Consider the following 144,179-nt stretch of genomic DNA (forward strand, 5'->3'; position numbering starts at 1 on the left):
TGACTCCCTCAACCAGCGCTGCAATCTCAGAATTGGCTACCGCGGAGTAATCTTTACTGCCACAGTTTTAGAAGTCTGAAGAAATAAGCTCTCATGCTGCAGACCCATCATTTTTTTCCTTTGAGCTTGTGTACCACAAGGATGTCTACAAGGACAAGTTCATTAGCCAGAGGCAGTCCCAGGATGCTGATAGCGCAAGCTATACCAACCTGTCTGAAATCCCCTGGGGCGGTCTTAGTATTTGTGGTGAGCTTTACTGTAAGGGTTGCCATCTTACCCAGACAAGACAAGGCTTTACAGGGCACTGAGGCAGGGGAACCATCACAAAGTCATCAGTCTTGTGAGCCCTTATTCTCAATGCTTTGGATAAGAGGCCCCCACCAAAAAAGTGGAAGCATCTGGACCCCACCCCCACCTTCATACACTGAGAATAAACCTTTTTGGGGTCCTGTTGGTCTATAGTTTTATAATTTGAACTACTTACACCAATTCCTAGTCAAGTTCTATTTCCAGTCAAACAAATATGTTGACAGAACAACCTTCAGGCTCTCTTCCATCACCAGCATCCTGTTGACGATAATCTTTGACTTAAGAAATTATCTTAGGATCTGAGCATTATTTGATCTTATTGCAACAGTTGGCCTTTAAATCTCTCTTAATAGGCATAATGCTATCTAAAGATTTTTTACCTACATAGTTTTGGAACCTTATAATTAAAAAAACAATTATTTTCATATATCAAACCCTGTGAGGCAGGTGAAGCAAGCACTATGCTTTCCTCTATCTTGGCCTCCTAGAAGCAAAGCTTGTCTGTCACTCAGCAGAACAGGTGAACAGGACAGGTGCAGTTGTACCTTAGGTTGCTTGTATCTTGTAGGGCAAAACAATAATTACAATAAAGTGGAGTGTGTGATGACAGAAGACTGGAGACTCTGCTAGGGGAACATGTTTCAGACAGGGATGAGCCTTCTAGAAATGCTACATTCAACACGAAAAGAAAGAGGCTGTTCCCATCAGGCCCAAAAAGGAGCCTGTATCAAGGAAATACAGGTTCTTTGCACTAAGATAGGAGTTCCCCAATATCACGTTTGTGCATTGGTAGAAATAGGCAAAAAGAAAAAGAGGAGCCAGAGAAAAACACTGAGCAACTGGCAGAATATTTCTATGCCCTCAAGTGGAACAAGCCTCAGGGTTACTGTTTTGCTGAATAATTTCTGGTACCTTGCATCAAGACAGGTAAGTTTTGGCTTGTTTAATATAATAGTGAATTGATGTCTATCCTGGACAGTCTGTGAAACTCAGAATGCCTTCTATGACAAGAATCCTTAGCAGACACTTGTTCTCCATGGACAACCTGGTCAATACCGTGTGATCTTCTGTACCTGGGAGACATCTCCTCCCTGTGTGTAGGTATCAGCACCAAAGGCTGCCTAAGAGGCCACAACTCTGCCTTCTTGAAGTTCATTATACTGGATGATAATCAGCAGAGACAGCCACAACATTTGCAGGTAAAGCAGAAAAGCAAGGAAACCAGTGGAAATTCTTGTTCAGAAAGCAATAGAAACCACAAGTAAGGAGAAAATCCTAAGATGATGGGAGAGACCAGAGAGAATGGTAAGGGCAAATCGATGCTGCAGAAGCATAGGTGAAAGGTCAAAGCAGAAGTGGCAACAGAAAGACGTGGAATTACTGCAAGGGGAAAATGATTAAATGTCAGTTGTATCAAAGTTGAGAAGAAGAAGAAGAGGAAGAAGAAGAAGAAGAAGAAGAAGAAGAAGAAGAAGAAGAAGAAGAAGAAGAAGGATGCTACAAGTGCAGTGTAGAATTAGGATTCATGCACTATGCAAGAGAGAGAAGCGGGAGCCTCGATGAACATTCAATAACTAAACACATTTATAAACAGTTCCAGAGGAGAATTATGGAACTTAAGACAAGTACGGTGCCACACACCTATAATCTCAGCACTCAGGAGGCAGAAGCAAGTGGATCTTCATGAATGTGAGGCTAGCCTAGACCACAGAGTAAATTCAGGTCAACCACGGCTATATAGTGAGATCCTGTTTTAAAAATAGAAAAATTAAGTATATATACATAAAAATACCATTTTCCAATTGAAAATACACATATTAGAAAGCATATGTTTTAAAGAACATATACAAATCAAAAGATGAATATAAATTAAGCCCAACGGGGGGGGGGGAACTTTGTATGAGATGGAGGAATAGAGGAATAAGATGCAGGAATTGGGGTAAAAAGAAATGAATAATAAAGTTAAATAGGTAATAGACCATGGTTGGGGAAACACAATGTATTTTTTTATCTCCTACTCACCATGTGAAGAAAAGAAAGGCGGAAAAAAAAAATGAGAGTCTGGCATAAAGAATTTCTTCTCTGCAGTGAAATACACAAACCCTGGGCCAGCATGTGTCCTGAAAACAACGGTCTAAAAGGAAAAGCATGCTTCTCCAGGTCTGGGACAATCCACCACATAGTTGAGGAGTTTCTGGGCATCACAAAACCTATGTCTTTGTAATAAACCCCTGCCCTCTGTGGTCATCTGAACATCTCAATGTACCTGAGTCCCATCACGTAAATGACAGGTTAAGATACTTCTATCAGACAATTGATAAGCAGTGGCTTTTACATACAGAAGGTTCTACCTGTCAAATAGCATTTGGTCCTGACAACAATCTCTCGCACAGGTACAATTGTCTTTGTTCTGCAAGTGAGGGAAACGTGAAGCACAGAGAGGCTGTCCCATCCTCCAAGCCAGATGGCTGGCTGCACTTCAGACCCAGACAGTGTCAACCTGGGCCTGTGCTTGGAACCACAGAGCTGTATCAAAAAAGATGCTCTGGAGCAAAGTTCCTTTAACAAGTGGCTAGGCTGCCCCAGTGTTAGGCTTGGCTAATTTCTCAGACTCCTTAGATGTTTTACTCACTAACCCTGGCAGGCCAGTTAATAGTGCGCCAGATTGGGAAAATAAAACAAAACTGAAATGCTGCGTGGGCCCTTCCTCTCGCAACCCCACTAATGACATTAGATTCGAACCAGCCACTCTTTCTCTCTGGGGCAGTGCGACCTTGAATTCCTCCTTAAGCTTCTATAGTCTTGTTTCTTCATCTGAAATACTGAGACCCCTGACAGCTAGCTCTAAGGGATGTTGCTATAGGAATCCAAGAAGATGGCAGATAGTAAATAACTGTGAATATTATGGCCTGGCTTGGGGGGATTGAGGTGCAAGTGCTCCTGTTTGTTTGTTGTCCTTATCCTACACTGTGGGTTTTGTTTTGTTTTGTTTTGTTTTTTTTTTTTTGGTTTTTTGTTTGTTTGTTTGTTTTTTTGGTTTTTTTTTTTTTTTTTTTTTTTTTTTTGCTGTATTGTGATACAGCCCAGGAAAAACAGGACATCCACTGTTCTGGGCATCTTTTGTGAGCCTTAACCTGACAGCCAGGAATGCAGTGCCACTGTTCTGTAAGTTTGGTATGTTGCAGGCCCAAAGAAACTGGCCAAGGGACTGTGGACTGAAACCTTTAGACCCACTAACACAAAGGAACCTCCCTCCCACAGGCTGTTCATGTCAGGCATTTTTGTTACAGCCATGAAAAGCTGACTAACGCACTTCATTCTCAATGGTCTCCACAACTGGGGCACTTTGGCCCCACATTTTCCCACTCATTCTCATTCGCTCGGCCACATTTCTGTGGATAAAAATTGCACCTATCTAAAATAACATTTTTATTTTGCCAGGTAACCCACAAAGTTTTCTCCTGACACCAGGATTTGATTTCTTCTTCCTTAGACTGCCTTTTTCTCATGAAGTATCTCATTGTAACTTTTGCTATATACAATGAGCATGTTTGCCTTTTCCTACATTTCTGTGTGAATTATGAACTCTTAGAGGGTGGATCCATGTACAGGTTAGCCTTTGTGACATCCTAAGCCCTTATCCATCATGATGGAGGCATATAAAAGATGTCTGATGAACAACTTATCAGCCTGGTCTGACAAGGGGGCTGGGACTCTTTAGGCCACCCACTGATTGTTGTTGATGCCTAGACGGCATGACGCATGAGCTTTGACTAGTTATGCTTTCTGTTGGTGTAAAGATAGAGGCAGTGGCATCTAGCACAAGTTTGGGCATTCCTCATTGACACTGGACATTTTCCTTCTAGGACTACCAGGAACCAGGCACGAGAGTACATTGAACATGTACTTGGCTCTTTCACTACTGTTATTCATTGATTATGAAACCATTCTTGAAACATTTCTAAAGTGCCTCCTTGCATTTTGACTGCAGACTGGGGACTAAGAAGACTTAAAATGTGACTCTTGTCATTGAGTCCTGCAGTACAAGGGAAGGCAAACAATGAGAATATGGGAACACAAAGGAGTGCTGCTTTGGAGATGTGAGCCAATGGCGGGGCGGGGATGCTGAGCAGAGTGGAGTTGAACATCCTCAGTTCGCTCAGGTTCTAATGGCTATTGTGTGATGGAGCCATTCTCTCTGCTTCTTCACCTGCAATGGTATTAGCCCTAGGAGGTATCAGAAGTGATAACAGATGAAGAGCTAGTGCATGCAGAGTCCATAGGAATACTTTTCAAGCAAACGTTAACCTGGCCTGCATCCTTTGTAGTGCAGCTCTCTCTTGTCTGCAAGATGAAGGTAACAACTGCAGTGGTCACATAAGGTTTCCATGGGGATCAAGTCATGTGGCACCCAGAAAGTGCTTGGCATCTATCTCACTTGACTGTAAGCCCTTGGTAATTGTTAAGCATGATGCTTATTTTGTGTGACATAAAGCAGAGGGAACATAGAAGTGTTAAGATACATCACCTGCTAATGTGTGAAACTTACTTTGATGTGTGTAGGGCATTGGGACTGGAGAAACAGATAGATAGGACCAAACCAGTCTTAGCTGCGCAGTCTCACCGTGAGCACACACAGGTTCACCCACCATAGTCATGGCATTTCTGGGTGTTTGAAATTGTTCATGATAAAATATGGTGAGAAAAAAAAACCAAAGTAAAACAGAAACTTGAACATCAAATGGTCTACGCACTGTACAACAGCTCTGCTGTATAACAGTTCCCTGCTCTGACAGTCACTCTGAAGACTTTTGCCACCTCAGAAATGGGGAAAACCTTATAGTCATCCCGATCAAGTAATCAGTTGGTCTGGAGTTGCTTTCTCTCTTGTACTTACAGTCAATTTCAACAATTGGAGGCTCTGATTTGCTGTGACAAAGATCATAGGTGGTTAGCCTGGACTGCACTACTTGCTTTTAAGTGAGTGGAAACGAAAGCCTTTGGTGGCTCCCTGATTGTATGTTTTCTTTTCCTTTGGAGATGATCTTGCACCTGTTTTCTCTCCTACTCCCAAATTGGAAAACCACTTACTCTCCAAATTCAGGCCATACTTATTTCCAACACTTTTATCACCCTGTTTATTCATTTAAAAAAATCGGAAACTTATGTTGCCCTGTATTCCAAATAAAGAGTGAAAATAGAAAAAGAAAATGACCAAAGAACCAGGATTCAAACAAGGAAATGGTATGTGACAGACTGGAGGGTTATAATGACCTGATTTTGCAGTCTTTCTTTGCTGTAGAAGACAACACCAAGTTCCAAGGCTTTGAAGCATGAAGGTGCACTTACCCTCTGGGGGTACACTGGTACAAAGGCACTTGAGAAGGAACAGGCACTGTCAAGACTAGAGGAGACAGAGCAGACCCCTTGGGTTCACAGTCTCACTCTCACTTCGTATGTTCTAGCTTTTTCACCTGGGAGAAGCTGCTGATGTCACAGTACTTCCTTTTCCTTACCTGTAAAAATGGACAGAACATCACGTACCTCCTCAGCCTGTTTCAGGGATTCCTTAATCAATGTCTTCATCATCTCACCCTCTCAGGACAAAATTAGTGTCTCAGCCCTGATCTTTTCTCCAAGGCTCCATATCATTCCTTGTTAACTGGAGGCATCTGGAGAGACGGGGGGGGGGGGGGGGGGGGGGGGGGGGAGCTGGAAGGGAGGGAGGTGGGAGGAAGGGAGGGAGGGAGGGAGGGAGGGAGCACTGCAGGAGGGCAGGGAGAATGAATGGTTGGCAGGATCAGAAAGGGTGAAGTTAGGAGCTGGCTCTCAGAGATACATATCTTCAGGCTCTAGTCTTATGAACATGAGAGACATGGGCTGATGGCTTGCTCTGTAAGGCACGTGGCCTCTAATGTATTTAAAACCCTGAAATTATAATCCTGCTGTCGCTCCTTTGCAGGCTCATCATCAGCTTGGGCAGAACATGTGGCTGGAAGGGGGCCAGCATCATGCCCTGATCTCCTCCTCCACGTGACTCAGCAGAGACCAGGCATTTTAATAGCTTCTGAGTCCAAGTTTGAACTTGCCCCAAATGAAAGCCTCCCTCCCTCTCTACGCTTTCCCTTCATTCTCCCACCGCACTCTCCATTTCAAATTTATCAGCTAGTAAATTCTGAGTTGAACTTGGAGCCAGTGTTTCATTTATTCTTTGGCAAAAGGTCAAATTCTTTCAAGAAAAGAAGAGAGAAAAGAAAAAAGGAAGGAGGGGTGTGGAGTGAGGTTTAAAAGAAAAAAACAACCTAGTTAAACAAAAGCGCTCCTGGAGAGAGCTCCTCAGCAGCTCAGCTACTCCTCCAGAGAGTAGGTCAGGGAAGAAAGAATGTGTCTTTTGATGTGTTAGGTGTGAGTGAGGTTGAAACCAAGCGTGAAATGAGTTGAGCATGCAGCACTAGGATACCAACCAAGCTCAGATGGGCTCCTGCCTTGGAAAGGTAATGGGGTCACCAGGACACTAGAGACTTTCAAACTAGAGGGTTTTATGACAACATGGTACCCACATTCCTTTTTGTTCTTCTGGCTTGTATGGTCACTGAACATGGGGACCACTGTCCTTTCAAGAAGTTGAAGACATTTTGCTATTGGATTGATAAGCCCTTGAAGACCATGAGGTCTTTCTAGCAATACAAACCAAGTTCTGTATGAAGACACCGTAGCTCAATGATGGAGAAATGTAAGCTGAATTAAGTCTGGTAATAACCAACAGCTTGAAAAATTCTTCCCAAGTTTGATAATATTGACTGATGGAGATATTACAGAAAATGATGAGGACTCACTCACACTGTAAGTAGCAGTGTGAGTGATGCTGTCTAGGGAGGGATCTGATGTCTTCTTTCTCTACATTGGCACCCACATTGATTTATTCACCCTCTTCCACGCTTATAGGCAATAACCTCTCACATTTACTGTGCATAGCATTTTACATGGATTCTTATAAGATGAGGGTTATTATTTTGTGGGGCTTCATTTTTATTTTACACTAAAAGACACCATAGTGTATGTCTTAACTTTTAAATTTGGCACCACATTTCCAACACTATCTTACAAGCACACCATTGCTTCAAACTTCTGTGTGGAAACCCATCACGTACATCCAGTAAAATTCCGTCAATAGTCCTCCAGCAATTGACTTCTACTCACCATAGCCTCTCCCTTCTGTCCCAAACAAAAACAATGCAAACAAAACAACAACTCCGCACCCCCCCACACACACACAAAGTGGCAGAGAACTCCCCTATACTGGTTAGGGTTTTGTCAACTTGATATAATCTAGAGTCGTCTGGAAAAGGGAACCCCAGTTGAGAAAATGTTTCCATCAGATTGGCCCATTGGGACATTTTTTTGATTAATGATTGATGTAGAAAGGCCCAGCCCGCCATGGGTGGTGTCATTCTTAGGCAAATCGTCCTGGGTTGTGCAAAAGAGCAAACTGAGCATGCCAATAAGAACAAGCTGGTAAGCGGCTTTCTACCGTGGTTCCTACTTCTGCTCCTGTTTGAGTTCCTGCCCTGACTTCCTTCAGTGATAGATTGTGATTGGGTCATGTAGATCAAATAAACTGTTTCCACCCAAGTTGCATTTGGCCATGGTCTTTTTATCACAGCGATAGAAAGACAGAAAGCAAAGTATGACACTCCCTTCATTTGTCAGCATTTCTTTATATATCCATATCTCAATACATATGCATATCTACAAATGTATTTATGTCTATTTAGCACAGACTTATGAAATTTTTCTATATGAGTATGTTTAATTTGATTAGCAAAGAGACCAATGCAATGACAATTCTTAAAAATATAAGTTTTACACACACACACACACACACACACACACACACACACGCACACACACACGGACTTGGCACTACTTAAAACTACATCCATACATTCACCAAAATAGACATATAAGGATATTGCAGAAACACTGTATATTAGAAAAATTCTTTGAGTCCTTGCAGTTTCATTGAAGCCATATCCCTAAACTGGATGACTCTGCAGAGAGGAGTGAATACACGGTTGAGAGTGTATCCAGGAAGCGAACTCAAGAGTCATGCTCAGATCCCTCATGAGCTAATGTATCCTGTATAAGGATGTAAATTCTTGACCCTGTATTGTCAATAGACTAACTAAGATCACAGCTCATATTCGTGAGTCAGAGTCCTAGGAGGAAACAAATTTCACATTCACATTGAGTAATTTGAAGAACATTGAAAGAGTAGAACTGTTTACAAAGATTTAGTGAGAGTAAGGAGGCTATACTGAATAGCTTTTTTTTTTTTTTTTTTTTAATGAACTTGGTACAAGGTAGGGTTATCTGGGAAAATGAAACCTCAACTAAGGAAATGTCCCCAACAGATTGGTCAGTAGTCAAGCATATGGAGCATTTTCTTGATTAGTAATTAATGTGGGAGAGCCTGGATCACTGTTCCTCTAGGTTTTATAAGAAGTTAAGAGCAAGCTGAGCAAGGCATTAATAAGCAAATCAGTAAGCAACATTCCTTCATGGCCTCTGCTGCTTCAGTTCCTGTCTCCAGGTTCCTGCCTTCAGTTCCTACCCTGGCTTCTTCCCTTCATGGTAGTCTATAAGCTATAAGTTGCCTTTGGTCATTGTACTTTAATATTACAGCAATAGAAACCAACTAACACAGAGGCTGGTCAAGGCTCTGGGTTTCTATCCCAAGAGTGGGGGGACACCAATGAGAGAACCAGGGAGCCATAACCCTCCCCAGTTCTCCCTCCCCCATTTCTTCTGCTCTCACAGGGCTGACTCCAGTGGAGAGCCAGAAGCGAGGGCACTATGGCTGATTTACATGAAGTGCAGTATGGACTTGGGGGTGGGGTGGGCAAATGGAAGAACCCTGCAGAACTCCATGTGCAGCCACTATGAGAATTAGACGAAAACATATACGTTCTTTCCACTTTGTGACATCAGCTTGACAATATCTGGGGCATCTCACCATTCCTCTGTCTGCTAGGTTCTAACTTGGAAGTAATGGCTTTCATCTGTCTATTGCAGTAAGAAAGAAGCTTCATGCACAAAGCACATTCCTATGGAATGAGAGCTGTATATTGATATATATGCATACGTACACACACACACACACACACACACACACACACACACACACACACACAGAGAGAGAGAGAGAGAGAGAGAGAGAGAGAGAGAGAGAGATGTTTGCCGTATCTCATACATTTCCATATTGATTGGCAACTAAAACCATTGAGACAAATCGAGGTTACCGCAGAGGATAAGGTCACTGTGTATATACCAACAGCAAAGGAAAGCAGAAGCTGCTTAGTATAAGGAGTGTGAACCTCTTGTTGAAAAGAGAGAGAGAAATGTGCTAATGGCAGCTGTCTGTGTGAAGGGGATCTGAAAATGAGATGAGGGTAGGAAGAAATAATTTTCCCTTTTAATGTTGGTATTTTTAAGTCATGAACATTTATTATTTTATAATTACTGGTAAGAGTGTCAAATAAGTGCTGGCTGGTTGGTGGATTAATGGGCTGTGGCTTTTTTCTTTATTCCTTTCTGTAAATTTACAAGCATTTGTTCATTTAAGAGTAAAGTATGTTGAGAAAATAATATATTCTAAGTAACAAAGATGCTCCCGAGTTGTTTAAGAAAGAACGTGAAGACCTGAAGTTTCCTCACTAACTGAAATATTACTCTTGGCCTCACATGCTACTTCCTGTGTTTGTGTGTGTGCATGAACACAACAGTTTCACACGCCACAGCGTTCATGCCAAGGACAACTGTTGGAGTTAGTTCTTTCCACTTTGTCGCATCAGCTTGACAATATCTGCGGCGTCTCACCACCCTGCCTCTCTCTTCTAGGCTCTAACATGGAAGTAATGGCTTCCCTCAGTCTATCGCAGCAACAAAGAACCTTCATCCATAAAGCACATTCCTGGGGAATGAGAGCTGAGTACTGCTACAGATCATATATAATGTCAATATGTATATTTTGATTTTGATGTTGACATCAAAATGTATTCAGAAATGGGGAGAGAAATATAGATATACAATTTCTCCCCTGTGATTTTATGATTATGCTCTTAAGGTTTTATGAATGTATGTGGATATATGTCTTTTTTTCCCCACACAAATATACTGCAAAGACTGACATTTGGTTCTGATATCACTCTACTTGGGTCAGAGCAGGGACTTGCCATTTACCACCTGCTAAGTGTGAGCCAGTTACTTGACTCCTCCAAAACTTTGGCCCTTCTCACTTCTAGAATGGCGACTGCTGCCTATTGCACAGAACTTGGAGGACTAAAAGAAACAAGCACAGCTGTGCTATTTATTGTTCGAATCTAAACCTCCTCAGTCCAGAGAAGAATATTGCTTCCAATCCAGTTATCTCTGCCTTGTCTCTAATTTATCATCATCAGAGTGTCCTCTGACTGAGAAAGGGTTGGTAGGTGGCTGTATGTATCTTCAAGCCGCAGACCTTGAAAATATACATCACTTGGGACTGAACTAGCCTTCTACCTTCAGTCTTCTTTCTTAGATTAATGGGAACATGGTGCTCAGAGACGTTCAGTAGCCCAGGGCAAGCTCCTAGTCTTTGATCTTCTTCAAGCTTCCCTTACAGGCCTTAGGACAACAACCTATGCATGGACATCAATAGCTATTCCTTAAAGAGAGAATGATGCCCAAAGGGAAGAATCTTGTGGGAGAAAGAGTTGCAGAAGGCTGCCTGGCCCATCTCCATCCTGGTACCTCTTTTGCCATGGGGCTTGCTTGAGAACAGTGGTAAAGAACAGGGCATCTTCTAGCTTGGGGAAAAAACCAAAGCACGCACACACACGTGGACACACACACACACACACACACACACGTGTATGTAGCAGGGGAAGCTCCTCTTGCATTTCTCCTTTCAGAGCTCCTGTTCATTGAAGTATTTGTGCTTTGGGTCCTTGTCATGCCTCCAGTTTCTATAGAAATAATTAATCTTGTGCTCTTGCCTCAGGGTTTCCTTGAAGGAAACACTCACACCATAACACAGTTGTCGCTTAGTGTAAAGCCAGTCTCATCTTGGAAATAACCCTGCCAGACATATTTATGGTGGGGTGGGTCCAAACACCATTCCATGACAACAGTCATTGCCATCCTGGACTAAATGGCCCACTTCACAACTTAGTTCCCCCTTTAAACCAGGAAGGGTGATGAGGGAGGGCCCTGAGGAATTGTCTTCTGTTGTCCTCAAAGGCTGGAGTTCCTGGGATTGACCATGCCATAGTGGAGATAACCCTCGTCAGTTCCCAACAGTTTAGATGATCACCAAGGAATGATCCCCAAGTCCACACTCCAAAGTGTTTTTGCCTTCCTTTTGGGGTTAACTAGAAGTTAATCTATGATTTCCTCTGCTTTGAGACTGGCCAAGTATTTAAGCTGACTAGAGATACATTTCTCAAGCCTGCATCTCCTCAAGAAGTTCCTATAACTTCATGTAGTAAAGCTTCCGTGGCTCTTAGCAGGAGACAGATGGTGGCTTTTACCGGGGGACCGATGATGCAGGGCATTTTGAAACCTTGCTGAGTTCACACAGATGGTTTACAAGCCAAACTTCCTTCAGTGACTCAGTGGGTGTAGACTAATGCTCTATCACTTCCTGTTTCCCTGGCTTCCCGGAAAATGCTTCTTGCAGCAGACCCACTGTCTGCACCTGATATCACTCAACAGAACAGTTCATTGCATATCCCAAAGGCAGCCATGAGGCACAAGGGATCCCCATTGTCCTATTCTCATATATGTGAGCCGTGAGAACTCTGTGCCACCCTGAGTTCCAGTGTGGGAGAAAGAGCCACCACCCTGTCATCACACCAGGCTACCATCCTATTATCAGACAAGGCAGTTTTAATGCAAAAGAGCATGCTTTACCTTTTACCCCCAAACTAGCAAGCAAAATAAATAAGTAGATATTGAGATCACCAAATTGAATGGTCATGAAACGAATGAATGGTCAGGGCCATAGAAACCCAGGACTCAAGGATGAAGAGATGGCTCAGTGGTTAGTGGCAGGAGCTACAACTGCAGATGATAGTTTGGTTCTCAGTGCCCGTGCCAGGCAGCTGCTTGCACCTCTAGTTTCAGGAGCTCAAATGTCCTCTTATGGACTCTGTGTGCACTAGCACACACCTGTACAAATATCACACAGATACACACACACAAACAGAGAGAGAGAGAGAGAGAGAGAGAGAGAGAGAGAGAGAGAGAGAGAGAGAGATACACACACACAAATGAAGTGAGATATTTTTTAAAAATCTGGTACTCTCAATTCCTTAAAAGTCTTTGAATATGTGGAAAGAAAAAGACCACCTTGTCCACCAATTGCAAAGAGTTCACAGCTATAGTAAGTGATAATCTGGGGCATATAATTTGCAGCAGGCCATGTGCCAAGTGTGTGACTACTTTCTTTTTTCTTTCTTTCTTTCTTTCTTTCTTTCTTTCTTTCTTTCTTCCTTCCTTCCTTCCTTCCTTCCTTCCTTTCTTTACTTAAACAGTCTTTAATGAGAGCTGTGCATGAGAGGCCTCTACTCCTGCGTCATCTCCATTGTTTCTTCCTTGTATGTTCCCTTCTCCTTTCCTACTTCTCGGGACTTGGCTTTCTTTTCCAGGATCTTCTTCTGGTCTTTGTCCAGCTTTAGCCTGGTGATAACTACTTTGCTGGGGTGGATGCCCACGTGGACAGTTGTGCCATTAGCCTTTTTCTTGCTGCACTGAAAATATGGAACTCTTCGTGAATTTGTTTGTCATCCTTGAACAGGGATGCAGCAGAGCCACTGTGAGGAAATGAAGACAGGCCACCACAGCTTTTCCTTGCTATCTGCCTTGGGAGGGAAGGTGCTGGGTTTTCCGAATATCAGGTCACCTTTGCTGCCTGGCTATTGAGAAATATCTCCTCCAAGCCATGCTATTCTTCTCTGTATAATTCCAACTTTAGTATATGTGCTGCCGAAGCGAGCACTGTGGCTACTCTGAGTAAGGAATAATTTCTGTTGGTGATGAGGATAAAATGAGTAGCTGCACATAGACATGCTTAGACGTTGTAAAGTGTTATAAAGATGGATAAATTCAATACACGACATCATTTTATTAAATGGCCCCTGAAACTATTGTATGCCTATGCTGTACACAGTGAAGCAACAGGTGCCTAACATGATATGTGATCCAGCCCTTTCACATACCTCAAAACACTACCCAGAGGCGTGCCATCAGCCTTCTTAAGAGAGCCATAGAAATGTTGAGCAACCTGCTTGGGGAACCACAGTCACGCAGACTCTTCTCTCAGTCACCATGAGGAGGCTCAGGTCAAATAGATAGGTGACTAACCCAAACATCTTGTCAGCCCTTAGCTGACAAAGAATCCATTGCCTTTTGCTTCATGGTTAGTGGCTTCCACGTGAACCCAGCATTTGCAAGGTCCGGCCGCTGTCGGCATCAGTGGTCACATCTGAAGAGTGGGGATGCTGCTGTGTGTGTTTATGCTAATGCATCAATCAAGACAATGCGTTTAAAAACACCTCTCGAAGTGATGACATTTAAGAAGTAATAAAAGCAGTAATTAAACACCCACTGCTTCAGCTTGCTTGGGAAGTGGTATGGAGAGCTGGTATGGAGCTCATTCTGGGTGACACAGTCGATAAAATGGATGGTGCTTGGAAGGAAGTGAAGCCTAGAGGCACAGGCGCTGGCAGAGTGTAAATGCCCTGTGGGCGAGATCCCTGTTTGTTCTTACTCAACGATGCCACCCATCTTTGTCATTGAGTCACTTACTCCACGTTGGCAGGTGATTTGACTGAAGCGTGGATGTACATGCAAGAGTTTGTGTGGGGACGTTCTAAACTAGAGTCTAGAGTGAAAGCTGTCAGGCTGTTACATTAGGCAGCAGAGTGACCCTCCCAAGCAAATAGTGTGAGATGGAGAACTGTGCTGAAGAAAGGGGTCTCTGCATCAGGTGGACTGGACTTGTGGGCATAGTTCTGAACTTATCTAATCTTCATGTTAAGGGCTGGATATGACAGTCGTGTAGCTGACTGGACCAGTGAATAATATGTGTTCCTCCACTTTGACTGTATTTTTGTTTTCTGTATTATGTCAATTATGTTTAAATTATTATTTGCAAAGGACATTTGTTTCTGTTCATCCTCCTACATGGACTCATTTGATAGTGAGGTAAACAGGGGAGGAGCTAGAAGCAGAGACTCCGATGAGTGAATTAAACAGGCTGATGTATTTCTGGCCCTGGTCTTCACCTCTGTGCCCTGCTGATACTTGACCCAATCATACGCCTATTGCTCACTGTCCACATTCTGATGGGATTGGAATAAGTCACCTTCTGGCTGTTGAGCGCTGCACAGTTGCCATGTGTTACAGAGGGAGAAGTTAACTCTGTTCATATTTAGAAGCTGATGTGAGGGGAAAGGGGTGGGAGGGTGTGGGTTGAGTCACACAGCTGCCATGAATGTCAGGAGCCCTTCCAAAGGCTGGCTGATGAGTTCAGCATAGCGTGTCTAGAGCTAGGTCCTGAGTAATAGCAGCAGCACCTCAGATGAAAGAAACCCTTGACTTTCTTTTCTGTGGGCTGACTTCCTGCACTAGGTCTGCCTGAGGTCTGGCAAAGGGAGTAAATGAAGACGCAGCGCTTGCTCAGTTGGGTAGTTCTGATGCCTCGGATGATGCATTAGCATAAACACACACAGCATTCTTTTTTGTGGCCCCAGGTTAGCTGTGGCCCAAGGCTTCCTTGTATATCAGTAACTCTCATTCAATCTGGACCACTGCAGGATGACAAGTCTGGCCCACAGTGAATGACATGATACTCCCAGGACTTCCGGTTCTGCTCCAGAGCAGAGGGATAAGGCTGGTCACATACTTAAGGGAATGTCACATTAGCAGCAGTTCAGGGACCAAGCCTTCCTGCCTTCCCATTACTCTGTCTGTTCCTAGAAACCACTGTCCCTCTTTTCCTCCACAAGCTCAGGGTGCAGTCTCGGAAGGCTTGGAAAAGCCAGGCAGCAAAGGTGACCTGATATTCGGAAAGCCCAGCATCTTCCCTCTCAAGGCAGATAGCAATGAAAAGCTGTGGTGGCCTGCGTCCAGTTCTTCATAGTCACACAGCAGCGTTGTGTTGGTTTTCTTCACTTTGTATACTCCCGTATTCATTCTGCTACTGAGCCTGTTGTTTGACTGAGCCACAGCTTTGCACCTCAAACGGCATTCCTCTGCCCACAGAGAGGCCCTCCCTCTCAGTTCTCAGTGAGTTGGAATGGCTCAGTGGGGAGACAATCTGCACTGCATAATGGGTGGTGTCGTCTTTCCCCAATATTTTCTTTTCAAAGGTGTGGTGGGGGTGTCACTGAGCATCAGAGTTTGGTGTCAGGCCCTCCGAAGTTGTCTTTGCTAAGAAGTGATCCGAAATTTTGTTTGTTTTTGTTTTCTTCCAGAAATCTCAACTTTTAGAAGTTATCTTCTTAAGAGGAAGTCTTTGTTCCCCGAAATCTCTGCAGGAAAGGAGGTCAGTCAACACTCACCTCTAGGTTACACGTTAATGGGGATGAGGAACAGCTTTTGTAGAAAATTAATTTTGCCAGGGAGGAGGTGGAGATCATGTGACTGGGTTGGCAGGAAGGGAAGGGAATGAGTATTTGGTAACCATAAAGAATGGTTCTTTTTTTAATATTTTTGAGAAGCATCTGCCTTTATGATGAACATCTGGGAAAAGAGACGTGTAGCATGTCCTTGTTAGTGAATTTGTCTTCGGAGGGCAAAACCACAACTGTAAAACAAACATGTCAGAGGTTTTTTATACTGCCCAGTAGTTAATTAAACCAGCAAGATGATACAATTGGTTGAGGAAGACAGCAAAGAGCCACACGTGTACCACGTGTGCCCACGCACAAGTCAAAAATCATTTGTGTGTTTAAAATAGTGGAAAATGATAGCGGCAGGGTGCAATGGTGGCTGCTTGGGGTGGGGACCTGGGGAAAGGTGAGACAGAGAGTTAACCATCCACAGCCACAATGTTTGACAGAGGCCATGAGTGAACGTCAGAGGTCTGTGCTGCATCAGGTGCCTCCAGCCAATAAAACAACAACATTGCATGTGGGAAGTTAAGATCTTATACTGAGTGATTTTTTTAAACTTTTATTTATTTATTTACCCCAATTAAATACAAAAGCAAAATAACAGAAATGCCGCTGCCTACAGAAAGTTCTCCTGGAGAGCTTCAGCTTTGGCTGCAGTTTCTCTCTCTTCAGTCCACCTTCCTATCCACAGTAATCCCTGGCTGCTGTCATCGTTTCATTTACCATATTTGAAAACTAATTCACTTAAGTGTCTGAATTTACAGCTGATGTGTAAGCTAGCCGTAGCATTTCTGAGCTCTTTCAGACATGGGATCCGATGCGATGCTAGAAGCTCTTTGTGGGGGGTTACCGAGGCAGTGTGCTTGGTTGTGTGGAGAACCATGGATCTAATCTGTAGATACGTTTGGGTAAAAATTAAAAAGTGACAACAAGCTCTTTGCCTTTGGGGCTTTCCAGTGGGAGTGAAGTTGTTCCCAAACAGGAAGAAGGAAGTCCAGTTTGCTGCTGGATGTACAGGGGTGAGGTAGCTAGCACACCCTGTGTACTTCAGAACGTCCAGAGAAGGACGGTGAGGCTTTCCACCATAAAGAAATGACAGAGGATAGATTAATCAGATTTTACAATGTATCAAAATGTATCAAAAACCAGTTTGTTAGTTATGACAGTTAAAATAGACTTAATATAAGAAGGAATCTTAGAAGTCATTCCGTCAAAAATGATAAATATGAATATGAGAACCTGTAAAAATAGGTGTAACATTAAATGTGTTTTGTGTGTGCAAAAGACTGGAGTGATTGTTCTAAAAAGCATGCTGGAAATGAATAATACATATGACAAGTCCTGAGCCCAAAGAACCTCAAGCGTCCTCCTGGCCAACTGCAGAGTTCAGCGTCATCTGCACCGTGGCAACATTCAGGTTTTGAAAATAGTACCAGCTTGGTTCAGTTGTAGTTCCTAGCAGGGGAATTGCCACAGAGGCTTTGGCACTCTAGCCCCATAAGGGTTTCGAGGCAGAGGGAGAAGAGGAGGAGGGTGGACTTGGAGATTAGTGAAGGCCTTTGGTGTGTTCTTCCTCTACATCCATAACCAGTGTCACCCCAGAAAACCCACAGCCCAGTTTTCATTCTCCCCAAAAAGATGATATCAGCTTTGATGGACATTTCCAAATCATTTTGCAAAGACAGTCAGGAAAGCAGCTGTCTAGTGATTTTAAAAAATGGTCTGCCAAGCCTGCAACCTAGCACACAGTAAGTGTTTAATAAAAAGTTCTTGTTAGCATTTCAGAAATCTAAGCAAGGAAGGTGATCTTCAATGGCCCTACCCAACCTGACCCTTAGGAACCTCCTCAACTTGCAAACCCCCTGTCATTTGTCCTGGCAGGCTTCCCTACTTTGTTTACAGTGACATGACTGCCTGGCGCCTGGAGACAGGGTAGGGTGGGGAGGCTTTGGAATCTACAAGACTCCTTACCCTCCTCTTAGCCCTAAAGAGCTTTGTCCTCCAGCTCGCTCTCGCTCTCACTCTGGGGCCCTCGGATCAGATTGCTCACTCCCAGGTGCCAGAGAGACCTTTTTCTGTTTGCTGTCCCACCCACATTGCCTTCAGTGTCCTTTCCCCTGGGTGGGGGTGATGACTGATAGGGGCTGTTCTGAAATGAGTCTTTCTCTGTCTTCCCCTCCCTTCCTTCCCTCTGCTCCCTCAAACTGTAAGAACACATTGGCTTCTTTCCCTCACTTGGGGTTTGTGTTAGAGATTTGAATCGGTTCTCATTCTCTGTAAATAGCTTAGAAGTTAGGGCAAGGATGGAGCCTGTAAGGAAACCTGCTTACAAGGATGTGAGCAGGTCACTGGCTTTCCCACTAACCTGTGTATCCTGTGGCTCCTGGGGGTTTGTATCCAAAGCCAGGTCTCCTCATCCTGCTCTTCCCATTCTGCTCTAGACTAAAGCATTCTTCTTCTTTAAGTGCCTCTTGTGACCCAGATTGCCAGGCTAGAATCGTTGTCTTATGTCTGTCTACCTTTCTAACCTTTGACCTTTTTCTGGCCTACACTCTTTGCCAAGAGAGCACTTTCTGCTTTTGAAGATGGTAGAACGTCCACAGGAGGGAGGGAAATTTATTTTCCTCAAGCTGAGCAAAGCCCATCTCACATTGATTTATGCATAGACAGGAAGGCTGTGCACTACAAAGCTGAGAAGTCCAGGGGTATAGATGAATGCAGAAGTGCAAAATCAGACCCTAAGGCCCAGACAACCTGCTGCTCAGATTGCTACACTTAGCAAAGGAAAATACAGGGCTCCCGGGTGAACCCCAAATTCAGATTAAACACAATGAACTCTAAACAAAACAGATTTTAAAAGTACAGATATGCATGTGTCGTACCGCTTCTATATTTGATGTGACCAACTCCACTGTCTCCCACCTGCTGGTCCCCTCAGGTTTTGGTGTGATTACTCACAGGCAGGCTCAGGACATGAGGCAACAAATAGAATGAGTGCTAACAGCCCTATACTCACATTTCAAAATGCAGAAACTGTGCAAGAAGAGGTCATCTTTCACATGAGAGTAGCAAAAACCTTGGTGTGTCTTGTAACTGCCTCAGAAGTGAACAATGGATGAGTCACAGGATAGCTCCAGGTCATGTGACTGCATCTATAAGCAATATGTAGATTTAACCACATTTGAACGACTTGAATGAAGTGGGGAGGAGTGTTCTCTAGAAGACTAGGGTGCTGTTCCCGGGAGGGGGACCATGGATGTTAGCCTGATCTTTCCTGAATGGCTCAGGCGTAGACAGCCTCCAAGGCCAGGCTCAGAGGAGCATCTCAGACCACACCCTGGCTTCTTAGAGGTGAAGGTTGGTCACATACGAGTAGCTCTTGGCTTTACTCCCAGAGAGTGAGTTGAAGAATTGAGGGCAATCTGACTGGGCCCAGAGTCAATGTATTTGTCTATTTCCTCTGCAGAAGACTATCTTTCTGTTATTTTTTTTTTCATTGTGCTACCATCTCCACTAGTGACTGGCTCCAAAGTAACATGCTCACACACACCTGCTCACCTTCACACACATGCACACATTTTAAATTCACAAACACTCTCACACATAGGTGACCCCATAAATGTGTTTATCTAGTGTTTGTGCTGGTTAATACTGTCAACATAGTAGGATCTAGGATGATCTAGGACAGCCCACCTCTTCCTCCACCCCAAAGGCCTGTTGTGTTTTCCAAAGGCATGTAAGCTAGTGGACTAGAATTTTTAGTCAAAGAGTGTAAAAATTTTCCTGGAGTGGCCGTCAGAGAAATGAGTAGTGATAGCAGCAGGTGATGTTTCTGGGTTCTGTTTTAAACCCACACCTCGGTGACACCGTCAGCAGCATGTTGTTCTTATGATGACCCTCTTCTGAGAATGGCCATCTTCTGGGATGGACAGGGCCAGTGACAGAATAAATGTCCCAGCCTTGAGCCTGCAGCTCTTGCTGGCTGCCACTGTGATGGCCTTCTGTGCTGCTCCCCACTGACCTTCTGTGGTCTGGATTCTCTAGCACTGGGAACCTTGAGGGAAAGGCTGCCCGAGAAGGTGATGCGGCCGTAGCTTTGCTCCCTGGCATCTTCATTAAGGTCATCTTCACCTATGGGATGTCACCGAATGAAAGCAACCGGAGCGCAGACTCCTAAAAGAGAATGGCACCGAAGAACAAAGTCACTCAGCAAAACAACTAGTTTGATCCACTGAATAAATTGGTCAAGCTTTGGAGTCAATGACTGGATATTAAACTAGACAAGAGAAAGCAACACAATGGATGATAGATTAAAGTGACAATAGTCTTCATATATATCTCACATGTATAAAACAAACTACATATATCAGGGAGAACCATGTGACAATCATGAGAATAATAAGTTCTGTATATGTTACATTCATAGTGAACTGGCCATCTGCATTTGTCCTGTTTGAAGTAAGTGTCTTTACTGTCTTGTTGGGTCTAAATTTCCGAATGAGATTCAATATCTATCCTATCTCAACTCTAATAGCTTAGCTTCTTTATCTTGATCGAAAACGAGTCTTCTTGGGAGGAAATGGACAAAGTTCTAGCCATCATCTAGTCGTTGTTGATAAAGAGTCCAGGTCTGCTGACCAGACACCACCATCATTAGATTTATCCTCTTATCATGTGTGAGTGTGGGCAAATGTGCAAGATGCAAATGTGAGTGTGCATGAGTGATTGAGCACATACATGTATATGAGTGAACATGTGTGTATGCATGTGTGTGTGATCATGTATAAGTGTGTGAGTGGGTGTATTAGTGTGTGGTGTGTTTATGAATGTGTGTATGCACGAGTGCATGCATGGAGAGCATGAGTATGTGTGTGTGTGATTGTATAAATGTGAGACTGTGCGTGTTTGAGTGTGTATATGGGTAGGAGCAGATAATTCAGAGTTTTTGTGTGCATACGTGTTTCAGTGTGTGCATGCCTAAATGTGTGAAAGTGTGTGAGTGTGAGTGTGAAGATGTTTGCATGTATGTATGTGGGTGAGTGTATTTGTGAATTTAAAATGTGTGCATGTGTGTGAATATGTTTCTGAGTGAGTGTATGTGTGAGTTTTAAGTATGAGGTTATGTGCTTGAGTGTGAATATCAGAGTGTGATGATGTCTGAATGTGTGATCATGTAATCATGTGTGTGTGGTCCATGCCCTCATGCTCACACAAGCATCATTTCTCTTATCAGTGGGTCTCTTTCTCCAGGCCTGTTCCGTCCTTTATGTCTCTCTGATACGAGGCATCTAAAATAACTGCTGAGGCTAAAATAAACTTTTCATTTGTTCTTGTCTCTCATGAAAGGAACCATTTTCTTGATGGTTTTAAAGAGTTGACACAGAAGAGCCTTTAGCAGATTCTGTGGGGCCGGTCTGAACACCACGTACTGTACACTTTCAGTTGTAGACGTTGTGGAGCAGGCAGAAATACAGAGACATAAGAAGATCGGTGGCTGGCAGGGGCTGGTGAAGAGAGAAAATGAAATCACCGGGCATAGAGCGTTTCAAGCACAGTGAGACTACTCCATGTGCCGTCATCAGGGTTGGAAAGTGGCCATGTGCATTTGTCAAAAAACTCAGAGAATGAGCAATGCAAAGAGTGAACCCTAATGTCAATTGTGGACATTAGCTAAGGGGAAGACATCGGTGTTGCCCCTGTGATTGTAGCAAGTGCATCACATGAGTGCAAGCAAAGATGCAAAAGTCTCTCTGTCTCTGTCTTCCTCTGTCTCTCTCTGTCTCTCTGTCTCTGTGTCTGTCTCTCTCTCTCTCTCTGTCCCTGTTTCTCTCTCTCTCTCTCTGTGTGTGTCTATCTGTCTTTCTCTCTGTCTCTGTCTTTTTCTCTGCCTCTGCCTCTGTCTCTGTCTCTCTGTCTCTGTCTTTCTGTCTCTGTCTCTGTCTCTGTCTCTGTCTCTGTCTCTCTCTCTCTCTCTCTCCTCCGCTCCCTCTCTCTCTCTCTCTCTCTCTCTCTGTGTGTGTGTGTGTGTGTATGCATGCTCACAGTATATGAAAATTCTCTTCATCTTCCATTCTCTGCCTCCCTCACCACAAACTTGAAAGAGCCCTAAACATTAATGAAAAGAAAAGACTTTACACTATAAGTACTGTCTTTCCTAGTTCTGGCTTTGCCTCTGTTCTCTCACAGGGAAACTCTGAAAGCAACTTACATTTGCTGAAGGTCAAACTTAGATCCACCAGATACACCTACACTGTCAATGTTTCACTAAAGCAGGGCACCAAGTCACCATGTCAACCCTATTGATGGGTGATGTGTGCTTGAGCATGGAGCCGAGCCTGGACACACTTCAGGCTAATAGGATGGCATTGCTCCCCTCGGTCCTATTCCTGCATATCCTAGTGCCTTGGCCTTTCCCTGGGCCTTCTCACAGGATGGCATTGCTCCCCTCGGTCCTATTCTTGCATATTCTAGTGCCTTGGCCTTTCCCTGGGCCTTCTCACTGATCACCAAGGAGTCTGTATGGCAAGCTTGTGAGCAGGAACCCTGTAGGAAACTATGGCACTATCTCTTTCCCTTCGCCTGGGTGGGAAAAGCTGTACTCCAGTTTGTTTGTCCTTAGATACCCACTAAGAGCTGACTTGGGAATCCACCACATTTAGTCCTAGAGTAGGGGTCATTATCTTACAAACCTTGGTCACCCATATCTGTGATGATTCATGAAGAGTCTCCAGATATTTATTTAATGAGAGCAGCAAACCCAAACAGAGCATCATGTGGTTTCAAAAAGAATTTTAAACAAAGTCCTTGAGTGGGGTGCGACCCCTCTCTACTATAAACAGCACCCCCCACACATCATTCTGCTGGTTATTCCACAAGAGCAGGAGCTGTCAGTCCTAGGACATTCAAACCACAGGGCACAGAACTTCTTTAAAGCAGAAGAAACAGCCTGGGCCTCTGGGTATGGTGGGTGTGTCATAGGCAGATGGGCTAGCTTGGTAGGCAGACCGTTTAAGAAGCCAGACTGTCCTAACTTTCAGCTCCCAAGGAGGTTTCTGTGCATAGAAGGAGACATCATGCTTCAAGGTGTGAGACGCTCTGCTGGGCATTTCATACAGGCCAGTGCATTTAACGCTAGAAGGATATTATGGTCCTTCTGGTCACAAATGAGGATGCTGATCAGGTAGAGAGGACATTAGTCCAAGGAGAATGGACGAGAACATTCCTCTAGAGATGTCCCATGATGATATCATTCAAGACCCAACCTCCAGCCAGCTGTATGATTTAGAATCTTCTAGTAGGCACATAAAATTTTTTTTGAAGTTAGTGTTTTATTTAGTCCAACACATGTAACATAGCACCATTTCAACATTTGTCTAATGGTCCCTCCTTTTGGTTACTGTATGAAAAGCTTCAGAATTCATCTCAGGTTTTGTGCTTGAAATCTATGACCCCAGTGCATGCTGCTCACATGTCAAGTCATGCATGGCTCGAAGCTGCTGGGTCGCACAGCACTTGCTAGGTCTCCTCCCATTATCCTTGGATCCAAGCGCATCCCTTAAGGTTTGTTCTGCTCTAACTCTTTGCAGAATTGTGTTTTAATATGATGCCCTTGACCTTTGGTGAAGAGCCACCCTGTGAAATGCAGTTGATTGTTACCAGATCTTTCTTCTGCCCTCTACACCCCATGCCATTTAAGTGAGCTATTCCACTGTTGTCCTTTCAAAATGCTGTGCCTCCTCCTTTATTGTAATTTGCCTTTTGTAGCCGGTTCTGTTTTGTTTTGCATTAGCTACTAGGAGGCTCGGGCCCAAATTGGACTTGATTGCAGCTATGGATTAATTCAGTTCCTGAGTTAATGATGAACTATAATGACATGGTTTGTTAAGTGTTCTGGGCCTCATAAATACGCACCATCTGTTTCCAGTAAAATCTTCTTACTGAAGTTGAAAGTGAAAAGATTTGCTTGAGTTGAAAGTGACTTAGATTTTGTCTAGCAATGACTAAATGGTATCCATTCTGTTGTAAGACCAAAGGCACTACGGAAGCCTAATCCATGAACATCGCCGGCAAGTCTGCTGTTATGAGACAGAACATAAGTATATACATTTTAAAACTTACTTTTGAAGCTTTGGGTAGATGTTTCATTCCTGGACATTCTTAAACCGTGCTTCCAAAATGAGGTAGCTAAGGTTAGTAAATCTTCCATTTGTGTAATAAAGAAAAACAGGACGCATTATACCTGCCCGGCAGTACAAGAGGAGCATTCCTCCCTCTGCAGAAACGGTACACAGAGTAAGGCCTCTCACGATTACTGTGAAAATCTACATACACCTTTGAAACAGAATGTGTGTGCAGATTGATAGGTGAGTGTTTTTCTCTGCTCTGGCAAGAACCCATAGCTGTCATTAGCATCTCAGACAGGTGAAGATTCTGAAAGTTAAGAGACAACATAACGTCTGAACTACAACTGCAGTTCTATTGTTTTGGTATTAAGAAAAGGATACAGGAGCAGAGAGGAAGGAAGGAATTTCTTGTCTCTATTGTTGAATAAAAAAACATACAAATTATCCTTGATTATCTCATTTCTCCCAGTCTTCACTTTCTGTTAATCACCATTTTTTGGTTGTTGTTTGGTGGATACTTTAATAAAGTGAGGCTTACACTGCTGACATTAAATAATAGTCAAGCACAAAGGAAAAGAAAACCTTTTAGGCTCAGATGGGTAAGTCAGAAAAAGCACATGAGAAAGGAGAAGCATGCACGAGGGTGAGGGAGGTAAGAGGAGTGATCTGATATGTGACCAGATGACAAGTCCCAGAGATCCAAGCAGCCAGCACAGGGGCCACCCCAGGATTGAGGGGTCCTGAAATGATATAAGTTCAGATTGCTTTTCTTTCTAGATTTAACCATCTCTGTTAGAAGGCTCCATTGTCAAGACACATTCAGAACTTCACCACCCTCATTGTCACTTCAGTTTGCTCAGTCTATGAGTAGAATTGGTAAAGGTCGTAGACTAGAAAGTTAAAGTAGCAATTGCTGTTCTAAGAAGGGTTTTGGGCGTCGGGGGGTGTGCGGGGGAGACAAGTGTTATCTTTATAACAGCCCTGGCTGTCCTGGACTCACTTTGTAGACCAGGCTGGCCTCAAACTCGCACAGATCCACCCGTCTTTGTCTCCTGTGTGCTGGGATTAGTGTGTACCAGCACACTCAGCTCCTAAGAAGGGTTTTGTTACACACAATGAGTAGCTTGACAGGTGATTGGATTGGGAAAAAGTTATAGTGGGAGGTGGAGTAAGGTTTTAAAAAGAAGACAAATATGGATGCACATATATATGTGTGTGTGCATATATGTACATATACATGTATTCATGCATATGCATACGCACGCATATATGTCTACATGTGTGTCTACACACAGGCACAGACAGACATGCAGACACACACAGAGGGAGAGAGGGAGAGAGGACAGAGAGAAAAAAATCTTCCAGAGCTTCTGTGAGCCAAGCATAACAAAGGCTTACCAAGGAGGTCCAGGCCATCTCATAACTCTTTTGCTGCCTCCCTCATCTGTCATCCTGAAATGCCACTGAGACTGACTCAAAGAACAAGGTCAATTTTTGTTTTTGGAGACAGCAGGGTAAATCTTACAGATTTGGAACTATTTGGCTGGGGACTTCAAAGTATCAAGTAAAGCTGCTGGGTGATGTGGATGCCACCGGGCAGAAAATTGAACTTTTGCAGTTTGGGATAATTTTTTCCCTTTCCCATCCTTTAAATCCTACCTGCTACCTCCCAGCCAGCCCTGCAGCAAATTAGCAATTTGGATGCCACATAAGCAGTTTAAATGTGGGTGCTAGCCAGGGTCATGAGGTTGAGTGAATAAGAAGTGCATGGTGCCAGCTATATTCCAGACAGGATTTCCAGGGCCAGAGAGGCAGAGCCTGCCTTTTTTCTTCTCCCTCCCTCCGTCCCTCTCCCCCCCTCTCTCTTCTCTCCTCTCTCTTCTCCTCTCCCTCCCCTCTCTCTCCCTCCTCTCTCTCCTTCTCTCTCTCCTCCTCTCTCTCTCTCTCTCTCTCTCTCTCTCTCTCTCTCTCTCTCTCTCTCCCTCCTCTTACTTTACTGCTTCTATAAAGAATGACAACTTTCTTGGCTTTTACTGTCTGCATTTGGGCCCATTCCCTTGGCCCCTCTCCTTATGGATACGCAAATTAATTCTATAATAGGAAAGTCAAGGTAAAAAAAAAAAAAAAAAAAAAAAAAAAAAAGTCAGACAATATGGAGCCATACAGTAAAAGTATTACAAATAGTAAGAGATCATAGTGACCTGAGAAAGCTGACAAATCTTTTCAAAGCTACATCCTACCAAAAGGGAGGTGTGAATCCGTGGAACAAGCAGTGAGGTGCCTATTTGGACAAATACATTGGTTATTATGTGGGATAGAAATTAAAGAAACACAGCTCTGATTTTCTAACTTTTTTTCTCCTTGTTGATGCTTAAATTAAGTTTAATACCTTCTAGATTCTTATACACAGCAGGAAATGATACCTGTATCCTCGCTCTCAACCTACCTGTCCAGATTTGCCTAAATGGAGTAGAAGTGTGTGCTTTCACAGTGGCTCGCTGTTCATGCCGATGTACACTTGAGCATCCAGCATGTTCGATGGCACAATTCTATATGCAAGCATCTTGGTGTGATCCATAGTCTGTCCCAGTTTCTGCTTTCTACAAATTTAACATCAGTTCTGTTTGTTAGGGGGTCAACAGTCTATTTGGGGTACTTTACAAAGGAGTCTATGCTGCTTAGCCTTTCTAAAGCCCTAAGGTACTTTCTAAGCAGTGAGTTTATAAACGCGAACAGTTCACTCACGGAGCATTGTTGAGACTCTGCGCTGTGCCAAGGATGGAATCCAGGTCTGAAAACAGAGTAGAAGGAACAGAGTCTGCAGGAATTCACTGAGCACGGGGATGTAGGTGCTCAGTCACGGGTGATGGGTATTGCAACTCAAGAGGCGAGTGCAGGACAAAGGGGAGGAGTCCAGGAAGAATCTGATCTCCTGGATGCTCTCTGGGAAAACATGTACTCTTGAGGAGGTGGTGGTGTTCTGATAGATTACTAGTGGGTAGCCAGGTATCAAAGATGGATGGGGAGGCTGGGTACTAGGGAATGTATCTTGAAATTGATATGTCTAAGCAATCTTAGTATGGGGTCCAAGCAGAACCTCATTTGGATGCAGGATGGAGGCTTGGCTTAAGGCAATGATGAGGTCTCCGGAGTCAGGCAGGACAGAAGGAATCCCATCTCCTTTACTTACAAGCCAAGCATCCTTCCTAGGCTGATATGTCCTCATCTATAAAACTAGGCTATTTGACACAGCCATCTCCAGGGGTCTACTGTAAGGCATCTCCCATACTTAGACCTGTGTCTCAGTGCCTAATAGTCTCTAGTAAGTGTTAGCTAGTAGTAACACTGCTGTTTCCACGATCAAGAGACACAAATACAGCATTAGTATATTAAGTACACATCCATTTCCTTTCTCATCCCTCAGTAAGAAAATGGGAGCAATGTGAGTACAGCGTGGCCCCGGAGACAGGCGCCTGTCCAAGATGACCAGGGACCAGTGGTTCACCTGCTTCTGATTACGGCTATCTAAACAGAGGCAAGGCGCCTGACTGTGGGGCCGTCTGTGGCGTGTGTCCGTTTGTCACTCCTCTGAACCCGCTGACCCTCTGGAGAACTGCATTCTCCCTACCTTTGGAAAAGGGCTCCATGCCACGCTGTTTCCAGTGGCCTAAGACTCCCTTCCACAGTCCAAATTCATTTTCATCGTGTTCCATACCTGACAGGCTGGAGGAGAGTTTCAAGTAATTCCTGAGCTGTTTCCATCTGATCCGGAACACATGTGCATGCATACACCCTCACAACCACATGCCCAATCTACTCATCCCAGGGTCCCGGGAAGGGCTGGAAAGTCCATTTTGCTAGGTGCCAGGTTTGGGCATTGCCACAAGCACCTTAGGCTCCAGAGATTTCCATGCAAGGACAAGGTCTCAAGAGTTCTGTCTCACTGCATCCCTGTGACAGGTGGACAAGGCCAGCTGAAAGCCCATCTTAAGCGGTGACCTCAAGCTTGCACTGCAAACGCCACAGCTGCACTCTTGGAAGCAAGTCTGTTTTCCTAGAGTATCTGGTTACAGCATTGGAAAAAAAAAACAAAAACCAAAAAAAACGATCAAGCTCATTATCAGTAGTGTTTCTGAGAACCCAGCATTCTTTTTGAAAATGCCAGCTCTCCAGGGACTGCAGGCTGCAGAGCAAACACATTCTCCTGCTGCCACCCCTCCCCCTCCCTTAGGTATCAGGCAGCCCAGCCTAGTAAGTGTGAATAGCAGGATTTGGATCCTATTAAGGAGCTGAGGTCCTGGGTGATGAGGCAGGGACTAAGTGAGATCTTTCCCTGCGGTTCCCATAGAATAAGAGACGTTTGAACTTGCGTGACGTCAGCACTGTGTTGTAAAGGGCACCAGATTTGAACCTGGATTTAATTTTCCAGCTTCACCAAGTATTTGAATTTCCTCAGCCTCAGTATCTTCATCTGGAGAGGTGAGGATAATTATTGGAAAGAGTGAATGGAATACCTCATGAGGGAAAGTCTTGCAATTTAGAATGGACTCCATGGTTAAGAAGGAATTACCATAGTCTTACTACAACCTGGTTTTGTTTCAGGTGTACATGACAGTGTGTGCTAGTCAGCGTGTGCTGCTGTAACAAAACGGGCCAAGTGGCTTGAATTACAGCTACCGGTTTCTTACAGTTCTGGGGACCAGAAGTCTGGAATGGAGGTGACAGCATTGTTGTTTTGTGGCAGGTGATCTGTTCCTCAAGTAGTCAAGAGCAGAGAAAGGATACAAGCTCTTTCCTTTTTCTTTTTAAAAAGGTGCTAATACTATCATGAGTGCTCTGCTCCCACAGCCTAATAACCTCTCAAAGGTCTGTCTGTCCAAATAGCTATCGCATTTGTATTTGATATATACATATCTGGGGTTAAGCAAATCCACAGCATATGTCATCCCTGTTTAAGAAGAAATAGTGAAGAACTAACTTGTATACAAGTTCAAATCATTTACAGCCTTTGGGATGGACCTCTGGAAAAGGAGACCTATGTCTTCTCTAGGTCACCCAGGATGCTGGTTCCTTAATAAGAATACAAATTTTGGTATTCATTTTGGCTGCTTGGCCAGGTGATGTGACTGGAAGGATGGCAGGTGAGAGAATGTGGGCGGGGTTCCTGCTGCCCCTGGGGAACTGGAAATCCTTAGGTGATTACATTGTGCTATTTATCATGTATGATGCAAAGAATTATGTATTGCATTTTAGTGTGTGTGTGTGTTTCTCTTTTCTGTGGGGGTCTGTAGGCCACCAGTCCACTGAAGCAAGAGAAGCAGAAGAGACATCTGAGAGGCTGTAAGCATGATGGAGAGCGAACACTCTGGAAAATACTTCAGGAGCTAGTTCAACTTTAATCAGGGAAAAAAAAGGCCATATACCCCTTGGGGAATGGGTGGGGGGCTTCCTGGAGAGGCATTCATAATTGCTTGGATCCAGGCACTTTTAGGATGCTTGTTTTGCAATTGGCAACACACTCCTCTTACATGGGTAGGAACCCAGTACTTAATTATCCTATGAGCACAGGGAGGAGAGAGCTCTCTGGGATCTATGTCAAGGGCTGTAGATCAAGTGTAGGTAGGGGCATCTATGTCTAAAGATACTCACCAGATGGAGTCAGACAGAGCTGGAGGCCCTGCTGGGGAGAGGGTGTCCTGCACCTAACGCCAAGCTCAGAGTGGCTATCTGGACCTGGAGGACTGCAACCTCCAACAGCAGGGCCCTCCCGGCATCTTTGTGTGTGTGTGTGTGTGTGTGTGTGTGTGTGTGTGTGTGTGTGTGTGTGTGTGTACCTACCTGTTTGTGTGTATGGAGACTGGAGGTTGACAATGGATGTCTTTCTTTATTGTTCTCTGCCTTGTTTTTCTTGAGACAGAGTCCCTCACGGAACCTAGAGCTTACCAATTCAGCTAGATGTGCTGGCCAGTGAGCTCTAGGGAGCCCCTTGTCTTTGTCTTCCCAGCCCAAGGTACCAGCACTAGCTTTGTATGTAGCGCTGGGGCTTCAACTCAGCTTCTTTATGCCCCCACAGCAAGCACTTCAGTGACCAAGCCACTTCCCCAGCCCTCCTTTCCTGTTATTCCAAATACACCTATGTCCACACATAAGCATGAATATGATGTGCTTCTGGCCTTTTCACATGCTAAGTATGGCTATCTTCTTCCAGGAGAAGCAGCTCACAAGGATTCGTATGGGTGAGTATCTTTCTTAAGATAGACTTGTATTCCACAGTTCTACTTCCTACTGGCTGGGCCTTAGAGCATAGCATCTAGCCTCTCTGAACGGCAGAAATGACATCAGTGTGTGGAACTGCTGCCTGCTTGTTTGGATTGTGGCATGGATAAAAGGAGATAACATGTGCAGAGCACATGTCACTCTGCCTGGCCCCGATTACTCATTTAATACAAACTCAATCTTCTACAGACGCGATAAATGGGCAAGCAGGGGAGGGAGTAATGGACATATGGCAGGGATGATACACACAGCAGGAGTCCAGGGGGAGAAGACATTTCCTTTGAAGGTCTCCCTAAGAGTGCAACAGAGCTCTGTGCAGAAATAAGTCCAGGGAATAGGAAGTCCATCATGGCAGAATTCCAACGTTGATGACACACTCCCATTTCATTCCAAAAGGCTGGTTCACAGGAGACTCATCCAAAATCTATCACTGGGTCTTTCCAAGTACACACCTGAGGTCTTGATTTACAGAGTTTGGACAGGTAAGGAACTGAAACATAGGAAATGGGAAATCCATAATGGCCAACTTATCTTTCTCCCTTGTCTCCCTCCGTGAGGTCAGCAAGAGTCACTGTATCAGACTCTATCTATATACTAGTGATTGCCAGATTAATGTCTCCATCCAGGATATGTCTCTAAAACTTTAGACATAAAGATGCAGCTGTGTATTTAGTATAGTTATACACCTTGATTGTAAAGTCAGCTTCTGGTTTTTTTCACAGCTATCTCCTTCTATGCCTTAGTTCTTGTAATTAAGTTTCATGTTTTATTATACAACCTTTCTTTTTTTTAAAGGAAGCATGTAGAATAATATTTGAGGATCTAGGGACTGTTCTAAGGATACAGAATAAGACAAGAAGCCAGGCAATGGTGGTGCATGCTTTTAACCCCAGCACTCAGAGAGGTAGAGGCAAGAGGATTGCTCTGAGTTCGAGGTCAACCTGGTCTACAAAGCGAGAAGCGAGTCTAGGACAGCCAAGGATACACAGGGAAACCATGTCTTGAAAAACAAAAATAAAAACAAAAAAGGAGACAATTTCTGCTCTCAAATGACTTGTTAAACAGTGTGGCCAGTGACAGATTGCCCCCAAATATTCATCTATCCCCATTTATAGTAATTTTCAGTAGATGACATTTTGATCCTCTTCTTGAGTGATCAGAGAGGTTGCCATTTGGCAGGGATGTGGCCTTACCCTTCCCAACTCTTCTCCACCTATTGGACAGGATTGGATAAGACCAAGTGTGGCCTTATGACCTCTATCTGCCCATAGGATGTGAGCAGAGATGATTAAGGCTGCATGGAATAGACATCTTAAAAGACAATGCCACGTTATGTCACCCTTTTCCTTCTTTTGAGAAAAAAAAAAAAAAAAAAAACCCAGCATGTTGCAAGGAGGGTTTTTCCTTTGGTGTGGATCTCACATTGAAGAAGGCCCATGGAAAAGAGCAGCAGCCAACATAAATGTCAATATGGAGTAAAAGGTTAGTGTTGTAAACCACCGAGACTCGGGGGTGGTGTATTGCTACATTTAAAAGAATGGAACTGAATAATGCAAACGTTGGTGCCAGAGTGCAATAGTTAAGTGTTCAACAGCAAGAGAGCTTACTAGTGAGGCATGTTGTTCTGTAAACAACACTGGCTGAAGCCGTGGCTGTGATAAGTTGGAAGGTAGAGAGAGGGTGTGCCTGTGCAGATGCTATGCATAGAAAAACAATCCATGCAGCAATCACCCCAAGACTCAGTGTGATAAAAACATACACCCTACTTCTTACCTGTATGCGCAAGCAAGAGAAGTGAGGCTCAGCTGACCTAAACTTGGCTAGTCTTTGTGACAGTTATTTCTTGAGATGGAGTGTACCCTGTATATTTCTAACATGTTGTAATAATTTAGTGTGTTAGTTTTCAATATCTATAGCAAAATGCCCAAAGTTTATTCTTTTGGGAGTTGGAAGGCCAAGAGTGGGTGGCTCCACTTACGTGACCTCTGTTAAGGACTTCATGGCAGATGGGATCCTGATGGAAATATGTGCATGGGTAATCACATGATTATATAGGGAGAGATGGGCAGATACACAGGCAGGCAGGCAGGCAGGCAGGCAGATGAGGAAAAGGCTAGCCTTTGATATTTTTAGACACAGTCCTTTTTTTCCCCGTGACACAGGGTTTCCCTGTTGTAGCCTTGGCTGTCCTGGACTCGCTTCATACATCAGGCTGGCCTCGAACTCACAGAGATCCACCTCCCTCTGTCCCCCATACCCAGTGCTGGGATTACAGGCATGTGCCACAGAGTCCAGCAGAGACACAGTCTTGTTATGTAGTCCAGGCTGGACTCAAATTTGTGCTGAGTGGCCTCAGCCACCTGAGTGCTAGATTACAAACATTTATGACCACACCCATCTCACTCTTGAGTAGTCAGAGCAAACCACTATTGGGAAGTAACCGGAGTCCAGTGAGAACCTCATGATATCTTCCAGGAGTGGAACCCTAGTGATATAATTTTCTTAAATGAGATCCCTACCACTGCCATACTGAGGACCAACTTCCAGCAATGAGCCTTTGGGAGACACAGTCAAACTACACTGAAGTCATAGCAACCACTGGGATATAGTCTTTTTGAGGTGGAAGGTAACAGCAAGGGAACACACACCAGAAGGGAGAGGCAATAGATTTTTCCTAAGCCCCAACGTAAGCAATCCTGGCGCCTGATGAATTTGCTTCTTTGAATGAACCGGTAGGAAAGAACGCAGCGATTATAGCCATGTGTGCCGTGTTTGAATCCTGCCTGAGCCTTAATAGGTCCTGTCCCTGGGCATTCATTGTGTCTCTTTATCTCAGTCTCTGAATTCTAAAAATGGTGTTAAGAAAAGAAACCAACCTCAGCTTTTTTTTTTTTTTTTTGAAGAATAAAAGAGAACCTAAGTAGAGGGAATAGTTGATGATGGTAGAGATACTCCTTAGGACCCAGATCTTTTCATGTCCAAGGCAAGTATGGCCGTGATGCTCTAGGACAGAGGAAAGGACAGCTCTGTTTTGTTTTGGTCCCAAGTGTGGGATGGGGAACAGACTTGTGAGAGAACAGGTGATGTTTATCCACTAAAAGACGAACCACCTCCTGTGGGGGCTTGGTTTTTGCCAGCTGAAACACATCTTAGTATAGACTCTGAGAGGAGATATAGAGAGAGAGCCCAAAACAGGAGGCAGGGCTTTTTGGGGTCTTGGTATTGCTTGGTTGTTCATCACTCAACTTTGAGACGCTCCTAGAGAGAACTGCTCCAGAGAACGCTTCAGGGCCTTGGGTTCCAGCTGCTGTTCTAGGTTCCAGCAACAACTTTGGTGGAATTGCTGGTCTGCTGAAATCCTGCTGACTACGTCAGGGGAATCGCTCCCAGGAACTGAGTCCAAAAAGGTCTACTTCTTCTGTTCCCATTAGCTTCTTTTCTCTCCTATCTAGGGCAGGTGGGTTGAAAGGGGGGGTGTAAGCATTAAAGAACCCCAAATAAAGAATGTTTGAAAAATGTCAAAGCCTACCCATCTCAGAGAGCCATTAGTGTGTCTGAGTCCAATTAGAGTGTGTCTCTTCTCTTCTGTTACATCTCAGGGACACATGTGATTGTGCACTGACACTGACTCATGTGCACCGGAGTGTGTGTGTGTGTGTGTGTGTGTGTGTGTGTGTGTGTGTTATGTGAGGTATGCATGTGTGCGTGCACATGTGTGAGTGTGTACAAAGAGAACATTTTGCTCCACAGAATAATTTTTACTGGGTGTTTGATTTATCATTCTCCCTTGAGGGTAGTCTCCCAAAGGAAGGCTTAAGCTCTAAACAGTGACCTGTACACTTCTCAGATGACAGGCTTGGGAGTTGTCTTGTTCGTCAGTGGGAGGAGGAAGTTGAGATATAAAACTGATGGTTAATACCCTGCAAAGGAATGTTCTTTGTGTTCTCTCTAATGTCCACGAATCAGTGGCATTTTGTGTTTGTGCAGTGAGTCCCAGAGCTAGAGGTGAAGGAGAGGAAAGGACTGGGGCATAGGTTCTGAGAAGATGACAAGTCCTATGCAGGGGCCCTGGGCTCTGGGGTAATTGGCAAATTTATCTAATGATGATTTGTGCTACCTCAGCTCTAGGCCACCAGAGCCTTGCCCAGGGTCCAGCAGAGGCTCTGGTGGGCACAGGGAAGTCTTCCAAGATGATTAAAAAAATCTGACAAGAAGGATGAGGAGTCTGTTGTGGTTCCAGTTCTTTCCAGGATTTGGAGAAGAGTTCTGTCCCGCAGGAGGTGCACATATTCAATGAAACCCCCATCAATCCAAGAAGATGCTTACCATTTGACAAAGATTCTTTACTTAATCAGGGTGAACACTCTGGAACTGTGGAAGCTATATAAGCCTTCTTTGTCCTGGCTCGGTTGTTTCCGTCTGATGATCAGACACTGAGGAGAATGTGCTACCTTACCATCAAGGAACCAGCTACCATCTCTGAGGATGTTATCTTTGTCACAAGCAGTCTGACCAAGGACATGACTGGAAAGGAAGATATTTGCCGAGGCCCAGCCACCAGGGCTTTCTGCAGAATCACAGATGGAACAATGTTGCAAGCCTTCAAAAGATACATGAAGCCAGCCATTGTGGATCAAGTCTCCAGCTGACCCAGTACAGCACTAGTATCCATCCTCCTCAAACATGATGAAGATAAGATGATGTGGCCAAACAGTGGATAAATGAAGCCCAAGAAGCTGCACCAAGTGACGATGTTATGGTGCAGTACCATGCATTGGGAGTGCTTTATCACCTTAGGAAGAATGATCAGCTCGCTGTCTCCAAGATGCTAAATACATTTACCCAATATGGTCTCAAATCACAGTTGCATATTGGTACTGATGCAAATTGCTAGCCGCTTACTAAAAGAAAGCGAAGGTGGTCATGAAAGTCCACCCTTTGATTTTACTAAGAGCTGCTTGCGAAATAAACACAGCCTGATTATTTATGAAGCTGCTTCCGCCGTAAGAGTTGGCACCCGCCGTCTCAGTTCTTCAACTTGGTGGTAGCTCTCCTAAACCAGCCTTGAGATATGCAGCTGTGAGGACCTTGAACAAAATGGCAGTGAAGCACCCCTCTGCTGTTGCTGCCTGCAACCTGGACTTAGAAAACTTAATCATGGACTAAAACAGAAGCATCGCTACCTTGGCCATTACTACATTGCTCAAAACAGGAAGTGAGAGCACTGCGGACAGGTTTATGAAGCCGACTTTCTTTTGTGTCTGAAGTCTCAGATGAACTCAAGGTGGTGGTTGTACAGGCAATCAGTGCTCTCTGTCGGAAGTACCGCGGAAACATAGCATTATGATGACCTTTCTTTCCGATGTGCTTTGAGATGATGTAGGGGGCAAACTACTTTTTAAACATAGGAAGCTGTTCTCTTTCATTCCCTTGATTAATGTTATATATCACAAGGGTTTTTTTTTTGCTGTTGTTTTTAACTCACTTCTTCATGGTTTGTAGTTTTATTTTTTTTCTTCTTTGAACATTTCATATATATTGACTGTATCTTAATCATGTCTGCCCCTTGCCTCCCCTGCCTACGCTTCAACTCAACCCAGGACCTCCCATTAGTATTTTAAGGTTATCTCTTTATCATTCATATACCTCTTTCTCATATTTGTATGCCACACAAATGCCATACATAATGTCAATTGCTGTATTATTATGGCCATTTTCTAATTTGAAGAAAAAAAACTTTGTTGTTACTGTTATAGTAAATAAAGGAAGTTAGTTGAAAATTAAAAAAAAAAAGTTTATGAATCAGAACCGAGTCCTTTAAGGTTGAGGCAGACCTAGAGTGTTGCTCAAATGATCTTGAGCTGGCTCCCTAGGCCTGGACAGGAATTTTTCTCTAGTTTCCTATCAACAAGGTACTCCACTTTCCTGCCACATTCACTATGGGGCCATAGGAGTGGCCAAAGGAGTTTTGTTTACAAAAATGTCAATCAAATTTGGCTCTCTGGGTTATGAGTTGTCCATATTCATACACTTGAGACTCCAAGGGTTCACTGAAGCCTGAATATGGGGAAACAAGGCATGTCCATTAGTGGTTCTAAGGCAGGGCCCTGAAAGCCTCCTGGGAGCCTATCTCTTAAGGGAAGGGCGGCTCCCCGCTGACCTCCTTGTAGTATTGCTTGAGGGGTGCTACAAAGCCCTGCCTACCTGACAGGGTATGCTCTGAGCAATCCTGTTGAGAATGAATCGCAAACCTCTCCTGCTGCTGTAGCCATGAAGCAGCAGGAGAAATCCAGTTACAATTTTAATGAAAAGTTCTTCCATCTGCCCATGGTCCTGTAAGAAAAACATGCCACGTGTGGCCACCTTCAGTGTGAAACAGGCCCTTGGTTCCCACACAAGGCAATCATTGCTCCGAGTAGAATGCCAGAATGTTCTCTCCTTGGAAAGTTTCAGGGGAGCTCATATCCTGCCTGTTTGCTTTTAATAAAGAAATGTTAAATATATTTAAATAACCTTTCTTTAACAGGCCTGGAATGTGGGTTCTTGGGACTTTTGCTTCTTTAAACATCCTGAGGACTATAAACCTCCCCTGACTGGACTGGTTGCCATGTCAGGGGTGTACCCATGTTGCTTGAATTTTGGGGTTCTCTCTGGTTTATGGGGCCACAGCTGAGCCAGGAAGAAAATTCCAGGCCTCCCTCACTGCTTCTTTATTTTTATTCATTATCTGCACTTCCTGTAGCTTGAGCAGCAGACACTGCTTGCTTTCTTTTATGCTAATTTTTTTTTTTTACCTGAAGAGACAGACTCAAAGGCCTTACTTCCCAGATGGCCACCATCCAGATAGGACTCTGGTCCTCACTGTCCTCAACCTTTAAGACTCCGCTCATAGGCTTCAGAGAGGAAAGGCTATTGAACTTGGAATTGGATAGCTGGGTTGCAAATTTGAATCTCTTCATTTGCAGGCAATGCCAGAAACGTTAATTAAAAAATAGTCTTTGGGAGAAAAGCTAGGTGTCCTTTTATTCCTCCAGAAATGGAGGACACAGGTCGATGTGCATGTTCTGACAGCATGAGAGGTGTGAGAAAAGCAGGATGGAGCACCCAGGTAGCCCAGTAAGCGATGCCCTTGTTACTGAAGCCCTTCAAGACCTGAGCTGTTCAAGGTTTATCTCCCCAGCAAGTTGTGAAAGCCAAATGAGTAAGTGTTCCGTGTTCTGCAGACAGGAGCACTCATTAAGGAGTGGAGAGCTCAGATGAAAGTGTCTCCAGCTCTTTCTTGGGGTTATATATGTGTCTGGTAAGCCATCCCTGTTTACATTCAGAATATCCGCTGTGATGGAATATCTCCCAACTAAGTACTAACCAGGGCCGACCCTGCTTAGCTGCCAAGAATAGACAGGATTGGGAGTGTTCAGGGCGGTATGGCCATAGAGCAGTAATGGAATATCTAATAGCTGATTGCTTGTTTACTCATCATCTCACCCACAAATCCCATTAGAAATAAGTGCAGAAACACAGTAAAGTCAAAGTGCTTTCTTTCCCTTAGCAGTTGTTCTGATGATTTGAATATAGGATCCTCTGGAGTGTGGCAAAGATAGTGCATGAAACCGTGACTTTGATCCATTGGATGGTCTTTCATATTTGGGAAGAGGGCAATGGGATCTCTCCTCTAACAATGGAGACCATTGTACACCAACAGAATTATTGGGGCAGGCGCTAAAATCGGAGCAATGTGAGTACAAACCATAACACAGAGAAATGAAAATTTTCCATCCCTACAAACTCCTCGAACCACTGATTGGAGTTACAGACACTGCTGTTCACTCAGCAGAAATGTATTAAGACCATATGCAAAGACAAATAAATATTCTAGCCCAAGCGAGATGTGAAAACAAGAAGCAAGGAGCAAGTCAGTGGGGTCCTCTGTGGACTGCTGGGTTTCCACCCATACTAAAGAACACTCAGAACCCAGGGGGCCCAGGGCCTGTTCACTGTTTCATTTGCTCATCTATTTGACAAATATTTATTGAGCACATGCCGTGTGCTGGGAATTCACAAGGAAGGAGAGCTGGCAGCATCCCAGCCTTCAAGTATGCTGGTGGGCGCACGTGGGGGAGGGGCGGGGTACCAACACTAATAGCATCAGCTGGAAGGTTCTCTAACCCAGTAGAGTTGTGGGGATGTCACAGAGAGGGGGCTGATGCTGAGGGAGGGACTGCCACAAAGGGAACCAGAGGGCCTGCTCTCCGGGTGCCAGCTCCTTCTCTGCCACCTTTGCCCCACTCTTTCATCTTCAGGGACCTTTCTTGGACAATCCAGGCTAATCTTTACATCTCGAGAGCCTTAACTTAATCATAGCCACAAAAATCCCCTTTGGTGTCTGAGGCAACAGAGTCACAGGCTTCAGAGACTGCTGTATGGCCCTCTCCAGGGAAGTTGGTCAATCTCCAGCTCACAATCCCAGGGCACTTGGATTCAACTCTGAAGGAGAATCAAAGAGGGAGTGACATTTGAAAAGCCCTTTTTTTTTTTCTTTTCTTCAAGTAACTAGAGATCATATCTTATCTATAGACAGACCAAGTTAAAGAAAGTGGGTGGGAGGCTGGCTGGCCAGAAGGCAGGAGGGAGGCTAAGAGAAACAGGAGACAGAGCCCAGAACTTAAGGCTGGACTGAAATGTTTATGTTCTATAAGGCTGCCCCACTCTTAGGGCAAATAAAATGCTGGATAATTCAAGCAGTTTGGGGATTGATTTGAAAGCACATGGTTTCTGGCTCTGTGCCTGTCTGCCTAGACCAGGCTTGCCTGTGGCAACTCCAGGCTGTTATTACTCTAAATGCAAGGCCCCTGCCTTAGGAAGGAGTCAGAATCCCTACTTCTTTTTACAATCCCAGCATGCAATGCTTCTTTGCTGTCCTACCCACTCCCTCACACACATCTCTGGCCCAAACCATCTAAATTGGTTTGGCCACATTTTGTGTTTCTCTCGTAAGAATTTTTCTAGTTCTGATTTTACCAGTTTGTTTTGTCGCAATATTTATTTTATCCCCTTCTCATCCTCCTTGGCTGTAAACTACCACTAATACCTCATCTGGCTGGTATAGGATATTTACTAGAAAACTCAAGGGGCCTATAGAACAACTCAAGGGACAGTAAAGATTTGACCACATACTTCCTGTTGCCCATTGGGCTGGGTAGAGAGTCGCTCTTGGCGGTGACTCACAAGAGCTGTTCCCAAGCCTTTCCCATGAGGCCACCTTTCCTCCATTTTATCATCCACAGGAAACTCAAGCCCTCTCCAGTTCCACTCAAGAGTACCTTCCAGAGGGGTCAGCGCTGGGTGAGGCTGGAGGAGAGGCAGACGATTTGCTGACCAGGCTGGGTCTCTTCCAGAAGTCGGTCTAAAGGAGACAAGGACGTTGCATTAGAGGAACAGCCAGAGGCTCCGTGAGCACAAAGTTTCCCATAAGGCATTTTGGGAACAGGTCTGATCTTTTTGCCCCTAAAAGCCACCTTTGTCTTCTCTCTCTCTCTGTCTCTCTCTCTGTCTCTGTCTCTCTGCTCTCTCTCTCTCTCTCTCTCTCTCTCTCTCTCTCTCTCTCTCTCTCTCTCTCTCTCTCTCTCTCTCGGGGGCTTCCCGATGCTATTTTTGGTTCATTTATGCTTTGGGAGGCTGGAAAAATTAGGACTTTGTTGCAGATTAATGACTCTTAGAGGCTGGGAAGGGAAGCCAGGTTTGACTAGAGCATGTGGTCTTCATGTACTGAAATACAACAATGAATCCCAGTAGTCAGTACACTTAGTGCGGGTTAATCACAAGCAATATTTTCAGAGTGTGAAATGAGACAGGCCCCAAGATCCTCTGGGAGTTTCTGATCTGTGGAGTCTGAGCTTGGGCCTCTGCGGAAGTTGAGGTTTCGTCTCTTGGTTATTCTTGCAGATGGCATGGTGGCTGGGTGGGTCCGCCATTCTCCTTAGCTATAAGAGACAGGCAATGACAGTTTCACTTCACAAGAGAGCACTTAAGGACTAAGGTAATAACCAGAAAGCACTCCAAAGAGGACTGGCATTCAGCAAGCCTTTATTAAATATTCACTGAAAGTTGCTTTTGATGATGACGAATTTCTCAATTTAATCGCCTTCCATTCTAGTCCAGTTGTGTTAAAAGAGTCAGTAGCCTTATAAAATGTCTGTTTTCTTTTTCCAACTTTCCTCTATGAGTAAAGTCCTATCAGTTTATCTTGTCGTTTGCTCAACTATGCTACAATGAACATTTTCTCAAGGTTAGCTTTTTTGAAGCTTCTTATGTCAGGCCAGGTCTGTGTCACTCACCGTCTCTGACCGGCTGGCTGCTGTGGGGTTATTGTATGTAAGTCATGACGCCCTAGGGAAGTTGGAGAGAGTTAAAATTGTTATAGTATTGAGTTCTTTAGGGCCTTCCACATTTCTCCTAAATACTCCTCTCAGGATATGAACGCATAAAACGTGGGGAGAAACTCCACCTAAAATCACAAGGTCACACGTTGCCCCTCACCTCACTTGACAGACAGCGAGGGTTAGCCGCAGACTGTGGCCTTGCCCCACATAACCGAGCTGATTAGAGACAGACAGTATCTCAGATTTCCTGAAGGGCTCTTCACAACCTTTGTGCTCTTTCATGCCTTGCCCCCAAGTCCCCTTTCCCATCTCCCCCAGGGAGTCTAAATCGTCATTTACAAGACTCATACCAGGAAGAAAGAAAAGGAGGACCGAGAAGATTCTCATTGCTCAGCGCAGCCCCTGACGACAGAGGCCCCAGCTTCCCCTCTTCACAGCCCGTAAACTGCTGTGTGAAATTTTAAAAGCGTGAATTTACAGAGCCCAGGAGGAGCCAAGAGGCAGACTCATCTCCACTAGCGTCTCAGCATACCGATGAAGCAGGAAGAGGCGGCCTTGCCAATTTCTGACCAATAAAATATCTCCTGTGCCTTTCCAGGTCCTTCTCTTTCCCACACAACAAGAAATGGAGACACAATGAGGGGGTTAGGTTAGCAAGAAACAACAAAGGAAAATACCCAGCATGCCTTGAGCTTTGTGGGAGCACAGCTGGGTCACTGTATCCTTGTCTTCTGGGACTGTTATTCCTCTATGGATCCCTTGATCATCCCGCCTGCTTCAGTATCTCCTGAATTTCCGTTTCAGGGAAGCCCGGGTTGATTACTAAGTGAAGATCGTGGTCTAAATGGTTCTAGCTTCCAAAATGGTCCTTAGAAATCTGAGTGCCTGGGAGAGTCCTGAAGAGGGGAAAAGACAGGCGGAGGATTTTACTGGCATGTCTGAGCTGTGTGGCTTTGAGACTCTGACAGGCTGGCTTAGCCTCTCCAGGCCTCAGCTTTCCTATCCCTAAAAGGAAGAGAATTGGTCTGGTAGGGATCTTGAGATCTCTTAGTCTGATATTTGCTAGTTCCTAAGCAAGTCAGGGTCCCGGCGGGTGGGGGTGAGACTGTCAGGGCAAATACTATTGAGAACTAGAGACAGGAGCTGCTGACCTTTTTAGTGACTGAGGCTGTGGGGACCCTATGCAGGCCATCTGTTTATCTAGCTGTGGTCAAGATCAAGTTAACTGATTTTCATATGGTTGCCATGGGGAGGGAGGGAGAGGAAGGAGGAAGAAAAAGAGGAGAGGAGGGGGGGAGAGAGAGAGAGAGAGAGAGAGAGAGAGAGAGAGAGAGAGAGAGAGAGAGAGAGAGAGAGAGAGAGAGAGAGAGAGAGAACACAGCTCTAAACAAGATGTGGCCGTCAATATTCCTCCCACAGAGCTCAGGGTCAGGGATAAAAGGAACAGAGGACACCAGGAGAACAAGTCCCTCTAAAACAACTGAACAAAGCTCATAAGAGACTGAAAAGGGTTGATAATGATGAAATATGATAGATATTGATTTACATTCAGAATTTTAGGTGCACCAAGATAGGAAAGATGTTTTCTTCAAGGCTGCCAAATACAAATAGCCAAAACACTATGAATGTAACATTTATATAATTCCTGGTTGTTTTGTGGTTCTTCTTGCTATAGGTAGTTTATTGTATATATGTATAATAATATAAATATATATGTAAAAATAAAAATAAGGGCTGGAGAGATGGCTCAGCGGTTAAGAGCACTGTCTGCTCTTCCAGAGGTCCTGAGTTCAATTCCCAGCAACCACATGGTGGCTCATGACCATCTATAATGAGATCTGGTGCCCTCTTCTGGTGTACAGGCATACATGTGGGCAGAACACTGTATATGTAATAAATAAAGAAATCTCTTGTAAAAAAAGAAATAAAGGTTGGGAGAGAGAGAGAGAGAGAGAGAGAGAGAGAGAGAGAGAGAGAGAGAGAGAGAGAGGGCTTGAACAGCATGCACAAGGTTTATACAGGTCTACACCAGGTTCTCTGCATATATTCTATAGCTTTCTTATGGGACTTCTGAGTACGCAGATAAATGAGTCTTTGATTCTGTGCACTCTCTTGGGGATCTTTTACTTTTTTTGTTGGATGTCTTGCCCAACTTTGATATGATGGCATTTTATCTTGTAATTTATTTTGTTGTGTTAAAAAGAGCTCTGCATTAATTCAGATGAAAATAATAATAATAATAATAATAATAATAATAATAATAATAATAATAATAGAATTTTATCTTTTGAAGTTCTAGAGGCTGGGAAGTCCTAGATCAAAGGGTCAGCATGGTTGTCTGGTGAGGCTTTCTTTTTCCATGATGTTGCTTTAATCCTGCATACTCCAGAGGGGACAAACACTGTGTTCTTGAAAGGCAGGAGGCCTAGTAGGAGAACCACTGAATGAAGCTTCTTTTACAAATGTGCTATAAAAAGAAGAAAAAGAAAAAGAAAAAAACGAAAAGAAAAAGAAAATAAATGTCTTCCTGCTTGAATGATAAGTTACTATAGACGTAGTTTTCACAATAGCCTGGGCTGGACAAAGTTAGATATGGCACTTGTTAGAGCCACTGGAGGGAAGGCTTTCTCTCAGATGCAAATAAAGACTGGAGCAAATAGCTTACGGTTAAGGCTCATCCAGCCAAGATTTAAATGTAGGGTAGGGTAGGGTAGGCTAAGGTAGGATAGGCTAGGGTTGATAGGGTAGGGTAGAGTAGGATGTGATAGGATAGGGTAGGGTAGGATGGGGTAGGGTAGGGTAGGATAGGGTAAGGTAAAGTAGGGTAGGGTAGGATAGGGTAGGGTAGGGTAAGTAGTGTAGAGTAGAATAGGGTGGGGTGGGGTAGGGTAGGATAGGATAGAGTAGAGTAGGGTAGGGCAGGGTAGGGTAGAGTAGGGTGGGGTAGGGTAGGGTTATGGTAGGGTATGGTAGGGTAGGGTAGCATCGGGTAGGGTCGGGGAGGGTGAGGTAGGGTAGAGCTGTCTCCAGATGAACTCACTGGAGACAGGGAAGATCATGACAGCCTCTAGACATCCACAGCCTCCAGGCTCCTGGGACAGAGAGAGGAGACTTGAGTTAGAAGAGTGGTGAATTCTTCTGTTAAACCGGACATTTTTCTGGTGTCCAGAAAGCAGATATAGTTTATCCCAGGTCGTGCAACTTGTTGGTAGGACTTCCTAGCCAGTGGCTATTGGGTGTGCCGTGCTCTGGCCCAGAGGCTGGGGTTTTCAGGCTCCCGACAATCTGCCTGCTTCTTTTCCTGATGGGGCATGACAACCTGATTCGTGTCTTTTTCACAGCATCAGCAAAGCTGTACAGTCCTTCCTCGCCAAGCCTTGCTTCCCTTTCCTATGGTAAGGTATGGGGAAACAAAAGCACAGATGATAAATGTTTTCAAGTTGAAACCCAGATTAATGGTCACGGGTTTTATAGGAGAGCTTTATAACTATCCTATAAATACTCCCAAAACCATCTGAGATGCTTCATCCAGGTCTGTTTTGTCAACAAGAAAATCTAAGGGGTAGGGCTTGCCAGGAAGTTGGGGGTCTTAGGGCCAGGGAGATAGATTCCAAGGGGATGTGTGAATCTGAGCCTTGGAAAAAACCATTCAGAATGAATAAACCATTGCATTGTCAGGCAAGGGAAAGATGATCTATAAATAATATTTATTTGCTTCTTGATGCAGCCCTGAGATCTGTGGCTATATGCTTTCTTTCTAAGTTTCTCTCATGGTAATATATTATTTATCCACCACACATGGCTTACAATCTATATTCCTGGGACTGTGGGGATAGGTCTGTGAAGGGGAGGTGGTACCTATTGGGTTGCTTAGCCAGGGCTGGACCAGGTCAGCTGTGATTTTTTGAGGGTTCAGGCCAAGTTCCTACAGCTGGCAGGAAACAGTCACATCCTCCAGGTCTACCAGCCAGATGCACGCTCCTCTGAAAGTCACTGAGCTGCAGATAAATACAGAGCCTGTAATAACTTTCTCATTTGCTCTCGTTTATTACACGTTCCGCACTTGAAATCCCTGTGTTCCACTCCTGAGTGTCCTGGAACTTTCAGAACAAACATTGAAGTTGTCAGCATTGGGGGAGGTGTGGGTGGTGGTGGTGGTGGTGCTAATTACCGTCCTGTATCCACTCTTTCCATCCTTTCTGAGTGACTCACATGCACTGGACGATTAATCTCAATCAGGACAGCGTGACAGCAGAAGACATCTACCGCGAGGCACTTTGATGCCAAAAGCTGGTGAGGCAACCAGTTCCTTCCTCTGGGCTGTAGTGCGTGGGGCGGGGGGGGGGGGCAGGGGGGAAGAGTTGGTTGTTTTAAAAATAGCATTTTGCAAAAAACGAAAGCTGCCAGCATCTGCGGGGTTGGACAGCAGGGCAGAGGTTGTGTAACGCCTGTGCTACCCACTGAGTGTGAGCAGGCACTTTTAATAGTGTTGGCTGGAAGGTGATGCAAGCCACTAAGCTCCAAAGATCAGCCCCACCTTCTCCCGAGGACATGGAGGGTAAATAATTCCTCATGTTTGCATTGGTGATTTTTCTCACATGTGTCCTTAGCAATTATCCTCCTATCCCGACAGGTGCATTTGCTCATCTTTCATCCTCTCCCATCTTTGCTTTTGTTTTCCTCTGTCTGAATAACACTTTCCAACAAGCCCCAGGCTACACCCGGTACTCTTAAAAAAAAAAAAAAAAAAGGCTACTCATGTCCTCACTGCAGATGGGCTCTATACGTTCTGGGATGACCAGAAGGATCACCTTGTCATGTTAGGAATGTGGCCTCATCTTTTTATGTGAAAGTCATTGATGGGGTCCTCATTAGCAGGTGGTATAGGATTATTTGCTCGAGGTCTGAGAGCTCAAGAGATCCTGTCCAAAGTACACAGTCCTACTTCCAAAATGCAGGTCTGACAAAGAACTTAGTATCTCATTTGCCTGACTGAGTCAGTATTGTTCCAGGCCCTTCCACGAATACCTTTGTTAAAAACTGGCCTCATGCAGACTGACTGATGCCCACTACTGTGGTCATGCCCCCGTTAGTCTGGAAACTCGCACAAGTTTTTATGGGATACCAAGATTCTAGCCCTAATGCCATATGGTACAAGAATAGCTATTAAAGGTGATAAGGTGATGGTTAAAGTACTTCCCGGTCATTCAAGTGAATTTCCTCCTTGAAGACTTGCTGAGATCATCTGGCTCCTAATTCCTACCCTTCCAATGAAGGTGCAAATACTAGCTTGCTCTTTGGTCCCATTTGAATTCTCCTCTGCACATATTGTCCTTGGGGGCCATCAGCTTCTTTACAGCCAAGGAAGTCACTCCATTTCTTTTCCTTATTCTCTGCTCGCCAGTGCCCAGGTGCCTTCTTTCCCAGTTCAAGAGGCTGACCTAATTGTGTTCTGCATGTGCACACTATTATACATGGACAAAGAAGAAACTGTCCCTGGCTGAACTGTTCTCCACTGTATCCACCAGCCCTGGAGTGAATTGCAAAGTCATTATCTCGAGGAACAGAAATGACAACACAAGAGCAAGCTCCCTCCCATCCATCTACCCTGTGTGTGCCAGGTTAGGGTCACCGAGTTCTTATTCTTAAGTGTGCTGTCCTTCATTCTCCCCCCCTTGGCATTTACTGGGCACCTACACTAAGGCAGGTGCTCATCTGAAATACTCAAGTATAGAGATGGAAATAGAGAATCGATGCATAACAATGAGGTAGCCTAATCAGGGGAAGTAAGAGGCACATAGAAACGACTGTGATAAAAAGTGGTATTGAGTGTCTTAGGAAGTAGTGCCAGGTGCAAAAACCACCGTGCTGCCTTCTTATGGAGGGGGTGAAAAGTCAGGAGAGGGTGGATGTGGAGAAAAAGGTCCAAGGATGGAAAGGAGAAGAAAGGTCAGGTGGTTACTGAGCTGGACATCATCTGAGAGATCTCTGAACACAGTCTCTACCCCCTCCGCCCTGTGTGTGTGTGTGTGTGTGTGTGTGTGTGTGTGTGTGTGTGCTGAGCACTGTGCATATTTCATTGGGTCTAATATTGTGTGAAGACAAAGGACAATGTGTTCAGAGCGTGGGCAGAAAGTAAGGACCAGACATGCTCCTGTGAAATGGGCTATGGCAGAACAGGAGCAGCTAGGGGGCAAAGGGGCCCCGGGAGCATCTGAGGCTAAGGGAACTGAAGTGATAGACAACGCGAATGCGATCTTGTAAGAATAAGCAGAGTGCAAAAAATAATTGCTTTACAGGGTTCTGAAAAGAGACTTTGTTCTTTTAAGTGGAGCTGGGACAGGAAGCTGAGGGAGCAATTGTGGAGATGATGGAGGGAGAAGATGCAGAATTGGGAGGCAGGAACCTGAACTGGATAGGGAGAGCCTCCATGGGAAGAAGGTGGCCCCGTGATTGCAGGGATACACGGCAGTAGCGAGGGTGAGAAGAGAAGAACTCAGGCTCCATCAGACCAGAGGACATAGAAGTGTAAAGATACTCAAGGACAAGACTGCAAAGGGAGATGGGACCAGTGGGAGACCCCGGTGAGGTTTTGATTAGTGTTTCCAGACAATGAGAGATTGTCTGTGCTGTTGCGATAAAAGTTCTCATCAAAGAATTGTAGTCTCCTTTGTCCATGCAGTCTGTTCTGTACAGTCAGGAAATTGTACACAGAATAGCATTTGGGATAAGGAAATTATTATGAAATGGAATTTTGGGATTCTAGAGACCTGTATTAGCTGTGCGTCTCATTGCCGTGAAAGAATATCTGACCAAAGCAACCTAAGGAAGGAAAGACTTATTTTGCCTCACAATTTACAGGCACATTCCGTCCTGGTGAGAAAGCAGAGTTGTTCTGGCAGGGGGCTGAGGCAGCTGGTCACATAGCACCTGCAAGTAGAAAGTACAGAGAAATGGGTGCTTGTGTTTGCCTTGTTTTCTTGTTTCATTTAGTCCAGGACCCTAGTTTATGGAATGATGCCACATTCAGTTAAGATGGGTCCTCGGGCCTCAGATAATCACTCACAGATCTGCTCAGAGGCTAGCATGCTCTAGATAACCCTAGATCCCTTCAAGTTGGCACTATGAGGCATCACAGGATCTATGGACTGAATTGTAAGGCTCCGAGTCTTCTCCTTCCTGCTCTTTAGATGGACAGGTTGATGCTTGCAGAGCACAGCTGCTACTAAGCCTGCTTTTAGTGGTTCCTGTATTTGCAGGGTCTAGGGAATGGATCTGAGACGAGCGAAGACTGTGACAGGCGCTAGGAGCACGTGTCCAGGAACCTGCCCCCTCTGCCTCTGCACTCTCTACACATTGCTCTGGCTTCTGACAGGTGGCTCTTCAGTGGCAGCAAGGGTCATCTGAGGCTCTGGTCTTCTACCCAAGCAGCTCGCTTAGCAATTTCCAAAATGGGTGACACGTAGGGAATAGAATGCTCCATTTAAAAAGCAAGTAAAAAAAAAAGTGGGATTTTGGAAAGATTTGAGTAACCAAACAGTTGTCTACTTGTAGACTCAAATATATTGGCGCTACTGAAATTGGAGTTCGGTCCTAACTAAATTACCTCTTAGGATTGGTCGTAGAGGACACATGGGTGGGAGGCAGCCATTGCTACTTGTTTTTCTGTTTGTTTGTTTTTTAAGTCCCAATGACGATATAGCTTAGACCAAGACCTGAGCTCATAGGAATATGTCTTTTCAAAAACAGAGTTCCCAGCTCTATGCTACATGCATGGTGGGCTTTCAGCCTGGCTTGGCCCTTCTCCTGCTAGAGAACCCGACAGAGAGGTTTCCCTCTGTGTATTCCAACATGCCCAGGGTGGGTCTAGAATTCTTGTGAAGTGTTTTACCTTTAGAGATTGGGTTGTGGCATGGGATCTTCATTGTCTGGGTGCCAGAAAGGAGCTCAAGTCTCTGTCTGGAAGGAGAAGAATTTAAAAACCGAAAACCTCCTGGGATTGAAAGAGATGGCTCAGTATGGGAGGCCTTGCTTTCTTCGTTTCTCTTCTCTACTTGAATTAACCTGAAGTCAAAACCAGGTCTCAGGGTAGAACTGGTTGCCACATCATTTAGACATGTTTGCATAACATTCCGAAAATAATTCAATAAGAATGGGTTTTTCTTGGACTTTATCACTGCCTGGCAAATGAGGGCCCAAACACAACAACTTTGTGCTAAAAAGGCAAGAGACTCAGCAAATGGAAATGACAGTGGCAGAGAGAAAGGAAACCCAAGAAGCCAGTCGACTTTCATTATCCGTGATGGTGTGGGGCAGAAATAGCAAACACTGGCTATGAAAGGGACAAACATGGCCTGTGCCTCAGACTCTCTATTTTCTCTAAGCAGAAGCTGACTGGCCAAGGGGCCCTGAGGACAGCATCCCAGGTCTCTGAGGAATTAATCCTGCTGTGTTTTCCTTCTCTCCAGTGGAAGCATTTTCCTCACTGGTCTTAGTGGAGAAGATTTACAACTTCAGAATAGAATAGCCTAATACAAAATACAAGGACAAAAATGAGTGACAGGGCGACAGAGACAGTAGGATCTTTAGACCTGATCTTTCTCCCTCCCTTCTTGTCTGTTTTCCTTCCTTAATTACTCTCTTCCCCCCCCTCCCTTCTTTTCATCCTTCTGGCTTCTAAAATCTCTTGACCATGCCCACTCCTCTGTGTGCTGACTACTGCTGCCTGCTTTCTCTCTTCCCAGGCCGTGCTTGGCCACGCTTCGTCATAAGTATCAAATTTGTCTCCTTACATCTAGTTTTGTTCTTTCCTCATCCTTTCTCCATACAGAAGCCACAACGATAGGCCTAACACAGTCTTCTGCTGCATAGCCTCCCCCACTCCCCCCTTAACTCCAGCACAAACTCTGAATCTTCTTGTGTAATTTACAGGCCGCACAGCCCATTCAGTCCACTCTCTGCCCTCCCTCTGACCAAGACCTTACAGAAAACATGGCACGTGGTCTCTGCTCCAGAGATCCAGATCTCTGTGGCAAGTTGTCACTCTTGAAAAGAGACTTTCTATCCTTCATCAGTCTCATTCTCCACCCTGTCAGCTATTCTTTACTTCTGTGGGAAGTCTACCTAGGTTTCAGGTTCCAAAATGCCATTTTCCTTATGCTATCAGTTTCCAGAGATGAAATAGGCTCATCTGATCTAAAATAATAATAATAATAATAATAATAATAATAATAATAATAATAATAATAATAATAATAAAAAATAGACTGAGGACCAACTTTTACCTTGATGGACCACTGGGGTGGAAGTTCAAGATCACCGAGGTGGGAGAAAGGAAGGGCATGGAGGAAGGAGAAGCAGGGAGAAAAGAGAGGCAGAGAGGAAGAGGGGGCAGGGAAGGAAGGACAAGGCTCTAGGTGGAAGGCAGCCTCTCAGTGGGAAGGGCCGTGGCACCCAGATCATGGAGGTCTATTCAGAGTTTTGCCTGCTTGGCTTGGTAGGCATAGTTGAGTAGGTTCTGTGCAGGTTCTTTTCTGGTCCAAAAGGGATGGCACCAACATGGGCATGTCCTCCTCAGCAGGAGGAGAGCCCCTCTCAGATGCTAGCCTCTTTCAGAGCCTCTTGGGTTCATGAGTCAGTCACCACACACAACATACAAGTTTCTTTAACATTACTGCTGAAGGCCAGCCAACACTCTAGCATGTTTCAATAACTTTTCATCTAAGTTCAAAGCAGATGAGACACAACATCCTATTATAAGTGCAAACTATAGTTTTGGTTGCTTCTAAGAGCATGCTGGTGACTAGAAAAAGTTCTCATTCCCAGTGGCTTTTTCTAGAACCAAGGTCCTAAAACAAGGGAGATTTTCCTGAGGAGTCCTGTCTTTTTGGTACAGTTAGAAACACCATCCAGTTCTGCAGATCTATGTACCCCCATACTTTTATCGCATCTTTCTCAGTCCTGGTAGCTTTTTGAGTATGCGTTCCTTTGAGGGTAGGAACCCTATATATTCTTCTCAATGGTGGATTTCTAATGTCTATGATGTAATAGGGACCTAGTAAATCTTCGTTGGAGAAGTTTCTGCAGCCAAATGGTTTGGGGAGAGGAGGAGGAGGCTTCTGTTTCTTTCTTCATTGAGTCTGTCTGCTGCTCCACTCCTACCTCTTCAAAAATAGAATACAGATTATTCTTCAAATCAGCTTTCAAATCTCTAGGCTAATATAAATGATAGGATGAAGACTGTCGTTTTCACCAAGACAGAAACAAAAGGTGATGGAACAAAGGAAGGAGCCTTTAAAACCAGGCTAACCTTACATGTGGGTCCATAGGAGTCAGAATCAAGTCTGAAGTCACTCAATCAGTTTCTCCTCTGTGACCTCAAGTGTCACCCCCAATTAAGCTGATAGAATATGTGCCAAATCTAAATTGTTCATGTCCTTCGGGTCCCAGTAGTCTTGATGAATAGCTTCCATTGTAAGATGCCCTCTTGGCATTCCCTGTTTGGAATATAAATCTTGCCTCCTCTCCTCCTGCCGTTACCCACCTCACGCCAACCCTTGCACTCTCTTCTGCTCCACAAACCACTAGGATGACATTCAATAAATCATCCCAATCAATAGCAGAAAAGCATCTACAACCACCTCATGCTCATCTGCAACCATCTCACCACTCATATACAGCCATCTTACCCTCCTGCACAGCCAGCTCACTCTTCTGTTCTGACCACCTCCCCATTCACCGACTTCCACCTCACTAATTCATCCACAAGCACCTCGCCATTCCTTTGGACCCAAGCATGCCAAAGTGAAGAATCCAGGGTACTCTTAAAACTTCCAGTCTAGGAATCATAAGCTTTCTAGGAGAATTCTAAGTACCCCAAGTTCTCCCTGTACGTAAGATAGAGGACCACACTTGCATGGAACAGGCTGAGTTGGCAAACCATGTACACACTGGTGTTGTCATGTGACATCCCCAAGACAGACCACGGCATATTCGCCATCTGTCTGTGGAAGCTTTTCTTTAGAAGAGTAATTCATTGCCATGACTCCCACTCCACGTACACGAGGAGGATCCTTTCCCCTCCAATTTCAGTACCATCCTTTCCGACTCCCCATCTTCAATACTGCTCTGCCTTGAGGTCATTCTTAGTGACCGAGGATGCAACATTCCTGTCTCTACTTTTCTTGAAACTGCTCACCGTCTTCTGAGTCATCTAGTCCAGACCCCTGCCGTTAGTGACTTTCTCTGTCCTTGGCTCAGCACATCCAACTGGGTATCAAATCCTGGGATCAATACATACCTTCCCATGTCATCTCAGACCTATAGCAGTCTCCTCTGTTTTGTGCTGTTCTCAAATCCATCTGACGCTCAGCCCCATCTTCTGTGCTTAGTAGCAGACTATCTACTCTTGTCTTTCCCTCTATTTCTTTACTTTGGCCTTTTGCAAGATGTAGTGGACAGTAGCATAACAGTGTACCAAATCATCCTAGAACAAAGCAGGATGGTCAGCCAAAGGGATGGTCCTAATTATTGTAGGGACAGATGTCACAATATATAGAAATGGAAACACATGAAAGGAGATTACAGTCAAGGGCACGTTCAAAGAGGCCTGATGGCTCCAATGCCATTGATTTGTCTTCTAACAGTTGATAGACATGCCCATTGCAGATGGAGGGATGTCAGACCAATGGGATATTGCTCCTCACACCACCAGCTCTGGGTAGCCTACATAGACTTAACTACATACATAAAACCAGAACTGAGATGTTGTTCCCCTTAGAAATTTTTGACCTATAAATTCATAGAAAAATCTATATTCCTAAAAGACATTAAGGTGTTTTGTTTTAGCATAATAAGAGCTCCAGAAATAAGCACATGGAAGGTCAGAACAATAACCCTGAGGTCCCTCAGGAACATAGGTGTCCTCAGTGCCTTTGTTTTAAGCCCAGCCTTTACTTTCTAGTTATGGGATTGCAGTGCTATCTTCAAGGCTCACATCTGTGCTCTAGGTTAGAAGAAAGCTGAGAGCCAAAGGCTTTCACTTGAGGCTCTTATTGCAGGTTCCGATATTTAGGATGTGATGTTGGCAAGACTTGTATATGTGGGTGATTAAGGCTAGAGAATCAAGTACCTCAAGTTGAGGAATGCTTGTGGAGAGTTAGTTATGAGTGATTTTTAAGTGAGCTAAACTGTTCTAGTTTTCCTACCCTCTTCCTCTACTGTAGTTAAGATATTTGAAAATACCTTATTGAAAATCCATATTGAAAGTCCAATAAACACTGGGCTCTGGAAATATATGCATGAATTTACATAGAGGTGTGTGTGTGTGTGTGTGTGTGTGTGTGTGTGTGTGTGTGTGTGTGTACCTTCCCTAGGGCTAGAGATTAATAATCTTGGAATCCTTTGCTACATGTTGTGATTATTCCATTCTTAGGAACTTATAAACTTTATTACTTGAGATACTTAAGAAATTAACTCTAGCATTTTAAACCTTCTGTGAACTTTACTATTAAAAATTTTTGTAAATAAGCATAGAGTGGTGACATATGCCTGTAATCCCAGCACTCAGGGAGGCAGAAGCAGGTGGATTTCTATGAGTTTGAGGCCAGCCTGGTCTACAAAACAAGCCCAGGACATCCAAGGCTACACAGAAAACCCTGTCTCAAAAAAAATCTTGCAAAATGAAAACATAACATGCCAAAGTTAACCATCTCCCAAGTCTATACACCTTAAGTCACTTATATAGAGTTAGAATTACCATTCAAAATAGAAACTGTGACGCTTCACATTAAATTTTACACTTTCAGTATTGATTATATTTTGTATTTTATTTACTTTTCACTACCAAAACAACAATAAAAATCCATGACAAAATTAGAAGTAGAGAAACAGTTAGCTCTATATCCTCTTTAATGATGAATGTCCATTACTTACATTCAGTTCTTTCTCATTCTTCTATATTAGCTTTTCTTGCCTTCTTTCTTCATGTTATACATATGTGGTTCATTTCTTTCTGGGACTATTTTTTAATTTTATATTCATTTATTTTTATAAATAATGTATATTTCTATGGTCTGCATGTGATTTTTTTCATATATATATATATATATATATATATATATATATATATATATATATATATTATATATATATATATATATGACACCACACACTTTGCAAGACACAAAGAGATAAAGCTGAAAGCTTTCTTCCTACAGTCTGGCTTTCTCAGAGTGAGAAGATGCTTTCAGGCCTCTAGGGGGGAAAAGTCATCAACAATACTAACTAGCAGCAACCCAGGAATGGTACCAAGACATGTGCCAGCCACAATATGCACATTGGTCCAATAGACTGTGGTGGGGTTAGCCAACTGGTTTCTGATCAGAAATTAGGCCCACTCCATTGGAGGAACTCACTCCTGGAACATAAACCTGATCAAATCCTATGGCTAGGGAGAACATAGGCCCTAAGAAGGAACCTACTACTGTTTATTTTCTAGATAGACATGGTATCAAACCACTATTTAAGTGTTTCTGCTTGTATTCCTAGACTGGTGCTACTCTCAGCCTTGGCCAGAGAAGCTATGTGCAGTGGGCGATAGCTAATATAAAGACCTGGAACTCTTCAATATGCTGAGAACAAGCCCTGTTTCATGCTCTCCTCCCAATTTGAACATGCCTACATCACCTCTCCAAGGCCAGGGAGCATCTCAGAACAGCAGGTTAAAAGAATGTAAGAGTGGGAGGGTTGACTAAGGTTCTGTAAAACACTGAGTTCTGAACACAGCACAGCTGAACACACAGGAGACGTGGCTACCAGTAGAAAACCTGCACAAGACTGGATCCATCAAATTCCACCATGGCTGGGGAAGGGGCTCATAAGGCCCCACCTTTTCCTGAGGAGCTATAGGGAGTAAGTGATTTCTTAGGGGTGTGAAGAGTCATATTCCTCAGTGATATTCAAGCACTGATACAGTGTCGTCATTCAAGTTAGTAACCTTACACTCATGTCCATGCAAGCAACCCATATTAAATACACTTGGTCTCCATACAAAACATAACAAAGCCACAAAGGAAACAAAAGTATAAAATAAAGAAAAAAATTAAATTGTCATTTTAGTTCTGTATGTGAGATCATGTAGTGTTTTGCTTTCTTTTCCTAGCTTATTTCACTTAGCACATAGTATCTTCCTGATTCAGTTATGTAGTTGCAAATTACAGATCTTTTTTTTCATTTTAAGGGTAAATAACATCTCAACACACATGCGCGCGCACACACACACACACACACACACACACACACACACACACACACACACACACACACACTACATTATATCTCTGGCTAAGTAGTATTCCATTATGTCTGCACATATATACCCAAACAATAAATGATGATAAATATTTGCATCTCATTGACTTAATAAGAACACGTACATGAATTAAAGGGGCAAATACATGAAGAAAAAACAACAAGCAAAATTTGAAATCTTATCTCTCTAATGGAAATACTACCAGTAATATTCACATAAGCATTGACTAGAAATAAGCAGGTATAGAAAAGATAACACCAGGAAGAGACTGATGGGAAGCAAGAGAAAAAGAGAGAGGAAGAAAGGATGAGAGAGCCTAAGGAGAGAGAGAGAGAGAGAGAGAGAGAGAGAGAGAGAGAGAGAGAGAGAGAGAGAAAGCTGATACATGCTCTCTAATACAGTTGTTCTCAACTTTCCTAAGGCTCTGACCCTTCGATACAGCTCCTCATGTTGTGCTGACCGCCAACCATAAAATTTCTTTTGTTGTTACTTCATAACTGTAATTTTGCTACTGTTGTGAATTGTAATATATGTATCTGTGTTTTCCTATGGTCTTGGGTGACCCCTGTAGAAGAGTTGTTTTATCTCCAAAGTGGTCACAGTCCACAGGTTGAAAACTACTGTTTTAATACAATATTTTAATTATAAAGTATATACTTTTATATATAATGTCCCTTCTAAATAACTCTCTTCTCTCTCTCTCCTCTGTCTCTGTCTCTCTCTCCCACCCCCCCCATGTGAAGCTGTTCTGATGTCCTCATATTAAGTTTAACCTTCACACTGAAGTCTCTATATAAACTGACTCATCAACATTCTTAGCTGAGCCTTGGGGCAACATTCTAGAATGATCCTAGGCAGAATTGCAACTAATGGAAAATTCTAAGTATTTCCTTCATGTTAATGGAAAAATTGTCAGGGTCATAGATGCCAGGTTGAAAGACAAAAAGAGAAATGAAGAAGAGGAAAAAAATACAATAAGGAAATGAAAGCTAAGATGTAGCAAACTGACTTATCCTGATGACTCATCCCAAATGTATCTAACAGTCTCTGTCTTGAAAATACTAAGTGCCACCTGCCTCCCACAGATGAGTTCATGTTATTGTTAAAGCCTTAATTTTCACAGCTCCAAATTTTTTTGTTTGGGAATAAATACCCCTTATGTTGAATGGCACAGACCTGGGGAATGTAGTTTCTTTGCCCAATTGGGAGGAATAAGTAGAACAATTCCAAGGGAGAGCTCTCAAGTTGTGGAATGTTCTGTGAGTCAAGAAAGGTTGGCTCTGGGCATGCACCTCCACCATCTCTCCCTGGGATTCTTTTGAGAATTATGCTGCTGGCTTCTTCAGACAGATCCCCACTCTCCCTGAGAGCTGAGAGCTGAGCCCACATGCAGAGCTGACAGGGGAAATACCTGTCTAACCGAATCACTATTCCAGGAAAGTGGCTCCAAAGAGCCAAAGCCAAACTCCTGCTTCTTCCTACCTCCTTTCCTCAACAATACATTTTTTTGGGGAGGTAGAAAAATACTATTTGGTTTATGTAAGAATATTTTGCCTACAGGCAATCTGAAGAAGGTATTGTCTTAACTGAGGTTCCTTTCTCAGATAAACATAACTTCTGTCAAGCTGAGGAAAAAGCTCTTCGGGACGTGACAGTTAGGAAGGGCTGTCTAGAAGTTGGTTGTGTGGGAAAGGGAGCCATTTGTGAAAGAGGATTGCTTTCTAAGAAGGGACTTGGACACTTAGCAAGGACACGCTAGTGTAGCAGTCGCTGTGAGCACACACCTGGTGAGAAGCAGCGTCCAGGAGGGCAGCTTTACTTTGGCTCACAGTTTTAGGGTAAACAGTCCATTGTGAAGGGAAAGGCACTGCGGGAGGCTCCATGGAGGCAAGAGTGCACTGAGGAAGCCTTCCCTCCTCGTGTCTTGGTAGTTCAGGAAGCAGAAAGGAGACCACAATTAGGGCTGCACTATTAAACTTCCACTCCCAACTCTCCCTGCCCCCTGTGACCTACTTTCTTTAGCAAGACTCCACTTCTTAAAGTTCCAAGTGTTCAAAACACATGGGCCTATAGGGGATATTTTACCTTCAAACCACAACTAAATAAGCCACAGCGTACTGTGTGTCCTTCCACGGCCTAAGGATGTTGAATCTATCACACACATTAAATTGACCCATGATGAAATGTGATAGCTGTAGAATGAGGGAATAATTCTGAGGACCTTTTGGTGCTTTGTGTCTAGTTGATATATGACACAGACCCAAGTTTCTTAGGCCTGCCTATGGAGAGCAAAAGGTCCGTGACTCAGTTCTTAGAGAACAGTCTAACTAAACATGATGGTATTTGTCACCCAAGTCTCTCAAAGCTGTGGGATCTCCCTCACAGAGATGGAGTGACTTTCTTTTAGTTTGCTAAACTGTTTGCTATAATTTGGCAGACAGAGGGCTCAAATGGAAAAGACTGGTGAGCGAGGAGTGAGGATTGCTAGTACCTAGGAAGAGCACTGTTGGTGTTGATGTCATTGGGTGAGCCTTGACGAGGAGCGTGACAGATAGGCGTGTGCAGGTAGAGAGCAGGGTGTAGTGCTTTAGTGCCCAGAAAAACAGTATGAAGAGCCAGGGTTGCAGAAGTGATGCTGTGTTGCCCAGGGCTACCCTGGTGGCCTCTGTAAAGTGATACTCCCCAGGGCAATCTACAGGGTGAGACGTGTGACAGACACTTGGAGGACCCTTAGTACATTTCTGGGCATCGGTCTGCACAAGGAGGACCTGCATCCATAGAAGATACAGGATGAAATAACATCATAGAATAAATAACACTGCAGAATAACGCACCAGGGCTAGGAGAAACACACACACAGACATTGTGGTTCTATCTATCACTTGGGGACTATATGCAACTCATAAAAGATCGATTTTAGTTTTCCTGTTGTCCTCTGAGCTGGTGCAGCTCTTCTGGATGTTTCAGGTCACCCTTCATCTTTGTCTGTCCACACAGTAAGTCGCTTTGAGAGAAGTTTACCCTGATACATTACTTTCAGTGAGCTTGGATCCTGGTGGTCATTGTGCCTGAAGATAATTATGAATTATTCATCCTAAGCAGGGTGACAAACCATGATCCCCAAGCACAGCTTCACGTTCAGGCACCTGTACTGAAGACACTATGTGCTCTCTAATTTTCTTGGTGTTGATGTTTGCCTTTGTAAAAAGTTAATGCCATCACAGCCTCTGTCATCTGAGCCCTGACATGTAAGGGATTAGCTCAGCTTTATGCAAATATAAGGATGTGAGATGTGTTTGTCATTAATGCAGCTGAGGCAGGTTTTTTTTTTAATTCCTGTTTTTAAGATATATGGCAATGCCACATTTTTTCCTGCCCTTGTGACTGGGGTGGTGCTGTCTCCAGTGTTGGCTGATGAGGTTAGAGTATTAGTGATGAGAAGATAAAGCATTTATCTGGCGGTAGGAAGCCAGTTAGAGCGCTTGCCCTCGGCTACAGTGACCAGCAAGGCTCCGGACTGCATCTGCTTCCTTGGGTCCTAGCATGTGGTGAGGAAGATGAAGTACAGAACTACAAGGGACATGCAGAAGAGCCTACGTATCATCCATCTTATTTTAGCAATGAATACATGGATGGACAGAAGTGCTCTTGCAGTGCAGCATCGAGCGTACTGAATGATGCTTGCTAGAACTTTCACTCCAGTCTCCTTCCCAACAAAGCCTCAAAACAGCCCCAATGTTCTTTAAAGAATAATTCAGGGCCTTTCCTTTTACTCTCTCATTTACTTCAATTTCCAATGGCCGCACAACTGTTCCTTAGATGTTAGAAGGCCTGGAAAGTCTTCCAGTCTCCATGTATGCCTCCTACTACATCCACATGGGAGATGACATATTGTACACCCAGACTACCAGTTCACAACCCTTGCATTGTACCTCAATTTACATAATGATACTTTATTAAAGCACCATTGATTTTTATTTACTTCTCACTCACTGGGCTGCTAAATGTAATTCAGCTGCCTTGGGTTTTATTACACCGAGGAGGATCACAGAACTAGTTGGTGGTGAAAACTTAGACTCCTTTCCATATCTTTTCTTTACTTGATATGGTTCCAAGCCAATGGGGGTGCTGGCTTGAGGTTCCCGCTGTCACGCCCCAGACTCCAGAGAGGAGTCATTTTTATCACGGTATTCAGATTAGTGATGGGGTGTATCTATTTTAAGTTGTTCCTTAATCCTCTCTTTCTAACAGGTCAGTCCAGCTTGAGTTCTTAAACATTAGTGAACAAGGTTTGGGGGTTGTACTGTATAGTTTTATGTCAACTTGACACAAGCTGAAGTCATCTGAGAGGAGGAACCCTCAGTTGAGAAACTGCCTCCATGAGATGGGGCTGTAGATTTAACCTGTAGGGTGTTTTATTAATTAGTGATTGATGGGAGAGGACCCAGTCCATTGTGGGTGGGGATGCTTACAGGAGCCCAGAGGGTGTGGCAGCCCCTGGAACTGGAGTTACAGGTGCTTATGAGCCACCCAGTATAGGTGGTAGGAAACAAACTTAGGTCTTCTGTAAGAGCAGTACTAAGTCTTACCTACTGAATCAGTTTTCCAAACCCAAATGTCTCATTTAAGAAAATCCTCCTCTCAGTCTCCAGCAGGGTGCCTTGGATTCAAGGCCCCCTCCCATGAGTCAATGCAAGTAAAAGCTAATTCACTATGAGGGATTTCATTAAGGAGAAATGTATGTGGTATGGGGTAGGGTATGTGAGGAGATGGTCTTTGTCCATGCTTTGCCTGGCTGTGTCACAGTGTCTGAAAAGCACTCTCCAGCTTCAGCCCTGACTGCTGTCTCCTCCATAGGAGAAACACTGGCCGACTGAAAGCAAAGGGACCACTGAGGAGCGATGGAAAACTCTAGGAGAAATATCCCTGATGCTCTCACACCACCGACTTGCCAAACTAACATGCCTAGCTGAAATCTGCTCAGTCCCACATCAAATGTCTCATGCTGTATCCTCACAGGCAAGACCCTACAACAAAATCCACCTGGGAAGGGTGACAGAGGCCCATTCATAAGCAGCTCACCTCCTGAGTGACATTGGTTGACATTGCCTAACATGATTAAAGAGCGACATTGGCCTTCTGCTGGCTCTGGGGCCAAGGAAGGCAAGAGGGTAGGGAGTAAAAGAGTGAATTAAAGTTAGCCTGAAGAAGGACTTTGGGATGGAACTGCAGCTGGTGTCACTCTGTGGACAATTAGGACGACTCCGGTCCTATTGTGCTCTCTAGCACCCCTGCTTGGGGTTGAGGAAATTCCTCGAAGAACCATCTATTTCTATTTTTGTTTTGTTTTTCAAGACAGGTTTTCTCTGTGTAGCCTTGGCTGTCCTGGGCTAGCTTTGTAGACCAGGCTGGCCTCAAACTCACAGAGAGAGAGAGCTTTACCTGCCTCTGCCTCCCTGAGTGCTGGGCTTAAAGGCATGTGCCACCACGCCCGGCTCCCATCTATTTCTATAAGAACAGAGGAGACGGGCAACAAACCGTCAGCATCATGGCTGCAGAACATTGTGTGGCCACTGAATATGTTTTCTTGTCATAATTTCTGGTTAAATAGCTTTTTGGCAGCAGGAGATGTGCAGGGATGAAGGTCATGGGAAATTCTAGCCGGTTGGGGGTAAGTATATACGTGTGCCTATGGGACGCCCTTGTCTTCCTTCATTTCTTTATACCCCCCCCCCCCTTGCAATGTGGTCTTAAACTCACAAATGCTGCAGCCATGATGGACAGCCTTGTTAGAGCACTACATCTGGTCAGAGTAACTCCTCATCACCCAGTGGTAGCATCTGTTAGTAGCTCAGCAAGAGACGGTTTCTCTCTCAACAGCTGCCAGTGTTAGGATCACTGTTATCATCCTGTGGTCCTTTTGTGCCCTATTGTCATGCTACAGACAGTTCTGGACAGTCTGAGAACTCCCCCACCCATAGTTATAAGTGGGTTCATTAAGCACTGTTATTACACGATTGATAGAATCCCACAATTGTCACTACATTTTAGCACTACAGTGAATCATCATAAGCGCTTATAGCCACACTGAGGGCGATCACAGTGGACAGTCCATTATTTATGCAAGTCTGGCTATATATGGATGGACCCTGGCGCTGAGATGTTAAATAGAGGCAGATGAGCAGATCAGTTGCATGTCTGGTGGTTTTTCTCTGAAATATCCAATTTCTCTAAACCCTGAGTGTGCAGTATAGGTTTAAGCATCGTGTTTTCAAAAAGGCCCCAAATTTATTTAGCATGTACTGTATGCCTGGCTTGTCCCAAGCCCTTTGCTTGTGACTCATTGACTCCTGGCCTCTATCCCTGTTGAGTTGAGAGCTTCTTTTCCATAGAGTGCCTGCCTTTGAATCTAGGGAGGTAGGACCCTGATAAATTTCATCTTATGTATATGCTCTATCTCTCGATGCACTTCAAATAGACATGAAAAGAAAAGTCATTTTCATCTGATTGTTAAGTGGGAAGGGTTCTTGCATTTTGCTTCCTGGACTTGAGCATTTGACAGGCATAGGGCCGACATTGGCCATCACTTGGCATCTACAGCTCAGAAAGATACAGATGGAAGGTGAAATGAGGATGGAGGACCACTTCTGGGAAAAGATTGTGCGCTCAGTGAAAAAGTAGACATGACTGAACGTAATGAAGTAATAATCGCTAAGAAACTAAAATAGGACCTCGCCCTGTGGTTACAAGTACTACCGTACCCCTCAGCTTGTGTGAAGCATCAGTCAACTGCTCTATTGTTCTGCCTGTCATTTCCAAAGAACTGAGGAAGTCTCTGCCTTCTTCCTGTCGCTTGAGTGCAACTGGCTTTAATCAGGGCCATACTGCAGACTCAGCTCCTAGCTTGAATTTATTCAGCTGTTGCAAAAGATTTGTGACAGGGTTGCATTTACATTTTTATCACTGTCTCGTAAACCTGAATAATTTATCATGTTCTTCTCAGCCTCCCCCCACCCCTGTCCCCCACTCCCACCCAGCTTCTATCATCCTTCAAAAACCAGTGTGCAGTTCTTGCTTCAATAGCCAAACTTATTTGGGATATGCCTGCTTTTACTCACAGACTCTGACCCCCTCTCTTTTCTGTCAGGGCAAATGTGAGTGAAAAAAAAAAACCCTCTTTTTCTTTTTCTTTCTCCCTGTCGCTTTTTTCTTTTTCATAGTAAGCGATTCAGTGTAGTTGGATTTACTCGGTTTCTTTCTGCATGGACTCCCTGTCAAAGTACGTCAGTTCTGAAGCAGAGTAACTGGCGGCTAACTTAAAGATTTCTGGGTAGGAATCTGACCTTTTCTTTACAAATGCATTCTTAAAACTGAAACGATAGAAAGAAAAAAAAAGACAGTAAATCTATGAAGATAATTTTACAGACCCTTACACCTGAGCTACTTTTCTGGGCCATTTCTCTGTTCAAAGAAGAGGATAATAGTGATAAAACAGCCAAATTATGTTCATGGAGAGCAATGTTTCCACCATGCCAAGAACTAAGGCAATTTTGCTTGTATCTGCATGGACGTGCTTAGGCAAACGCTTGTGCCTGGGCTTTTGACCTGAATGAAGTTATTTCATCCCTTTGTCAATTAAGAAAAAGCATCAGCAAGCAAAGAACAAAAGCACATCCACGTATGAACACAGCTGGAGCCAGACGTTTCTGTAGACAGCGCAAACACGTGAATGTTTCCTTCAGCTGGGGGGAGAAAGAGGCCGCCTCATTTGTCACTTTATGAAAGGATTCACCCTGGAGGCCATGAAAGAAAGAGCAAGCTCCTTTTGTGTATATCAAATAAGATAGGTTTTCCCCAAACCTTGAGAGACCTGCTTTAGGGCTGGGGATTACTGGGTTTTATGTCAGTGGGACTGGGATTAAAATAGCCCATTGGATGTTAGCAGGTGGAGTTCCTCTCCAGCTTCCAGCTACAACTTCTTCAAAGGCTCTGAGACCTCTGACACGTTAGATTGTGGATCAAACCTCCCCAACTCTAGAAGGTTTCCAGGTGGGGAAATTATCCTTTCTTGAATTATAATAATATAATTCTAATAAGTGATACACAAGGGTAAGGTGGCTGTTGGTTTTTTGTTTGTTTGTTTGTTTAGTTTTTAAATTTTAAATTATTATAATTTATTCAGATTACATCCTGATTGTTATCCCCTCACTTGTATCTTCCCGTTCCATCCCTCCCTCCCTCTCTGCCCTATTCCCTTCCCCTAGACCTCTGACAAAAGGGGACCTCCTCCTCCACCATATGACCACAGCCTATCAGGTCTCATCCAGATAGCCTGCTTCCAGGTCCTCTGTGTGGCACCACCGGGCCTCCTCACTAAGAAGAAGTGATCAAATCGGGCCACCAGAGTTTATGTCAGAGGTAGTCCCCACTCTCCACACAATCGTAGAGAATGACCAGTCCATTGGCTAGGTCTGAACATGGGGGTGGGGGGGGGGATAGGTTTCCTGCATGCATTGTCCTTTGTTGGTGCAACAGTTTGTGCAGGCTCAGTCCAGATCCATCAGCCTTGATGGTCTCCTTATGGGGCTCCTGTACTGTGGGAAAGGCTGTTGATTTTACATGTCAACGTGGCTAGGTTATGGCACCTAGGAGTTTAGTGAAATGCCATTCTGCATACTGCTGTGAAGATATTTATGAGCACCAAATTACAGGCATATGATATGGTTGGGCCTCATCTGGTCTACTGAGGCCTTCACCAATGAAGACCAACAGAGGACACTGTGTACGAAAGGACTCTAGGTGACTACCCTAGCTACAGACCCACTCTATGAACTCAAGACAGCAGGATCCACTGCACCTCCTATCTTGTCACATTTGCCAGACTCTCCCCCAGCTCCATTGCATCGATAATTCCTCAAAATCTCCCTTATCCTTCCCATTCTTCCTATTGGTTTTGTTTCATTGTAGAACCTGAGAAAATACCTAAGGCCATTGGTGTGCCAACTCAGCCTCCCACAAGGAGGGACACCCTGTACCCATAATGGGCTGGGCTCTCATCTCCCAACATGTTCCATCAATGAGTTCATTGGGTCTGCTTACAGAGCCCTGGTGATGGGCTTCTTAGAGGAGCATGGTGACTCAGAGGGAGCTACATCACTGAAAAGCTCATTCTAGCATGTGTGACAAGTCACAGAAGCTGCATTGGTGGAGCTGGCTGTCCAACTTGTAGGCAGCTTAGCCAGTCTGGGAGTCTCTTCTCTCCAGCAACTGTTACTACATATAGAAGCTGGGGATGGGTGTGGATCTTGTACGTTTCAAGAGCTCCCTGAAACTTCTGAGTTGTGTTTACTTCCTGAACCAGTCTTGTTTATTTCCTGAATCATTAGTAAACTCCTTGCTGGGTTATTGTAAGATTAAAGACATAGGTGTGTGATTCCCCAGTAAATGACTGAGATCGTTTTGCCTATAAGGTGGATATATTGTATTATTTCTATTTTACAGGTGAGAAAAGAAATGCCATAGACCTAGGGAGATCTGCCCGGGGATATAAAATGAGGAGGCTAAAACATGGGCAGATCTGTCAGACTCAGTTGTCTCTGTGCTCTGCAGTCAGCCACCCAGTGACATCTGCTCTGTCCCTAAGAACCAACTCCTCCAAATTTCAGATTAGGCAATAGAAACTTGAAAAAGAAAATTTGTACTAAAAGGAACTTCAATGGTGATATCACCCACCTCAGAGAGTTGCCAAGCAAGTCATATAGCTGGGCATGGTGCCGCAAGTCTGTAATTACTCTCAGAAGTTGAGAAGCTGAGGCAAGGCGCTTACCTATGCCTTGGAGTTCCAGGCCAACCTGGACAACACAGCCAAATATTATCATATGAATGAATGAAGAAATGAATAAATGATATAAGGAAAGAAGTGACTTGATCCTGCCTCTGAAAAGTTCTGGTTACACGACCATAGTCAAGTGATTTTTAAGACATTTAGCCTTTAAGGGGAAAATGGGAGGGAGGAATGGGAGGACACAAGGGATGGGATAACCATTGAGATATAACAAGAATAAATTAATAAAAATATATATATAATTAAAAAATAAATAAAAGCAAAAGCAAAACAAAACAAAAGACATTTAGCCTTCCAAGCTACACCCTGGAGACAAATATTAATATCAATTTCATAATGTGACTGTAAGCCTTACATGAGACAACGCATTAAAAGTGAAACTTCAGTTCAGGGACCCTTCAGGAAACTAGGCAGTCTTTATTCTTTTAACAACTTGGGGTTTTTTGTTTGTTTTGTTTTGTTTGTTTTGTGGGGGTGAGGGTTGGTTCAGGAAGAAAATGATTTAACTGTACACAATATATTAGGCTTAAACAATAGTGAATTTTTGCTGAAAACCTGATTACATTAAGGAAGACCCAGAAACATGGAGATGCATTGTTTTGGGCATGTCTGTGAGGCAATTTCCATAGGAAGTAGGCCCGAGAGACTCAGTGGATTCAGGGGAAGACCTGCTTTTGGTGGACACATAACTCTACTGTCCAGAGCAGAAGGGTACCAAGAGCAGAGACGTGCTTATCTCCTACTTTGGACATCAGAATCCAAGACTCCTTGGCTTTTGGATTGAAGGACCCTTTCCTACTTCCAGCTTCAAACTGGAAAGCACACCATTGATAACTCTAGTTCTGAGGCCTCTGAGCCTCCACCTGGCATTCCAGACTCTTTGGTCTACATTTGCCTGTTATGGGATTTCCCAGGACCCTAATCATGTGACAAACTGCCCCTCCCATATCTATACATGTCCTGTTGGTTCTGCTCCTTAGAGGAACCTGCTGTTATGCTTGTTAATCAGGGCTCAGGGATTATCTAAGGTGCCATTGTCTGGACTTGCCACCATTCTCTCTGGGTTCCATGGATGTGGCCAGGTGAGAGTAACCTTAGTAAGATACTGCCTTAAAGGTCTGAGAGAAACTTAATCTATGAAGGCAAATATTCCTTATATTCTCATCAACAGCAACACACCCATGCTCTCTCTAAAGGTATTCTGAAAGGCCATAGTAGGAGATTTGCTTAGTAACACAGTCAACACAGTGGTGTTTGAAGGAGGAACAAATCCTCCTGCAGTCAGCAATAACCCCTCCTCAGTTGGTCTTCTGGACTGCATGTTTGCTTCTGAACAAGGCTGAGCAGCATTTCCCTGGGGCTTCTGGGAAAGTTTTGAGCTGTAGTGCTGGGCAGTCATGTGAACCATGCCTAATTGGTTGGGGCTGAAGAACAGTGGGCAATCAATCTGTCCTTGGGTTCAGATTTACCCCAGGGCAATTATAGGCAAATTAAGGGATAATTTTGCAGATAAATGAGATCAGGGGTGCATGCCACTTGCCTGGTAACCACCGACTAGAAAGATGTATTCTGTTCCGCGGCAGAAGATGGATGGGAAAGAGCTGAGGGATTTTATTTTTATAAGGGATTATTATTGGTGCCTCTCATAATTCACATGGAGACATGCCTCACTTTATATTTGGGAGCTGTAAAAAGTGCGGACGGTGACAATTAATCAAAAGGCATCTAGTACACTTGAAAGGGAGGGATGAGAAGTGTGGGCCCCAGTGCAAGGCCGAAGCACCTCATCTGCAGCACATGCAAAAACCCAGTTAAGCTCATTTGGATCTCTTAGATGAAGAACAAACAAAGACCATAAACTAGCCAGGCAGATTTGATAATGAACCAACTAGAACATAAAAAACTAAAGACAAAATTGACAACATTAAATGTTCCATGTATTTTAGACACAAATGAACCGACTGACAGAATTAAATGTTCCATATACTTTAGACACAAATGAATTTATTGAAAGGGAAAATGGTATAATGACTCATTCACAGTGGGACACAAAGGGATGGGAAAGCAAGAAAGTATGTTAAGAAACCGAGAGGACCTATTGAAACTCTCACATCTGATACAATCCCAAGGAGGAAACGAGTTAATCTTTGAAAAGATAATAACCAATAATTTCAGAACTGAACAACATTGAAATATGTTGTACACCAAAACCGTGTTTTTACACACACACACACACACACACACACACACACTGTGGGAAGGTACACATACATAAAGGGACAGGGAGATGGAGGGAGAGAGAGACTGTTCTCTCTGCCTGCGGGCTGAGCCCATTATTTGAGGATTGAGCTGCAGAGGCTCATAGCCCAAACTCAAGGTCAATGGGTAGCCCACACAGTGCTAACTCCAAAGAGGCCCATAGGGAGGATGCTTAGTACTCATTCAGAAGGACAAATAAAATAGACACTGGAAGCAGTTGAAGAGATGGAATGGGATGGGAGCTTACCATACAGGTCCTCCGATAGACTCCACCAACAGGAGATCGATGCAGAAGCTGAGTCTCACAGCCAAACTTTGGGGCAGAGCACAGGGAGTCTTATGGGGTAATTGGAAGATAGGATGACCCAGAGGGGCCAAGAGCTTCACAAGGAGACCAATAGACCCAACAGATCTGGGCCCAGGTGGGCCTGCAAAGACTGATGCACCAAGCAAGGACTTAGATGCTCTGCTCAGATGTAGCCCATAGGCAGCTTAGTCTCCATGTAGGTCCCCTAATATGGGAGTAGGGGCTGTCTCTGACATGGACTCTATTGCCTTCTCATTGATCACTTCCCCCGGTGGGGCGGCCAGAGGAAGAGAATGCAAGCAGTCCTGATGAGACATGATAGGCTGGGGTCATATGATAGGGAAGGAGGGCTCCCCTTTCTGAGGACTAGAGCAAGGGGGTAGAGGGTATGAGGGAAGAGAGAGGGTTCGTGTGACTTGGAGGAGACAAAGGAGGGAGCTACGATCAGGATGTAAAGGGAATAAATTTTAAATTAAAAAAATAAATTTCAAAAAAGATTGGGTTCTAATCTGAATAAGTTATAATAATTTTAAAAAACCATGTAAAAAGAAAAGATTTTAAAAACCCAAAGGAGAAAATCATATGTTGAGAAAATGAGGCTGTCAGAAGGCATCTCACGGTTACAACAGTGGGAACCAACATTAATACCACCCTGTCCCCGGCAATCTAAGAAAGAAAAAAATAAGTCCCAGCTTAAGGCAGTAGCCTTAGCAATGTTGACTGTCCAGAGTCAGAGCCCCGAGGTCTTAATACAAACAATGCCACAACACACCTTCACTAAAAAATGTATAAAGGAAATATATTTTCCAGAAGCAATTTCTGAGATACAGAAAAGAAAGTGGGCAAAGGTATTGGCAAACATGTAGAGGAGTTTACGCACGGTTGGTTGTGAGCCATCCCTGAGCATTAGAGTCATGCATAGAAATCTGATTTAAATGGCTTGATGAAAAAAAAAAAGAAAGAAAAGAAAAAAAAATGGCTTGATGATGCTCAGCTATCAATTTTGCTAAAAACATTTCTTGGATAAATCTAATGTTAGTCTTACTTGAAAACCATCCATATGAATAAACTGAATTAAATTACATATAACATGTAAATTACATATATCAAAATGGTGATAATTATGGGGTTTAGAAAAGGGCTATCTAAAATAGTAAACACCAAGTCAGAGGTACGTATTGAAGCTAAAATGTTCAAAGACCCTTGAGTTGTTTATAAGACTGAAACTATGAATAATTAACATTTTAGGCTAATGATGCATAGTTACATTTTAGTAATTTTTGTAACTGAAAATTAATGGGCCAAGATATTGTAATGAATCAAGATATTGTAAGGTCCATGTGCTGAAGATGGGAATTAGAAGCTGCCTCCATGTGCTGAGGTGAAAGGGCCAAGAATGGACCGTTCCAAAGAAAGATAGGAAGAGTATCCAAATCACAGAGGAAGTGGTAGGGCATCCAAACAGTACAGAAAACAGAAGGACAATGCATGGCTCCAGCTAGGCTTCTTGATGGATAAAGGAGCTTCGCAATCCCCATTCAGAAGGTAAGCACCAGCTACCATAGTGGGTGATCTGCAGAATCTAGGGAAGGTGACTGTGTCTAGCCAACAGAAAACAAAGTTAAGTGTGGCCATGAGAGGCTCCTGTGGGGGGGAAAAGAAAAAAGAAAAAAAGAAAAAGGGCTGCTGTGAAGACAGTCCCAGACAACAGCGGACATGTGACCTGTACAGATTTAGCAAGAACATAAAACAAAGGTACTTTACAAGTTCAACCGACCTTATCACACCATCCAAGCTTGTGACTATCTGCCTGCAATTATTCAGAGCCCAGAAAGAAACTCTGATACCTTCTTTTACTTTTTTTTTCTCCCCCACATGATTTTTTTAAAAAAATTATGTATGTATCTGTATTCATACATGTAAAATTATAACATAAGTTTACTATGTTAATTTAAACATTTAAATGTATTTATCTTTTTATTTGTCCTACCTATGTTCATCTAATTTGTTAATGTGTTTTTCTTACTTTGATGCATTCGGTTTCCTTTTCCTTAATTTTTCTTCATTGCAACTGTGCCACGTCCCCACGACGAGTTTCATTTTGACTTTGCCTTCTTAGTTTTAAAAATGTCAATATTCCTATTTTTATTATCAGTCTTACATTTGCCTGATTTTTATTATTTAATTTTTTTCTATTGAATTTTTTCCCCTGCTCTTTTGCTTGCTTCTCTATCTATACAACATTCTTCTCCCACCCATTTCTTCTCTCTGTTCCGCTTAATTAACTGTTTCTCTTTCCTATCTTATTATTATTTCCATACTTACATAAAGTTTCACTTCATAACAATAATTATGAGTGTTATTTATATCCAGCTAAAATATCTTTTTAAAAATAGAAAATAATTAGCATCGTAAGACAAGTCCAGAGCAACTAATCCATGACCACCAAACTAGCATTGCAGAAGAGACGTAAAAGGATGCTGTACACAAAGGAGGAAAGTGATCATCTCAATTGCAAGGGCGTAGGGAAGAGTAAATTTCATGGTGGAAATGACTGAACAAAGGAGAGCTAGAAGGAAATTAAACAATTTTAACAGAGGAAACCAGAAAACTTCTGATACTAATAGGGTTTCCCAAAAACTAGCTAATAATATAAGCAACCAGAAGAGGAAACAATAAAATTATGTGAATTAGTAAATAGTTCTCAGTAATAACTTGAAATGTAAATGGCTTCAACTCAGCAATAGAAAGATAGGATCTGGCTGACCGGATTAGAAAACTGGATTTAATCTATTATCTCCAAGAAACATACCATAATTGTAAAAACACCCATGAACTATAAGATCCAAATAATGAGAAACAATGTACTCAATAAATGGAAATAACAAAAGATTGGCATAGTTATTCTTGTATCTGAGCAATAAAGAACAATTTATTAAGAAGCTGTAAGAGGGCTGGGAGATGGCTTCATAGCTGAGATTAATTGTTGCTTTGGACGAGGACCTGAGTTCAGCTCCTAGCTCACAATCATCCATAATTCCAGTGCCAGGGAACAAATACCCTATTCAGACACTGAGCACATATGTGATAAATATGCACACAAACAGGCAGAATGCAAATATATATATATATCCAAAGTTTAAAACTAACAGTAAGTTATTAAAAGAGTTTTGTGAAAGAGATGGTAAGAATAAAAATACTAAAAATGAAAAAAGAACACAGTTATAGATAAAACATATGTACAAAAATATGAGAATAGCATGAAAAAGCAAGTAGTGATAAATTTGGAAAAGTAGATTTTTAAAAAATCTTCAAGAACATTACTTATCAAAATTGACTTACAAAGGAATAAAATTTATGAACATTTTCACACAAAATTTAAAAGTTCAACCCATAGTTAGCAATCCTCCCATGAAGGAAGTGAAAGCAGATATCACTTTGTACTTTTAAACTTTACAGCACCAGCTACAGGCACCTTTTATATCCAGCTAAACTATCTTTGTAAAAACGATGAGGAAATAAGAGCATATCAAGCCCCGAGGAAAATAAGCTAATTAATAATTAACAATGAACATAGTGCTATTAAGCATGTGAATAAATGTCAGTGTGTGTGTGCTGACTGAGAAACAGTCCTCATGTTTCAAAACTTTCATGAAAACAATCATTCCAAGAACCTGAAAAACGGTTCTCCCTATTATGGAAATATAAAATTCTTATTTATTCAATAAGAGCAACATAATTTGTGTTGAAACATAAGACTAGAACTGAAAAGGAAAAAAAAAAACCTTAAAGGCCAATCCCACTCTCAAATACAGACATAAGTTTTATTAAAAAAATTAGTAAGATGAACCAAATGTTATACAAAACTATGATGCACCCTTGTGAAGTTTATTCCAAAAATCACAGTAGTTTCACAGTAGAATTTCAGAAATGATGTGAACTAAATATAGGAAAAACTTTATCTAGGTAAACATTTAAGAACATGATGAAATTTGACACATATTTCAAGGATTTATATTACTTATAAATGTACATGTCATAAATATTCATTTATGAGTATGTGTACATATAATCATACTTATACAATTTACAACTTTATTATATGATTTTATATAATATACAATTATATATAGATTGCATATCCATATATAAATATTTTTACATGCATATTATTTTATGCATGATATATACTTACATAACTACATAGAATTATATAAAAGTGTATATAATTACATCCCATATATATGTACACACATACATATTGGTCATTATGTATATCATTATATTAGCGTATAAGTATACATATAGATATTAGTTAGGGAGAATTGCTTTATGCTTTTTTAAAGAGTCTTCCTTCTCCACAGCCCTTTGTTGTCTGTTAGAGTAAACCTGTCAAGTTTCTAAAACAAACAAGCAAAAAACTACTTTGGACTTTTTATACACACATACACATGTTATTACATTACAATAACAAAATACAATAGAGATAAGGACTCTCTCTGGATTATATAAATAACTTACACAAGTATATGAAGAAAACCAGAAACAATAAAGAAGCAGGTAAACAATTGCTGCAGCCCCACCCTACTGAATGACTCTGGGGACTTGGGATGAATTGGCGCCAACTCAAAGACACAGACCCCGGGAAGTTCTGATGTAAAGCAGAGGCTCATTTATTGCAGATATGGGAAAACCCTTTAGACCCTCTTCTCAAACTCCCATAGGCTGCTGAAGCTCTCAGTGCCATCGTTCATCATGGGGTTGGCGTGCATGGCTCATGTGACCTTGTGTGTGCTGTTGCTGGGCACTCCGCAGATTTTCAGTTGGAAATTGACAGCATTGTCAGCGTGCATGCTCAGGTCCTTGTTACTTCCTGCTACAAACAATCTGAACTGGCATCTCACAGAAAGGCAAACACACACACACACACACACACACACACACACACACACATATACACGAGTAAGTATATGATATGATTATTCTCGCTGATTCTCAGAAATTACAAGCTAAGATCAAAATTTAGTGCCCTTCTATAGTACTGTAGTGTGGAAGGTGCTGGGTATTGAGCCTGGGCCTTGCACATGCTGTGCAAAGATGCTGCTTTGCCTCTGCCATATACCCTCAGCTCCATTTTCACTTGCTTGACTTAGAGACGGGATCTCACTAGGCTGCCCTGGCTGGCTTTGAACTCTCTCTGTGGCCAAGGACAAGCCTTGATCTTGTGCTCCTGGGGCTTTGTCCTCCAGAGTAGCTAAGATTATAGACCCGTGCCTTGGGCACTGCCCTTTCTCTGCTCTTGGCAATATCAAGAAGTTGGGATGGGCCAGACCCGGCCTGTGGGGCAGCTCTGGAGTCCCAGCTGCTCAGAAGGCTAGAGAATCACAAGGTCAAGCTTGCCTCAGCCACGGAGTGAGTTCTAGCCAGCTGGGGCTATTTAGTATGATCCTGCCTCAACATTTAAAAAGTAAGAAGAGGGCCCAGGATATGCTACAATATAGAGCACCTGTCTTGTATGTGTGAGATCCTGGGTTCGGAGCCCAGTGCTGTGGAAAATTACTTCAGCCGGTGAAGAAGTCAAGTGGAATTCACAAACTGCCAATGAGAGTTGTAAGTCAAGGGCAGCTATGTTTGAGAAGAATCAGCCATTCCTTCTCAACGTGAACATTTGCCTGCCCAAAGATGCCCAGTAATTTTACTTGTATGTATATATTGCAAATAAATCCTGTGTAAGTATGCCAGAAGGCACTTAACAATGTTCGTAGCGGCGTCGCTAACAGAAGCAAGGAACGTTAAGTGTCCGCGGATAGAAATACATAGCCATTTGGTCCGTCTCTGCTTGTTAGAACACTCTGAGTGGAAATGATTGATCTGCAGTTAGGAAAAGCGGCAGAACTCAATTTCCGAACACAATGCTGTGTGGAGAAATGCAATTGCAGGGAGCACTGTGATGTGTCCTGCCGTTTTTATACAGTTCAGAAGTTAGCAAAGTCATATCTTTTCTTGGGTTGTGATAAAGTTATCAAGAAAGACATTTTTTTAAAAAAAAAATGTAGTTCAGGAGTTAGCAGAGGCATATAACTTCCCTGACTTGTGATAAAGTTATCAAAAAATGAGAAAGAAGTTACAGCAAATGACAAGTGGCCTCTGGGAGACAGAAACTGGGTGGGAAGATTCAGGTGGACAGACAGAATTGCGTAGGTTTTAAATTGCAGTGTGGAGTTCCCTCTTCAGCTGAGATCTGCCAGAATCAACCTTTCTTTGGAATGTGTCAATCTTATGTAAATATGTTTTTTAAAGAAGTGAGCTGAAGTTAATAGGAATTCCACCTACTGCCACTCGGTGAATAAATTAACCAGATCAGATTTTAATTTAATATAAACAGCATAATTTTTCAAATATTTAGAATGAAACTGAGCTCCAGTAATTTAAAAAATAAATTGAGAACTCCATAAAGTTTCAAAGTGGAGGACACACAAAAAGGGAGACCTTTAAGGCTTTGCATCTCACGAGATCCCTTGGATAGGATGGGTAGGGTCTGTGAGTTGTTTTGCACAGACCTAATATAGTGAAGGTTAAGATAATACAGTCTGATTTGGGCATGTGACATGGTAAAAGATACTGTTTTATCAAAATGGAGACATTGTCTTGGCCTTGAAGAATGGGGGAACCCATGTTTTCAGCTGTCTGCAGAGAACACTGTGCAAGCCTCAACAAGCTAAGAACGAAAAGCCCCTAAGAATCAGGGCCTCACTCATACAGATCCCATGAAATTTCTGCTAGCTACCTCACAGCAAGGAAGTACTCCTTCCTATCTACTCCTTAGATGAAAACATAGCCTGGCCAGTACCTTGTGTGTAGCCTAGGTGGAGCCTGAACAGAGGAGGCAAGTAAGCTATTGGAACTACTGATCCCTGGAGACTCTGCCACGGTAAATAGGTATGGTGTTCAGCCTGCAGTGATTTATTATACAGAAATAGAAGAGGAATACATGGAAATATATAGTCATCTGTATTCCCATGATGCACACTGTGCTCAACTCATAGAGTGTGCTATAAATCTGGGTATAGATAGATGGTAGATAAATATAAAGGAGGATAGAAAGATAGATGAGGAATTGACGGTGTAAAGAAGCCCTCATTGCCAAACCTACCCCTACTAGGATGCTGATTGAATGTTCTTGGCAGCAGAGGGGCGACTCCTGTCTTGGAGGTGGGTAGGGATGCAGTCAGATCTGAAAGGCTAGAGAGGAGGAAGGGTTGGAACCTGGGCTGGTTTCTAAACTCCTTATACCTGGACAAACGTTCTGAACAGCAAGAACAGATTCACCATGAGGTGGGTGAACTTAGGCTTTGGAGCCTCTCACTGACACCTGCTTTCAAGGCTTGGGAGAGGACCTTGTCATTCTGCATCTGAGGTTTTGCTTATGTTTCTTTAAGACTCTAGTAGACTGGAGGCTATTCAAAACCTGGGTCCATCACCCTTTGGTGGATTACAGAAAATGAAGGAGCCTAGGGGTTTTCTTTTGGACCTTCAGGGAGACACTTAGTAGGGTATCTGCAAATAGAGGGGTCAAGTTAGTGCTTGAGTTGAATCACCAAGTTCCTGTGAGTGTCACAGAAAAATGTTTCAAGTCTAAAGATTTAATTAATTTAATTTAACTCATTCAATCATTCATTTATTCTACTAAGTCCTTCCTGCTTAACTTTTACCTATTTGATTCAAGTTCAAATCCAGGCTCCATCTTCACAGAAACTTCTCAGGGCTGAGACACCTGCATTTTAGTTCTTGGGGTCTCAGGCCATATTTACTTCATGAGGACTCTCCCGCCCCTGCTTCCATTTCTGTGATGAAAATCTGAGTATACCACTGAGCAGTGGGGAATTACGTCAGGCTACCCTGGAGCACGAAGAGAGAAGCCCTGTCAGTGTGGCTGCTGTGTGTCCACAGGGTCTTCCCAGCTAAGTTTTAAGAAAATTAAACGCTTTCATTGAACTCAGAGAGTCCTCCCCAAAAAGGTTCAGTCAAGAGTTGCTGTCATAGATACCCCGATAGCTTAGGGCTTCACTGTCATTGCCACTGCCCAACACCCATCAGCCTGCTTTAAATGAAGAACTCCAATGCATCCTTCAGATTACTATCATGCAAGCTTTGCGTGCAGTTCTCTCAGTTCCCACTTGGTTTTGTTCCCGTTCTGATGCTTGGGGAGGCTGGAGGAGCACTGCCCTATCCTACTTTTACATTAGTCCCAATATTGGTAGAGTGTAAGAGTTTTCTTTTTTTAATGTTATTTTATATGCATTGGTGTTTTGCATGCACATATGTCTACATGACGGTGCCAGATCTTGGAGTTACAGACAGCTGTGAGCTGCCAGGTGGGTGCAGGGAATTGAACCCAGCTCCTCTGGAAGAGCAGTCCATGCTCTTAACCATTGAGCCATCTCTCCAGCCTCTGAGTGTAAGAGTTTTCAAATGACTCTATAGTGTCATTACAGAATGTGCTGCCTTGGGTCAGAACTAACCCTCCTGCAATCTGTACTGATATCTTAGGTCTTTGGTGACCGCTCAGCACTTCATCTGTCTTACTTTGCTGTGTCAGAAAGCACAGTGTCTCGTGTTCTACCTCTGTAGCGTCTGTAGCATCATGCCCACCACTCTCGTGCCATCTTCTGAGCCTGGTGCCTGGAGAAGGTTATTGTGCTAATTGCTTCATCCTCTCACTGTTGGACGCATCTTCTCAGCCTCTAGGCCAATGAGCTCACCGGTGTCTTTATGCCCAATCCAGTGTCTAAAATTGTTGCTGCATTTGCTTTGTAGGGTGAGGATGAAAAGCCCCAGTACAAGTCCAAAGTCACATGTTGACAATTTCTCCCCAAATCTGTCAGTGTGCTCTGGTGCTGAATGCCGTAGATCACAACTGTTCCACATTGAGTAGGTAAGCAAACCATAGAGAACCCTGCAAGCACATCGTAAACATGGGCTGACACGTCTCTCCGAGCCTGCCTGTCTCTAAAGGCTGAAGGAGTAACATGGTGGGTGTCTCCTTCTCCGGGACTTAAGTGGCATGAAGGAATCAGAACTTAAAGTGGAAAGGTTTTTTTTCCACCCAGTAGAGCATCTGGACTTCATCTTGTTAAAGCCAAAGCAGGAGCAAATGGGGCTGGTCCAGTTGAAAAGGGGAAAACTGCAGAGCAAGGTAGAAGAGAAATAGCCAAGAGGGATGAAGTGATGCTCTTCTGAGGACACATTTAAAATCAGTCTTCTTTCCAATGTACATGTGTGAGCATGTATGTGTGGACATGTATACAATATGCACTAAAGCATAAACACACACACTTTTGCATGACCAGATAATTATGGATGACTAGGTCTGGCTAGGGCCAGAAGTGTGCTGGGACTGACCCATAGGTGTGTTCTTTCTGATCCCTATAAAATTTTAAATTAAGTTTTCATATGAAATTACCTATAAAAGTGTGTGCCCTGTTTGACAGCTATGATAATTGTGCATTTCCATAAACCTAGCACTTAGGAAGCCGAGACAAGAAGACCTCTAATTCATGGCTAGCCAGGGATGTGTGTGTGTGTGTGTGTGTGTGTGTGTGTGTGTGTGTGTGTGTGTGTCCAGGAACAGAGAGAGAGAGAGAGAGAGAGAGAGAGAGAGAGAGAGAGAGAGAGAGAGAGAGAGAGAGAGAGAGAGAAGAAGAGGAGAGAAGAGGAGAGAAGAGTGAAGAGAGAAGAGAGAAGAGGGAGAGGGAGGTAGGGGGCGAGGGGGCGAGGGGGCGAGGGGGCGAGGGAGACTGTCTCAACAAACCAAAACCAAATAGTATCTGTCACCGCCTGGTCTCTAGTCTCTGTCAGGTTTCTTAAACCTGTACTGAAAACTGTTTCATTCCCACAGGGGTGCTTCTCTGACCCACTCCAGGATAGTTAGCAGCCCTTCCACCTGCCCACGGGTGCAGGACTGCCTCTCCTCACCAGCAGCTGCTGAAAGTATGCTGCAAACAAAGTCAGCTGTTACTGTAGAAAGCATTTGCTGAAGCTCTTGTGGCTAATTAGTGCATGGAGCAGTAATCCTATGATTTCTATCCCTCCAGCAGAGTCTTTCAACCACAGTGTGCATAGGAAGCCCCCAAGTCACTTACTTTTGACATAAATGTTCACCTGTAGTTTTGAGGTTATAAGTTCATCTCTGAGCTCATTTTTAAGGGGAGCAGTAGTGGCACCTTACATCAAGGCCACCCTTATTAGCTTGAGCAAAGAGTAGTTGAGATTGGCATGGTCTGATTGGCGGAATATCACTCAAGCCATCCTATGTGGCTAGTGTGATAGTTAACTAACATGTTTCAGAAGGCTTGGTGTATTGTAAACTACCCACAGGTGGAAAATTAACTACTACTTTTTTTTTCTCACAATGATAACTTGACTAAAGGGAGAAGCCTTACTTTACTGTTTTTGGCCTTCTGTTGTATCCTTTGCCCATTTGCCTTACCCACCCACAGTGTTATTTCCTGTTTTTCTGGCTTTGACAGTTTCTGCTCATTCTTGCCTCAGGATTTTCTTTGCTTCTTGTATTTCCCTGTTAGTTTACTCTCACCTCAGATCTTTATTCTGTAGATTTCTGGAAAAACATCAAATGTCCAGGGAGTCCTCCCCTGACCTTCCTCTTTGAAAGAACACCATCTAGACACAGACATTTTTATTTCATTAGATGCTCCTTTTTACCTACAGGAGGAAGATCTTCCTGTGTGCACCAGAGCCCCAGCATCCTGTCATGTCATGGTTGAAGCAGACAGCCTAGCGTACAGCCCAAGCATTCAGCACACACTTGCAGCAGGATAAATTTAGCGGAAAGTCTGCCTCAGAGTCCAAGTCTAGTTTTCCACTCTATTAAATATAAGAGTATCTAGAAAAAGATGAATAAGATTTATTGAGCAAATTATTATGGCATTGATTGGCTGATCCATTTGTTTCTTGATTTATTCATTCATCCTTTCATTCATTTAGCGAGCCTGTACTGGCTGCCTTAATTGACAAGCCTTCCCTTCTTCCCTTTCTGTATAGAAAAATCTAGATGGAGTGAATTTCAGTTTCTATTGTTCTTCGTTATCAGATGCAATGGAGTAAAAAAAAAAAAAAAAAGTCTCCCGATTAAAAAGAATAGGACATGTTTTTCACATTTGCCTTTCGCTCAAAGTCTCTAGCGCCAACTGCTGCTGAAAGGCTCACAGAGAGCCTCTGCTCTGTGCCAGGTGCCATCCAGGTGCCGTGGATGCTGAGATGAATGAAGGCTGGTCCCAGTCCCAAGTTGCTTTTGTACATCATGGTCTTTGAAGCTGTTCCTCTTGCCATAGTCCATTGCGCATTACCTCCAGCCTGGACTGGCAGAGAGCTTTCTGTTGGAAAGCTCACACAGTTGCCTGTTGGTCAAGAGCAGCCAGCTGCTGGCAGGCCTTGGCAATGCAGCTCGCTGTGGTCTTTTTCGATGTTAACTGCCAGCAGCTCATTTTAGTTCCTAGGATTGCGCTCTTCTGCAAGACCATCTGTGAACTAGCAGGGCCTGCTCACATCTCTCTTCTGCTTTAAAAAAACAAAAAGTATGTTCAATGTAAGGGTTTTAAATATCAACATGATGTGCAGATAGATAGGACTATCATGAGTGAGTATACACACACACTCTCTCTACCTTCTGTTGAACTAGTTTTGAGGCCCTCTGTTTTTCAGAAATCAATCTGGTTGGCTTTCTCTAGTGAGTGCAAAAGAGGGGAACTTGAGTTTGAGCTTGGCAGGTGGTATCTTTGCAGCTGCCCTTTTGATCAGCTGTGCACACAGCACTCCTGGAGTTGGACAATGGCTCTTCTTGTGAGAAGGCCCCTTTCTTTCGAAATGGCTTTGACCTGCTAAGGTGACCATATGGATCGCCTTGCTACCTATAAGGGCTGAAAATTGTCACCATGGGTCTTTACTGTCTTCACTGGACCTTCTGCTTGCTCAGCCGACTCAATATTTTAAAGGGAGTTTTGACCAAAGCCTGAAGGGGTGTATGTTGGACCGAGCACCCAGATTTTGTCCATGTAGGAAATACCACCCATCTGAGCTCTAAGTATCAGGATGGCCAGGTGCCTATATGGCAATCAGAGACTCAGAGTGCAACTCAAGGAAGGTCTTCGCTTCGCTATCTGACATTTGACAATGTCCCCTGGAGGGGGAGACCTGGTGGCACTCAGAGGAAGGACAGCAGGTTACCAAGAAGAGACTTGATACCCTATGAGCATATACAGGGGGAAGTAATCCCCCTCAGGAACAGTCATAGAGGAGAGGAATAAGGGGAAAGGGGGAGGGAGGGAAGAATGGGAGGACACAAGGGATGGGATAACCATTGAGATGTAACAAGACTAAATTAATAATAAAAAATTAAAAAAGATAAATAAAAATAAAACTCCATCATCAAAAAAAAAAAAAAAAAAAAAAAAACACAAAACAAAACAAACAAAAAAAAAAACCCGGCCACCCTTCTCCTTCTCCTCAGTGGAGACTTCTACCCAATTCTTGTGGTTTTTACCCCTGGAATCTAAACAATTCACTGTTTAATCAAGTAAATCACTAAATACATGAGAATGTAAGAGCAGGAGAGTGTGCTGGCTCTTCGCCATCATTCCAGTGCCTTTAGGACACTTCAACGTCTATAAGCTTTGAGGTCAATCTAATTTGGTGCTTCTCTCTCTCTCTCTCTCTCTCTCTCTCTCTCTCTCTCTCTCTCTCTCTCTCTCTCTCTCTCACGAAAAGTCTGGGACTCAATGAAAATATTGAAAGCCCTTAATTTTCTTGAGACTACAATAGAGACCTATGATGAGCAAGAACTTAAATGTACTCAGGCTTTCCCCGCCTCCTCCTGTGCACCGCAGCTCCCAGGCCACTGTGCCGTTTCTCTCTGGCATTCACTCAGTGTCAACACGAAATCATACTTAGCTTATGTTTTCTCTCTCATGTAACTTCTGGTAACGCATATTCTCTCTCCTACTCTGGTGATGCAGCTCAGTCTCCCCAGCCGCTCAAGGAACTCCTCATGTGACTATAACTAAGTTTAACTTCCACTTCAATGGTTCTTAAGTTGTTAGTCAAGGACCGTGCTGCGGCCTAAGCCAAGGCAGGGCAATTATACTCCCAGCTGTCCGCCACACATTTCCAATATCACGTTCTTCATAGAGATCTTTACAGAGGAAGCTCTCTCAGACTTGGTCCAGGAAGTCAGACAGGGCCCTGACCACTATCTTCATCTTCATTACCATGCAATATTTAAAATATATTCCCATTTTCCCCTTTCAAATGAGGACAGGAATCCTATGCCTATCAGTTTCACACATGTGCACGAATACACACTTACATGTTGCCAAGTACTGTTGGGGCAACCTGGACTGTGCTAGGGAAGAGAATGCTGGCCTTCATCTTCCTGTGAGGACAGGATAGATGATGAATTGGGGGGGGGGTCATTAGCATCTTCCCAGGAGAGACTGACTTTGTCTGGCCTCTCTCACACATGCGTGCTCTTCTCTTCTTCATTCCTCTGGGTTTTATACTAATTCATAGTTCAAGTCTTTAAATAAAGTGTGTGCATCTTGGGTGACTTGGACTTTGGATCCGAGACTAGGCAGGCAGGAATGTGCAAAACGCTCTCTGCGTGGGCCTTGGATCTACTCAGTTGTTCTTCGATGCCTTGCCATGAAGGCAACCGAAGAATGTGAAACTTCCTTGCTGTCTAACAACTCCATTTGCAATCTTCCAGCCTTTGGGAGCTCCATTAGATATAGACATCTTTCTCATGTAGCCTTTGTTCCGTCTCTTCTAACATAGTTTTTCTCTCTGTCCTGGTCCCCTATGCTTTCATGATCTGGCCTAGGCCACTGAACCACTTTGCTGTGCCGCTCACATACGCTGCCTCTCATAAGAAGTACAGTCCCTGAAGTTAAGCATAGAAGCCTTTAGATGTTGCCTCCTGCTTCATTCCAGGACTCTCCTCTGTAGATGCCCCATATTGCTACTTTGCAGTTCAGGTTCACAATCTTCTTAGAAAAGACAATTCTCAGAAATAATGTGATGCATTATTCACAGAAAAGTCTCTCTTGACTCTTCTTACTAAATGATTCTTCACACTGCACTTCTATTCATAAACAAGAATCAATAGGGATCAATAGCAGTTTGAAAAGAAATTGTCACTCTTTTTATTAAAATATAATTCTCTCTGAATAGATTGCATCTTTTTTCCCCCTACAGAAATCTAGTTTGAAAGAATTATCCCTAGTCTCTCTGTAAAAAAAAAAAAAAAAAAGAATATTTGGAGAATGATCTCAACTTGTACTCTTTCTAGATACTTGTTTATGGCTAGAATTATTATGATTTTCCTAAGCTATGTAGGCTTAGGTTCCTTTGTGATGAAAGGGACTAGAAGTCATGATGTAGGTGCTTGTGGAATGTGCCATTTTGATACAATTTTGTCATACAAATCTCTTTAGTGATGTACTCAGCCTTGATTGGGTTGAGGGTGAACACAGTAAGATCATTGTACCATTTATCTTTATTCACATTCATATTTATTTATTTGCTCTTTACCTTCTGAAAGTTACTGATGGAAAGAGATCTAGTTTATATAGCTCTCCATTGCCCACAAAGTAAAACTTCATGCTGATTCACCTGTGGGAGGAGGCTTGGGTGGACCACAGAGGGGTAGACAGGCCAATTCAGAAAATTTAGGAAGTGTAGGAAAGCTTGAAGAGTCCAGGGACATGACATTAGACTGGAGAAGCAGAGAATGGGAGTGTCCTGGGAATTGCTCGTAGACAATGGGAAACGCCTGACTTCTCCTTCAAGCGGTTTCTTTCTGTCCTTTTTTTTTCCTTTTTTTCTTTCATTTATTTATTTATTCATTTATTTTTGTTTTTCAGACAGGGTTTCTCTGATATCCGTGGCTGTCCTGGACTCACTTTGTAGACTAGGCTGGCCTCGAACTCACAGCGACTCTTCACAGCAATAAAACCCTAAGACAGAAGTCTACCCTTGAACCTGTCAATAGATATCAATATTCTATGTGACATCCAGTTTCCATGAGCCCTATACCAATTCCATCCCAGTAGGTATGGTAGGGCGCTGCCCCACTCAAACCAGGAGGTCTCCAAGTAAGAGAGTTGCTTCTCAAGATAACTTTGCTGCCTAAAGAAAGTGACATTGGGTATTACTCAATCATTCTGAGACTAGAGAACACGTTTCTAAGAATCTATTCCCTACACGGTTCAGAGTCAGCCTGGAGAGATCCTGGTGTGAAGGATGCAGGATGGGAGTCAGTAAAAGTTACGTTTCTCTAAAGGTCCCATGAGCAGACAGCTGGCTTTTTCACCTTTGTGGAGATTGCCTTCTCCATGACTGGCTCAGACGACCGGCAGCACCCCAGGCCACCAGCCAGCGCCGAGCTGCAGATTCCACAGTGAATGAGTTTTCAGAGTCCTGCTGAAGCTACTTTTAGAAGGCCTCACTTCTGCTCTCATGTGTCCTGGATCCCTGGGTTCTCTTACAAGCTCTGGCATGCCCAGTCTTGCCTCTGACTAGGGCAGACAACTAGGGGACCAACTGACCCATGCGCTACACTCCTTCATGCATCTGTCCCTGTATTCGTGAAAGGTAAATTCTTTAGTTCTTGCCATATGTACAGTGTCTGCTTCCTTGACCACCCACCTATGAATTTGCCAGACAAGTAAAGTGACATATGTTCAAGGTGCTGGCCATGCTTACTTTACAGATAAAGAGCATCAAAATCAGAAGATCAAAGACATTAATAATTGTCCTCAGAATCACTGGTTTGGTGAAAGGAGTCCCCCTCAAGTCTGTCTGACCAGACAATACTGTCTTGTTTGAATCTCAGTAAGAGATTCCGCTCTTACCTCTTTTAGCCTATAGATGGACTGTGTGGCAGATTCATTTGGTTTTCTTTAAAAAAAAAAATTAAGGAGGGAGGAGAAAGAGGAAAGTGGTCAAGAGGAAGTTGTGACTAGCTTTTATTAAAGCAAAAGAAGGAATAACCAGATAATTCTAGCTGAGACTCGAGGAGAACACTGGGGCCTCCATTGCTTTCCATCTGCCGGAATGAGCTCCTGTCTATGCTCCTGGCTTGTGAAGTTAGGTCCTGGTAGTTTGTTCCATCTGCAACAGCACCTGATTTCTGCATGTCTGCCATAGGAATGTCCCTCAAAATCTGCTATGGCCACTCAGTCAAACTTTCACCTACTTTCCATCTTGGTTGGCACCTTTGAGGTGTTTCAGTCATGTTTGATTTTCAGAAGTGAATTCAACATGTATTCCCTTGCTTGTTTTGGCTTACAAAATTAAAAGAGGCAGTAATTCCTTTCCTTCAGACATGCTTGGGAACCCCGGGATCATTGCAGGGTACCCACCAAAGCACCCGGAGTCTTTATGAGCATGAACAGAGGGACTGCTGTGAGATTTGAGTGAGAAGGAAAGGAAATGAAAGCAGATTAAAAATTTAAAAATAGAAGAAAATGAGAAACAGGTGGCTTTCATAAAACATTCATAAAGCAAATGAGTAGAGATCATTAGGAGGTGGTGAAGACCCCTCCCCAAATGTGAGGATGAAAGTCCCTCCAATAGAAGTTTCCCTTGGCGGGAAGACCCTGTCTACTGCCTGTGGTTTCGCAGAAATGCTCAGTAGCACAGGTTCTTGAATGGAAGTGTAAAATGAATGAGTCTAGGTACGTGCATGAGGCAAAATTAAGAATAAGTAGAAATGATGTGACAGTGAGTTTAGGTGGGAGTTGGAATGTTCACAGGCAATGAGTTCAGCCTAGTTACAGCAGTGCAGCAAAAGGTATTGGTGGTAGTGGGGGGGATGCCACTCCTCAAGCAGGGTTCCCAGGCCCTGGCTAATTCAGAGTGCCCCCAGGAATGCCCATTTCTCCTGAATGTGCTTTATCCATATAAAGCACGAGGTTGAATGAAAGGATCTCTGAGTACTCCGAGGCTGTGTGATGAGGCACAGTTGGGGGGGGGGGGAGCATAGGAAAGGCTGAACTCTGGTTGAACACAGGCGGTACCTTGGGAGAAGGGAAGAAGGGCGTGACCTTTCCGAAGGGCCCCCACCTAGTCTCCATCCTGCCCCCATGTGCTTCTCATGTGCTCTGCCCTTAAGGCTTTAAATTTTTTTTTATTTAACTTTTTATTTTTGTTTTCAGGCATCTGCCCTCTCTGTTTCTTTGAACTGTGTTGCCTGGTGCTTACATTTCCTGGCAGTGCACTGGCTGGTGTCCTTAGGAGCAGTGCAGAAGGGACACTTCTGAACAGAGCAGATGAGGACGCGGATATGGCCCTCTCCGTAGTATAGTACTGTGGCCAGGCCAGAGGCAGAGGGCAAGCCATGCTCTGGCCAGAGAGCAGAGGTGGCAGAGGCAAGCTGAATGCATGCCCTGGGGACCTCTGGAATCCACCCAGCTCTGGAAAGTTTCACCAACACTGAATTCACTCGACACTTCACAGGAAAAGCTGAGCCTTGAGCCATCTTTCCTTTGGTAGTTCCAGTTTGTTTTTCCAGTTGCCTTTCGGACTTTACCCATCACCACCATCCGCCTTCGGGCATGTGGGTACAAAGGAGTGATCTTATTAAAGAGCAGAGACTCACTCTCACGGACATGCACACGTGAGATCACATGATCACAGCACCCACCCTCTCAAACATGTTTGTGTCTTTTCTGTCCTTGTCCTCAAATAAATTTCTAGTAATTGAAAATTTAAAAGAATCAAGAGGAATTCAAAGCAGAATTCCTTGCTGTATGTTTACTTAACCCCAAGGCCCATCTTCATCCTATTTTGCCATTATCTTTATTGTTTTATAGAATAAACTCATTACATCAAAGATAAACTCATTGTGATATTGAAATTTTCTTTTTTAAAGGAAGCCATTATGGTGGTTTGAGTGAGAAATATACCTCTTAGGCACATGTATTTGAACATCTGGTCTCCATTTGGTGGCACTGTTTGAGACAGTATGGAACCTTTAGGAGGAAGAGCCTTGCTAGAGATAATATACCACTCGAGTCCATCTTTGAAGGTTTATATCATAGCTGCACTTCCTGCTCCCTCTGTGTTTTCTGTGTGTGGATAAAAATGTAACAAATCCACTTCCTGCTGCCGTTGCCTGCTGCCATGACTTCCCAAACATTATGGACTCTGGAACTGTAAACTAAGACAATCCCATTCTTCTATAAATTGCTCTTTAACCTTTGTATTTCATCGCAACAAAAGAAGTGACTACCAAACCCTAATGAAATGTGGTAACCTGGCACAGATCACAAGGGTGCACTGACGACCCACTTTCGGGGTGTTGTTGGTATCAGATGCCGTCGGCAATGACAAACGCAAAGACTGGAGACAGCAAGGAATGACGGGACTACTGCTTAGTTTCCGAACTTCCGATTCAATTCCTTTCGATTAGCACTATGGCCTCAAATTGTTGGACTTCCGGTTACCCTCTTGGTAAACCTGGATTAATAAAATTGATCCAAAAGGCAGCGCCATTGTAAAGAAACAAGACAGACAAGGGTATCTGGCACAAACAGAAACTCGGTTACTTGATTAAACTACAGCTCATATCCACTCCCCCAGAGTTAGCTGACTGGAAGGATTTCTGTTGAAAACTACTGTTCAAGGGTGACATCTGCGAAGGATTCTCAGATTTTGTTATGTTTCCCCAAACAACCAAAGGAAGATGAAACCGTATGATTTCTGCGTTACAGGGATGAGCGATTTTCAGGAAATTAGCATACAATAAAATAATCTATGTGTGAGGCAATGTTCAGATCTCAGATAAACAAATGCAGCCAATTAGGCAGAATAATCCAGTCTTAACCGACACAACCATTTCCATGTAAGAAGCCACACCTGCCAAACTCAGAAAAACAGGTCCTTTGTGATGTTTCTTGGAGCCCTGGCATCAGGGAGCTGCCAGGGGAAAGGAAAGGAAGGCCCTTTTTCAGCGCTCTTTAATTCCTTGGCCTTGCATCCATCAAGATACTGAACATTTTCAGAAGGGCTCGGCTGCTTCCCATCATTCTCTGCCCCAGACATTTTGCTCTCTAGAGTCTATTTAATGAGACATAACCAAGTTTCAATTTCCCCTGAAATAGCAACTGGCTTTGTCTTTGAGCTTCACTCCGAGCCTTAGCTCTCCAGTTTCTTGTTTAGTGTCATAATTAGAAGAATGTCCTGATTGAACAGATTTTGACCAGCCAACTAGGGAGGCATGTCTTGGCTTCATCCTTGGTCTCCCTGCATCCATGGGCTCCCATGGGAGACGAGGCTGGGACCTGGATAGATACCAAACTGGCTGGAAGAAAGCATGTGACTTTTGCATGGGAAGGGCAGCTTATCCCTAAAAATGAGGGTTTCCCTGCTCTTCTTCATCAGCAGGAAGGATCTGCTCTTGCCTTTCCTCTTGCCTTGCCTCCATGCTTGTCCATTGAAAGACATTCAGTGTGTAGCCCTTGACAGAACAAGGTCTGATCAGAAAGTGTGTGGGGCAAGGGAGGGGGCTTTGGATGTTGCTCAGTGGTAGAACATTTGCCTACCATGCCCAAGGCTTTAGGTTCAATCCCTAGTGCTTGTGCATGTGTGCTCGCGCATGCACACACACACACACACACACACACACACACACACACACACACACACACACACAGAGTTTTAATTTTAAAATAATCAAAGTGACAAAAGAAGTTCTGAAAAGGATAGAGGAAATCTCCTCTCAAGGAACTTCTCAAGACTTCAGAGATGTAGAGGGAAACAGGAAATTATTTCCAGTATGATTTTTCTACATTATTTTTCAAGTTGTTGTCAACATGGCTTGTCTTAATGGACAGACATGTAAGTCTACTTTCCTGGAAATATCACATGGTTCCCCCTGAAACCTTTGAATTCATAATTGATTCTTCTGTTTACCAAACACTGCACTTCCACAATGTGCAATCTCTTAAGGAAACACAAGTGGGTATACGCATACCTCTCAGAATGTTTGGTCATACATGGAGTCTGGTTCAGATCATGGGCATTTCCACTGGGTGGAAGTGACTTGCTTCACCTCCCATTACATCGTATAAGATAGATCCTGGTCCTTATAATGTTTGGATTCAATACCACCTATTCTCATAGATAGAAACAAATAAAGACCTTATAAATACCCATTGTGTCATCTAGTTTGACAATGCCAGAAGAATGCAGCCAAGGCTGCGTGTAGTTACTGGTGTAACTGAAATTGTATCTGCTCATGTGCAACTATGTTTTTGCCTCACTTCTTTTTTTCTTTCCTCTTTCCATATGCTTCCTTACCTTATATTGGACCAATATGAGAACTTTTATTGTTTTTCCTATGGATGTGCTCTTTTAAAAGAGATAACTCTGGATATTACAGCCCGTGGCATTCATTTATTACAGTTAAAGACTAACAGACTGGGGATGGAGCTCAGTTGGTGGAGTGCCTTTCTAGCATGCAGGAAGTGCTGGGTTTGGTCCTCGGCACCACATATGTTGGGCATGGTGGCAATCACCTGTAATCCTAGCCCTGAGACTGCAGCATAGGAGAATCAGAAGCTCAAGGTCATCTTTGGATACATAGTTGAGTTTGGGGCCGGCCTATGTTTATAAATAAGCAAGCAAAAATAAATAAATAAATAAGCGTGGTTTTTTTTAAATTTTATTTTATATAAAGGGCTTAAAGATATAGCTCACTGGGAGATCATCTGTCTATCATGTAAGTAGCCTTGGGTTCAGTGTCCAATACCACCACCACAAAAACAAAACAAAACACCCTTTTTATCACTGGGCTGGAACTGTAAGGCAGTAGAAAAGAGGCCGCCTACTGTCTTTGAGGCCTTGGGTCTGATCCACAAGCACAGGTAAACAAAACAAAACAAAACAAAACAAAACAATTGTTTTGCCATTCCCATGTAGCTAGACTGCCTTACATATTCACTTCTCTTTTGTGAAACATTAGTTTTATAATTAATTTTAAATATTTTTAGACTCCACAAACAATTACATTATTGTCTTTTAAAACAAAAATTTTGCCCCCACATTTGCCTTTTTCAGTGTTCTTCATCTTTTCCTGAGTGTCCATATTATCACCTGGGATGGCTTTTCGCTGCGTGAGGAATACTGTTTGCTGCTTCCTTGGGATTGCCAAGTTCTACTCTTGTCTTTAAGTGTCTTTCCACTGAGTACAGAATTGTCTGATATTTCATTCTCTTAGTGCTGCATGTAGCCTGTATCTTCATTCCATTGTCTCTCGACTTTCATAGTGTCTGTTGGAAAGTCAATTGTCATTCTTGTTGCTCTTTGGAAGGCACACAAACTGTTCTCATGCCCCCTTGTCATTGAGCTTTGCTTTTTATTCCCAATTTAGATATCTATCCTTGGATACACTTTCCATTTGTGTTCTTCCAAATACATGCATATTTTAAAGCTCAATGTGGTTTTTTTTTTTCAGGTTTTGAATATTTTTAGTCATTATTTTTCCTAACATTGCTTCTCTGCCATTTTCTTTTTTTTTTTTTTTTTTTTTTTTTTTTAATTTTTTTTTAATTAATTTATTCTTGTTACATCTCAATGTTTATCCCATCCCTTGTATCCTCCCATTCCTCCCCCCCCCCACATTTTCCCATTATTCCCCTCCCCTATGACTGTTCCTGAGGGGGATTACGTCCCCCTATATATTCTCATAGGGTATCAAGTCTCTTCTTGGCTACTTGCTGTCCTTCCTCTGAGTGCCACCAGGTCTCCCCCTCCAGTGGACATGGTCAAATGTGAGGCACCAGAGTATGTGAGAAAGTCGTATCACACTCTCCACTCAACTGTGGAGAATATTCTGACCATTGGCTAGATCTGGGAAGGGGTTTAAAGTTTACCTCCTGTATTGTCCTTGGCTGGTGCCTTAGTTTGAGCGGGACCCCTGGGCCCAAATCTGCCTATCATATTGTTCTACTTGTAGATTTCTAGGACCCTCTGGATCCTTTTATTTTGCTGTTCTCCCATGCGTCTTTCATTTAGAGTCCCAATAGGATGCCTTCCCCTCTGTCCCAGTTTCCTGGTAAGTGAAGGCTTTCGTGGGACATGCCCCTTGGGCTAGTATGCAGATATAAGTGAGTATATACCATTTGATTCTTTCTGCTTCTGGGTTAACTCACTCATTATGATCATTTCTAGCTCAATCCATTTATCCACAAATTTCGGGAATTCCTTGTTTTTAATAGCTGAGTAGTATTCCATAGTGTATATGTACCACAGTTTCTTTATCCACTCTTCTACTGAGGGACACTTAGGCTGTTTCCATGTTCTGGCTATTATGAATAAGGCTGCTATGAACATGGTTGAGCAAATTTTCTTGTTGTGTGCTGGAGCATCTTCTGGGTATATTCCAAGGAGTGGAATAGCTGGGTCTTGAGGAAGCCCTATTCCCATTTTTCTGAGATAGCACCGGATAGATTTCCAAAGTGGCTGTACTAGTTTGCATTCCCACCAGCAATGAAGGAGTGTTCCTCTCTCCCCACATCCTCGCCAGCATGTGGTGTCGCTTGAATTTTTGATCTTAGCCATTCTGATGGGTGTAAGATGGAATCTCAGAGTTGTTTTGATTTGCATTTCCCTGATGACTAAGGAGGTTGAGCATTTCTTTAAGTGTTTCTCAGCCATTTGATACTCCTCTGTTGAGAATTCTCTGTTTAGTTCCAAGCCCCATTTCTCAATTGGGTTATTCGGTTTGGTGGTGTTTAATTTCTTGAGTTCTTTATATATTTTGGATATTAGACCTTTGTCAGATGTAGGGTTGGTGAAGATTTTTTCCCAGTCTGTAGGCTGTCGCTTTGTTCTCTTGACAGTGTCTCCTGCCTTACAGAAGCTTCTCAGCCTCATGAGGTCCCATTTATTATTGGTTGACCTTAAGGCCTGGGCCGTTGGTGTTCTGTTCAGGAAGTTGTCTCCTGTGCCAATATGTTCCAGGCTCTTTCCCACTTTTTCTTCTAAGTGAGTTAGTGTCTCTGGTTTTATGTTGAGGTCTTTAATCCACTTGGATTTGAGTTTTGTGCAAGGTGACAAATATGGGTCCAGTTTCATTTTTTTACACATAGACCTCCAGTTAGACCAGCACCATTTGTTGAAGATGCTATCCTTTTTCCATTGAATGGATTTGGCTCCTTTGTCAAAAATCAAGTGACCATATGTGTGTGGATTCATATCTGGGTCTTCGATTCGATTCCACTGATCAACCAGCCTGTTGCTGTGCCAGTACCATGCTGTTTTAAGTACTATTGCTTTATAGTACAGTTTGAGATCAGGTATGGAGATTCCTCCGGAGCATCTTTTATTGTACAAGATTGTTTTAGCTATTCTGGGTTTTTTGTTTTTCCATATGAAGTTCAGAATTGAACTTTCAATGTCTTTAAAAAATTGTGTAGTTATTTTGATAGGGATTGCATTGAATCTGTAGATTGCTTTTGGTAGGATGGCCATTTTTACTATGTTAATTCTCCCGATCCATGAGCAAGGAAGATCACGCCATCTTCTCAGGTCATCTTCAATCTCTTTCTTCAGAGTTTTGAAATTTTTTCATACAAATCCTTCACTTGCTTAGTTAGGGTAACTCCTAGATATTTTATATTGCTTGTGGCTAATGTGAAGGGTGTGGTTTTCCTAATTTCTTCCTCTGTAAGCTTGTCATTTGTGTATAGGAAGGCTACAGACTTTTTTGAGTTAATTTTGTATCCAGCCAATTTGCTGAAGGTGTTTATCAGCTTTAGGAGTTCTCTGGTGGAGTTTTGAGGGTCACTTATGTACACTATCATATCATCTGCAAAGAGGGATAATTTGACTTCCTCCTTTCCCATTTGGATACCCTTGATCTCCTTTTGTTGTCTTATTGCTCTGGCTAGAACTTCGAGTACTATATTGAAGAGATATGGAGAGAGTGGGCAGCCTTGCCTTGTTCCCGATTTTAGAGGAATTTCCTTGAGTATCTCACCATTTACTTTGATTTTGGCTATTGGCTTGCTGTATATAGCCTTTATTATGTTGAGGAAAGTGCCTTGTATCCCCGATCTCTCTAAAACTTTAAACATGAATGGGTGTTGAATTTTATCAAATGCTTTCTCTGCATCCAAGGAGATGATCATGTGGTTTTTTATTTTCAGTTTGTTTATATGATGGATTACATTGATGGATTTCCGTATATTAAACCATCCCTGCATGCCTGGAATGAAGCCTACTTGGTCATGATGAATGATATCTTTGATGTGCTCCTGTATTCGTTTTGCAAGTATTTTATTTAGTATTTTTGCATCTATGTTCATAAGAGAAATTGGTCTGAAATTCTCTTTCTTTGTTGAGTCTTTGTGAGGTTTAGGTATCAATGAGACTATGGCCTCATAGAATGAAGTTGGTAATTTTCCATCCATTTCTATCTTTTGGAGTAGCTTGAAGAGTATCGGTATTAGCTCGCCCTTAAAGGTCTGGTAGAATTCTGCACTGAAACCATCTGGCCCTGGGCTTTTTTTGGTTGGAAGACCATCGATGATTGCTTCTATTTCTGTAGGGGAAATGGGACTATTTAACTTGTTTATCTGTTCTTCACTCAACTTTGGCAAGTGAACTTGATCAAGAAAATCGTCCATTTCCCTTAGATTTTCAAATTTTGTGGCGTATATGCCTTCAAAGTAGGATCTTATGATTCTTTGAATTTCTTCAGTGTCTGTTGTTATGTCTCCCTTTTCATTTCTGATTTTGTTGATTTCAATACTGTCTCTCTGCCTTTTAGTTAGTTTGGCTAATGGTCTGTCTATCTTGTTGATTTTCTCAAAGAACCAGCTTTTGGTTTTGTTGATTCTTTGGACTGTTTTCTTAGTTTCTAATTTGTTAGTTTCAGCCCTGAGTTTGATTATTTCCAGGCGTCTACTCCTCTTGGGTGTTTCTGCTTCTTTTTTTTCTAGGGCTTCCAGTTGTGTTGTTAAGATGCTTATGTGCGATGTTTCCAATTTCTTTTTAAAGGCACTTAGTGCTATGAATTTTCCTCTTAGCACTGCTTTCAATGTATCCCACAAATTTGGGTATGTTGTTTCTTCATTTTCATTGAATTTCAGAAACTCCTTGATTTCTTTCTTTATTTCTTCCCTGACCCAGGTGTCATTTAGCAGAGAGTTGTTTAGTTTCCACAAACGTGTAGGCTTTTTGTTATTTCTGTTGTTGTTGAATTGCAGCCTAAGAGCATGGTGATCTGATAGGATACAAGGTATTATTTCAATCCTCTTGTATCTGTTGAGGCTTGCTTTGTGACCTACGATGTGATCAATTTTGGAGAAGGTTCCATGGGGTGCAGAGAAGAAGGTATATTCTTTCTTGTTTGGGTGAAAGGTTCTATAGATATCTGTTAGATCCATTTGACCCATGGCATTGGTTAATGATGTTATTTCTCGGCTTAGTTTCTGTTTCAATGACTTATCCTTCAGTGAGAGTGGGGTGTTGAAGTCTCCCACTATTATTGTGTGGGGATCGATGTGTGGTTTAAGCTTTTTTAGGAGATCTTTTACATATGTGGGTGCCCTTGTATTGGGAGCATAGATGTTCAGAATTGTGATGTCATCTTGGTTGACTTTACCTTTGATGAGTATGAAGTGTCCTTCCTCATCCCTTTTGATTAATTTTGGTTGAAAGTCTATTTTGTTCGATACTAAAATGGCTACACCTGCTTGCTTCTTGTGACCATTTGCTTGGAATATTTTTTTCCAACCTTTTACCCTGAGGTAATGCCTTTCATTATGGGTGAGATGTGTTTCTTGGATGCAGAAGAATGTTGGGTCTTGTTTATGTACCCATTCGGTTAGTCTGTGTCTTTTTATTGGAGAATTGAGGCCATTGATGTTGAGAGATATTAATGACCAGTGACTGTTAAGAGTCTTAATTTTGATGTTGTTTCCAGTCGAGCGTTTGTGTAGTTGTGTTTTTGCCATGGGATAGTTATCTATTTCCTGGGTAGTTTTGGTTGTAGCTTGACCCTTTGGGATGGAGTTTTCCTTCTAGTACCTTCTGTAAAGCTGGGTTTGTGGATAGGTACTGTTTGAATTTGTTTTTGTCATGGAATATTTTGTTTTCTCCATCAATGGTTATTGATAATTTTGCTGGGTAAAGTAGTCTGGCCTGGCATCTGTGTTCTCTTAGGGTTTGCAGGATCTCTGTCCAGGCCCTTCTGGCTTTTATGGTCTCTGCTGAGAAGTCAGGTGTAATTCTGATAGGTTTACCATTAAATGTTATTTGGCCCTTTTCCCTTGCAGCTTTTAATATTTTTTCTTTGTTCTGCATGTTTTGTGTTTTGATTATTATGTGGCGGGCAGTTTTTCTTTTCTGGTCAATTCTATTTGGTGTTCTGTAGGCCTCTTGTATGTTTATAGGCATCTCTTTCTTTAGATTGGGGAAATTTTCTTCTATGATTTTGTTGAGAATAGTTTCTGGGCCCTGGAGTCTGATGTCTTCTCTTTCTTCAATGCCTATTATCCGCAAATTTCTTCTTTTCATGGTGTCCTTAATTTCTTGGATGTTTTGTGTCAGGAGTTTTCCAGATTTGGCATTTTCTTTAATGGTTGATTCAATATCTGTGATTGTATCTTCTAGCCCTGAGATTCGTTCTTCCATCTCTTGGATTCTGTTAGAAAAGCTCACCTCTGTGTTGCTTGCCTTCTTCTCTGAGGTCTCACGTTCTCGTTTTTCTTCTGTCTGTGTGTTTATCATTGAATCCATTTTCATTTTCAGATCTTGAACTGATTTTTTGATTTCTTTCATCTGATTTTTTGTATATTCCTGAGTTTCTTCCATTGCCTCTTTATAGGTCTTCAGAGCTTGAACCGTTTTAGTTATCTCTTTCATCTGGTTGTTTGCATTTTCCTGCAATTTTTCCAGTTCCACTCTATGTGCTTCTTTTATGTCTCTCACCTGTTTGTCTGCGTCTTCCTGCATTTGATTACGAATTTTATTTGTTTCCTCCATTATCATCCTCATTACTAAGGATTTGAGGTCATTTTCTTGTATTTCCGTTGTATTTGAGTTCTCTGGGTGGTTTTCTTTGGGATAGCTGGAAACTGGAGACGCCATGTTGTTTTGGGGTTTTTTGCGTATGCTTTTTCGTTGTCCTTTAGACATCTTGCCGTCTTTGTTTTTGTTGGGTAGCTTCCAGAGTTGAATGGAGGGTGTCTGACGATAGATTCACTTGTTTTCTTACGATTTCCCTAGGCTGCGAGCTCAAAGCTTCACTGGTGTGGATGTTAGGAGGTTAGCCCTGTTGTTCTGGTCTCTCACAGCCAGTGATCCTCAGTCCCCCTCTGCTGTGGATCCTGCAATTGTTCTGGGTCTCTGAATGAGCGTTGGGTCAGGCCAAGGTATCCACAGCCTTCTGTGTTCCCTGCCAAGTCCAGCCAGGAGCACTGGGACCGAACCACGGGCAGAACTCAGCTAGATTCTCAGGGCCAGAACCGTCTGCCAAGCTCAGCTAGGGATTTTGGGCCCAAAATGCACACAGGGCCCAGCCAGAATTTTTGGGCTGGGACTACGCACCAAGCTCCACTAGGGCCTTTTGGCCCAAAGTGCGTGCTGTGGTCAGTTATTGACTCAGGGCCCGAACTGACCACCAATCTCAGCCAGGAATTCTGGATTCAAACTGTACACTGTGTCCAACCAGAGTCTTATAGCTGGTGGAACCGAGAGCTCTGTCCAGCCTGTGCCACAGCAGGAGAACTGCGGCTGCTCTGAGTTAGCGCCAGTGGTGGAACAAGTGCTCCGCCCGGACTGTGTCCCCGCAGGGGAGCTGCCGCTGAGCTGAGGTGGTGCCTAGGATGGAACCGAGCACGTCACCAAGCCTGCGCCACAGCAGGAGAACTGCGGCTGCTCTGAGTTAGCGCCAGTGGTGGGACAAGTGCTCCGCCCGGACTGTGTCCCCGCAGGGGAGCTGCCGCTGAGCTGAGGTGGTGCCTAGGATGGAACCGAGCACGTCACCACGCCTGCGCCACAGCAGGAGAACTGCGGCTGCTCTGAGTTAGCGCCAGTGGTGGAACAAGTGCTCCGCCCGGACTGTGTCCCCGCAGGGGAGCTGCCGCTGAGCTGAGGTGGTGCCTAGGATGGAACCGAGCACGTCACCAAGCCTGCGCCACAGCAGGAGAACTGCGGCTGCTCTGAGTTAGCGCCTGTGGTGAAACCAAGTGCTCCGCCCAGACTGTGTCACCGCAGGGGAGCTGCCGCTGAGCTGAGGTAGTGCCTAGCGTGGAGCAGCGAGCTCAACTAAGCCTGCGCCACAGCAGGGGAGCTGTGGCCGGAGCTGAGTTAGTGCCTCAGGCAGAATTGCTTGCTGGGCCGGGCCAATACCCGGGACTCTGGGGCCGAACTGTCCGCCGAGTCCAGTCTGGGTCCAAAGGCTCCACGCGACCCAAATCCTGCCCCGAGTCCCCTCTCCCGCAGCAATTCCCACCAGCCACCACACCAATCGCCTCCACCGGAAGGCTATGAGCTGCAAACCTCAGCCGCCGCTGCTGGTGCCGCTGGTGCTGCCGCCTCTGCCGCTGCCGCTCCGATCAGAGAAAAACCACACTCCTCCCGTGTGCAGGGGCACGCAGGTCCTCCACACCCTGGTCCCTCCGAACCGTGGAGCACTCCTGCTGCCGTGATGTTCGGACCTCGGTGTTCCTGGCTCAGAAATCTGTGCAATTCCCTGAATTGTTCACTGGAGCCTCCAAACGCGGTCCACACTGCTCGCCGCCATCTTGGATCCTCCTTCTCTGCCATTTTCTCTGTTCTTTCTTCTGAAATTCCCTTTGTACTTGTGTTCAGCCTTTTGGAAAAACTTAAATGCCTCTTACAGTTTTTCCTATCATTTGCCTTCCACTCCATACCTCAATTTGCACCTTCTTGAGTTACTACATTCAGACACAGTATCTTTAATTTCTAGAATATTTATTTGATGCTTTAAAAATACATATAATTTCAGATTGCTTCTATGTGTCTATGTCTTATTTTCTGCTACCTCTCCCGTTGTTTTCTTGAAAACTTTGAGTACATTTATTTGAAGTGCTTCACTTTTAACTTCAATGCTTGAATTATTTGTGGTTTTCCTGCTGTTGTGGTGTATGCTTTGTGTATGAAGAACTGCAGATTCTCCACTTGAGATTCACGTCTCTCGTGAGGGGTCTTCTTTCCTCTGTCTGGGAGAGCAGAAAGTACTTGATAATCTCAGCACACCTCAGTCTGGGTTAAGACCCATCTGCCCGCATCTCTGTGAGTTGCCATGTGTGGCTCTTTGGCTTTTAACTAAGAATCTTACCCTTGAAAATCGGAGATATTCCTTTATGCTCTTCAGATTTCCCATACAGTCTTGCTTCCAACAAACCTTCAAAATGGGGTGACTGTTAAGTTAGCCTTTCTCCTTTTCACGACTCTCTTTTCCCCTAACACTCTATCTCGCTATATCTTTCTGCTTAATTCTCTGGAGTGTTTTTAGTAGGCATGGAGCCCATCGAATGTTCCATAAGCACGTGTCTTTAACATTTCTAAGTGTTTAACAGGGAACTTCAAGCCTGAGTGCCCTCCAATGTGCCTGCTTCTCTTTCCTCCTGAAGTACTCTGTTCCTAGACATGACAACCCATGTCTCACAGAGACTTGCCATCTGGTCCCAGTGCCAATAAATGATGGGGTTGGGCAGATCAACTTGAAATGTGCTCCTGTCTCTGAAGCTGTCATTCTAAATTGTGATTTTTATGGTGTATGGGTTAGGCAGTGGGAACAAGGACCCAATGAATATACTTTATCCTGCCCAAAATTATAAACAAGATTCTGAGGCATGATATGATTGGTTGGTTCTAGTCATTGTCCACCTTCCTTGTGAACTATAATAATTAAACAACATGACAAAATGTACAGAAACATCAAAATTGAACCTTCCCATTATTTCATCATATTTTTTATTAAATTTATATTTAAATATAAATACTTATATATTTAAATATAAATACTTATATATTTATATAACATTTATATTAATATATTTTATTTATATTGAATTATATATTCATATAAGAAATTAAAACTGAATATAAAATTATATGTTTTAAAACATGTATTTATGTATAATATATATAGTCTTCATTTATAGACAGTCAATATTTAGTCAGTTTTTCTCTAAGAAAGAACATCTATTCAATAGCTAACATAAATTATAGGATAAATTTGAACTTCAGTTTCTAATATCTCATAACTTATTATTGAACTCATAACATTCTATCTAGGTTCATATATCTAGAAGAATATGACTACAGATCTTTAGAAAATTTTAATCTACAGTTGATCTGTAATAGATACCATATATGAATCAAACCCTCATATGGCGTTTTTCCTCTTGAATCTTCATCCTTGAATCTTTATCCTATTTCAAAAAGTCAATATTGAGTGGAACCATGTGACAATACTGTACAGTACTTTTGAAGGCTTCAATTTAGATTGTATTTAGGGCTGTGAGTTTTAGTTTTCAATTTTATCAAATGACATCATCTTGAAATAAATAAGATGCATGTACAGACACAGCAAAGAATAAAAGTAACCTATGGTTGTGTGATATATTCTGATATATTCCATTCTCAGGGTTAACTTTAAAGCAGATATAAATCGCAATTTATGCAAAAAGACAAGTTCAAAACAGAAATATTTGTGTGTGGCTGAACGTCTCATCAGTTTACAGCAAAGTGTAGAGAAAAATAGTTAATCTTGGAATTCAGGGAAGCATGTTTTGTAGCTGTTTCAACTCAGTAGTGCTATTTCTAAGAGTTAGGAATTCCAAGTCAATCACATCATTAAGTGTGCTCCCTCCACCACCACCCCCATGTGTGTGTGTGTGTGTGTGTGTGTGTGTGTGTGTGTGAGAGAGAGAGAGAGAGAGAGAGAGAGAGAGAGAGACATGTTAATCAACCAATTGGATTATTTTTCAATGCTAACAATCTTCACACAAAACTTTGTGATGGAACATTTTGAGAAAACAAGTCCTTTTGAGTCCTGGGAGTGTTTATTTTAGAGACCTCTCCTTTGCAAGTAGTAGGCAAAACCCTGTGAAAATCTAGTCACTTCTTCTATGAAGATTTAGAGCTTACCCATTTGCTCAGAAAACCTCTAACCAGAACCAGCTATTAGAGATTCCTCTGTGAATATGACCTTGAGCTATGTTCTGTCAACATTTAACAAAAGCTTCCCTCACAAGACAGGGTCTGAATTCTGTGTTTGATACAAATTTGTGTAGCTGAATCAATAGGTACTCTCGCCCTTTCATCATTGTTTATTTAGAATTATGCCACCTTGGCTTCATTTGTACAAAAATCTCTGAAACGAATTTGAAATAATTTGCTCCATTCATACTATTCTTTGTGATCTATAAATTTTTTTTTCTCCTTGTCATACTCTAGCTGTTTTGGGTTTGGTTTTTTTTTGTTTTGTTTTGTTTTTTGTTTTTTTTTGTTTTTTTGTTTTGTTTTCTTCTTCTTCTTCTTCTTCTTTTATACTTATCACTTTATTTGTCTTTGTTTTATCCAGTTTTTATTATCCTGTTTATATTTATTTTGTAAGCTGCCTCAAATCTTACTGTGAGGTAACAGATAATATGTAAAGAACCTAAGTGTGAATCTGTTCAGCAAACATTGAATCTATGTCAGCTTTGTGCACATCTCTGTAATGCAAGTCATTTAAGAGCTCTCTGAATGATCGCAAGGACATTCTACGTGTGCGTGTGTGTGTGTGTGTGTGTGTGTGTGTGTGTGCTTCTAGCTCTCGCAACTCTTCTTTCTCCTTTTCTCACAAAGTTTGCTTGTATGAACACTATGGTTTTGAGTTTGCATTAAAGCCTAATCCCTGAGCTCAGCTGTGGGTCCCTGCATCTGTTTCCATCTGCGCCTGGGTGGAGCCTCTCAGTAGACAGTTATGCTAGGCTCTTATCTGTAAGCATAGAGTATCATTGATAGTGTCAGGAGCTGGCTCATCCCCAGTGGGTGGGTCTCAAGTTGGTCCAGTCATTGGTTTGTCGTTTCCTCAATCTCTGCTCCATCTTTTATCTTGGCACATCTTGTAGGCAGGACAAATTTTGGATCGAAGGTTTTATGGGTGGGTTGGTGTCACCCTTCCTCTGCTGGAAGTCCCACCTCAGGGAGCTTCATGGAAGAGTGGGAAGAAGGATTGAGGGAGCCAGAGGGGTCAAGGACACCACAAGAAGACCTACGGAGTAATCCAACCTAGCCCATGGGGGCTCACAGAGCCTGAGGCACCAACCAAAGAGCTTGCATGAGCTGTACCTAGTCCCCCTATACTTCTGTAGCAGATGTGCGCATGCTCATCATGAGGGTCCCCTAACAATGAGCAGAGGCTGTCTCTGACTCTGTTCCCTGCCTTTGGACCCCTTTCCCCTAGCTGGGCTTCCTTATCTGGCATCAGTGGGAGAAGAGGCACTTAGTCCACTATGACTCAAGGTGCAGAGTGGGTTGGTACCTTTTAGGAGTCTCCTTTTCTTTGAGACACAAGGAGGGGAGGAGGACATAAGGAGTGGACTAGGAGGAGAAAAGGAATGGGGGCTGGGATCAGGCTGTGAAGTGATTAAATCAATAAAATTTAAAACAATTTTAAAGCCCAATCACACCTGTGATGATTCATACTGAGTAACAACTTGGCACGGCCTAGACTCAGTTAGAGACAGACCTTTGTGGGAGAGTTTCTAGACAGGGCCAACTGAGGTAGGCATACTTACTTTTAAATGTGGGCAGCAGCATTTCGCAGGATAAGGTCCAGAACCAAATAAAGGGAAAGTAAGATGAGCTCTGGTATTTATTGCTCTCTGCTTTTTGTCTGCTGACACAGTGTGACCAGCTACCTCAAGCTCCTATGGCTTTACTGTCTGTGGCATGTTGGACTCCTCCTGAAACTGAGTTAAGATGAACCCATGTTTCCTTAAATCACTCCTCACTTAGTATTTGGTCACAGTAATGAGAAATGTAGTGACTATATAAACTAATCCAGTCACTAGTCAGTCAGTTTGCCATTGCTGTGACAAAATACCAGAGAGAAACAGTTGAACGGAGAAAGGTTTGTTTTAGGTCACAGTTTCAGAAGTTTCAGTCACTGGTTGCGTAGCATCTTTGTTTCTAAGCTATGGTATGGCAGGACACATGTATAGCAGGCAGTGGTAGAACAAAATAGGGAAAGGAAATTGAAAAGAGTTAGAGAAGGGAATATCCTGGGAAGGAAATACCTTTCAAAGATGGCCTCCACTCACCTATTTCCTTCAAGGGGGCCCTATACTTCCTAAAAGCCCATCCAGCTCTGAATGGATGGATGAAATTCGTGCTCTCATAAGCTCATCTCCTCTTACTAACATTACCATGGCAACTGGCATCAAGCTTTCAAAACATGAAAACTTAGAGACATCCTATATCCAAGCTCATCTTCACCAGTTTAATATAAATCAAATATATAAGCAAAATACATTAAACAAACCAAAGAAGACATTTGGGAATAATAACACTAACCAGGTTGCTTAAGTGCCTCTTTTAATGGTTGAAGAGAGAATTAAAAATAAAAAGTAAAACTCTAGAATGTACCAGAGTCATCTAAGCCTTGGAGAATCCACAGGATGGAGCCTGGCCAGATGCAGGAAGAAGGAGAAGGTGTTAGCCGATGTTGAGATGCTGTTTGGGTTGGAGCATCTTCCACTATGAAATCTTGGTCAAAAGAAATGATTCCTAAACCAGATGCCAAAATTCAGGCCAGAATTAACACAAGGACAAACTTTCCATTTCAATGCAACCCCCAGAGCAGTGTGATGGAGGGAGGATCACAGTGACCAGTGCTAGGTACTGGCATTCTCATTAGGGACCATCTGTAATAGGGAAGGGATCCCTTGAGAGACTGGTGGGCACTGCTTTGCCATGAGAGCCAGGAACAGGAAAAGGCTTGTTTCTGAGCATGAGAAAAAGGGCCAGTGAATGCACCAAGAAGCCATTGCTTTATGAGCACAGGTGAGGCCCAACTGGCCCTCATGGAAAGTTCCTTCAGACAAGCCTGGAGGGAGGTGTGGTGCAGCAGCAAGTGTGATGCTTCTCCTGTGGCCAAGTGTGTATGAAGGAACCTAGCATCTGCCTTCATTCCAATCCCATAAAAACAGAGTCAAATCATACCAAAGCATCAGCACTGCTCTTCAGGTGACAGCTCTTGGGGACTAAGTGGGAGGCCAATGATAGGGTTCCAGGACTACTCATTCTTTCTGTTGCTTGGTTCCCAGTGTGAAACTCCTCCCAGCTTGATTTCTTACTCCAGAAACTAGTTTTGTTGTTGTTGTTGTTGTTTTGTTTTTTTAAACAAGAAAAAGAAGAGCAAAGATTTCCTCCATTGTCTTCCACATGCAAATATTTCTGGGGAAAAAAGAACATTCATGAGTGGACAGGAAAACACAAAAGAGACAGTGTCTTTCCTTGAAGTAAAATCACTTTATTTAGGAACACAAGCAGTGATATCCAACTACTCACCAATTACATAAGAAGTCACTTCTCTTCTTCTTCTTCTTCTTCTTCTTCTTCTTCTTCTTCTTCTTCTTCTTCTTCTTCTTCTTCTTTTTCTTCCTTCCCCTTGTTCTGTTCCTCCTATTCTTCCTCCTCCACCTCTTCTTGTCCTCCTTATCTTTCTTCTCTCTCTCTCTCTCTCTCTCTCTCTCTCTCTCTCTCTCTCTCTCCAGAAGAAAGCATTAAGAGGTAACAACCTTTCCTTTCTCAGAGAAGCCTTCCTCTGTGTAAAAAGAAAACTTGACACTGACTAGTGAGACATAGCAACGTGGGGACTGTATACTGACAAAGGCAATCTTTTGATGCAAAATATCATTATTGAGAGTCATATCTGTGGAACCATAATTAGAAATCATTTCCAAAATCACTAGGGTATGACGGGCCAAGCTATGAATGGTTCTCTGAAGGGCCACAGGCCACTTGGCTCTGGCCAAGAGGTCACAGTGGTTGAAATTGGAACCAAATGCCACTTCTCTTCTCAGGTGTGACATTTTCCAATCATGAGTCAGCCCCTGTGGTAAGAAGTCTCTGAGTTGTCAACACATCCCTCTCAAAGGGAGTGGCTCTTCAAGGTCACCCAATGGGATTGTTAGGGGACAAAAGCCTGCTGAAGTCATTGAGTGTGGAGGCAGGGAAGCATAAACTACAGAGCAAGTGCAGTGATTGAGGGAACTGTAGGTATCATAGAATGGGTCTGGACATTTGTTGTGGAGACTCAGGAGGCTTTAACAGAACCCACGTGAACTATGTTAGTGAATTTGTTTTTAACTGCCGTTAAAGCTCTGGGCACAAAACACTACAAGAAGATTACAAGTTGGAGTTGGTTCAAATACAATAAACTGACACCATGGTACTGGGGTTCAGAAGGAAGCTAGATGGCAGTTCAAATACCTACCATAGAAACAGTTCAAATTACCTCATTTCTTAGGGTCACTAGTAGGTAGATCCAAGCAGTGATGGTAGACTACACATTGTCTTAATACTTGTTTCCTTGCTGTAACAGAGCATGCAGACAAAGGTAGTTTAAGGATGGAAAAGTTTACTTAAGCCCACAGCTTCAGAGGACAGTCAGTCCCCCATGGCTGGGAAGCCATAGTGGTGGGTGCCTAAAGCAGCTGGTCCCAGTGTGTCCACAGTCAGGAAGAATGGAAGGATGAGTGTCCATACTTAACTTCTCCTTTTTGTGCTGCCTAGGACCCCAGGCCCAGGGATGGTGCCACTTACTTTAAGGGCATGTCTTCCCACCATGATTAACCTAACCAAGACCACTTCTTGCAGGTGTGGCTGGAGGCCTGTCTCCTAGGCCATCTCAGATCCCGTCGAGTTGATGGGCAACATTAAGCATCACACCAATTAATCTCCATTTGGAACAAAGAAACAAAGTAGGGGACAGGAACAATATGTAGGGCAAGCATCACGACTGTCAGAGAAAACAGATGTCAATTGATTCTTTCTTCTTTTCAGAGCAATGACTTCATCTAGAGACAATAGGGAATCAGGAAAGGTCTTGAGTCAAGATCTTCACGAGGCCCCACTGGCTAGCCTATTGGCTGTGTGAAAACAGCTCTAACATTCATAAAGCAGAGGATGCAACAGCGACCAAATGAAATGCTTTAGCTACGTTGACAACAAAACTTATACCCCGCAATACCTATCTTAAACTATTCATCAGTAAGGTGCAGACCCATGAGACAATGCCAAATATCCACACCAATTAAAAGAACAGGACTCAGGATGTAGCTCTGTGGTAAAGTGCTTGCTCAGCATGTGCAAAGCACCAAACTAACTCTCCAGTGCTCCCCAGTGAGAAGAACTGAAAGAATGAGCGTTTAACAGCTGTGCTGCTGACTGGAACCCCAAATGTAAACCTGGCTGTCCCTGAGTGGCTCAGGTGCTCATCCAGTAGCCACTTGGGTTGTATTTGGTTTATGTATGGAAGTATTTTGCTTTGGATTTGCTTTGCTTTGCTTTGCTCTGATGCCACAGCCTGAGTTCACGCAGCCTGTTTCTCTCAGGCCACTCTCTCCACCTGGAACTCATCTTGCTAGGACCTGTCTGGTTGCCAGTGTGGGGCCCCAGAGGCCTGTCTCTGAACCATGCAGAATCTGTTTTCTCTCCAGGAGAGCTAAGTGTTAACACTGTCCTGAGAGCATTAATCTTGCAGGAAGATGGACAGAGTTTAGAGTGCAGCAGATAAGCTTGCCTGGGAGGAGCAGGAGAGGGGTGAGAAGTGGCAGCAGGGCCTAGAGGCAGAGGGAACCCAAAAGATTACTCTGAGAATTTCTGCTCTTTCCTCCTTGCACCTTCCATTTTTACTTTAAATACAATTTGATGTCTGTATGGACATGTCGAGATAGGGCTGGAGAGATGGCTCGGCCATTAAAGGCTCGGCTCTCAAGCAAAGCTATAAGAGATGGAGAGCTAGATGAAGAAGCTCAACCATACAAGATGCTAAAATGTACCTGGAAATGCTGCAAGATGGATAAAATTGCATTTCCCAGAGAGAGCACCCATGTTGTTGGCAGGGTGGTGAGGACAGGGCATGCTCGGGGAGGAGTGCAGGTGCAGTTAGACAATCTTGAGAGCCTCGGGGGTCTGCTTGCATAGTAACGACTGTTAAAATTCCTTTCCAAAGGAGGCTGAGTCTTGTTGACAATGTAATTCGTTTTCCTAAGAGAAGGTGCAGCAAGTTATTTTGCAAAGTGATAGGCAGAGAGCATCCACCGAGGGCTGCTGGCTTCCATTATTTCTGTGTACATTTATATAAGTCAGAAAGGAGACATTTGCAGGAACGTGGCAAAGCATTATATTGTTAGGAGCATCTGTGTCAAATTCTACCTCTAGTGGCTTTTCAACCTGGAAATCTTGCTTCTAAAGTGGATGGATCTTTCAGGCAGATGTTTCTACATTCCATATAAAATCTTTCATGTTTTGTTGTTGTTTTGTTTTTGTTTTTTCATGCAGCCTGAAACACTTGAGATGATATTCTCTCCTTTACAAATGCACTTTTATCTTAAGTTATCAAATGCAATTCAGTTAATTACTCGTTTCAGGAATACCATGGACTGTCTATAATATTAGGTGCTATCTTTTCTTAATACTTCTGCCACCACTACTAGTGGTCACCATGAGAATGACAGTGCTCAAAGAGATAGCTTTAGAGGATTGCTGAAGAGGCACAAAACAATGACCAAGAATCCAAAGCATTCTCCTATCAGAAAATGCTGTCAACCAATTCAGATTCTACCATTTGGGTAGGAAAGAGTTACATCAGAAGACAGAACCTGATAGGCAATACAGAAAAGATGGTTTGTAAATTAATTTGCACTCAAATAAAATGTCAGCCTCCCATGCAGCACCATAACATGAGTGGTTTTCAGAGAATGAATGAATGTTTGCCCGTTTTCCCTTCATACTCTGAACTTAGCCTTTCTGCATGGGCACTTGGGGGCTTATGTGATGAAAATGTGGCTCTGAAGCTAGGACTCATGCTCTTAGCAGAAGGAACCATCATTTGGAGATGTCTGCAGTTCAGAGTGACCTATGGAAGACAGCAGCAAAGCCAGCAGCACAGCTTGAGCAGACAGTCTACCTCAGATCAACTTGATTCTCAAATGCCGCCCTCCAGAACTCTGAGGATTTAACGTTGGCGTTTAAGCCACCCACTCTGTGGCAGTAGTAGGCCAGGTGGGCTATGATGACCATTCCATCCTGTACACTTTCCACAGCAAGATATTTGGACCGGTTAAAGGGTTTTCACTGCTGTTTCTACAGAACAGGGTTTCTCCCCTGTTCTTTGTTCCCCACACTCTGAGACACAACGCTTGCTGCTTGGTTTAGGAGTTTTAGGCAAGTGGCTTTGCTTCCTCTGCCTCTCCTTCATATCCATGTAGCCATGGATACGTGAAGGAACGAAGACATAAGCATCGCCCCAATCCATGCCAAAGGACTAGAAAGTTCCCAGCTGAGGATAAACCACAAACTAGGGGAATGAGGTTGCTGAGAATGAACTCACTCTAAGGAAGGGGCCACAGGGACTGACAAACAAGGCTCCACCCCCACAGTTAAATCATGAGAAAGTAGTACTGAAAACAAACACGGTGCTGCTTAAGCTGGAACTCACCCAGACCTAAATGAGCAGGTGTGTCCTGTGAATGAAGCAGTGGAGCTATTTTGACTTAAGTAGGGCCACACGTGGGCATTCGAGACGTGACCTGGAACTCAGAGAAGGCATATTTTGTTGCTGTTCACCGCGTAGGGCTGGGAAATGGACCCATGTTTTTGTTATCTCAAGGTCACCTTCACTTCACACACCATCGCCTGACTGCTTGGAAGATCACGTGCGTGCCTGACTCCTCTGTGTCAGTCTTCTGCTGAACGGAGCAGCTGGGCTTCTTCCATGGTTATAGGCTGAGCAGGAAGGATCCATTCACAGTCCCAGCAGCATCTCTGGACTAGCGAGGAGAAAGAACACTGCAAAGAGCTAGAATTCCAGCTAGCATCGTGGCAGAGGCCATAGATACATCTGTAGCATCTGGTTTAGCAGCTGCCATTTGAAGAAGTATGCAACACAGTGTGACCAGGTCTATCCTAATTGCCTGGGACACATACTTATCATCTTAAAAGTGGAAATGGAACAAGACCATAGCCATAGGCTATTGCGATTTGAATATGAAATGATGCTCACATGTTGGACCAGTCATGCCCAGTTTGGGAACCAGTTGTTTGGAGGAGGTCAGGAACATTTAGGACTGTGGCCTTGCTGGAAAGAATAAGTTTCTGTGGATTGACCTGGAAATCTGCCTTCATTCCAGCTAAGCACTCTGGCTCCTGCTCCTGCAAGATATGAAAAAGTCATGCTATAACCTCTCAATGTCACCGAACGAGCTGCTTGGGCCCCACCATGCCTTTCTTGCCATGATAAACTGATAACCTCTGAAACACTAGTTTTCAAGAAGTGGGCCAAGACCCCTTTGGGGTTCAAGGACCCTTCCGCAGGGGTCACATATCAGACATCCTACATATCAGATATTTACACTATGATTTGTAACAGTAGCAAAATTATAGTTATGAAGTAGCAACATAAATAATTTTATGCTTGGGGGGCGGTCACCACAACAGGAGGAACTGTATTAAAGGGCCAGAGCCTTAGGAAGGTGGAGAACCACTGCTCTAAAACATTATCATTGTGTCATAGTGTGACACAATGATCAAGGTTAACTGGACCAGATCTGAACAACACAACACTCAAGTCGAGCTGGGAAGGCTTGTCCCGTTCTTTCGCTCGTTGTGACTTACAACTTACATGTATTGAGAAAGCATCTACCCAGATTCCTAGCTAGGTTAGTCCATGGAGCTAACCCTGTTCAAGGACTTGGACATTTTTGTGAATCAACTTTGAAAGGGATGGATTCTAAAAAGCAGAGAATAGAATGCATTGTGTACGATCTCTAGCACCTGGCATTGGGCCCCTCTCCTGCACTTCATATGTTTTCTCCCTTTAGACAGGATATGGTGAAGGAGATTCTGTGCAAAGGGAGAGAGAGCAAGGCTTTCAAAGGAAACAGGTCCCTATTCAGGGAAATAAAAGCTTTTGAACCCTCTCTGCATTGCCCGTTAAGCAGCTCTCCAAGACGCAGGCTGGTTCTTGCCCTGTGGAAACTCCTCACCGTGAAGGGTTAACGCAGGACCTTTTAAAAATCCCTCTCATTTCCAAACTGAATAGTTTGTCTTGTAGGAGGGATCTTGTTTTCTTTTCATACTGAACCTAAACTTGGCATCCTATGGACGTTTTATTGCATGGCATTCCATCAGAGCTCAGCCAAGTCCCCCAGTTCAGGAATAGTAGCCGAGGAGGGTAGAATGAATGGCCTATTTCACATCTTTGGTCCTTTCCTTACTTCCATATGTTTCTCAATTTCTCACTTATAAACTTAATTAGATAAATATTTTTAAATATGGAGGGTGGAGAACGTGAGAAGTGGATGGATCTGAAATAAACTCTTGTGGCTACGGCACTTTCATGCCCTGCTGTGCATTTCAAGAAACAGGTATTGGAGAGCCTTTGTTAAGAAGGTGGATCAGGGTTTACTGGAAGAGAAGAGAGACCTTCATGCCTAACCATGGGGGTAGAGAAGCCATAGGAATGTGGATAGGCCTGGGAGATAACGCTCTTACAATAAGCGGGTAATTGTGTTTATGGGAATGGAGATATTTATGATTGGTTTCTTGGATTAACTTCGGGGAAATGAGAAAGCCTTCACTGAGTGTTTACTTGGAATTTCATTAGAGGTGTACTTTGTCTCCGTGTCAGTAGCAGAGCCTCAGGAATGAGAGTGCAGATGCCTTAGACAAGGTTTCAGGGAAATGCCTCAAAGCAAGCCAAGAGGGGAACAAGCCTCCAGCCTGATGCTTCAGGAGGCGCTAACTTGGTGTTTGTTGACTGTGTGGCCTTCAGCCAGTAAGTGAACTGCCAATCGTTTCCTGGGCTTTTACAATGAGGCTTGCTTTTCATGGAGGTGTGGGTGGGTTTGGCTAGTGACTCTAAAGCTACCCTGTGAATGTTAGCACTGGATTCTCCTCACTTTCACAGATGATCATTCATTATGCACGTGTTCCTGATAAAGGGCAGAACGAATCCAGTGATATCAGGTTAGGACGGGAACTCGCAGTGTGGGCACGTGGCACTTTGAGCACAGACCTCCAGAGGAGCTGACTGATGTGTCTGGTTATAAATACAGAGATGGATGCCTAAGGGCAGGAGTGTGCCCGTGTGTATTTATATTCTAGTTCTGTCCTTTTAACAGGTCTAACACTAATGAGTCATGAAGGCAGTGAACATATCAGGCATCTAGTCTTGGTTCCTGAACACGTTCTCTACTAAGAGGGATTTAAATTCTTTGAAGAAATGGTGGATTCTGTGGCCAGGGGAGAGAAAAAAAGAGCCAAGCCTGCAGTATCCTTTCATTTTAAAAAGTATCAAGATGCCCAAAGAAAAAATAGAGGAAAAGACTGAAGCTGTAGCTTGTGGGAGCTTCTTTCTATTGGCCAACTCTGAGATAGATTGGATAAGAGAATAAATTAATTGTTTTTTAAACATTATAGACTATTAACTAAAAGCTGAGACCACTGACAACTAATGGAGAGGAAAGGAGAGCCCATCTTTATGTTGAGAAGCCAACCAATAAATGAAGAAGGGATGGTAAAATTAGAAAATTGCCATTTGGCAGAATAGAGAGCATGTGTCTAGACAGTGAGGTTTTCCAAGCCAGTTTATAGGGCCTCGGCGATGCTGCTGACTGACCTTTGAGAAGCAAAGTATTTGAGGTTTTTTTGCAGCACTAATTATAAGCCTGGGCAGTGGCACGTCTCCCTAATGGGACTGTGTCAAAGCCTTCCATTTAGGATGATGGGCTGGGTGTGGATATAGGGTCTCTGCCCTGCCATGAACACTGGTGATTTCACCCCATGTTCATACTGATCCTTGACATTGGAGACGAGTTCAAGAAGCCCCTTATAACTTAGTCAGGTCCTTTGGCCTTGCTCAGAGGCAGCAAGCACATACTGTCTCATCTATAGAACTTTGATATTTATTTATAGAATGAATTGGGGGGTGGGGGATTGGATAAAGTAGTTTGGGAGATGACTGAGTCATTAAAGTGCCTGTTATGCAAGCATGTCGTCTTGAGTTCAATTCCCCAGAACCCACATCAAAGTTGGTCATAGTAGAATGGACTTGTAACTCTGGCATTGGGGAAGTAGAGACAGACAGATCCTTGGGCCTCTCTGGCCAGCCAGCCTCTCCAAATTGATGAGATCTAGGTCCCAGTGAGAGATTTGGTCTCAAGAGGAAAGACATCTGAGGTTGACTTGATAAATTAGTCATCAAGGAGACAGGAGAAATACTTGTTTCCATGTTGTAATCTAGTTTTACTGCATGGTGAAAAGGTTGGGGGTATTGATTCTTATAATCTAGAGAAATCCACAAGATCATTCAGCTCTGTTCAATTCTGTCTTCTCTCCTGTCTATGAACGACAGGGAGTGTGCTTTGTGAAACAGAACCCTTGTGAAAGCTAACTGAATTTGAACAGTGTGTTGCTTGGGATTCTGAATGGTCCCAGGTGGACTCCAGATGGGGCCCAGGGTAGGGCCCAGGGTAGCTGGAGAAAGGAGGGGACAGGGCACATACAAACGGTATATAAGCAGGTCAGCCAACAACATAGACACCTAACTAGAAACAGCTACAGAACCATTTAGTGAAAGATTGGGTGTCTGGAGCCATCAGATTGGGTGGGAAGGTGATTACCCCCTCCCCCAGGAGGCCTTCCTAAGGATTTGTTGAGATGGCAAAACTGAGGTTGAGAAGTAGGGAGACTTGACAGCCTGTGACCATAAAGTGGGGGAGGAGATCCCCCTCAGTCATGGACCTAGGGGAGGGGAATAGGGTGGGGGTGGGAAGGAGGGAGGAATGGGAGGATACAAGTGATGGGATAGCAATTGAGTTGTGATCTGAATAAATTAATGAAAAATTAAATTAAAAAAAGGAAGTGAGGAGACAGAAGACCTTGTCCTGTCCGGAGTATTAAGTTCCTGCGGCCTCTCAGAGTCTGCTTACTCTTGCAAAGTCACGCACTTTTCTTTATGTCACTTACAGTGAGACAGAAAGAAAGCTGGAGCGCGGGGGGGGGGGGGGGGGGCGGGGCGTACTAACCAGGAAGAAATACAAATCAGACTTGACTAGAGGGAAGAGAAGCCTCAGCCAGCTGCATGGGAACAGGAAGGATGTTACATGCTACTTTAGCTGGTCTCTTTCCTGCTGGGAAAGTCAATGCGTAAATGATAAAATTTATAGTGCGTGGAGGGTTGAGAGCCAGACTCAAGGCATTCGAGTCTGAGTTTCGGTCCTGAATAGAGTGCTTATTGTCTCCCCAGATCCCCCACTTCCAGTGAATTGGTCTGCTGCTGAGCGGCATCACAGGGTCTTCTCACAGAGTAGGGCTTTGTTTTGAGAGTGAGAGACTGACACTGATTTTAGTTAAAATGATCTCTTCTCCACAACAGTATGTCATGGCATCACACATTTCTAGAACAGAAAGGGTCTTAGAAAATGTGGAAACAGAAGGAAGGAGATACGGCCGGGGAGGAAGGATTGTGTACAAGGGCTGGAGAAACCCAAATCCCGACCCTATAGAGATCACATGATCACATGACAGATGCAGCCTTGCCATGTATATACCTGGATCATCCATCTTTCATGTCAATGTCAACTGTCAACTGAAAAATGCCCAGCTTGACCACTCACCTGAGTCACCTTACAGATCGGAGCCAAATCCACTTCCTCTTTAGGTGTCACGGGATGGTGCGCCCGTTCTGTCCCTTGACTTGGGCCTGCCAAGACTCTGTGGACTTGAGAAAAGGAATGCTAGAGAATTTTTCTTTTGTTTTCATTTCTAAAACAATGGGGACTTTGTTTGGCCCAATCCTGAATCCTCAAAAGTAATGTGAGTATAAGGGGTGATTGTGGACCATGTGACTTAAAATGGAGGCTGCGTATTGGCCCTGCCTTTGAAGATGCCCCACTATTGACTACCTCAGAGGAGAAAATGAAATACTGGGAGCAAAGCACTCAGCACTGTTTTTACACTAAAATACCCACCGTTCATTTAAAATGCACTGATACTGCCTCATCACTTCTGTTTCTAGAATAAATCACAGCCAGCATCTTGACAGCTGCTTAAAGATGCATATGCACATATGGAGCGGGCAGAGGTCATCATTGGGTGTAATCCTCATCAGATTGCTTTCTACCTTGTTGTTTGGAGCAAGGTCTCTCTCAAAACCTGCAGTTCACTGACTGGACAAGATCAGCTGGCCAGTGGGATCTAGAGACACTTCTGTCTTTGCCTTCCCAGTGCTGAGAGACAAGCCTGTGCCACCTTGCCCAGCATTTTACATACTTAATGGGGAATCTCAACATTGGTCTTCCTGTTTATGTGGTAATCAGTTTAACAGCTGAGCCTTTTCCTTAGCTTTACTCTGATAACGTTAAAAGGCCAATATAAGGGTGAGGGAAATGGCTCAGCAAATAAAGGCATTTGCTTGTGCTGCCAGGCCTGATGACTTGAGTTTGATCTCCAGGGCCTACTTCTTGGAGAGAAGTGACTCCGATAAGTTGTGCTCTGTCCTCTACATATGCACTGGGACACCTGTGTGTCCTCAAATAAAATAAATAGATGTTTGTGACAAGAATTATGCATACATTTCCCTCTCTTGGTGTCCTTGTGTCCTCTGCCATCAGTCCTGTGAATGAATGCAGGCAAGTCTGTTGGAGAATTAGAGACACAGGTCCCGTGTTCCCCATTGCCCTGACTGGCAGTTTGGTGATAGGCAGACAGTGAAGTGGGACCATCTCGGATCATCTAACCATCTGCTGATCCTCCCTCCAATTAAAAATGCTTATGGAAACTTGGTAAAAACCAGCTAGGCTGGCCTACATCTGAACTGCTCAACCAATCCATAGCATCGAGAGTTAAACGAATCATTGCTATTTATGCCCTCAATCTTTGAGGTGGTTTGTTGTCAGCCCAAATTAACTGCTGCAGAACCTTTATGTGTTCATAGCCCAAATAAGTGAGCAATGATATATAATAAAATGTTAAGAGACCTCTCTCTGTCTGGTCAAATTCTTTTTTCATCAGAGGAGGTAGATTTGTACAGAGTTAACCGTTGTATTGTCCCTTGCCCTCCCATTTTCTGATGAGGACCAACATTTGTGACCCTAGAAAGGAGGCCTCTCATTGGGTGGGGTAGGGAACTAGGATATGGCCTGGCTGGTTAATAACATGCCCTAAGTGACTGAACCAATCAGCCTGTCTTTGCCCTCTTGGAAACTTTCACCACCCACTGTGTCCCAGACTAGAACACCCCACCCTCCCTAGTCCTTCCTCTGAAACAAAGATGCATGCGAGCACGTAGTGGAAATGTCAGGCAATGAGACTTGGCAGAATCCGGGTTCCCAACACTCTGTGTCAGGGTTCCATGAGGGCAAAAGTGCCAAGATGGAGTCCCAGATGCCAGGAAGATCCTGCTTGTGGCTACCTCACTTTCCTGTGAGTGGCTCTAGAGAAACTCCAGGCCTTCAGTTCACTTTTACCTTTCAACCTTCTTGCTCCTGTTGTTACTGTAACCTGTTTTCTTTATCTCAGTCCTCCACCATATCCCTTGCCAATTTCACTGGTATTTACTAGTCAATGAAAAAATATTCTTTGATTCTAAGACATCAACCAAACTCTCCCATCCTCTTATTTCCACTAGCATGTGAGAGTAAAAGAAGTCAAAGTTATGCCCTTGGGTAGGCTCTATTTCTGTCATTTCCTTCACTGTTGTGTACCCTACCTGCACCTGCCTGTGTCTCTCATTGGCATCTAAGAAAATGGTACTCACTGGAGAGGTGTGTGGCAGTTGTTCCAGGGTCACCCCTCCTGCCCTAACTTACTGCTGACTCCTTCTGTTTCTCTGGTTTTAAATTCTGACCACTGGCCGCCAACTATCCTCTTTGTTTCATTGGTTTCAATTTTCTACTCTAGCTTTCCTAGGTTCATTTCTGTTGCTGTGATAGCATAGCCCAACAAAAGACACCTTAGAGAAGGAAGATTTATTTCAGCCCAGAGTTAACACTTACAGTCCATCATAAAGATAAATGGAAGATAAAATGGTAAGGGATTTGAAACAACTAGTCATGTCACATCCACAATTGAGATAAGAGAGAAATGAATGCCCATGCATTGTTTGCTTGTGGTAAGCTCTATTTTTTTCTATCCAGGACTCCTATCTAGGGAATGGCATCACCTACAGTAGGCTGGCTCCTCCTCCATCAACTAACTTAATAAGACAATTCTTCCGGACCTGCCCACAGGCCAATGCAATATTGAAACACTTTCTCTGCGTGATTGTACGCTATGTCAAGTTGCTGTTTATGCCCTCATAGATAAAGATAACTGTTACACTGAGTTTAATATAGTCTTCCTTCTGATTTAATATTTCACCCTCAGCCAATCGAGAGCTCCTATTTCATAACTGATATCCCTAACCTATTGGGAATGCTTTGGTGTTTTACCATATCAACTTCAAGTCAGGGTCCAGGAAATTTTCTCAATAAAGGGCTGGATGATAAATACTTTGGTCTTTAATGGTAGTGCCTGTTACCTACCCTTTGCCTGTGTTAAAGAGGGAAAGGTGAGTTTGGCCTGTGGACCACACTTTGCCAACCCTTTCCTTTGAAAGCTGAGCTGATTCTTAAAACACAGGCTTCTCTGCAAAGGAGAAGGATAAAAGCAACACCCTGGTGTGGCTCAGACACTAATATAGTCATACACAACAACCAAGTACCTCATATACTTGCTTTCTAGCTTTAACTGGGTGGACTATGTTTTAAATAAAGGAGGGAAGAGATTCTTCAGGCCAAGTAATTATACCATGGACAGGCAGATGAGTATCCCAGGGACCCCAGGCAAGCCAAAGAGAAAATGACCCAATGTTGCTGTATTAGAGGTTATGGCCAGGATGATAGTCAAAGTATTTAGCACCCAATAAAGCCGAGGTGCCTATATTCAAAGGTCACTGGAGCTTGGATGCCCAGTTGTAGCACATCTTCTATTGGGTTAATGCCCTCTTTTAAGGCAGGAAAAAAATTCAACCTAGCTGGCCTCAATCTGTAGATTACCCGGAGTTCTGTTTAAGTAAAATTTAGAGGCTTTCACTGAAGGCAGCCACTGGACTCCAAGCAGAGGCAGGCACCATGGAGAGCGGCCAAGCAAAAAAGTAAAGAAGGTGGACTTTGGTCAGGGCTTTGGCTTTCACCCGATGTGTGACCTCGCGCATCTCATGCCTCCCACTATAAAATGAGAACTTCGCAACAGATGATGGTGACGTGCAGCCTCGCCATCCTGCGGTTATGATGGAGGGTTGGGGCCTGACCTGGTCCTAACTTCCTTCCTAGGCAGTTGCTAAACAGGAAGTGAGCTCACAGGGAGGGAACCACGGGAAGGCTGAGGGTGGAGATCTCCTATAACAGCCACTCGAAAGCCTAGCGGAGTCCTACCCTGCCAGAAAAAAGTTAGAGCCCTGTGACTTCAGGGAATCTCTTCAGCTCTTACCTCCGGGGCCTTCCAAACATTAGACAATTTCTCATCTTTAACCGGAATAAAACCAAACCATGGTGATGTTCAGAAGATTCAATACACAAAGAGAAATAAGGAATGAACTCACAGAAAAGCAAAGGTTTATCTAGAGGCGGTCAGTCATTTTTGCAGTTGTGAAAATGACATTTTATCTCTGGTAGTATGCACAAAGCCAAGAACCATAGTCTTCCTCCTACCCCCACCCGCTATTTTTTAAACTAGTTTTAAAAACTAGCATACACAGTAGCTTCATTATGGCATTTTTGCACACACTTTCTTCTTGCGGATCTCCCACTCCCCTGACCTCTCCTCCTGGTCCCTCCCTCCCCCTGATAGCCCCTAATTTGTCTTCAGATCACATGTAATCCCTCTTTTGTCCTTTACCACTTAAGACTTCATTCTCCTGGATGTAGGCTCTTTTAAATTTTATGGCCTATATAGACACACATACAAATATACACACATGCATGCATACACATAAACACATAAATATACAACCATGGAAAAATACATATGCACACACATTAAACATTAAAGGTACCCATCTGAGAGAAAACATGTAGTATTTGTCTTTCTGAGTCTGGATATCTTGCTTAATATAATTTTCATATTCATCCATTTTCTAAGAATAATGTTTTTCTTTTTACAGTAGAATGACACTCTGTTGTGAATATCTACCACATTTTTATTATCTATCAACCTGCTGATGAACATCTAGAGTGATGCAGCTTCCTTGCAATTGTTACCAGAGTGGCAGTTAACATGATGTGTAGGTATGTCTGTGGCATGGTATGGAACCCTCTGGGGATATGCCCAGGAGTTGTTATATGGTAATTCATTTCTGTTCTTTGTTTTGTTTTGGTAGTTCTGTTTTTACATTTTTGGAGAAACTTCCATACTGATTTCCATGATGGCCATACCTATTTACTTCCTATTGGCAGTGAGTAGGGGCTACTTTCCCCCATCATTTCATCAGCATTGGTTGCCCTTTGCTTTCCTGATAACACTCATTTTCACTGGGATGAGGTGGACCCTCAAGTTTCACTCTGCATTTTTCCAATGGCCAAAGACATTGAATATATATTTTTTAAAGCGCCTGACTATTTGTCTTCCTTTTATTTATTTATTTTTTTTTCTGTTTCGGAATTATCTATTTAGTTCATTAGCCTATCTACTGATTAGAATATTTGAGGTTTTTAAAAATTATTTTTTAAGTTCTCTGTACATTCTAGATGCTGACTTCTGTCTGAAGTACATGCTGTGGGCCTCCTCTCTGCTCTGGTGTTTTTTCCTTTGCTGTAAAGAAGCCTTTGAACGTCATGGAATTCCATTTACAAAATCACAGAGCTATTTTTGTGTTTGCAATCCATTTCAGAAAATTCTTACCTGTATCAGTATCTTAAAGTGCCTTCCCTGTAATTTCAGCATTTTAGATCCTGCATTAAGGCATTTGATCCTTTTTTTTTTTTTTTTTTTAGTTGCTTTCATTGTGAACAGGATGAGAGACGTTGATATCATTTCATCCCTGGATGTGTGGATATCTTTTCCAAGCACTGGTATTTAAAGGGGTGTTCTTTTCCTCTGTAAATGGTTGACACACAGTTAGCTGGCTGTAGCTGTGCGGGTCTATTCCTAGAACTTCTATATTATCTTCATCATTAACTTGGGCCACATGTCTGTTTTTGTCACTATAGTTCTGTTGTATAGTTTGAGTTTAGGTATTGTGAAACCTCTAGTATTATTCTTTTTGCTTAGATTTCTTTGGTTACTCAGATTTTTTTGTATTTCCATATGAATTTTAGGGTTTTTTTTTCTAGTTCTGTGAAGAATATCATTGGAATTTTGACTGGGATTGTTTTGAGTTTTATAGGGCTTTTGGTGATATAGTTATTTTCACAGCTTAATTCTGCCAATCAATGGGCATGGAGGTTCTTTGTATCTTCTAGTGTATTTCTTGGTTTCTTTCTTCATTGTCTTAACTTTTTCATGGTAGAGGGCTTTCATGTCTTTGGTTAGAAAACCTTAAACCTTAATCTGGACTGTGAGAAAACTATCTGAGAAATCACCTTTGAAAGACAGAGGAAAGTAACTTTATGCCTCACCAATAATACTCTTCATACTGTCAAGATCATCAAGAAACACTGGGAGGTGAGAAATCCTATAGACAACAGTAACATAAAGTGCCACAGTGATGAAATTTACTGTCAGTCTAGATAGTATCCTACAACAAGAAAAAAAAGACCTAAGCAATTCAGAATGAGTTCCATTCACAGTTATGTATCAATATTGTTTCATTAACTGTTAACAAATATACCTTACCTTTCTACCAATTTGAAACTATTATAAAGAAAAGTATCTTGAAAAACAAAACAAAACAGCAGCAGCAGTACCTTAGTCTGGAGAGATGGCTCAATGAGCAATGGTTGCTCTTGCAGAGGACCAGGGTTTGGTTCCCAGCAGGCATACGGTGTCTTACAACTCTCTTTAACTTCAGTTCCACGAACTCTTATGGCCTGTTCTAGCTTTGTAGACATTAAGCATATATGTAGTGCACAGACATACATTCGGGTATGTAGGCTTAAAATTTTCAAAACCTACTTTAGGCTTCTTAAACACTTCCACCTCACTTCTAACCCACTGGCCAGAGGAAAGGGAGAAAGAATATAAACAGGAAAAAGGGGTTGTGAACCTGTTTAGATGTAGTTCCTTAGGCTAATCACACTCTGTGTTGTCAGGACACCAGCAGTCCAGTCCAATAGCCAACACCAAACAGCAACATGAATCGTAATTGGTAGCATGATCCAGCAGAAACTGCAAGGCTCTGCTGAATCGGACAAGTCGGTGGAAGCATCCAGAATTAGTCAAAGTACCACGAGAAGTTCTCTGGAACGTTTCTCACTGTGAAGTGAAGACCAGCGAAGGCCAACAAAGACCAGCAAAGATAAGCAAAGAGCTGCACAGTGTAACAGTGTAGCAATGCAAAAAGCCTTGCCCCCACTGTCCTGGGTTCTATTTATACTCCTTCCAATCATCACACACCCTCTCACGTGTCTGCTCCCAGCAAAACATCACATGCCCTGTCATAAGACATCGTGCAGAAAAACATCATGTGACACAACTGAGTCTTCAAAGAAACTGGCAACTTCCACTTCACAGGAAAAAGACATTTATGTAAATATGAGTATTCATATAAATTATATATTATAAAATAAATGTATTTTAAAGGTACCTACTGCCAGACCTTGTCCTCTAGATACAACAGAGGAAACGTAACCATTAAATCTCAACAGTATGGTTACCTAAACAAGACCAGCATAACAACAATGCTGGTTGGCGTGCCACAGTAGGACAGAGAAAATTCCATGTGGTTTCATTCCTAGAGTAAGAAGTATGGCTGCTGAGAGAGAAAGAAGCAATTTACACCAGGGACGAGGCTCTTTCATAGGTTCCCTAATCCCAAGTGGTCAGACCCGGGTGCACATACACATGAGCAGCGCTGAATGGATGTACCTGTGTGGGTGCATGCATGTACACAGGCTTGCATACATGTAACAATAATAATCAAAGAAGGGATGATGCATTGGGAGGGAGAGGGCCGGACACACAAGCAGCTTTGGAGGAGGGAAGGCAGGAGGGATATAGAAGCAATATCATGCATGAGGTGCTCAACACTAACATTTTTTAGTGCAAGGCAACATGTCTTTTATATTTCATTTTCTGCTCTTTAAGGAAAATCATAAGGAAGAGGAGGAATAAAAATCTCTGGTAGAAAATCTACAAAGCTGTAGAGGAACTGGGTACATTCTGAACACTGTTCTGCATGAATATATTACTTTTAAAAATTAAATATTGAGAATATTAAGATTACAATAAGAACAACTGTGACATTATAGGAAGAGGGGGTGACTCTGGGGCTCCCTAAAGACTCGGGGCTCTGCAGCTTGACAGCAGCCATTTCCTACAAGGCGAGATCAACACATGGAGTGAGTCAGTGCCAAGAATGGTGACAGAGCTTCTGGAAGTTCATGGGATCAGGACACACGGGCCTCAGCATCTGGAGATGAGAATCGAGGAACCAGGAGGGAAGGTGCACGGTGAGATCTGATCCAAGCAGTCAAAGGTCAGAGCGGCTGGTCCAGATGGTCCCACCTGTTTCCAGCCTGCCTCGCCTCTTCTGTCACTGGACGTGAAGTGACAAGAGTGTTTAATGGAAATAGGAGTCAGAATTAAGAAAAAAAATCTCAAGTCATTTCTCAGTCCTTAACGTGAGGCCTTGGGGGGCACTAGAAAAGTTTCATGGGTTCTTTTTGTTTATTAAACTTTTCATTCCTTTTGTTGTTGTTGTTATATTTTGTTAAGCTAGTTTGCCAGAATTTCCTGTGCTACAGCTGAGACTCCGTAGTCTGGAGAATTCTGCGGACAAAGTCGTATTTCTTCCTCCACCCCTACTGTGCATTTGGCCTTGATTAATTAAGCACTCTGCTACATCTGTGCACCTTCCTGCATTGCTCCCCGGAGACATACATAGTCAGCAAGCTCCTCAGGGAGGAAGTGTGCCTAAGCGCTTTGTACATGCTGCAGCCGGCTGAGGGGCAGGTGAACAGCTACCCCATTGTTGCACACCCACTCCACTGGTCTGTCCTTTCCCACAAGTTCTGTGTGAGCGTTTGCATTTCATAGCGGGAATATAGAATTTATTGTTTCGAACCAGGCCATATTCAAGGGAGAAAGCATGAGGCTGTGAATAATACTGTGGGGTGTCCAGCATAAATAGGAAATGCCTGGAGCAAAGGAGAGTGTAAGGTCCCTCCACCTGCCACCTGCTCAGGAGATAAGAACAGCAGCAGCAGCAGCAACAAAAAGATGCACACAGCATGTCTTAGGGTCTAAAAGCTACACATTAAGCTAGGAAAGTATGTAGTAAATTTGCACCATGTTCATGGAACCTATGTGGGGAGCTGACCCCAGTCTTGCCTTTGATCTACTGGGTCCTGACCCACCTTAATTTTCCCCCACACAGGCGCCTTCTCACACCACAAGGGGACCTTAGGCCACACATGCACATGAACCAGCTGGCTTTCGGAGACCTGCTCATGGTCTTCAGAAATAGCTGTCTCTCAGCCACCCATTGAGGAGGAGGCATAGATTTCCTCTGTGAAAAGAGTTCTGGGGCTGCAGGTCCCCTCCAGTTAGGTCGACCCTCTGCTGTAGGCAGGCATGACTGTGATCTTCAGATTCCTCATGCTCAAGAGGAAGACAGCTAGAGGAAGCCTCTGAGTGGTACCCCACGAAGTGTGGGGTTCAGGGACAGCTTCTCTTGCCTCGTGTTGTAAGCTGAACTCTCATTCTTTGCAGCTTTATTGGGTGAAGTTGTAAATCCCAAGGCGACTGCGCTTGGAGGCCGGGCCTTGATGAGATAACTAAAGTTGAATGTAGTCATGAGGTGGGAACCTGGTACCACAGGACTGGGTACCACAGGACTGGGTGTGTCCTGATACATGAAGAACACCAGAGATGAGCCCCCTCTCTGCCTTCTTTTTGCATAGACAAAGGCCAAGAGAGTTCACACCCAGCCAAACACCATGGCATCCTCCTGCCTGCAGGCCGAGGAGAGACTTACCAGGACACTTGCGTTCACCTCCATCGAACATGGGCTTCTATATTCTAAAGTGGCAAATAAACACGTTTTGTCATTTAAACCGTCTCAGTTTGTAGTCCTTTGCTACAGCAGCCTGTGGAGATGGATACACCTGGGAGCAAGTGCAGTCTGGACAGAGCTCTGTGTGCGCAGAAAATGTGTGATCTCCATCTTCCCAGTGTCAGGAAACAGAACGGGTCATGAGCAAGAGGTCCTGATTAAGAAAAGGGGAGCAAAAGTGCAAGAAAGTGAGGTGATGGGTGTCTGCCATACGTAGAACACTGTCAAGGCATTGCTCACTTATTCCCACATTTATGTAACAAGAGAGTCCTAAATCTCTCCTTCTGCCAGTCACTGAGTGACAGGAAAGAGTCCTACCCTCGGCAGGCCTACCTCCAAGCAGGGGTACTGCACGGTGGTGTTAGGACGGGCCCTTACATACTAAAGAGAGGGTTGGACAACAAACACCCTTTGGGGACACTCTGTTGCCCCAAGGATTACTGTACCCTCCATGCGTTCTTTATTTCATATAAGGGGGAGTGCCTCCTTTGTGATCGCTCCGCTCCCATTTCTGCACTCCCCAGAGGAAGGATGCGAGCAGCCCCTCCAGCCTCAGAGCTCAGCTGGGTTCTGCAGGTGGCTCTGGAGCCACTGGGCTTGAGCAGTCATGGAGAGGTAACTCACACAGGCCCTGTAATCTCCAGTTCTGTGTGGAGAGAGGGCAGGTTAGCGCAGGGACTTCAGCTTTGGGTCAGGGAGTGTTGTGGGTGAACATGAGCACCACCAGCTCCCACCTCTCAGCCAGTAGCCTAGATTCCTGGATTCCCAAGCTACTTAATGCACCTGCAATATGCCTTTTTTTTTTTTCACACACCCAAGGTGATGTTACAGCACTTTGCTTTGTTTTGAAGGAAGAAGAGAGAAAACTGGCATCCCCTCTCCTTCCTCTCCTTTCCACCCCTTTGCAAGCAGAGTGTGTGTCTCCTTATGCTCAGCTCAGTGTCCCACAGTCCACCTTGCTCTGCACCAACTGTTCAGGCCCTGTGATTCTCAGGGCTGCAACATGAAGGTCCATCAGATTAGCATTGATTACAACACAATTTTTACATTGATTTTTTTTTAACCAGGGGGAATTTTTATTTCTCCTATCTTACTTCTTTTTATTGTCAAACTCTGAGTGTACTAATTGGCTTCATACCAGAGAATACCTCTGGGTTTCATGGGGTGGAAATAAAAGGGAAACGGACCTAAAAGTTCTTGGTCATTATCTGCCAACAGTGGGAACGTGAGAACGGTATGCCCTGATCAGACTTGATCATGAGGCGTTCTTTTTAAAAAAATGTTCTAACTATTGCTTTGAATATCTTCTCTCTAGACATTTTAAGCCAGCAAACTCCCAAATGAAACTGACTGGAAGGAAAACACTGCAGGAATTTTATATTTTCACAGCTGGTTTTAGCAGGAAGGTAGCGAGAAGTAACATGGAATTCTGAATGATCTGGTCAGTCCTTCGGTTCATGTTTAGGTTGTCTGTCTGTCTTTTTTCTTCAACTCTTTGGATCAAGCAAGCTTTATTTTTCTTATGTAAAAAGATTAGGACAAATGGGTCATACAAGCAGCTAATTCAGCTTGTGAAGATCGACTGGAAGGATGTCTCCATGGGCTAGACTAAAGACAGCTTTTCTATCTGCCTAGGATAATTTCCCACACCTATGCCTGCTAGTGCTGCCCCAGTGTGTCCCTTCCATGTAGCCTACCGTCTTCTACTTTCTAGCTCTTGTAGAGTCTTAGAGACCAGCATTTAGCTCGGAATCTTCAAGGCCTCCTACCCAAGATCCTCACCTTCAAATATGATTCCTGCCCAAGTGCCTCACCTAGAGTTAGTTCTTTTCCCAGTGTGCATCAGCCTGCTCTCCTTGCCTCTCCACTCACTCACTGGCTTAGGTTCTTGGTGGGCAGCACTGGTAACTTGTAGGGCAAAGTATAGAATGGCACTAACCAGCCTTCACAAATTCCACAGGAGACCAGGCAGGGCACAAGAGTGTGGTGACAAGGACTTACCGCTACCAGAATACTGACCTTTCTTGATTCAACTGACGGCCCCTGGGGTGTTCATGCTCAGCCTTTAAAACATGCTCAGAAGTTCTTCTCCACAGAGTCTTCACAGATGAGTCACAGGGCAAAGCAGAGTGCTGGGTTCACGTCATTGAAATGTGGTTACTCTTAAAATAAATCGCGTTTATCATTGTGGGGGATCTGCCCCGGCTGGCAAGACAGAGCATGTGTCACAAGGCACCAGGCTAATCAGCAAACAGAAAATAGAAAAACTAATCCCCAGTGAACGTTTGCATCATTTTACAATAAAAATACCTAGGGGACACGTTTTTTTCCCACTTTGGTAAAACTTGCAATTTTGTCTTTCAAAAATGCAAATGGCACATTTATGTTTCTTTCCCCTGGATCTAGAGTCTCTTGTGTCTTATCTGACCCCCATATTGTGGAAACAACACAGGCCAGAGGTTCTTACACTTCCATGTCCCTGATGGATACATGACCTTGGTCATTGTCATGTGACTTTTTTGACCCTTTGTTTCTTTTGACATCAGATACATTTTTTTTTACTTTGATATTTAAAATCTTATACAAAGGCTGGGGATGTAGCTCAGTTGGTAGAGTGCTGGTCTAGCATCCCCCCAAATAAGCCAGCACTGCAAAGGGGAAGCAAAAAGATTACAAGTTAAATAGGTAGTTTGAGGCTAGCCTGGGCTACCTAAAGATCCTGTTTCAAAAAATTAAAAAAGGAAATCTTATTCCTATGCTAGAACCAGCTAAGGACATGCCGCTGGAAGGAAGCCTGGAAGGTAGGGATGGTGTTATGGTGTGTGCCTTTGAAGATTCCTGTGGGTGTGGCACACAACTGTGGCTTCGAGTAGGAGTAGAATACATCCTCCTAGAGACAAAGGACTCTAGTTAGACCTTAAGACAAGCTGGAAACCTCTGAGATGCTTGTCTCCAAGAGAAAGGAAAACAGATACTAATGGAAACCATTGCAGCCGTCAGAATGCATGCACAGTTCCTGCTCAACTTGCCAAACTGCTGGCTGTCACTGAGAGATCCAATGAGTTTCCCCTCCTCTCTTCCAGACCCAGGAAAATCCTGGCTGGTACCCACCTGGGCAGAGACCTATTGGGGAATTCAGCAAATCTACCCTAAAGGTAATTTCCAGAAAGCCTCAAGTTTGGTGCCTGGTGACTCCTGTGAACCCCCAGGGATCTTTCGTTAAAAGGCTGATTTCCAGTGAATTAGCCACAGTTCTGCCTCAAATGGTGTGTCTCAGTCTTTATCTCTGCCTAAAGTAGGGCAGGGACCATTCTTATAACAGGAAAGGGCAGCATCTGCCTGGAGTAGAGCAGGGACCATTCCTGTAGTAGGAACAGGAAGCACCCTCACAGTGTGCCCATCTCTTATGAGGCAGGGAGAAGGAATGTGCTGTTTCCATGGAAATCATCAAGAAGATATCTTAGAGGAGATTGGAGGCTGTGGGAGGAGGCAGCTGGGTAGAGTTGAGATTAAAGAGTGGTCTCACCACAGGCAAAAGCAAACTGATTGGATGCCTAAAATCTAGAGGTCATGACATCTGTGTATTGCCACCACAGGTGGTCTGACTGCTGTGCAAGTGACCCACTGACCTCCAGGAGAAAGCTGTAGTTCTGGTACCCTTTTGATGGCTCCCTTGAGCAGGAAACTGCCAAGAGCTTCAGATGAGACCAGCAGTGCACAGGAAATATGGTGATAGAGTCTTAAAATGGAGCAGGGTCGTGTCTACTGGTTGGTTGGCTGCTCAGAAACATCTGCATGGCTCACAGCCACCCTCCCTTCTTTACCTTACCCTCCTCTCCAAGGCCTCCAGAACAAGTTTTTTTTTTTTTTTTTTTTTTTTTTTTTTTTTTTTTTTTTGTGGATCTCTTTTCTCTTCTCCTTCCCTCTCCATCCTCAGTGGATGAAAGTGCTCCATTTCCAAGCAACAGATAGGCTAGATGCTTCACCCCAGCCCTTCCAGGACATGATCCTCACAGAATCTCCTCATGCCCACCTTTCCAGCACTCCCCTCAGTAAGATACCTGCAAACTCTCTTCCCAAAAGGAGCTTAGCAGCCTCCCAGAAGACACTAGCCAACAAGTCAGTTAGTCCTGGGGGCAACACGTTAGCGTTCGGGATCTTCTTTTTGTCTCTATCTCTTCATCTCTCTCTCTCTCTCTCTCTCTCTCTCTCTCTCTCTCTCTCTCTCTCTCTCTGTGTGTGTGTGTGTGTGTGTGTGTGTGTATCTGTCTCTTTCTCTCTCTCTCTCTCTCTCTCTCCCTCCCTCCCTCTCCCTCTCCCCCTCTCTCTCTCTGAATTTGCCAGCCTATGATATTTTTTGTTGTCATCCTTGAGACAGCTTTTCAGGTAACCCAGGCTTATCTTAAACTGCTGGACCTTTTCCCTCCACCTCCCAAGATCTGGGACTACATCCTTCCGTACCTTCATGCCCAGACAACTGGAGTTTTTGTCCATTGGCTTTGATGTTCTGTATTCTGGGCATCATGAGGCAAAGTGAAGATCTTTACAGAGAATAACGGAGTAGCCCTCTTTCACTTTGTCACTAACTCACATGTTCTAGAACCCCAAGCCTGAGAATAAAAACAGGAAAATGCACTCTGTTCTACAGGAATGTAAGCTTATCCTCAAGTTTTTCCAAGCAGTGTGGTTCTTTGTCTTCCTTGCTGTCTCACTGTTAGACTCCAAGATTTGGGTCTTAAATGTCCCCCCAAAACCTATGTGCTAATTGCCAGCATGTTCCTATCAGGAGGTTGTGGCAACTAATGGGTGAGTCCTAGCGGAATAGGGTTAAGGGATTCAGAGAGTAATTGAGAAGGTATTCTGGGCCTTTGGTCTTTATCTCATTCCAGTTGTGATAACCTTTGCCCACCATGCAGACCACCCCCAAACTGTGAAGCTCCACTTACCACAGTCTCACACCTACAATGCTAACTGACCACAAATTGAAACCTTTGAAGCCATGAAGCAAAGTTATCTCTTCCTCCCTGTAAGTTGCTTAACTCAGTCATTTTGTCACAGTGCTGGAAAACTGTGTGTGCACTACAAAATCATGTAACTTCTTGTATCTTTATATTTTTCCACCTGATTTATTAAGGATAGTTAATGACTCAGTCCTTGTTGGAGCTCTGTCACTGATGTCTACATAAGAATTCAGGGTTTCTTTTTTTTTTCTTTCTTGAAGACAAGGTTTCTCTGGATAGCCTTGGCCATCCAGGAACTCACTCTGTCGACCAGGATGGCCTTGAACTCACAGAGATCTGCCTGCCTCTGCCTCCTGAGTGCTGAGATTAAAGGCATGCACCACCACCACCTGGCAAGAATTCAGTTTCTGTCTGTGTCCAGTGCTAAAGTTATTGATATCTATGGTGGTACATCTGTGTCAACCACTACAGAACATTCTAGTATCAGTTCTGTAGATAATGTGCATGCTGATGTCTCAGACAAGAGTAAAGAATCTTTTCTTGCTCTCTTGCAGCCCTGACCCCCAATTACAGTGGCTGCTATCAAAGAGAGACTGGATTTTCCCTTTTCTCTAAAACCATTGGTCCCTGTATTCTAGAAGCAACCATATGTATCCTGACTCTGATTTAATGAACAATTTCTATTGTTCTTTGTTCTTTGTTTACCTACCCCCAGCTTGGTCTTCATGGGGGAGCAAGTGGATTGGAGTCTCTTTCTGACATAAACTCGGTTCACTGCTTTGGCATCACCTTCCCTTATCTGGCCTCAGTGGAAGAGGATGTGCTTAGTCCTTATGTGACTTGATGTACTGGGGTGGGTTGGTAGGATAAGGTGAACTCCCCTTTTCTGAGGAGAGGGGAAGGAGGAATGGGGGGAAGAGAATGCGGAGGGTAAGACTGGGAGGAGAGGACGGAGGGGCCTGTGACGAAGATGTAAAATGAATAAATGAATAAATGAATAAATAAATAAATAAACCCCTGCCCCCATTCAATCTCTACATAGTCCACAGTTTGTCTGATCATTTCAGGATCTCATCTGAATCCTAGCACCCTCTATTCAAAGTGAAACTGAAAACTGACCAAGAATTCCTGAGGCAACAGTAGTTAAGTGCTTGCATTTGAATCCTTGATTCATCACTTACTGGCTCTCAGGCTCCTTCACCTGTAAACAGTTAACACTAGCTCCTGTATTCTAGAGCTGTGTTTAAAGACAATGCGTGCAACTTTACCTAGGGTTTTACGTTGTCAACAGATAAATGTTCGTTGCTAAAATTACTATGACTTAAAGAAACAGGGGCTGCAGTTGATGGGAATGAGGTGATTCATCTGAGATTATGGGGCCAGTCAGTGGCAAAGCTGAGACAGTCCATCTGCAGGCCTGTGACTGATGTTTGAGTCCTCTGAACAGCAATGTTTTCTCATAGCTCCTCAGGTAAACTTCTACCTAAACTATACTTGCTTGGCATTTTTCCTGTTTAATGTCACTGATGAATCTCCCAGCTGAAAGTAAACAGAGACCTTCAAAGAAAAAGGGGTTGGGCCCATCTGACACACCCAGACCTGGGTGGAGCTGGAGCTGGCACCCAGGTCTGGTGCCTGTTTTTGTATGGCCTTGGGCTAGAATGTGTCCCCCATAGCTCCAATGATGGGCCTTGAGAAGAGATGTTTTCCCCTAGGCCATTCTCACAGCCTAGGCTGGTGGAGTAGCCTAAGAGCATCAGCTGCGGACTCCATAAAAGGAGCTAGGTGCCAACTGGGAGGCCCTCACTCTTCTGTTCTTCTGCTGTGTGTTCTGAGGTGTCAAGGTCTTGGTCAAAATGTCTTCCAACAAGCTCTCACATTAATGAAATAGGAAGTTGCCCCACTGGTGGACACTTAAGGAGGCCAAGCAGTTCTTTGTACTGGACATGTAGTAGCATTAGAAGACTCTACAGAACTAAATGACTTAAGCAATTAAAAACCCTTCTGTGGATCGTGAATGTGACAGGAACTCAGGTGGGTGGTTCTCGCTAAGGGTCTCTGATGATCTGGCAGTGAAGATGATGGCCAGGGCTAAGGCCAACTAAAGGCTACGCCTCCATTGAGATGGACACGGGCAGGAGGCTGACTACTCAGGAGATGATGTGTAAGACTGGCAGGGGATACTCCCACGAAGATCAACGAAGACACACTAGGGCTGGGGGAGATAGCTCCCCTAGCAAAGTGCTTCTCACATGGTTGCAAGTGCTTGCAATCTCAGCACTGGAAAGGCAGGGACTGGCAAATCACTGGCGATGGTGGCCAGCCAGCTTAACCTGATGAGGAAATTCTAGAAACCAGTAGGTGTCCTAGTTCTAATTAAAACATCCAGAGTTGTTTTCTAGCCTGCACATGTGTACACACAAAACTGCATGCACATCTTCATGCATACACAAGCCCCCATACACATGCATGTATACATGAAACAGAGACACACTAAGATGGAAACCACCGTGCCCTTTATGGTTTGCCTAGCCTCAGAAGCCACAAATGCCACTTCTGCCACATTCTAGTCTGTAGGTGTCTAGTTACTAAGTGCAGTTCACATCTAATGGGAGAAGAATTAAGCTCTATGTCTTAAGAGAAGGATTCCAGATAACCTGTGCACTTATAATGAAGCCATCAAGTGCTCCGTCAGTCTCAGCGCTACATGCTTGTATTCAATTACACCTTAAAAAAAAAAATACACCATTTTGACTTTCTAAACAATTTAAATTTGCATTAGTTGTAAGGGTGTATATAGGACAGAAATGACCAGAAGTCGGAGGTTCAGATTCTATGTGTTTTTTCTTCTGGGTCTGCCTCAGCTCCTTCATTTAGGAAACGAAATGGTTGCTATGTAAAGAAGTAACGCTGGAGAAACTAAGCATCTGTGTGCAAAAGAATAAAGCTGGATCTTGACCTACTCTTAGATGCAAAAATTAATTCAATATGTGTTAAAAACTTATGTGACCTAAAAAGTATAGAACTCTTAAGAAAGAAAGTAGGCCACGGGATTCATAATGTTGGATTTGGCAATGACTTGAATATGGCACAAAAAATATTGGTAAGAACAGGAAAAGTAGACAAATTGGACTTAATTGAAAAAAATTAAAACTACGTAATAAAAGAGAAAGTTAGTAAAAGTAGAATGTCAGCCCACAGAATGGAAGAAAGTATTTTCAAATTACCCAGCATATGCAGAGATGTCTTAGAAGCCAACAACAGAAAAAAAAAAAATAACAGCTTAAAAATGGGCAAGAATCTTGAGCAGAAAATTCCCCCGAAGAAGATGTGCAAATATCCAGTAAATGCAGGGAGAGATGGTTAACATTGGCACTAAGGAAGTGCAAGTTAAAGCTACCATGAAATACCACCTCACTCTGGCTAGCATGGCTCTAATACAAACAAATGCCAGAGAACAGAACAAATGTTGCCGGGACACAGATGAATTAGATAGAGCCCTTGTGCAATGTGGATGGGAACACAAAATGGTACTGCTGTTGAAGAAGACCATATGGTGGCTTCAGTGAAAATTAAAAAAAAAAAATTAGCGACTCTATTCCTGCATGTATATCTGAAAAGAGAATCTTGAAGATGTACCTATATACTGTGTTCATTCACAGCATAGTTCATAAGATCCAGGCAGGCATTCAGCCACAAACAGATAGATAAACACAATGTAGTGCGACGCATTACTGTCTTAGGTAGGGTTTCATTGCTATGAAGAGACAACATGACCATGGCTACTCTTATAAAGGAAAACATTTAATTGGGGCTAGCTTACAACTTAGTTCATTATCATCATGGCGGGGAGCATAGCAACATGTAGGCAGACATAGTGATGGGGGAGCCATGAGTTCTCCATTCTGATCAGCAGGCAGTAGTAGGAGACTGTGCTGTGTTCCACACTGGGCATAGGTTGAGGATAGGAGACTTCAGAGCCTGCCCCCACAGTGACACACCTCCTCCAAGAAGACCAAAGCTCCTAATAGTGCCACTCCCTAGGCTAGAATCCAAACACACAAGTCTATGGGGGCCATAATTATTCAAAACACCACACATCCAAGGAAGTATCTTTCAGCCACGGAGAGGAAATTCTGATGCCTGTCACCTGAGGGCATTATGTTGTATGCCATAGCCAGTCAACAGAAATACAAATACAAAAGCATAAGGTTCCATTTATTTGATGCACACAGTATCCTAGTTTGCTTTCTGTTATGATTAAAACAACAACAACAAAACCATAAACAAAAACAACTTGGGGAAGAAAGGGCTTATATCATCATAGTGGTCCAGGGAAGCAAAGCAGGTACACAAAGCAGAGACCAGGAAGGTATGTTGCTTACTGTCTTGCTTCAGAGATCACCACCAGCTACCCATCTTATGCAATCAAGCTCATATGCCTGGCTCCACCCATAGTGGGCTGGGCCCTCTTATGTCAACATGCCCCCACAGACATGTCAGTGGGTGCTAATTTAATGGAGACAATTCTCTGATAATTTTCCTCTTCCCGGGTATGCCAAGTTGACAACCAAGGTAAGCCATCACATGTAGTATAGTCACAGACATAGAAGTAGAGAGTTATGTGGTGAATACCAGGGGCTGGGGTTGATGAGAAATGGGAGGTTAAGTGTTTCATGGGTATACATTTTTTAGTTTTACAAGACACTGAGAGAGAGGGATGATGATAATAATTATACAAAAGTATGAATATATGAGACACCATGGAACTATATGGTAAGATGAGGACTTTAATTTTGACTTTACATTCACTTTACCTTTCCAAGAGTCACTGGAAAACGAAGCAAAAACTGATGAGGTGCCTGAACTCAGGAGCCTTCTGAGGTCCTTTGTGCCTCGGATGTTTTCTCCTCCAATATTATCTACCAGAAAATTCTAGAGCTGACACTTCATTGAGGACAATTGCTCTTCTGTACTTAGTCTCCTTGGCTGGCTGTGTGCTTAAATGTATGTTTAACATGTTTTTGCACGTGTCCTCGTGTTTCAAAGACCCACATAAGTAAATCTTTCATGGCCCCTCAGTCCTCAGAGGGAAGGCAAGGTTGTTTATGTTACAAGAACACATTTTATTTGCCCTCAACGGCCAGAGCTCTGCATGCTATTACTGTAAATGGGGCCTGGTGGACTTCTGCTATGAAATGCCACAGTCCAGTGACTTCCAAATATATCTCAGTCTACTGTAAGAAAAAATAGCATGGCAGGCCTTCTCGTGGATGCAGGGTCTCTATACATGTTCCCAGGAATTTGAGGCCATTTACTGAATCCACACAGAGAAACAGTATTTTAATAGTTGTGGATGTGTCCACTCGGCTCCAAGCAAGGCTTCTCTCCCCAGGCTGTCAGCTCCTCATGCCTGAAGCCTGGGTAAGAAGAATGAAATAACTGAGTATTTTTCTAAGATGAGACACTGAACCTTCAAATTGTCCCACAGATTAGCCTGAGTAGTCCTTATCTACCATCAAAAACACCCAGCTATCAAATAGTCTTTCTTTAGTCCTCAAAGACTTTTCACACTTAAAGAAGAATGGTTCTGGAAAAAAATCACCCTCTTTTAAAAGTTGCAATTTCTCTTAGTTTTTTTTTTTTTTTCAGGCCCTGGATTCTGAGTGCTTCCTTAGTTTACCCAGAAGCTCTTTGAGCAGGATACTGGGGAACGGCCTACACAGGTTCCGAAGTGTGTTTTACTCAAGGTGTTCACAACATGTGTGGTAGTTGGAGTTAAATGTTTTGTTGGCCCTTTGTAGGACATAACCAAGGAAAACACGGTAGCGGTACATCCTGGGTGTGACACATCTGATGAGAAGCATATTTGCTATCTGGGACTGTGCAACAAAGTACATCAAATTCACCTCTCGAGTCAACAAACGTTTATTTTATCAACCTCTGTGGATCAGGAGCCAATATGACTTATCCGGCTCCTTGGCTCAGGTCTTCTTCTATAATGCTGTAATCAAGTGTTGGCACTAGCCGTGCTCATCTCAAATCTCAACTGGGCTGGGGAGGATTTGCTTTCCAATTCAGCCAGAAGGCTGTTGGCATGATTCGGCTCCTTTCTGATATTGGGCAGAGGGCTATTGCCTGGAGGGCTTTGTCTGGTCCTTGATGTTAGGTTTTCCATAGGGCAACTTGCAAACACTCATCTGGCTTCCATGAGAGTCAGCAAATGAGAGAGCAGAAGAGAAAGTCACAGTTTTATGATCTAGGAAAAAGGCAGCATCTCACGACTTTGGCTGCAGTTTTTCCATCAGAAGCATGATCAGTACCGAGTCACTCCACAAGGACATGAGGACTAAGATGGCTGCTGTCACTGGGAGCCACCGTTCAGCTGCCTACCAACCACAAAGAGCAACAAAATAGAGGCCCACACAGCGTTAAATGCAATGCTCAACAGCAGAGTAAGTTTTGGAGGAAGCCCTATGGACAAATACAACTTGCTGAAATTAAAATACATGGGGCAACAGGCTATTTAGTTTGCAAAGATACAAATCAACTCGAGAGTATGTAATGATCACCCTTTAACGTTTGTCTTCTGGGGGCAGCATGCAGAGGAATTGAGAACAAATTACATGTAAATCCGGGGTAAGGTGGTACAGGCACAGAATGAAACTGTGGAGTATGGAGGAAGGACCACGTTAAACTTGCACATGAGTATTAAAAAAATAAAAAAAGTAACAGATTTTCACTCAGGCCATTATCTTTGGAAGCTTTCCACCCATCCAGTGTCTCTCTGACCTCCACTTACATCACAGGCTCAGAGACTTTTACAAGCAAAAGTTATCTGTGACAGGGTGCCATGCTGTTGAGGAGAACGCTGTGATGTTTACCACATATAAGGTACATCCACAGAGTCATTCACTGTCCCAGATCTCAAGGCCTTCCTTTACAAGGTGCCACCCATGTGATAGATAACTTGATCAGTTTGCCACCTTGTCACCAAAAGAGCTTGTTAAAATACAGAATGAGATACCTACACAGAAAGTTCTGAATATCTAAACAACAAACATTGGGGATACAATGTTTGACTTTGAATCATGGAGACCCAAGCCAATCCTCAGAACCTACAATAGATAGATAGCTAGACAGAGAGAGAGAGAGAGAGAGAGAGAGAGAGAGAGAGAGAGAGAGAGAGAGAGACAGACAGAGAGACAGACAGAGAGAGAGAGAGACAGAGAGACAGACAGACAGACAGACAGACACACACACACACACACACACACACAGAGAGAGAGAGAGAGAGAGAGAGAGAGAGAGAGAGAGAGAGAGAGAGAGAGAGAGAGTCTGAACCTTGTGGTGCGTACTTGTAATCTTAGCATAGGGAAGGCAAAGACAAGAGGATCCATGGGCAGTGAAGGACTGGAAAAGAAAAGGAAAAGACAGATAGAAAGTGTGAGGTTGCCCTCTGGGTTCCACATGCACACATAGACCTACACACACACACACACACACACACACACACACACACACACCAGAGAGAGCGAGAAGAGAGAGAGAGAGATAGAGGGAGAGGAGAGAGAGAGAGAGAGAGAGAGAGAGAGAGAGAGAGAGAGAGAGATGGATGGGGGTGGTTAATAGGAGGTCCATGGGTCAAACTTTGAGAAACTATCCCAGGGAAGGACAGGAAGGGACAGGCAGGGCTGTGAACACCAAAGACACCAGCCATTCTCAAGAGCATGATGGTGGATATTACCCAGCAGTTGCACCATCGCCTGCAGTTATCCCTACAGCTCTAGTGCATGCTAGTTCACAGTTCACTGACTCTAGAATTTCTCTTCCTCTTAAGACAGACCTCAAGATCCCAGCGCCAGAGTTCAGCAAGAGGTCATGGCAGGAACATGAGGAGGAAGAGTCCCCTGACTAGCTGTTACAAGAAACAACACCTCATGACGGCATCAGGCATCCAGTGAGTCCCCCCCCCCCCCAACACATACACACCACAGGGTGATCTGAAGAATGTGCTAATGCAATGAAGGTAAGAACCTCGAGGTCATCAGGAAATGGCACACCCCGAATGTAATCTCTGTGAAATATTTTCCATATTTGGATAATAGAAACGGGTCACACAAGAACACTGACCTGAGACAGTAGTGATGAGGTAATGGCAAATGTCTCCAGGAAGGCACCTGGAAGTAGGTGTGGGGTCCTGAGGCAGGGGGAGTGAAACTGGAGTGGCTTCAGGTGTAGGAAGTAGATCTGTCCCTAGAGGGGAGGGTGTGTCTGGTGACTAATCAATAATAGTCTTTGCTCTATTTTTATGCTTGACCGATGAATGACTCTTTGAACTCTTTCTTCATTTTTCCAGGGCAGACAAAATAACTTGTCCGCCGCAGGTTCTGTGCTGGCCTTTGCTGGCATCTGGATTGTGGTTTTAGTTTTTCTGTGAACTTTGAAGCATTTTTCAGGGTGAACACTGATTACCAGAAGACTGTGGCAACAATGCACCAAGATGGCGGGCTCAAGGAAAGGGAGCCACTGCTAGCATCAAGCTGTATCATGGGTTTAGATTCATCTTCTTTCTGAGACGAGAGAAGATAAATACAAGTGGTGTCCTTGGTACGTGATCTCTGGTACCATGATAGGAGAGTGAGAGTAAGTGAGCCCAGGCAGGCAAGCTGATAACAGGGGCCCAGCTTTCCCGTTAGTGGTGTTAGGGTTGCGGTAGGACTCCAGGAGACAACAGAGTACACACTGGCAATGGTATGGAATGTGCTTCAGAGTTACTGCAGATAAGGAGCATCCATCCATTAACTGTCCATCTGTCACTGACTGAGGATGGCTTCTTGGGAGATTATGTCTCAGACACTTCTGGTCTGTCCTGTATGAGGACTCAGCATATTCTCCTGGCTATGTAGAGAGTTACACATGTTTTCCACAAGCAGCTTTGAGGATGAGGATGTGGGTGGGCTATCAATAGCATCTGCCAGAATTCCCCAAATTTCCTACATGCTTGAATGTTTCAGGCACCAGACTAAATGTATATTATCTCATTTACTAACTGATTAATAACCCAGGGGTTAGATGTGGAATAAGAAGTGATCACAGGCAGCTAATGAAGAGTTCGGGTTTGAACCTAAAAAAAAAAACCAAAAAAAAAAAAACAAAAAAAAAACCCAAAAACCAAAAACCAAAAAACTCCTGGGCACTGTACTGGCTCCTCAAAGAGTTTATAACCAGTTGAGGGAATAAAGATAGAGTTTCAGTTCTAAGTGTCGAGTCTAGATGTTCCACGAAGTATGGGCCAGATTTCAACTTGGGATTCAATAGTGGTATTGAAGGGCAGGGGTATGGTGAAGTTTAAGGAGGATCAAGGGCAGAGAGTGCGGAGATGGCTCGGTAGGTGAAGAGCTTGCTGTACAAGCCTGGAGGACCTGAATCCAGATCTCCAAGATCCATGTGATCCCAGTGCTGGTAGGGAGGAGGCAAGTGGATCCCACGGGCTAGGCAGCCAGTCTACTCCAAATGATGAGTTCCAGCTTCAGGAGGAGACCCTTGTCTCAAAATATAATGTGGAAAGCAGTAGGCGAAGATGACCAATGCCAACCTCCAGTCTCCATGCTCATGTGTGGGGGCAAGCTACCCTCCTCTTATATGCACTCATGTATCTCCAGGAATTATTTTGCTCCTTGAACATGATATCCAATTGTGTTTGGTCCCACTACTAGTATATTCTGCTAAGGACCTCAAATGCAGTGTGGCCCAAACCAAGCCCATAACATCCTCCCTCCCACAAATGTATGATTTTCCTGACTTCACAGTTTATCTATGATTCCATCCTTGGTCTATCCAGCAAGAATCAACACTTGGAATGACCTCTGATCTCCTTCTCTTCAGCTGGACACTCCATCTTTTGAGTACCAGAATCTTGTTGATTGTATGCCACAGCGATGTCTCTTAATGTTGGTGAGGCCTTCTTTCTTTATATGTGAACTAGAGCATAGTGTGTTGAGAAGAGCATAACAGGCCAGGCATGGTGGCGCACGCCTTTAATCCCAGCACTTGGGAGGCAGAGGCTGGTGGATCGCTGTGAGTTCGAGGCCAGCCAGGTCTACAAAGTGAGTCTAGGACAGCCAAGGCTACACAGAGAGACCCTGTCTCAAAAAACAAAAACAAAAACAAAAAACAAAAAGAAAAAAGAGCATAACAGAGGGTCAAAGGACAAATTCACAGCGTTTCCTGTACGTGAGTGTCCATGCTCTTTGTTCACGTGGCCAGTTATTTCTGTTCCTGTAAAGCTAGCCACTGAGCTCACCATAGTCCCTGCCACCTCTAAGGGTGAAGCAAGCTACAGAGTCCTGACTCCCCAAGATTGTCCACTACCATTAGCCAGAACGCCAGAGCTTGTTTTCCTAAAAGAGCAGAGAGTCTATCCTCTTTCTCACCCATGTTTTCCTTAATGCGTGGTCTGTGTCCTTGAGTGCTTTAGTGAAGCAGCTTCGGAGAAAGGTTCAGATAGTGTCTGTATTTTTTTTCCAAGACACCCTCAACTCCAAATCCATTTATCTCCCCCATAAAGTGCTTATTGACAGAAGACTTTGAGTGCTCAGACCCTGCCAACTGATGACAGGCCTCTCCAAACAAAGCAGGCATGCCCCCGCTGCCACTCCCCCCTCCTCCCCAGCCTGATCCAAAGCAGCCGTGTTTCTGCCTCAATCTCCAAGATTAGCTCAGGGACCCCACCCCTTCCCACCACCAAATGCTTTTTTGGGGTCACTGATTTTTCAGAGAGAAAATGCTTGCAATGGAGGCATGAAAATGCCACTGCTCAGACGCAAGATGACGGGGTTTATAAGATCCTTCAGCCAGAAAGTAATTTTATCAGGGCTTGCAGATAAGCACCAATTCCATTTATCCCGCCCATGTCTGCAAACACACCTTACTATATGCACTCTGCTTTTCCATCTCCCGTGCTGATGCATCTTCCGTGCTGACACTCCTTGTGTTAGGCCTGCAGGAGTGCATGGTTACAGGTATGTGACAAAGAAAGTCTATTATCAATAAAACAGAAGGGAAAGGCAGAGAGCCCAGAGTGTGCTTTGGAGCTCCAGGGATTTTATGTAGTCTGTAACCTCATTTCTCCTAGGTCATTTCTGCTCTAGTTGGGCCCTACCTCAGTGATCTGGTCAAAGTTTATCATTTGGAAATGGGTTGGCACTGTTTCCCTTCTGCAGCAGCAACAGGCCTTCTTTCCAGCCTCAAGTCCACCCACCCTCCCCAATCCTACCATCAAGTGGAATTCTCACTCACTTTAGCACAGTGCAAGGACTGTCCTAAAGGAAAGTTTGGGAATGCACAGCAGTATGGACACTGTGGAAGACAGTGTGTAGTATACTTGAAAACATAAAAACTCATTATCCCGTGTACCAGTACATTTCTAAAGGAAATAAAACTAGTGTGTACACAGACATTTGTGCCCTCTGCCCATTGCAGAATCATTCACCATCTATGAGATAAACCATTAGGGTAAAGTGTTGGTCATTAGATGGATGAATAAAGATGTGCAATAAAGACATTCTCACCTTCAGACACATGGCATCCTGACATGTGGGACGGCCTGGTGAACGAGCTCAGCAAAGAAGCAAACACAGCAGGACCTCACCTGTATGTGAGATTTTTCAAAGAACTCACAGAAGCAGAGTACAAAGTTGGGTCACCAGGAGCTGGACTTGAAGGTGTGGTGGTGTTCTGGGGAGATGCTCGTCACAGGAGACAAGGCCACATTCAAGAATTCTGCTGTGTGCAGCAATGAATATGGTTAGTAGCCACTTGCTGCACTGCTGAAAGTTTCTAAGACAACAATTTGCAAGTAGTTTGTTAAGCACAGAAGAAGGTATGCAGGACAATGGGTGTCTGAAAACGAATTTATCAAACATGGCTTCTTCAAGGAGAACAGGCCTAGCAGTCAGGTACTGGAGTTTTGGTGTGGAAAATGTGCCACAGGAAATGATGCATGCATGCAGCTGCATTTCCGTTTGCCACATCCCAGGTGTTACCAAACCCTGTACAAGAGCCTTGATGCCGTCATTTAGTCCATTATTTTAATCTTCAAATACACAAGTGGATGAATGAATGAATGAATGAATGAATGAGGGGCTCCTATTTATATTTCACTACCCGAAGCATTGCCCCGATTCTAGTACATTCTCTCTTGAAACGCGTTTTGTTCATGCTACTTGTGGACACCCTGTTTTGTTGTTCTCACCATCTGGGAACTTCTAAATAGTTTATTATTTATTATGTAGACAGGAGGGCTCACAGCATGGCTGTCAGAGCATTTCTTTGGTTTTTCACATGATTGACAGTGCCTCTGACTCACCCAGAGAGCATAAATGATCCTGACTTACCTGCTGGGGCCCTTATAATTTCTCCCTTCTCAAGAGAAAAATTCTCTTCAGACAACAAAATTCCCTCCCTTTCCCAGAAAGAACTCCTAAGCTGTCCCCCACCACTCTCCAACGCCACTCAGTCACAGTGTGTTGTTATTTTCGTTCCCATGTGAGGCCTCTGGGGTCTTTTTCTCCATAATTAAAGGTTACTTAATGATATATATATATATATATGCATGCCTTTGGGTTTGGGTTTCCTGGAGCTAAGCAAATATGCTTGCAGCCTATCAGAGAAACACAGATGTTTAGGTATGACCATTACATACCTGTATTCTGTAGGCACACAGACCTACAGATACGTTGTACATGTTAAAGTGTAAAGTAGAAATACAATTTCTTCTTCCATGCCTTGTTTTTCCATCTACTCTTGTCTCTGGGACAAAAGCTTTGCTGCCCTTCTCTCCCGCTCACATCTCTCCTCTTTCTCCCTCTTCCAGTAAGTTCTTTACACCAGGGTTTATGTGGCTCTTCTGGAATTGCTCTGTGATTCTGAGCACAGAGACCCAGCCTCCAGGCTAAGCTCTGCTGGGCCTTTTAGTTAGTTACCAAGGACATAAATCCTCCCTTCACTTCTCTCTCGGGGATTATTTAAATTGGTCAGATTGAGAATCCATCTATTTCTTTAAAGCTGAGCCCATGAATTGCTGTTAACACAAAGCAAGAGTTTAAGGCATTAAGCATGTACCTGCAAGTACTTCTGAGGCCCTCCTTTCCTCCCCCCACCCCACCCCAGGGAGTGCTTTCCAGTGGGCGGGGCAACGGGATGTGAGCCAGGCGCAAGTAAGCTGATTTATCTGGGACCGCTCTTCTCTCTGTCTTTGCCACTTTAATAACACTCAGCTCAGGGAGGGATTTGGTGTCCTTCAGGAGCCCGGGCTGTTAAACCAATCCAGGAGTGTGTCACCCGCAGCTCAGGCGCTGCACCTCGTCTTCAAACTGATGTCACCTCATAAATCCACAGGCACAGCCTGGACCCATCAGCGAGCTGCTTTTTCAGGAGATTCGTTATTTGGTCAGCCTGGGGTCAGGTGGAGGGGTTTTTGAAAGATTCCTTTAGTATTTGCCCCTCCCCCCTCTTCTCAGGCTCAAAATGGAATTCTGCTGAGGTGGCTGGGGATGGGGGTGAGGTGGGGGGTGGAAAAGAGTGCTGAGTGGAATAAAGCCAGCTCTCTGATTCAGAAGGGAGCAGGGTATCACTTGACCCACTGTGCCCAAGGAAAAGAGGAGAGGCCATAGCCAGTGATTTCCGGCACTTTGAAATCAGGGCTGGTGAGTAAAATAAGCAGCGCCTTCTCTTAGAGACAGTTCTTAAAGGCCCACAACCCACTGCTTCTAGTTTTATATAGAAGGGCTCTCTCAGGTAGGCCTTTGGCCTTGCTGTGTTAAAATTATGGGTCTGTCCCAAGGGCTGCCTTGGAGAAAGTCGCAGCTTAGAGGAAGCTAGCTGACAGGGACAGCCAGGAGATGCCTGCCTCTAAGGAGGTCAGTGAGGCTGTTGGACCACACAGACCAGACCAGGAAATGCTGTGGTTTGCACATCAGCATCAGCCACCTGGATGGCTGTCCTTCTGGGGGAAATACTTTAAAGATACTTACAGAGAGCAGTCTGCTAACAAAGAGGAGAGAGATGGGGGGGGGGGCGGGGGGGGGGGGGGGGGGAGTGGGATTGCCAAGTACATGAGGGTTTCCAAAAGAGTGCTGTGCTGTGTTGTAAATGGAGTTGTCTTGCTTGATTAAATGGAGCGGCTCAGAAAATCGCTTAACTCTCATTTTCATATATTAGGGGGACTATAAGCAGTGGATTGTGAGTGTTTAAAAAAACTCTCTTTAAGAGAAGGTGGAAATCCCTGCTTGTTTTACTCACCAGCTACTGACCACACTGTTCTGTGGTTGAAAAAGTCCCACAGCCCCGATTTCAAGTGGGACAGGAAGTCACTGAGTGTGGAGCTCCAAGGGGTTGTGAAAACAGACTTTTCTGAGCAGGTGTGAGCGGGCCCCAGCTTGTTCCCAGTAAACATACTGAAGGGCTGTTGAGGAAGGATCTCAGTTATTGAGCCCCAAGATACTGCAGACATAGTAAGAGAACAGGAGCCCTGGAGCCAAGGGCTATTCTTTTGTTGTTGTTGTGTTTTTTTTGTTGTTGTTGTTGTTGTGGTGGTTTTTTGTTTTTACCATCTATGCTCCTTTACACACATGTATATAAAGTGTTTCAACAAAACTTGAAATATCAGCCAGGCAGTTGGTGGTGCACACCCTTAATCCCAGCATTCAGGAGGCAGAGGCAGGTGAAGCTCTGTAGGTTTGAAGCCAGCCTGGTCTACAGAGCGAGTTCCAGGGCAAAGCTACACAGAGAAACCTTGTCTTGACAAACCTAACATCCCCCCCAAAACCACCCCAAAACCTTGAAATATTAAACTTTAAAAAAAAATTATAAACTTCGGTATTTTAAATCTCTAATCTTTTTTCCCCTCAAAAACTTATCATCTTTGGTAAGGTCTAAGACTAGACTGAATTTATAGCCTTATAACTAGTGGGCGGTTCCCTTTGTGAAGCGTTGGAAAAGAGAGGGCCCAGGTCGCCTTCCAGGTACAGGGCTTGCTTGATTGACAGTCCTACAGGGATCATGGAGAGTTCTGGAATGTAGCTCTTTTCATAGCCTTTGGCTCCTCTGCGTGCCACAAATAAACACAGATTGCAGATGGTGGTTTGAGATGAATTCTACAGCAAGTACTGGCACAGCGGGCTGGGGCCACCACAGACCTTATCTTCTAGGGCGGGTCAGAGAACAAGGCTGCCATGCTGAGGTAGGGGAGGAGAGTGGTGGGGGTGGAGTCCTTGAAAGTCAATTGCAGGATCTTCCTGCCTTGGCAGCCAGCCTGGACGCCTGAGGCCTTCTGGGGAAAAGCCAAGAAGAGAGGACAAAGGGTAGGGGTGGGGGAAGGGGTTGGGGGTGGAGAAGGGGACTGGCTTCCACTGGCTGGGTGACTGCTGCATGTGCCTGTGTGCCCAACTGATGGCTTTTCCTAGAATGGCCTTTTGCATACAGACAACAGGAAAGTAAAGTCAGGTGCACTGGACATATGCACAGTTGCCAACCTCACAACAACCCATAAAGCAGACTTTCTGCAAAGTTTCTCCTTAGTGAAATTGAGATCCAGAGCAGCAGAGGCAGGCCTTGCATCACACAAATAAATACTTATCACCAAAGGCAACAGATGAGTCTGCCCCTTTCTGTACCCAACACATGATTTTGACCTAATGCTTCTTTTTAGCACCTCAAAGTCCATATTGTTTTGGGGAGGTAAACCAGTCAAATCTAGTTCAATATCTCTGATTTTCCTCTGCTTTATTCGTTGGAGGTGTAGCTGACAAGGCTAACCTTGGTGGCAGAGGCGATCATGCAAGAAGCAGGTTATAGTTCAAAGTCCAGGCGCTTCTCTGAAGGCAGTGCCCAAGAAGCTTAGCTACCTTGGCATAGTCAGGAACTGGGCAATCCTCCTTCCGGGAGACTACTACTCTTCCACTTCCACTTCTGGATCCAGATTCCAGTGGGCTGGGTTAAATCCATGGTGTGTCCCCAGCATGAGCCCGCACTGCTCAGTTGCTGGCTTATAAATCTAGGCATGTCTGTCTCTATATCAGTCTCCGTGGCCGTGCTGCCCTTCAGGCACAGACACAAAACTCAACACGGATTCTTCACAAGGGCACCCACGGAAGCCATCTCCATCTTCTCCAGACTCGAAAGCCCCGCCCCAAGGTGAGGGGAGCCATGGGGACCACCTGTCGCCTGCAGTCCTGCCCTCAAACTTCTCCTTGACATTTAGCTCTTCTTTCTGAAATAGAGAGACACAAAGTTCTCACCGTTTTCTCTTTATTAACTGAGGTTTATCTTTTGTTTTTGACTGGCAGCTTTAGCTTTGTTGTTTTACAAATGGGGATATATATATTTATGGACTTTTATAGAAACAAGGATGATATCTCAAAACAATATTGCACCCTTAGAGTGCTGGGCAATGTATGGAAATTCCAGATGAAGATTAAACTTTTGATTCTCCTGACTCCATGAATTATGAATTACCGTCATTTTCATATGGGTGCAATGAGGCTCAGGGAATGAAGTTAAAATTCACTTAGGCTTTCAAAAATGAAAAGCCTGGTGAGGCTGAGACAGGAGAATCACTAGAGCTCAGTCACTCAATATCATCCTAAGCAACAGTGAAACCTGGTCTCAACAAATTCTCAAAATGCAAAAATAGTAAGTTTGGTTCTAGAATGGTACACCTCACAACTATATTGCTGTGGGTCTCAAAATATGTTTGTGTGTATGAAAAACAATGTCAAACCACATAAACAATAGCCAGTCTGGAAGCCAAACATGATCCAATACCAATTTATAAGGTTCAACCTAAAATACTCAACCCAGATTCCCAGAGTTTAGGGCACTGGCTCTCAGCCTGTGGCTTGTGACCTCCCTGAATAGAGATATCAGGCATATCAGGTATTTACAATTTTATTTATAACAGTAGCAAAACCCCAGTTATAGAGTAGCAAGAAAGTAATTTTGTGTTTGGGTCTCACTACAACATGAAGAACTGTATTAAAGGATTGCAGCATTGGGAAGGTCGAGAACTACTGGTTTAGGGCTTTCTGAAGAAGAAGATTTCAGTTCAGTAAATGTTTTGTGGTACATAAAAGTGTAGGACTTGTTGTGAACCTAGCCTTTAATGGCTGAGCCATATCTGGACACTAGCCCAAGGGGTGTGTCTCATGAAAGTCTTCACTTACCAGGAAAGTGGGACAGAGGGGAGGGCATCCTACTGGGACTCTAGGTGAGAGAAGCATGGGAGAATAGGAAAATAGAAGGACCTAGAGGGTCCTAGAAACCTACAAGAAGAACATTATGACGGGCGGATCTCAGCCCATGGGTCCTGCTCAAGCTATGGCACCAGCCAAGGACAATACGTGCAGTAAACTTCGAACCCCTACCCAGATCTAGCCAATGGACAGGACATTCTTCACAGTTGAGTGGAGAGTAGGGACCGACTTTCACATGAACTCTGGTGCCCCATATTTGACCACATCCCCTGAATGGGGAGGCCTGGTGGCACTCAGAGGAAGGATAGCAGGCTACCAAGAAGAGACTTGATACCCTATGAGCATATACAGGGGGAAGAGGTCCCCCTCAGTTACAGTTATAGGGGAGGGGAGTAGGGGGAAAATGGGAGGGAGGAATGGGAGGATACAAGAGAAAGGGTAACAATTTAGATGTAATATGAATAAATTAATAAAATATATTTTAAAAAGTGTAGGACTGAGTGAGTGAATTAGTGGGAGAGGTATATAATTTCTGTGAGCATACATACATTGCAAAAGGAGCAAGGTAGGTGTGTGTGTGTGTGTGTGTGTGTGTGTGTGTGTGTGTGTGTGTGTGTGTTCCCCAGGACTTTGGTCTGATGGATAGAGAACAAGTCCCTCAAGAAGTTGTACCCTCTCATCTTCCTCTGTGACATATGGGACTCACGGCGGCCAGGGCAGAGTGGCGCATGGCGGGGAGCGATGGCGGGGGGGAAAACAGGCCAAGGTGACCGGGGAAAGAAAAGGGGACGGAGGGGGCGGGGAAAGAAAGGGGAGGAGGGTAGAACCAGCACCACCACACCACCACCACCAGCACCACCACCACCACGACCACCACCACCACACCACCACCACCACCAGCACCACCACCATCACCACCACACCACCACCACCATCACCACCACCATCACCACCACCACCACCATCATC

General features: G+C 43.7%; 3 pseudogenes; 1 reads left to right on the forward strand and 2 right to left on the reverse strand.

The window, feature by feature from the left end:
- LOC127196712 (L-lactate dehydrogenase B chain-like) overlaps window positions 1-272 on the reverse strand; it is a 702-nt pseudogene extending 430 nt beyond the window's left edge.
- Window positions 273-13,102: 12,830 nt separating this feature from the next.
- On the reverse strand, window positions 13,103-13,348 carry LOC127196764 (uncharacterized; annotated as a pseudogene).
- A 21,219-nt stretch (window positions 13,349-34,567) lies between these two features.
- On the forward strand, window positions 34,568-82,943 carry LOC127196713 (coatomer subunit gamma-2-like; annotated as a pseudogene).
- Window positions 82,944-144,179: the final 61,236 nt, after the last annotated feature.

This window comes from Acomys russatus, chromosome 12 (genome assembly GCF_903995435.1).
Source record: "Acomys russatus chromosome 12, mAcoRus1.1, whole genome shotgun sequence".
NCBI classification, from domain to species: Eukaryota; Metazoa; Chordata; class Mammalia; order Rodentia; family Muridae; genus Acomys; species Acomys russatus.